Below are 144,179 nucleotides of genomic sequence, written 5' to 3' on the forward strand. Positions count from 1 at the left end.
CTCTAAATTGATATGAGATTCTTTTTGTGGTGTTTTTTCACTTTATTACAGTTTGAAGTGCTAAATACATACTTTACACATTCCCTCTAAGATAAGCCTGACTGTTCTGTGCCAAGACACCAGAGGGTGAGCACAGATTAATTTGGGGTTTGCTTATGATTTCACCCTAACAGAAAATTGTGATTGCTACTGTAGGTAGGGTTTCACACCCTCAACCAATAGCCCAATTCTTTATAGTGGTTGATTGCACAGTTTGTTGCAGCAGAGATACCTGATGTCCTAGAATGGGATTGGTTTAACAGATTGTTGTAGCAGAGGTACCTGGTATCCTAGAGTGGAGGTGGTTGCACTGATTGGTGGAGTAGAGGCAATTGATGTACATGATTTGTTTTTTTCATAGATTGCAAGGGAGGAGGTAACAGTTGATTGTCCACCACTTATTGAGACTAATGCTCTGTGTCTGCCAAACAAAAATACATATGGACAATGGCACTTGGTTCATTGTGCCAGTGTGTAGCAGCAGGCATTGGCAACCGCCACACGAACGTTACCAACAGCAGTCAGAAACAAAGCACTCACCTTGCATAAGAGCCACAATAGACATTTCTTTAAATGGAGGAATAATTAAATAGATGTTCTCTTTCTTTTCATCTCTTGGTAATAGTGCTCATAGCAGCAACATACTGCATAGTTCTTGCTGTCCTTGCAAGCGCTAGTGTTTCAAGCCACCAACTGGCCCTTTCTCAGCTACTCATGGATCACAGCAAATAAATGTATCACCAAAAGAGTGGAAATGTTTCTGTTCTCTTCAGAGTATCATTCACTGATCCATGCCTGCTATGTATTGCTTCTGCTGAAGTAGGATGACTTGTGTCATTTGCTGCTGATCTGGAGTGGGGTAACCTACATGGATTGTTGAATGTTATGTAGCAGGTAGTCTGGAATGTGCTGTCTAAATGGATGGCAGATGAGGTAGCTGGCAATCTCAAGCTGGGGAGGATGTATTGATTATTGAAGGAGAGGTACCTGGTGACTAAAAGTGGGGTGGTGCTGCATGAATTGCTGAAAGAAATATAGCTGGTGAGCGGCAGATGAGCCCTTTGCATGGGTCAATCAAACATTGAATCAATCCATATTTGTAAAGACCAAACTTATCACCCCCATATTACTAGAGTTGAAGGAGAGAAAAGATCTACAGCAGGTGTTTGGTATGTATATGATATTTATATATTGGCAACCTAGCTCAAACATCAGTGAAGCGCTGTGCAGGACCGAAGGCAAGCATACGGTCAGCCAATAAGAGGAGTGGTGGGTGGCTTCTGGGAGCAGAAGAATATCGTTACTGCATTTTGATGTAATGTTTTTTAAAGAGGTGAGTCGTCAACTTCTTTGTAAATTAGAGCAGCGTAGGGGAGGTCCTGGTGGATATGGGGATGTTGTTCTATATCTTCAATGCATAGATGGAGAATGCCTGCTGCCTTGTCTTCTCTTTTTACACTTCTCAGACTTTAGTCTGATGGGTCCTCTATTGAGAGCACCAGAGAGGCTGAGCTTGTTGCAAAATAAGCGTGGGGGCTGATAGTGATGGCTTTTTGAATGGTGCAGTTGGTTTTGAAGATGGTGCAGTCCGGCAAAGGGAGCCTATGGACCTCTATTAGGGTGGGGGGTGATGCGATCATATATCTTCAGTTCCTGGATGAGATGTGCAGCTGCATCTAAGATGCCCTTAAGAAGGGTGGGCCAATGTAGCGTCTGGGAGACTACTGAGGAGGGCATTACCGCCATACAGATGCAAGAGTACAAGAGCTTGACTAGTAGTTCTGAAGTTGTTTTCAGAAATAAATGGCGTCACTTCCTTTAGAAGTCAGAGTTGACATCGGGCCATCTTTGTTTTGTTTGACAGTCCACTCTTGAGGGTAAGAGGGTGGTGTTCAAAGTGAATCTAAGTGACTCAGCATTTAGTCAAAGTTTGGGATTGAAATAGTCAAGGTACATGTTGTTGAGTCGAGTTTGGAACTATTTTCTTCTGGTTGTTCTTGGCAAATAACAGAAATTCTGTCTTGGTTGGGTAAAGTTTCATGTAGACACTCGGTGCAAATATACCATTCTTTCCTGTAACGCAGCACACCTAGGCAACTTGCTGCGGAGCGTTGCTTGTAAGGGAGAGGTCAGAAATACTCTGGGCAGATTACAAGCCCCTTGTGACACATTTATGCCACAGTTGCGTCACTTCTGAGACGCAGCGGCGGCGTAAACCATGCGACATGTTGTGCCTTATTTACAACTTGACGCTTCTAGGGAGATGTGCCACGTTGTAAAGCCCTGCGCCACATTAAACCTGCGTCAGGTTTAATGTATGCAGGGTGGGCGTTCCGTCGGAAAAAGCCTCAGAAAAGGGACGCAGTGAAATCTACAAGATTTTACTGAGTCACTTTTCTGACGTCGCTGCGTCAAAACCCTGCACCTGCTTGAAGCAGGCGTAAGGCGTGACGCAGCATGTTGGTTATGGGCAGCCCCTGAGCATTGCTAAAGTTGCGTCGCGCTTGCGACACAACTCCAGCAATGCACCGCCCTTACGCCATCAGATGCGTCACGCATCTGTTTATCCTTGCGCCACAAAGCGCCGCATTGTAAATGTAAAGGCGACGCATCTGTGGTGGCGCTAGGGTAAACTTGTGTGACGCCTCTTACCTGCCGCATCCCTGCTGATATGCAGGGATGTGCCAGTCCTTGTAAATCTGCCCCCATATATTTACAAAGACGTGGAAGATTTCTCCTGTCTCCTTGCGTTGTCACACTGCGTGCTGCCTAGAGACAATCAGGCACCCTTGCACCATAGTAAAAGGGTGTCATCGGTACGGGCGTGATTGTTATTGCGCAGGGAAGGACACCTTTCTGCACAAAAACAATCCTGGAGGCATATTCTGGTTTCTATGTGCACTACAGAATGCAGCACATGTGGATAGAGGAACTAACAAAGAGAACTAAAGGCATTTCTCCTTATTACACCTGTGTTAGGTAGGTGCACCATTTTGGAGCAAACTGGGTTTACAATTCTTTGTAAATCTAGGTTTGTGTCAAAATACATGGGTGGATGCATGGGAACACCCATTCTCCACCCATGTAGCACCTACCTGGCACAAAGTAATGCAAGGTAATGCTATGCGCTGTGTGCGTTACTTTGTATTTTCGAAGCCACCAAAGCCTTGCAAAGTGGCTTTGCATGACTTAGTAAACTCCAGTTAAGGACTTGCGTTGCCTTGAGAGGACTTGTGTCATCTATAGGACAACGCCTGTCCTTAGTAAACCTGCTTAGAGTGTTGATGTGCAGAAGTGATATTGGTGAATATTGATGCTCTTATCTCTACGTGGAACCCTGAGGGGCTTTATATGTAGGCTGAAGATGACAGAGGAGGGTATGGAACTCTGAGGAACTCTGCGGGTCATGGGGATCTTTAGGGATTTGGATGTGCCAAGGTGATCAATGGATGGAGTTTTGTGGAGCCTGAAGAGAGGAAGAAGGTGATTTGGAATGCGGATGCTTGAATAGATTGCTGGAGGAGAGGCACCTAGTGATCTAACGTGGGGTGGCCTACCTAGATTGATGAAGTAGGTGTAGTTCGTGATCTGGACCATGCATAATTTGTTGATTGCTAGATTATTGATGATTACTGGATGAGAAATGCAGGAGAATGTGTGGTGGTCAATGTTGGAGAGTTAACTAGTAAAGTTCGTTAGAATAAATCTAGTTGTGTGATGCAGGGAGGGTGGTATAACTTATTGGAGGAGAGTTTAGATGATTACCTAGAGGTGGTTTGAGGTATAGTTGTAGGAGGAGAGGCAGATGGTGAAGTGGGCCTGAGTAGGATGGAGAGATAGTTCAAGAAGAATTCATTTTCATGGTTACAAAGGAACATGATGGTCTGCATACATTGATGGAAGAGGTGTAGATGATCCTTTGCCAAAGGCTGGTTTTGTTGGCCGTTGGGATCGAATGGGGTGTCTAACTAGATGTTGGGAGGAAAGAGAGTAGTTTGAAGTGAAGGGACTGCATAGATTGTTGAAGGAGAGGTGCAAAGATTCTTGCAGAAGCATGGTAAGAGTGATGGTTGTCTGTAGAGATTGTGGCAGATTATTTGGGGACAGTTTTAATGACCAGATGTGTCTGTTGTTAGCTTTTCAGTAGTACTGCTGAGACATTGTTTTTTTTCTGCTCATCTGCTGCATTTTAGGATTAAGGGTGGGTGAAATTTTAACGTGACCCACAAGGTTTTGTGAAATTTACAAACTATCAACTTCACAAAGGCAGTTTAGTTGTGTAAACGTTGCAACATTTAACTTATGTTGTGATATTTTGCAAAAAAGTTTGTGAAAGAATATTCTCTCACTAAAAGTGAATTTGTACTGACTTTTTTTCACTCAAAATTAAACTTTACAGCTTTGATGAAGGGTTCAAAGTTATCACACTTGAAAAATAATTCTTGCGGTAATTGAAAGAAAACCCTTCCAACATTGCGCACTCTTATTCAGGACAGATGCGGCACAACCACCCATTCCACCTCCATTCGCAACTCTCTGACCACTGCCTTCAAATCAGTCAGTAGTATTTCCACCCTGACGTCTCAGCTTCAAATGACTACTCAGTAAGGCTTCCCATCACCTGCTTTATTTGGATCACTCCATTTTTCTGTGCCTCACTTCCAGTTACACCCTCAAATTAGCCCCCCAAACCTACCCTTGGCCAACAAACACCATAATCAAGACCCTGACCCTTTGTAGGCAAGGTGTAGAACCAGAATATCATTGCCAGAATATTGTGAAATAAATGTCGTCTCCTAAACAAAAATATTTCCCCATAGGAGCTAATAGCGGAAACTCTCCACCCAATGGGAGGACTGGTACAGAATCTCATACTCTGTCATCATCTAACCCCTTCTCTCAAACCTCTCCATTGGCTCCTTCAGCAGGAAAGGGTGGGCGGTCTTGTCTACAAGGAAATGGGTAACTGCACCCCAACTATATCACCTGTCTTTTGGTTCCTCATCACAGAGTCTCAGGTTTGCCAACTAAAGACTCTTGACACTACGCCAGGCCAGGTATGAAATATTTTTCAGCTGGACCTTCGTTATCAAGGTGCCTCCCTCTGGAACGCCATATCAAACCACCTTCGATTGGAAAAGGATCACTTCAAATTAAGAAAATCCTTAGAGATTCACCATTTCACCATGGCATTTGGATAATACCATCTTTCCTGTGGCTATAGACAAGATCTGTATCCTAGTCCCCCAGTCAGGCAGACAAGACCGGTCCCCCTAACACGCGGGCTCTGAATACTTCATGCTCAAGGGTTTATCATGTTTTGATCCAGCGGTGGATCGATTATCGAGTTATATGGAAGGTCCCGCTGTCCAATTTGGGCACTGGCCACTTCAAACATGACACCACTTTATGCACACTCAGAGGCTTCCAATGGTGGGTAGTAGCACGAAACAAATACCCTAAATAAATAAAAAATAAAAAAATTGTAAACAATATTTAAGACAGAAAAATAGTATAATTAAAAATTTTCATTTTACCAAAATTCATTTTTAACATTAATGTATATTTATTTATATGCTTAACTATTTTAAGATAACTTGTATCAATATTTCCTATGGGGTATACTTTGTCTCCACCTCCATTATTTTCTATGGGCGGGTGTTGCAGCACCAACCATCGGCTGTGTGTAGTGCTGGACTTACTAAGCGTAAGTTACAACAAAAGTGCAGTTTGTGAATGCGGAAAAGTAGAAATTTTACTCAACAGTGTAAACTTGCTCAAAACTGGTAAACTTATTCAAAAAGTGTAAACTTATTCAAGTGAAGTCAATGTTTATTCAAATTTATAAACAAATTTACAAAAGTTCCATAATTTATAAAATATATCAAAACCGTTCCATAATTCATAAGCAGGCACATTACCTTACATTCCATGAAATAAATAGACCACTTGTAATTAGTAAAAGTAAGCATTACAATTCTGTAAATTAACTACAGTTACGGTAGATACTGTCTACTCTAAGAACTAAACTTACTCAAAAGTGCAGTTTGGGAATCAGGGCCTGAATTTTTATTGTGAAACTTATGCACAACTATTCCTTTTTTGTGAAGATTAATGCAGCCACCTCCCGGCTTGTATTCAATACACTTATTACAGGATTGAACAATAACTTCCTGTCTGCGGGGTTGGATTACCAGCTGAGCCAATCCGCAGTGTATTTGTAGCCCCAGTAGGGAGTCAACGCACAGGCGGTGCTTGTTCAAACCCATTGTTAGTGAAGGGAGCTCTGTAGAAAGCACTGACAAATACTTCCTCATGAACATCGACTCACCAAAGCGCCAGAGGCTGAGACAGTGACGTCACAAACATTTTGACACTCTACTGTATCTTGTGGGCTAAAAACACCAAACATTGGCCTTTAATAGCATCCTACTTGATGCTGAGGTCTTGGGGTTTGGACAGATCTCAGAGATCTCAATACTTTCTGTTCCAGCTGCTGCCTTCATGACCACTGAGACACGGGCAGTGCCCGGGTTGCCAATGGGCACACATTTGTGTACATAATGTAGAACCAAAGAGAGGCGGGGTATTCCCCCCATTGGTTCTCTTCATCTTCTAGTGACTCTCTGTGCTCACTGCTGCCCTCAAAAAAAGACATCTGGTTTCTATTTTATAAATTGTAGAATCCAGTGTCCTTCTTTACAAAAAACAACTTTTCTGACTTTTTATCCTTGTGGGAAGCGGATGCGGTTGACCATATTGGCCTGTGGCTTCCCATTCCATGGACACATGAAAGCAGAAGGTTTACAATCCATTTTCCAGAATGGCTCCCGCATGCGCCAAACATTTGTATTTTACATTTTCTATCCTAAAGTTCCTTGGGGATGTTTTTTTCAAAAACAGAATAATATCTAATCTGTAAAACATTTCTCAAAGGCAGCGGGTTTCGCCTGGGTGATGCATTGAGTGATTCAGAAAGGAAAATTGTACAGTGATTAAAAGAGGCATGTTGATAGATGATCCTTTTTAGGGCTCGGTTATACCCAGCTTTAACTCTCTTTTGGCCAGACCTATGGTTTGCATTGTACATAGATTGGCCTTTGATTCAGCCCCGGGTTCATGACTTGATGGCTTTCTTTCCTATTTCAATTGTCTCCTCTTGTTGCCCAGGAGGGAAGACTGGGGGAGGCGTGGCCCTGATTACTCGGGCGGACTTCCTTTTTCAAACCCTACCGTCTCCCGTGATCCCTGCTGTAGACTGCTTAGTAGTCCGCTCCACTTCCTTTGGGATCCCAATTACCTGTGTGCTTATATATCGCCCGCCCCAGTCTACACCCGGCTTTCTACCTGCTCTTGAAGACCTCCTGGCCACCCTTGTGGTAAAGAATTCCGCCATCCTTCTACTGGGAGATTTAAACTATTGGCCGAATGACCCGGCTGAAGATATGCGATCTAAGGAGTTTACGGCTCTGCTCACCAGCCTAAACTTCCTCCCCAGCTGAGTTCGGCCACCCACACCAAAGGTCATCAACTTGACCAAATTTGGTCCCTTAACATCCCTATGGATCTTCCAATCATTTCCCCTTGTTCTTGGTCAGACCATTTCTTCATTTCCTTCACAGCCAACCTTGGACGGCCACCTAAACCCCCCCTGCCCAAAAACATCTGGGCTAGAAAGTGGGATAAGGCGGTCCTCCCGGCGGTCTGCTCTTCTCTGGAGGCTACTAGCCCGGAGCTCAATGATCTACCCTCTTCCTCCCAACTTTCAGCCATTAACAACTGGCTGCTAAAGGCGTGCAATTCCATCGTTCCCCTTAAGAGAGTGACTATTAAACACGCCCACGCGGCCAACCGATGGTTTACTCCTGCCCTCAGGGAAAAAAAACTTGCGACCCGCAGAGCCGAACGCGCCTGGCGGCGTACCTACTGCCCTCTCCTCAAGGCTAGTTACTGCTTGTCACTAAAAGATTACAAACATGACATATTAAAAGCCAAAAAGGAGTATTTCTCTGGCAGAATCTTGGCAGCAGAAAACCAACCCAAGGAGATATTCAACACCATTCATGAGTTGGCTGCTTCTGACAGGGCGATCCCTAAAATCCCCCCGTCCCAAACACTTTGTAATTCCCTTAACTCTTTTTTCTTTGAGAAGATTGCCCTTATTAGGGCCAACATTCCCCCCCCTCCCACGGTACTCTCTGCTGTTCCCCCACCCCCCCCTGCCCCCTCCTTCACTCAGTTTCCCCTCCTCACTCGAGACTCTTTGCTTCCCCTTTTAGCCCGGACCAAATCAGGCTCCCCTTGGGATATTGGTCCTGCTTTTGTTCTAAAAGAGCTTTTTTCTAACTGCTATTCTCCACCACTAACCTTTATTAATCACTCTCTTAACTCTGGTATTGTCCCCCCTGCCCACAAGTCAGCAGTCATCATCCCTATCTTGAAAAAGCCTGGCACCGATCCTTCCGTGCCCGCCAATTACCGCCCTATCTCCCTCCTTCCTTACCTCGCAAAGGTCTCAGAGGCTCATATCACCAGGTCCCTGAGTTCCTTTGTGGAATCCACAGGCTGCCTTGCCGCCCGCCAGGCGGGCTTCCGCCCGCTGCACTCTACCGAGAAGGTAGTTGTGTCGGTGATGGATCAACTAAGAGAGGGTATTGATACTGGCCGGCCACAGGCTCTGGTCCTGTTAGATCTGTCCGCCGCGTTCGACACGGTGGACCATGACATCTTGTTGACCCGTGTCAAAGCGGCAGGCATTGGGGGCACGGCCTATGCTTGGCTCCGTTCATTTTTGACGGACAGAGAACAGGCTGTCCATCTTGCCAATTTCACTGCTCCCCTTAGGAGGGTGACTTGTGGAGTCCCCCAAGGCTCTTCCTTGTCCCCTTTGCTTTTCAATTTATACATCTCACCCCTTATTTTTACTTTACAGCAGATGGAGGTCTCGGTGTTTAATTACGCCGACGACCTCCAACTTGTTTTCAATCTTTCCTCCTCCCCTTCCTCAGCTTCTAACTTCCAGAAGGTTATGCTTTTTATCCAAGGGTGGATGAACTGCAACCACCTCAAATTGAACCCGGACAAGACCGAATTGGTCCTGACGGGGGGTGGTTGCAGTCCCTGGTCCCCTTCTTTCTGGCCCTCTGCCCTTGGCCCTTCCCCCCTTCCTGTTTCCAAGGTTAAAACCTTGGGTATTTTCATCAATCCCATGCTTACCCTTAATACGCAGACCAATGCAGTTGTGTCTGCTTGTTTCTTCTCCCTTCGGATTATCCGAAGGGTTGCCCGCTTTTTCTCAACTGCTGCACTCAAGCTCATTCTCATGGCCATGGTGCTTTCGCGCCTTGACTATGGGAACGTCATTTACAACGGTGCGCCGGCCTACTTGCTCCGTCGGCTCCAACAGATTCAAAATCAGGCGGCCCGCCTGATTTACGGACTCCCCAGGTTCAATCATACGACCCCCCTGCTGCAGTCTCTCCATTGGCTTCCAGTGAGGGAGAGGGCCCTTTTCAAGCTTGGATGTATCACCTACCAGGCCAGATCAGGATCCGCCCCCGTTTTCCTGTGTGAAACCATTTCCCCCTACCTACCTTCCCGAGAACTCCGTTCTACTCACTTGGCCCTTCTGTCAGTTCCTCGTTTTAGAAAACAGAAGTCCGGTGGGGCCAGATTTGCAGTGCTGGCTCCTTCCTTCTGGAACTCACTTCCATTTACCCTTAGGTCGTCATCTTCCTACTTGGAATTTCGCAAGCATCTTAAGACCTTCTTGTTCTCCAGATCTGTAGCTGTATAGCCCTGTTCCCCGCATCCACTGGTCTTCTGCTATCTAGCGCCATGAAACCGATTCTGGTATAAGAGCGCTCTATAAATATTTTAAAATTCAAATTCAAATTCCTCTTAATTCAATAGCTTTCTTCCCTGTTTGTCCGGCCCAGGAGCGTGTTGGTCTCACAGTGTTCTGATTGGTTGACTTGTATCCTTCCACAGCTAACAACAATTGCAACCACGGATGTACTTATCTTTTACTTTAAACAATCCACGAGAGTCCACGTGTTTTCTTGGCTTCTTCCCCATGTGCTGGTTTTTCCTTTGCTTTCACATGCAACACCTAGGCTCAATAGTTACCTTGCCAATGCCCATCCTACTCATTTCATTCGTAGGTCTCTTGTAGACAGCGCATGAGCTGTCTCTTCAAAATATTTTGTTTACTGTTAGTGGGCTTGGAGCCCTCCCGTTGCTTACCATTGGTGTGCTTCAAAGCCACTCTCAATTGCTTGCTTACTGCTGGTCACTTCTGCTGTCAAAAACTCCCCTTTCTTGTATTTGACCCTCCCCTAGAGCATGGCCCAAGTACTTTTGTCCTTACACTGCTCGCACTTTTAGGACCTATTTGTTTCTTTTTATTGAACCACTCTACATAGTGCATCTTTCCTGACTGGTTCTGTCCTTTGCTTGTTGGTGTAGGCCGTCCAGCTTGGCTTTGTCTCTCCTGTGAGTACTCATTATCTGTAAACAGGCCTTTAAATCTTGTCATTAGCTTGTCTCATTTGCTGTACATTCAGATGTCAAGTGGCAGTCTGTGGACAGAGGTCAAGTGTCAGGCTGCATCTTCCGAGGGAGCTTGGTGTTTACTTTTCTTTCGCTGATTTCAAAGTGAGAGAATTTATGTGGCAATCTATCCTGCTGGCTACACATGAGAGTGGGAAGGCTATAGGATATTATCTTTTCAAGCACCCAAAAAAAATGAACTGTGCTGATATTTCAGAATACAAAATAATGAGAACAGTAGAAATGAAGCACATTTTTTTTGTTATTGTGAAGTGTGGTGGGAACAAATATTTAAATAGGATCAAAACAAATCAATACACTTGGTGATTACATTCCAAACATTATCCTTTATGTGTAGTAAAACTGTATGTCTGTGCAAACTTAATGCCCATTTTCAATTGGAAATGTGCTGTCTGTAATGGCAGTGCACTATCACATCAGGCATACTCCACAGCGCACAAATCTACTTCACACACAACACTATACACCAGTTCACTCTACAACACTCTGCTCCACTCCTTGCCATTCCACTCCACACCATGCCTCTCCACACCACTCCACTATACGACACTCTGCAACACGGCTCACAACTCAAATCCGCACCCCCCCACTCTACGCCCCTCCACACTCTTCTACCCCACTCCACTACACTCCACTCCAATCTATCCCAACACAATCTACCCCAATCCACTCCAATATACCCCACTCCACTTCACTACAATCTACCTCACTCCAAACTACCATACTTTAATCCACCCAATCTACTCCACTCCAATGTACTCCACTCTACCCTACTTTAATCCACCCAATCGACTCCACTCCAATCTAGCCCACTCCACTCTATCCTATTCGAACATGCTCCACTCTACCCCAATCAACCCCACTCCACTCCACTCAAATCTATCCCACTTCAATCTACCCGACTCCACTCCAATATAACCCACTCCACCCAATCTACCCCCTCCAGTCTAGTCCAATTTACTCCACTACAATCTACTTCAATCTACTCCAGTCCACTCTACCTCATTCCACTCCAACCTACCCTACTCCTCTACACTACAATCTACCCCACTTCAATCTACCCTACTCAAATCTACTCCAGTCTACCTCACTCCACTCTACCCAACTCAATTCCAACCTATTCTACTCTAATCCACCTAATCTACCCCACTCCAATTACCCATCTTCACTCCCCCTACCCTACACGCACCCTACTATACTCCACTCCATTCCAATCTACCCTACTCTAATCCACCCAATCTACCCCACACCAGGTACCCCACTCCATGGAAATCTGCCCACCTACACCCCATCCACCCCACTCCAATCTACCACAATCCAATCTTCCCCAATCTACCCCATTCAAACCTACCCCAGTATACCTCACTCCACTCTATCCCAATCTACCCTTATATACCACACTCCTATAAACACAATCCACCCAAGGCTTATCTTCCTACACCAATCTTCCTAAATCTACCCCACTCCAATCCAATCTACCCGCCCCATTACACTCCAATCTACTCCACTACAATCAAACCAGTACACTATAAATTACCTCACCCCACTCTACCCTGCTCTTCTACACTCCACTCTACACCACCACAATGTACCCCAATCTACCTCACTCTACCCCAATATTCCCTACTCCAATCTACCCCACTCCACTCCAAGCCAATCTACCCCACTCCATGCTACCCCTATCTATCCCTCTCCTGTAAACCAATCTACCTCGCTCCATGCAACCCCAATCTACCCCGCTGCAAGCCACTTTAATCCAACCTACCCCAGTCTACCCTACTACACGCAACCTCAATCTACCCCTCTACTGTAAACCAATCTACCCCGCTCCATGCTACGCCAATCTACGCCTCTGCAAGCCACTTTAATCCAACCTAGCCCACTCACGCTACCCCAGTCTACCACACTCCATGTCACTCCAATCTACCCAATGCCACTCTACCCCAATCTACTCCACTCCAATCTATCTCATCCCACACCCTGCCACTAAGGTATATCCATGCTGAACAGCAGTCACACTGGTGTGCAACATGGCTTGACAGATTGCAAAAGCCAATACCTCTTGCATAGACAAAGCCTTTTGGCTTTCCCAGTGCTTATTTACATTTTTTATTTTAATATGGGGCCGAGTAACAAACATATTTATGAGTGCAGGAAATGATGCTACAGTAGTACTCGTACGTACTGTTACACACCTTTGTGAATCAGCTCAAAACGTTGAATTACTGATTAGTGAAAGGGGAAAGAGGGCACAGTCCTTTGTATTTTCTGAATTGCTTATGAAAACTCCCAACATTTTATTCCCATTTTACATGCTTTGGAACTAATTCAAAAAGGCATGAGTAAGTACGAAAGAGTACTTCAGGAATGCTACTTTACTTACTCCAAAATGCCTTTGTAAATAGACCCCTTTATTTTAGGAGAACCCCCGAAGGTTTAAAGTGCTGCAGAGCCGTCCACTTCCATTCATCCTGCTCCCCATGTTTGCCGCATTCTTTCTTTCTCTTCCACTCGCAGCCGGCGCTTGGCCAGCCCCTCCGCCCAGCTGCTCTCTCACTGTTCCATGTACCCAGTGGTTTTCTTTCTCTTCTTCCAGGCACTTGTGGTTGATAATACTGCAAGAGTTGTGTGGTCTCTGATGACTACACTTCCTAGAAATCCATGATCCAACTGTCCGCGATCCGCCCGCCAACCTAATCAACCCCTAAGTGATTTGCATCCAGAATCACAGGATGTTAAGTGTCGTCAAGACTCAAACCTGGCTCTCCAGCTATGAAGTTGGAAGTTTTCACCATTTTGCCACATCCTCTCCTCACTTCCATGGTCAATAGTTGGTTCTGTTTTAGGTGACGCTAACAGGAGAAATGGGCAAGCTGCCTCCTGACGAGAGCCCCCGCACTTATGTTTTTAACAAATGAACAACTGTTGTACCTCCAAACCACATGCCTACTCCAGTGCGAGTGTGATCAATCCACACGTGTCTAAATCACTCACAGTTACAGTGAAGGACCTTGACATGAGGATGCTTGACCTACTTGAACCTTTCCATTGGCGTTTCGGCCAAGTGGTCCCAAGTCATGGAAGACTTCCTCAGGCCGTCCTGTCCTTTGCGCCAACAGCAGCACTTAGCATTCTTGGAGCTGTAAGGCAATCCATTCCAAAACTTTCATGCATCTGATTAACATTTGCCTTTATGTATTCCATCATTAACATATTATAATTAGATAAAATAAACATTATGCATAAAAACATGAATAAAAAAGCATGCCTAAAAAGACAGAAAAGATAATCATGATTAATTACCGCTATGAAACCTCCCAATATTCCATCCCTTAGACTTGATCCATCCTTTTACACCTTCTGAGCTACGCTATGCCGGAATAAGTCTAGAATTGTAGAAGGTCCTTCCACATTCATCGCCCCTGTTGCATTTTCATGCATATCAAATGAGCATACTTCAATTGATATTTTTCTTAGCTCCTCCCGCGGCTCCTATCAGAAGAAAATAATCCCTATTACTATATTGATTATTGAGCGACAGCGGCACACGGCTCTAGCTGTCTGTGGGCAGACTGTTGAAGTCAGTGGCCTGGTCTTCATGCAAGAGTCTTGCGCCATTCAGAGCGGAGGTAAGTGTTTTTATTTCATGATAGGCCCTTGGGTGACAGCAACAGCAGGTATTGTATTGTATTGTAATTGCATTTATATAGCGCTTACTACCCCTGACGAGGCGTCGAAGCGCTTTTTCGGCGGGTAGCACGCTACTCCGGGACCCACACAGGATTAGTGTTGAATTAGTATAGTGAAACATGCAAGTACATTTTAAGTGGTGGATAGGTTAGTCAGTTATTTGGATTTGGAATGATAGCAGAAGGATAGAGGAGGACAAAGGTTTGTATTTATTTATCGCTCGCTTGTTGACGCATGCTATTCAGGGAGCCTATAGAGGATTAGTGGTGAATTAATATGGTGAAATATGAGGTAATTTCAGTGGTGGACATCAGTCTGTTACTTGGAGTGAGAAGGATAACGGATGGATAAAAGGGGAAGAAAGATTTGCATTCATATAGCACTTGTTACCCCTGATGGGCGTTGAAGCGCTTTTCTGGCGAGTAGCACGTCACTCCGGAACCCATAAAGGATTAGTGTTGCAAATTAGTATAGTATAAATATGAAGTAATTTGAGTAGTAGATATGTTATTCTGTTATTTGGGCAGTATATTACTATAGTTGAATATGGAATATGGAATTTGAGAAGTGAAACATGTTAGTCTGTTCATTTTTATTGAAAAAGGATAGTGAAGGGATAAAAGAGTGAAGGATTTTTTTTAAGTCTTAGCAGTAGGAAGAGGCTTTTGGATCAGTAAAAAGGAGTTTTGGAGGGAAGGAGTCAGAGGGGAGAGTTTAGAAATGTTTGTTTTAGGGGATCAGTGTAGTAAAAAGAGGTGTCAGATGATGCAAGGAGGGGTAGAGCAGGAGAGAGTCTAGAAAAGGTTATTTTGGCGATCATAGTAGTGGTATGGGGTTTGGGATCAATGAGAGAGTGGATGTAGAGGATATATTGATAGATCTATAGGATGAGAGATAGGGTAGTGCATTGGAAGGAGTAGTAGAAAGAAGTTTGAGAGGAGTCAGAATGTTGGGCTAGAAGATATATTGAGTGAAGTATAGGCTGAGAAATAGGCTAGTGCATTGGAAATGCTAAATTAGAAGAAAGAGATAAGTATATAGAGCCATAAGTACATTAAAAGTATACAGATACATAAAAAAGTAAGTATATTTAGAATAAATATATTGATAGAGGCACAGGATGAGAGATAGGTTAGTGCATTGGATATGCTAAATTAGAAGAAAGTGATAAATATATAGATCCATAAGTACATTGAAAGTATAAAGATACATAAAGGAGGTAAGTATATGTAGATTAAATATATTGATAGAGGCACAGGATGAGAAATAGGGTAGTGCATTGGATATGCTTTTTCAGGAGAAAAGTAACAGACACACAGATCCAAGTACATGGAAGGTACATAGATGTACAATGGAAGTATGTACATGTAGACCAAAAATGATTTATATTTATTGATGATTATTATTATTATTATTATTATTTTTTTTTCTTCTCTTAACAACATAATTGTTTTACATGTTTTATAAAGTAACTAGCAGCCCGTCCCGACGTTGTCCGGGTATGAATTGCTGCCGGCCAGTAGTATATTGTTTTGTAGGATTTCGTTTTGATAACATTTCATATCTGTGAAAGGCCTGTGATACGCTCCGATTCACAGTGCACTGCTGACGCACTTAAGAGTGCGCGTTCAGTAGTGTGTGAACTCGAGTTTCCCGAATTTATTTTTCCTTGCAATATTATATAGCGCGAACTCGACAACATGGCATGAGCGCAATTTACATTACAGAAGAAAACTTTCATTTGTGGTAGACATGGGGAGACAAAGCGATTTGCCTGGAATCAAAGGATGTTGATCTGATGCCGAGATTCGAACGTAGCTCCCCAGCTCTAAAGTTCGCAATTCTAGAACTTGTAGTGGGAGGTGTGTTTAAAAGTGTATGTCGGTGCTGGCAATCAATGAGAGAGACCTTTGCATTTTTCAAATAGGTAGTGAATAAAATATGAGTATGTTGCTGGAGATGTAGGCCGCTGTGCCACCAATGTACTTACCGGGGGAGGGTAAACACCCATTATTCCGCAACTTTCTTTCCGCATACCATCACTCCGCAATGCCATTATAATGCATGGCATTACATTTTATATGCTTTTACCACGCATACATTTACAACGAAATTCGTTGTAAATGCATGAATGGTAAAAACATGTTTTTTTTAATGTTTGGATAAGGTAAGTATGGGTATAGGGGTATATGTTTTGGGGTGCTGAGGTATATGTTTTGAGGTGTTTGGGTATTTTAAGGGTTTAGATATAGTTTTGGGTTATGGGTGTACAGGGGTAGTTTTAGGGTTTAGGGATAGGTATGGGTTTTGGGGTACAGGGTTATTTTTAGGGTTCAGGGGTAGGTTTGGGTTTTGGGGTACAGGGGTATTTTAAGGGTTCAGGGCTAGGTTTGGGTTTTGGGGTACAGGGGTATTTTAGGGTTCAGGAGTGGTTTTGGGGTACAGTGGTATTTTTAGGGTTCAGGGCTTGGTTTGGGTTTTGGGGTACAGGGGTATTTTTAGGGTTCAGGGGTAGGTTTGGGTTTTGAGGTATAGGGGTATTTATAGGGTTGAGGGCTAGGTTTGGGTTTTCGGGTACAGGGGTATTTTATAGGGTTTAGGGATAGGTTTGGGTTTTAGGGTACAGGGTATATTTATAGGGTTAGTGCTTAAGAGTGTTGGGGTATTTTAAGGAGTAAAGGTGGTTTAAGATTATGGGGTGCAGGGGTATTTAAAGGGAGCAGGGTGGGATTAGCACATGATATGAGACATGGAATGAAGGGCGGAACGTACCACACGCCCCCAGCGTTTGTCACGCCCCCAGCACACGCCCACAGCACAACGCAGATGCGGGAATGAGATTTTGATTGCTTATCTGATCTCCTTGATACCTATCTCATTGAGTCCCTTTTGGATCGGTTATTGACTGTCATTGAATAAAAGGCAAACCCACATAGGTTAAATCAACCCCATTTACTGACGCAACTTCTAAAAACCACTTACGACTGGAATGGTTTAAAAGGTTTATTATAAAACCAAAATCAGTTGCAAATACAAACCCCTCAATATAAGGTTCAACAGGTATACAGGTACAAGAAGGAACATGAACTCTCTAAGGAACCTCAATCGACAGAAGAAAACAATTAAAACTAATTCAAAAATCAATAAGTTGAATATCATTGACACAAGGTGAATCTGAAGCGTCATTTACAGAAAGAAAATGAAACAGGTTAAACTGTCCCTACACTATGCTAGATGACATCCCTACTTAGCAAATTCTTTACCTAAAAGGTGTCAGCAGTTTGACTTCCGAAGAAGCTCAAACTCTCTTAGTCTCAGATGGAAACCTATGTCGCGTAGCAGTACCCTTTCTGCCTACCCATCCGCTCTCTAAGGGTCCTCAGGCCATCTGCTCTGCCTTCTCCCCGGGGTGCTGTCCCTAATACAAAATCACAGTATGGGTGGAATGCCCCTTTGAGACGCCCACCACGTATACATTTCACGTGGTCTTGCTTCTGGTTTTTTCCATAGTTTCGTTTCTTTGTCTTCTGTTAAGTTGACCTTGCTTCCCAGGCGCCGTCTCCATCGTGCTGGTACCCCCATGACATTCCGGTCGACTCCTCCGGACCAGAGCCTATCTCCTCAAACAGAGCTCTATTCATCAAGCTTGTGATTGGTACCCCCCTCGCACCTGCAAACAGACACTTTGAAACAGGGCCCCAAATTCCAGGCTCCCCTTATCTTACTAGGCCGTAAAACTTCGACCAGCATTGGCAATTTATTTTAACGAGACTTTTGACTCTTGGCTCACACGTGCAGATCAAAGCTATCCCACTATCTCTCCAAGCCCACTAAATTATATGCAGTGGTCTGCACTCGGTGAACTCTTATTTCTTCAGTTTATAATATGTTAACACACTACACCAAAGTTATACAGTACACTTCTATAAAAATATTGCCTTAACACACATATATAAGTAAGCAAATCATTGAATAATATCGAATCCATGCTATATGAAAGATACAATGGTATATTTCGTTCTTACACAGTGCCATGTGATCTGCACGTTCCTTCGTTTTACATTGCACATCCTTCTTCACTTAGCAGCTACATAACATGGAATCTTATTTAACGCTTTTAATATTTCTAAGCATTTCCACACATTTCTACATTAGCCCACTCTCTATACGGCTTTTCTAATCCTAATAAACACTCTAGAGTAAATACAGATACATTTTTCTCACTCCTTAAGTTACATAAGCCAACTTTACGCTACAGGCTTGTAAATATGATGCAGACATATTTTCATTCAAATTGCGCTCTCTCAGTTCCCCCCTTTGATGGCCTCTAGGGGTCATCACTAACACCTCAATTTGAATGTGTCACACAGAACTGGTTGCAAGACTCCCCCTTTTTATCGTTTCTAGAGCTCTCAGACTTCTATATTGATGATCTTGCATAGCAGCTAACCTCCTTTCTTGCTCTCTCATGGACCTTTGCAACCGGCTTGATCTATACCATTTGTACAGTCTCACTAAACCCCACAATATGATTATGCAAATTAATATTATGAAGATAGGCTTCAGGATATACCAAACAAAGCTTTTCCCGATATTGGCAAACCAACCTCCAACTTTACCCATTCCATGACCTACTTTTTCCCACACATTTATCTTTGTCAAGTCTTCGATTTCTTGATGTATCTTAGTAATATTCTGTATAACCTTCTCAAGAGGTTTTGAATTGTCTGGAATGTAAGTACAGCATTCCTGGACCTTCAAAGCCTTACAGACTCCGCCCTCTTTTGCTAACAGAACGTCTAAAGCAAGACGGTTCTGAAGAACCATTGCCCTAATCGATTGCATCTCTCCTTCCACCAACATCAATGACCTTGCAGTACTGGCAGACAATCTATCTACAACGGTAGCTAATCTCCTGATCTTAACATCATTGAGTATCAAACCTAAAAGAGGAAACATGGCTCCAAATACGTCTCCAACTACTTCAGCATCTCCTACATCCCTTTTCCCTCTTGCCGAAGCCTTTCCCTCTATGACCTCTAAATCCTTTGCATGGTATATTTTGGGGAAGACAATTGCCAAATGACACGAACCATACCAATTGTCAGGCAATTTTACATAGGCATTTCTTCCACATACAAAATATACGTTAGGAATCACCTGCATCCCCTTCAAGAAATCTTTTGTGTAATATTCTAACCGAAAGGCATGTTCACAACTAACTTCACCTACAAATACACTCTCATAATATGTCTTGCTTCGAGTTAAACATAACTTTCCTTTCTGCGTTCTATCCAATGCTATTGGACCATTACTACCCTTCTTTTTGTGTGCCTTTTCTTCTTCGGTCCAATCTGTTTTCCATTGTCCTGACATTTTCAAAATCTTCTGCCTCCTGTAACGGTCATCAACTTGTCCAATGAACTTTTTCTCAATCTCTGACACTTTGCAAGTCAGATTATTTCGGCGTGCATATGAAGTATCTAATGTATCCCAAGGAAGAAAGAATTTTGCCAATCTATCTTCCTTCTTGTGATAGTCCCACTTGTTCATTTGCTTATAATTCGGGACTTCAGGCAGTACCGAATCATAATTTGAAAAGTAGTACTCAAACCCCTCTCGACCATAAAATATACTGAGCAATAAACTACATGTTATCCCATATGTCAATGGAAGATGATGATATCTGATGCCTTCATCAACGGAAGCCGGCAATTGCATGCAGACATAACAATCTTTGGCCTCCATGGCATCAATATACTCGTACAATAACTTGGCATATGCGTTTGTTCTGAAATTTCCCTGCGACTCATCTATGTGTAACCTACGGGCTTCAGCTGCCAGTAACGCCTTTTCACGTATCACATTGCTCTCCTCCTTCTTTCCAACAAGAGCAGGTTTCAAAGTCGTTACAGGCTTTACATCTGTTGTCTCAGTTACACTTGCATGTCCCACTATGTATGATACAGTAACTACTATGATTATGAGAGAAATCACTACTGCTATAAGTGTGCCTATTATGCATTTGGCTTTACGGTTTGGACTGCCGGTCTCCATGTTATCAGACAGCGTAGCTTTTTCCTTTAAAAACAAAGTCCTTTTGAGGTCTTCACTCGGTTTACATTGATTTCTCAGTCTGTGAAGTATTCTTAACCAACAAAGTCTCTTTTCAACAAAATCTTATTTTCAGCAACAGACAGCCCTAGCCCTTCTCCGTCCTCTAAATGAAATCCCTAATTTTTTCTTCTTTCCACCAGGCACTAGGTTATCTTCTTTCTCACTGGCTTAATTACAAAGTCTTTAGATATCTACAATAATTCTGGTGCCAGCAGCTCTAATGGCATATTCCAACAGTTCTAAACGAAGGATGGTTTCTTCATGTGCTGGTACTGGATGACCCAAGGTTGGAAATTCTAATCTGTTCAGCACCAGGTCCTTGATCCGACTTAGGTACAGGGGGACGGGGAGTGTAAATCTCAGTAACCCTTCAGTTTCGATTCCAGGTGTCAACAGCCGTACTTCCACCGTTACAATTGGATCGAGATTGGTCACCTGCACTTCCCTCACCCTCCCGGATCTCTGTCCCCAAGACATCTGCTGCTAGATAGATCCACTCAGGAGTGGCGTATCTTCTGCAGGGCACACGTACCCTCCTCGATCTTCTCGGACTCTCAGAGTCTGAGTCCGCTGCACCTTCGTCTAGATCTGAGTCTTCAGAAATCGGGACAAGGGTTCTTTCTGGATTGGCTCTCAGGCTTGACCTTCTCCTTCTTTCCGGCCAGCTAGCTTCTCCACTCCTTGTCCTTCTGCTCCTTGTCCTTGCACTTGATTCTTGACCACTTGCAGCCTGGTCAGTGTCTGACTTGAACTCCCAGCTGCTTTCTCCTTCTGTAGCAGCTTCAGTTTCACTGGTATACTGACCGTCCTCGGCCTGGTCCGACACGCTCCCGGTCTCTTCTGACACCTCTACAGCTTGACTGTCCCCCTCTGTGGCTTCTCCGCTTTCCGCTGGATTTTCATCCGAGAGAGGAGCTGTTTCTTCCGGAGGTGTTGGAACTCTTCGAGTGTGTGAGGCGTGGATCCAATTGGGCAAGCCTCCACACTTCACTGCAGTGTTCGTAACCAATATGACTTGGAAAGGTCCACGCCAGCGCACGTCTAGACAGTTCTTCCTGACGTGTTTCTTCACCAGGACCCAGTCCCCCGGACACAGGTCATGGCACAGGTCCTGAGCTGATGGAACTTCTGCAGCCTGCACCTGAAGAGACACAGAATGAATGGCGTCAGATAGTCCCTTGCAATAGTCCAGGATCAAATCATCTGTGATGTTCAACAGTGCTGCAGTTGGAACCGATGGCAGTCTCATAGCCCTCCCCATTAGCACCTCATGTGGGGAGAGACCTGTCCTTCTATCTGGTGTGCTACATATGCTCATAAGGACCAATGGAAGTGCATCGGGCCAGCTCAAGGATGTCGATGAACAAACTTTGGCAAGTCGGGATTTAATGGTGCTGTTGATCTGCTCCACGATCCCTGAAGCTTCTGGTCGATAGCTACAGTGCAGCTTCTGATCTATACTTAGGGCTGAACAAAGCATCTTCACAATTTCGCTGTTGAAATGTGTTCCTCTATCTGATTCCAAAGAGGCCGGCACCCCGAAGCGCGGTATCAGTTCTCTAAGCAATAACTTTGCTACTGTGAGTGTGTCACACCTGCGTGTGGGGTAAGCCTCAACCCATCTGGAAAAAATGCAGACAACCACCAGGACGTATCTAAGGCAGTTACACCTTGGCATTTCGATGAAGTCTAGTTGCATTCTATTGAATGGCCCCCCAGACCTCCCTATGTGACTCAAAGTGACTGGTGTTCTCTTTCCTACATTCAGTTGTTGGCAGATCACGCAGCGTTGACATACTGCTTCTGCCGCTACTCTAAACTTGGGGTTGTACCAGGTTTGTCTGAATACCCTTACCATGGCATCTCTACCTATGTGTGCTGGTCCATGCAATCTCCTTGCCATTGGACTGACGAGTTCGTTTGGTAACACTGCCCTCCCATCTGCAGAGATCCAAAAATCCATCTCACTCTTGGTACAACCAGCTGTCTCCCATGCCTTTTTCTCAAAATCAGGTGCATTCTCTTGGATACATTTCAGCTCATCCCAAGTGTCTACAGTTTCCAACAACATAGCTAATTCAGTCCTTTCCTGTATTCCCCCCACTTCTACCTCCGAGAAGGAATACCCTTGTTCCGCACAATAACGTGCGACCTCATCTGCGTACCTATTGCCTTGTGACACAAAATCAGTATTCTTGGTATGCGCGGTACATTTGACAACTGCAATAGCTGCTGGACCTTGTAGTGCTTCTAACAATAATCTCACAAACTCGCCATTCCTAATAGGAGAACCTGAGGAGGTCATGTAACCTCTTTGAGACCATAACTGCCCATAGTCATGAACTACCCCGAAACCATACTGGCTATCGGTGTAAATGGTGACTCGAATTTTATTCCCTGCCAAACAGGCACGGGTCAAAGCGATGATTTCAGCTACCTGAGCGGAATGTACTCCTTCCAGGCAGGTGGCTTCCACAACTCCGGTAATGGTACAAACGGCATATGCTGCTCTCAGCTGACCAATATCGTCTCTTACGCATGAGCCATCAACAAAGAATATCTCATCGGGGTCAGTCAATGGCTCATCTACGATATCTGGTCTCGGTTTGGTGCATAGTTCAGTCACATCAAGGCAGTCATGATCTGTACATACATCATCATCAATGTCATTTGGAAGTGGCATCAAAGTGGCAGGATTCAAAACAGAGCATCTCTTTAGGGTCACGTTCTCGGCAGCCAAAATGACTTGCTCGTAGCGCGTGAGCCTGCTATTCGTCAGATGCTGTGTCTTGGTCCTGGTCATTAACAATTCTACAGAATGAGGCACATACACCACTAACTGATGTCCCATAACTATATTTTCACAACGTTCAATGCTGACACCCGTTGCAGCAACGGATTTGAGACATCCGGGCAACGCTGCGGCTACTGGATCTAAGGTAGCCGAGAAATATGCAACTGGTCTACGGGCATTTCCATGTATCTGGGCCAAAACTGACAAAGCACAACCTTCCCTTTCACAACAGTAAAGTAAGAATGGTTTTTCGTAATCAGGCATTCCTAAAGCCGGGGCACGACACAAGTCCTCCCTCAGCTGCAGAAACGCCATCAAACAATCTTTGTCCCATGGTACCGGATCGCTCACCCCCTTGTGTGTCAGTTTTTGCAAAGGTTTTGCCTTCAATGAAAAGTTGGCTATCCACTGCCGGCAATAACCGACCATTCCTAGGAACATCCTGACTTCTCTTTGCGTCGTAGGCGTATTCATTTTCATGATCGCCTCTATTCTGTCTGGTGACACCTTCCGCTTTCCCTTTTCGATCCGGTGGCCCAAGTATTGCACTTCTGTCAAACAATACTGCAATTTGCTTGGAGACACCTTGTGTCCGTTCTCTGCCAAGTGATTTAATAAAGTGATGGTGTCAATTTTGCAAGCTTCCTCAGTTTCTGACGCCACAAGCAGGTCGTCTGTGTACTGAACCAGAACCGAGTTCATGGGCAGTGCTAGACTCTCAAGATTTTTCTTCAACAGCTGGTTAAAGATCGATGGGCTTTCTGTATACCCCTGGGGGATACGACACCATGTTAAAACGCGATTTTCCAGCTTAAAAGCGAAAAGATATTGGCTGTCCTCATCTAAGGGAATTGAAAAGAAGGCCTGGCACAGGTCTATCACCGTGAACCATTCAGCTTGGAATGGTATCTGAAACAGTATTACTGATGGATTCGGTACCACTGGACAACATGAAACAACTATATTATTAATCTTTCGAAGATCCTGCACTATCCTGTATTTCCCACTAGGCTTCTGCAAACCCATAATCGGGGAGTTACATGGGCTTCCCACGATTTCCTTCAGTATTCCCTGTCTAATCATGGATTCGATCACAGGCTTTATTCCTGCAATCGTCTCCGGTGTCAACTTGTATTGGGGTGTCCTTGGATATTCAGCATTTGGTTTTACCATGATTTTTACTGGCTCTACCCCTTTGATCAGTCCTATTTCTTCTCCAGAGAAATCCCACACCTCAGCTGACGCCGCACCTCTCAAGTCCCATGGAAGCTCCTCCACCGTCAAGGTAGGATATAGCTCCACGCATACCTGTGAGTTTGCAACCTTAAAATCGGCATCATCATCGTTAGTCTGCACTTCTACTCCATGAGGTGTGCAATATATCGTACAGTTTAGTTTGCATAACAGATCTCTTCCTAACAGACACAAAGGACTAGAATCACAAATCACAAACTGGTGCTCATCACTGTACTTCCCTATCTTTACCGACACTGGTTCTGTCAGAGGATTCGTCATTCTCCTATTCGCGACTCATACCACCTGGATCGTCTCCCCTGACATTGGCAGACCTGGGACACCGCTGATCTCAGAGTGGATCGAGTGGCCCCCCGTGTCCACCAAAAAGGTCGTAGGACACCCTGCCACTTCAGCCTCCACGTATGGTCCCCTCTGGTCTACCTCTAAGGCTGCCCCTAGGGTACAGTCTTCTTCTCTATTCACTCGCTGTCCCGAAAAGGGATCAACGTAGTAACATTCCTCTCCTCCTATGAACAGTGGCAGTTGTCTATAGGTTTTTCCCCCATTTGCGATACGAGGTGGTTGAGGGAACTGGGTTCGAGGAGTCTGAGTCCCCCCTTTGATAAACTTTCCCTTCGGTATCGTTGTCCCCTTCACCAGACTGCTCTGGACATCGTCTTCCTCCGGCTCTAATTCCCCCGTCTCGACATTATAGGGGCACTCGCGTTTCCAATGTCCCACCTCGTTACACTGGTGGCACCTAGTCGTCTTTTTCAGTGCCGCAATACCTATCCTAGGTCTCTGTTTTTCCTCATCATCTCTGCTTTGATTATTCTGTTTCTTTCCTAGGGTTCCGGTTCCCTGTTGCCGCTGTCCACCCTTTCCGGCTGACTGCATCTGTACCAACATCAGTTTTTCCTTAAGTTTCTTTGCTTTCAAATCTATCTCATCGCTGCAGTACCTTGCATATCTCAGAATTTCATCCAATGGTTTGTTTTGCCAACAAATTAAATGCTTCTGAATCATTAAGCTGATGTCAGGTCTCAAACCCAGGACGAATTTTTACACAAACTGACCTATGTCTCTAGGATCCATTACATCCAGCCCACTGTACTGTTTGAATGCTTTCAGCAATCTCTCGTAATACTCATGGACAGTCTCTTTAGGTTCCTGAGTGGTTCGATCTATCTTAACCCAGTCTATGTCCTGCAACGGCACCTTCTCTTTCAACCATGCCATTACCCTCTCATACTTTTCCATGACTTTCTCTGATGGCCCATTCGTCTGGGCATCTCTATCCGGTTCAGAGATGGGCCATTCAACACTAAGCTTACATGCCGTCCACAAATCCCCTGGTACTACAATGTCAAACACGGTGTTCAAATCGACCCACAGCACCTTGGAGATCTTTACGAACCTCTCTACCTGTTTATACCATTCCACGGGGTTCTCCCTCAGCTTAGGAAAAGAATTGGTAAATGCCGCTAAGTCCCCTCTACTCCAGGGTACATGCACGTAATTTCCATTCCCGATTTCTCGCAAAGGGAAAGCTTCCATTCGCGGTGGCCCTCCCTCTGGGGACATTCCAATTGTACTTCTTCTGACGGTCCCCCTCTTGGACCATCTTTCCTCCCATTTATCCAAATCCCTCCACGTTCTAATACCCAGGATCAGTTCCTTTATGTGTATTTTCAACCCAATCGTCCTCCGTTCATCTAGGTCCTGATCCGTGCAATTCAGCCTATGGTTACCCTGTAAGGCTTTTGTTCTTGATAAATCTATCATATACCTTGTTGCCAACTCGGATAATCTTTCATGTACTGACCTCGCCTTCCGAGTAACATCTTTTGCCATAAACAGTACCTCATCTTGTTCATACAGGTCGATCCTTTCCATTGGCAATGTGCTGTCTATTATTTCATCTAGATCTGATTTTAGACTGGTTACATCGAGTCTTTTTGCCTTTACCTCAGCTCTCAGTACCTCACTCCTAGACGGTCCATTTACATCCCTCTCGTCCCAACTCCGAGTTCTACGTCTAGGCACAGGTGAGCTATGAGGAGTCCTCCTTTGTTCCCTTTGTTCCCATCTTTCTAAATCCCATGCTCTTCCATCTTCCCTAGGTGTATGGTGGAACAATGTTCTATTTCCCACCACCCCATTCTGTCTCTTCTGCTCTGTCTCTCTAGATGCGAGATAGGATCCCCCGTTATGTTCTAAGTCACCGCAAGTCCCTTGCTGTCTGGTGTCACTCAGTAAACGATAAGGTCCCTCGCAGCTCTCCATGTTCCCGTGATCCCGTCCGTGTCACTGGACACATGGTGAGACCCTTCGCGACTCCCCATACTCCCGCGACTCCAATGTTGCACATTTTCACCCGGTGTATGGTGAGTGCACCTGTAACTATTTCTGTACTCCTGTGTCCTTCGTTCTCCCTCACTGAGGATGGGGCGAGGCACCCCCCCACATCCTGCATGCTTGTCTTCACACATTTGTCTTTTGCCACCGATGGTATGGCAAGTATCTCCTTTGCTTTCTTGACTCCCTCCATCCCACTCCGGACTGCTTTCGCCAGCTCCGCAGTGAGAGAGGATCCTGTTATCTTGGCCTCTCCATTCGGCTTCCGTTTCTATTCTTTTATTCTGAGTCTCTACGGCAGCGTCCCACTCTTTCAAGTACTCCCTTAACTCCTTAAAGGATTTCGGTCGCGGTCCCCTCAGATCCATCTGTCCTCTCTGACCCCCCTGCTCTATTAAGGGATCCGTTACTGAATCCAATGGGGTACTCCGACCCTTTGGTTCTAGCAACTGCCTTTGGGAATTAATCGTATTGTTCCTACTTTCCATCTCTGCTCTTTCCCTGTCCCAACGTGCCTGTTCCTCCTCCTGTGCTCTTTCTGGGTTGTAGATTGACACTACAGGACCTATGGTAACAGGTACTTGTAGAGCATCCGGCAGTTGATACGACCTTGCACACTCCGTTTCTGGCACTTTCTGTACCACAAACCTTCCAACTACTCTCTGCACTGGACTAGGTTGAGGTATTTCCTCGCCTTTCTTAGGTTCCCAATCCGACATGGGGAGCGGTCTATATTCCCCCTTTCCGGCTCCGTCCCCCTGCTGTAGTTCGGGACGTTCGGCCTCTCTATTATACGGAGGTGGTCTATCTAATAATAACCTGTCTATCAAGTTATCATCCGTCTCGCTCTCCTCATCCTCCTCCGGAGGCTTCTTTTCTCCTGTAACTTCTATCACTGGGTACAGTTTATCTGCTTCTATTCTCTGCACTCTCCACTTTTTGGATTCATCATCCCATTGGGCATCCTGCACCGCTCTTACTGATCGTTTCACTCTTTCTTGGCGTCTGTTCAGGCTTCGGTCGTACGCCGCCCTGAACCATGCATTGAGGGCTTCGAACTGTGTTGGCCTGGGTAGAGGTTTCGTTGCGAGCATTACTGCTCTCAGCTGATTTAATGCTTCTAACCTAAACGTCCCGTATCTCGGGAACGTCAGTTCCTCATTTCCCTCTGTTATCTTGCTCCACTCGGAGATCCACAGTGCGGTGTGTAACCCAACATTCACAGCCATATAATGAGCTGGTGTACCCTCTGGCGGGGCCTCTTCGCCAGCGTACGAATTTCCCCTGTCTCTCTTAAAGATCGCCCTTAGACATTTAAAGCACTTCATTTTCAAGCCTCTATGATTTCCTTAATTTCTCTTCCTTATTTACTTCCCGATGGCGAACCACCAATCTCTGCGCGGCTCTCGCTGACCAGCCTATCCCAGCGCGGTTCTTCGCTGACCAGCCTATCCCAGCGCGGCTCTACACCAACCAGCCTATCCCAGCGCGGCTCACTCTGACGTCACTCGTCCCCTTTGCAGCAGTTCCCCTCCTTTCTCAGCTCGTCTCCCGGTCTTACATGCGTCTCATTCATACACCGAAAAATGACTACTTCCGACCAAGCGATCACTTTTCTTGACTGTACGTCCACAGTCTAACTGTAATTGTCACCTCTACTGACGAAGTCTTTCACAGACGTTCAGACAATCGCCTTAACTGATAGGTTGCTTACACACAGTAAACGTCCGACCAGCGTCCGTTACTCATACACTCACTCTTACGTTCCCCCTATCACGGTCCTACGGGCGATCAATGGTACCTCATGACCCCCTTCACAATGGTAGACAATTACTCTGGATGTCCGATACACCCGAACCACTTAAGCCCTTCTCTGGACTTAAGATTTTCACCGGTTGCGCGCGCTCACAACCGTCTCACAATCACACTAAAGGCATTCAACTCCGTTTGACATTACAACACAGGTACAACACAAAACACCGCAATCTGGCAACGCATGACCCTTATACTCACTCTCGACCGAATCTGCTGCTATTTCTCTCTCGCATCGTCAGCACCTTCTTCGGCAGGTAGCTCTTCTTCTGGTCGTCGATGACTAGGGGCCTTGGGGTAATCTAGACCTAACCTAGGTTGCCTTCCTCAAGAAGCCAACCATCTTTCTCTGCTACCAACTGCGGGAATGAGATTTTGATCGCTTATCTGATCTCCTTGATACCTATCTCATTGAGTCCCTTTTGGATCGGTTATTGACTGTCATTGAGTAAAAGGCAAACCCACATAGGTTAAATCAACCCCATTTACTGACGCAACTTCTAAAAACCACTTACGACTGGAATGGTTTAAAAGGTTTATTATAAAACCAAAATCAGTTGCAAATACAAACCCCTCAATATAAGGTTCAACAGGTATACAGGTACAAGAAGGAACATGAACTCTCTAAGGAACCTCAATCGACAGAAGAAAACAATTAAAACTAATTCAAAAATCAATAAGTTGAATATCATTGACACAAGGTGAATCTGAAGCGTCATTTACAGAAAGAAAATGAAACAGGTTAAAGTTAAACTGTCCCTACACTATGCTAGATGACATCCCTACTTAGCAAATTCTTTACCTAAAAGGTGTCAGCAGTTTGACTTCCGAAGAAGCTCAAACTCTTAGTCTCAGATGGAAACCTATGTCGCGTAGCAGTACCCTTTCTGCCTACCCATCCGCTCTCTAAGGGTCCTCAGGCCATCTGCTCTGCCTTCTCCCCGGGGTGCTGTCCCTAATACAAAATCACAGTATGGGTGGAACGCCCCTTTGAGACGCCCACCACGTATACATTTCACGTGGTCTTGCTTCTGGTTTTTTCCATAGTTTCGTTTCTTTGTCTTCTGTTAAGTTGACCTTGCTTCCCAGGCGCCGTCTCCATCGTGCTGGTACCCCCATGACATTCCGGTCGACTCCTCCGGACCAGAGCCTATCTCCTCAAACAGAGCTCTATTCACCAAGCTTGTGATTGGTACCCCCCTCGCACCTGCAAACAGACACTTTGAAACAGGGCCCCAAATTCCAGGCTCCCCTTATCTTACTAGGCCGTAAAACTTCGACCAGCATTGGCAATTTATTTTAACGAGACTTTTGACTCTTGGCTCACACGTGCAGATCAAAGCTATCCCACTATCTCTCCAAGCCCACTAAATTATATGCAGTGGTCTGCACTCGGTGAACTCTTATTTCTTCAGTTTATAATATGTTAACACACTACACCAAAGTTATACAGTACACTTCTATAAAAATATTGCCTTAACACACATATATAAGTAAGCAAATCATTGAATAATATCGAATCCATGCTATATGAAAGATACAATGGTATATTTCGTTCTTACACAGTGCCATGTGATCTGCACGTTCCTTCGTTTTACATTGCACATCCTTCTTCACTTAGCAGCTACATAACATGGAATCTTATTTAACGCTTTTAATATTTCTAAGCATTTCCACACATTTCTACATTAGCCCACTCTCTATACGGCTTTTCTAATCCTAATAAACACTCTAGAGTAAATACAGATACATTTTTCTCACTCCTTAAGTTACATAAGCCAACTTTACGCTACAGGCTTGTAAATATGATGCAGACATATTTTCATTCAAATTGCGCTCTCTCACAGACACGCCCACAAGGGACTACTTTGCTGGCACCGTTATTTTACTTTTTAAATGTATATAGTGGGCGTCTGCATAGCCTATGTCCTTCTGCTGCAACTGCCCTTTCCAATGCTGTATTGGGTGTTGTGATTGGTGCTGTGGTTCCTGAGATTACCCGCCTCAAAGGTTTGGGCTCTCTCTTTATTATATTAGTATAGATAGATTGTAACACATCAGCATCTCACTAATATTACTGCAAACAATCTCTGTGACACCCTTCCATTTCTCATATGTGAGGTCAAGTTTTGATCTAAAGGAAACCTTTTTTATGGATGTTGAAACACAAATATTTCTCTGCGAAATACCTGTGATAGACTCCCATACATCACCGACATAAAAATAAATTAAAGGAAAACGATATTTAAAGCAATCTGTTCAAGAATTATTCAAGTCGTCAGGGCAAGAAACTCTGCAGAATAGGGGAGCCCCTTGAGGGACCCTAGGCTAGGGCCCACTTTTCCCATGTCTTAAAACGTCTCTGCGCTTCTGTGCTCTCCAGATGCGTGTGGTACCCTGGGTAGGACATTTCCAGTCTGCCCATGTGATGGGTAGTCAGTGCAAACACTGGTGCACTTCATGCTCTTCTGCAAATGTTATATTCCACCTTTTAAGTTATTTATCGAGTGGTTTTTAAAGCCCCAGAGTCTCAGGAAGCGTAGGGATGCACTGTTTTATCTTCAGCTCCTATACAGCACCGATGTTTGTTTTATTATTATTATTATTATTAAAAACATTTGTAACGCGCTCTATCACCATTGGTTTCTTGGCGCTGATAGACAAATGGGGTGGACCGAAAGCAGGAGGTTTAGTCAAATGCAGCTTGGAAGAGCAGAGTTTTTAAAAGTCTGCGAAAACAGTCAAGCTTTGGACAGAGATGAAGGGAAAGGGGAAGGGAGTTCCAAGTGGAGGGGGCCAGGACGGAGAAGCTCAGACCACCGTGCTTTTTCCTTTTAAATCTAGGCACCACAAGGAGGTTTGATGAGGCTGAGCGAAGGGCTCTCGTAGGGATGTGACGGGTCAGAGCCGAAGAAATGAAAACGGGCGCTGCATCAGATAGGGCTTTAAAGGTGGTACATGCCAGTTTAAAGGTGCAGCGTTTGGATACCGGGAGCCAGTGTAGGCTACGAAGGAGGGGAGTGACATGTTGGTGCTTAGGCTGGTGGAAGATCAGGCGGGCGGCCTGATTCTGCACCAGCTGCAGCCGTTGAAGGTGGCAAGCTGGAATCCCTGCATAGAGAATATTGGCGTAATCGAGCCTGGAGGTGATAAGCGCAATGACCACTTGGGTCAGGGCTTCTTTACTGAAATACCTGCTGATCTTGCGGATCCGCCTGAGATGGAAGAAACAGGCAGAAGTGACCGCGTTGATCTGGGGTCGCATTGACAGGTCCTCAGAAATAATCACCCCCAGGCTTTTAACAGAGCTCACGGGAGAGGGTGCTAGCCCCAAGGAAGTTGGCCAGAACATGGGGTTCCAGGGATGATTAGGCCTCCTACCAGGACGAGCTCAGTTTTTGTGGGGTTCAGCTTTAAGTGGCTGTGGTGCATCCACTCCGCGATGGTCATCATGGTGGTCTGAAAATTAGTGCGGGAAGAGGGGAGGGAGTCTATGGGGAAAATTAACTGAAGATCATCGGCGTAATTAAATATTTTGACCGCGGAGTTACGGAGGGAAGCTAATAAAGGTTGGAGGTACAAATTAAAAAGGAGAGGAGAAAGTGCTGAGCCCTGAGGGACTCCGCAAGGAAGGGAAGTGTAAGAAGCGGAGAAGGAGGATAAGTGGACAGACTGAGAGCGTTGATGGAGAAAAGATTTGAGCCAATCAAGGGCCACGCCCTGAATGCCAGCGTTGTGGACACGGTCGATCAAAAGAGTGTGATCGACCGTGTCGAAAGCTGCCGAGAGGTCTAATAGGACAAGGGCTTGAGGGGTGTTTTTATCCGCACCTTTCCTAAGGGTGTCCATAACAGCTACGATGAGCGCCTCGGTGGAGTGGAGGGGTCTGAATCCTGCTTGTTGGGGGTCTAAGAAGGAAGATTGCTCTATAAAAGAGCTCAAACAGCGAGTGACAAAGGTCTCCAGGATCTTTCCTAAATAAGGTAGGAGAGAGATGGGTCTATAATTGCTAAGTGTTGAAGGGTCTGCGGTAGATTTCTTTAGTATCGGTAAAACTGCAGCTTGCTTAAACGAAGATGGGACCTTCCCGATGGCAAGGGAGTTGTTAAGTAGTGCCAAAGGGGGACCTGGGCAAGCAAGGAAAGCTTCTTTTAAGACCTGCGGGGGGCAGCAGTCGTTGGGAGAGCCCGAGCTGACTTTATGAAGAAGATTAGTGAACTCTTCTAAGGATATAGGAGGGAACTCTGTAAGGATATTAGTATTTGTAGGGGGGAGAAGAGGAGAAGTGGGGAAGGCCGGAGATGGAATATTATTTTTTATTGTGATTATTTTATCTATAAAATAAGAATTAAGTGAGTCACAGAGGGTTTGAGTCGGCTGCGATTGGAGGGTGACTCTATCTGGCATGGAGAGCTCATTTACGATTGAAAAAATATCCTTGGTTTTATTGTTGGAGTTCAAAATTTTTTGAGAAAAGTATGCCGTCTTGGCCTCCAAGATTAATCGTTTGTAGGATTTCAGGGCCTCGATGTACGCTAGTTTAAGCAGAGGGTCGTAATGGCGACGCCAACGGCGTTCAGATTGTCGCAGTGCAAGTTTTTCTGCTTTAAGTTGGTCCGTGAACCAACGTTGAGCGTCGTGAGGACGCTTAGTTTTAATTTTCTTTAGAGGGGCAACTTCATCGCTAGCCTGTTGCAGCCATTCATCAAGATTATCTGCTTGATGCTCTAATGAGGTCGACGACAGGGGTGCGGTAGAGATCAGTGAGTCAAGAAAGTCAGGCAAGTTGGCCCTTTTCCAGTTACGAGCCATGATGTTGGAGGGACGGGGAGGGGGACAGAGGGTGTGCAAGTGTAGGTGGAAGGAAATGAAATAGTGATCAGACCAGGAGCAAGGGAAAACCGAAGGAGATGATATATCAAGGTTAGAGGTCCAAACTTGGTCAAGAGTATGACCTTTCAGATGGGTGGGGGTGTGAATGTGTTGGGTAAGATTCATGCCTGTGAGCAGGTCTGTGAATTCCACCGACGAATGATTTTCATGGGCATCGGCTGGCCAGTAATTAAAATCTCCAATTACCACAATATTAGCGTGGTTAATTGCTAAGTGAGCAATTGCGTCGCTGAAGAATTGGGGAAAGAGAGGCATAGAGTCCGGGGGTCGGTAGGCGAGGACACAAACGAAGGAAGATTTAGGGGAGGAGAATTTTAGTGCCAATAGTTCAGTTTTTGGGATGGGGTTTACCGAAATCTCAGAGAAAACATGTTCAGAGCGGATAATAGCCGCCACGCCGCCCCCAGTCCTCCCAGCAAGCCGGTTGCTGTGCATAATGTAGTATCCCGGAGGGATAGCAGCGAGAATATCAGGGGCGGAGTCTTCAGTGATCCAAGTCTCTGTCAGGAGGAGAATATCGATGGAACTATGGATCAATAGTTGAAACACCTCAAGCTGATGGCGAATAAGGGAACGGGTGTTAAGATAAAAGATTGACAAAGAGGTGGAAATTTGTGGAACAGAGGGGGACAAATCGTGAAATGGGGCCAGCGCCGAAAAGGCGGAAGGAATAAGAATGCCACATGTCTGGGCGGCCTTGACGGCGCGGGTAGGGATGGGTCCTGATGTATTAAGACTCGTGAGGTCAGAGAAGGAGTAGGAATAAAAATGGGCATTACGACTGGGGCCTGGGCCTAGTCGGCCGCGGACGGGCGCAGACGGGCTTGACTTATGCACGACTTCGGCGCGAAGTCGGCGCTCCCGCTGCGCTCGTCCGCTGCGCTGCCTCCATACTGTCATTTAAATAGAGGGGTGAGGGAGCACTAGAACGCTAACCTGCAGAGGTTCGTGCAGGGCGGAAGTGGTGCCACGAGGCAAGAAGTACCGCTCCTCGAGCTGACCCTCCGCACAAACGGCACAAAAGCCGGGGCGGAACGGGGTCACGAGGGCAAGAAGCGCAGGTAGGTGCAAGCAATGAAAAAATACAATTTTAAAAGGTTTCAGAACGTGCTCGTAAAATCAGCAATAACAATTTTTAAAATATTTAAATGCGTGCTCTTAAGATCAGCACTCACACACAATGTTTACATTAGGCCACAACAACACACCGCCGCAGCCTGGGTCGCCACGTATGTCTATGAGGCAGGGAGGTGAAAGCGCGGTCTAAATAGGCTGCCGGCTCGGCAGCACTAGAACGCTAACCTGCAAAGGTTCGTGCAGGGCGGAAGTGGTGCCACGAGGCAAGAAGTACCGCTCCTCGAGCTGACCCTCCGCACAAACGGCACAAAAGCCGGGGCGGACTTTGTTCCTTTCTCAAAGCAGCTGTGAGATGCAGAAAATCGATGGAGGGCAAGATGTCAGGGTGCACTGGATCCCAGACCCCCGAAAGTGGGCCAGTGTTGTACCTCGAACAGTGCTTGAGGCTGAGAGGGGTCTGTGATCATTTAGAGGTTCATGGTGTGGGTAGGGGTCGCGGTACATTGATCGGGTTATCCCATTTTTATGCCGCCACATGGTTTGCATCATATTGTTGTCGGCAGAGATTCGATTGCACAGTATCGCTCCCTGTGTTGTTTTGCAAGAAGTATTTATTAATTTTGCGATTCTCTTCCTCTGCATGTTTTTCTTATTTATGCATCTTTTATGGCTCTACTGATGCCGAATAAAGATGAAATGAAAGGAGTACTGTATCATTTTATACGTGAATAGCAGCCCGGCCCGACGTTGTCCGGGGCAGAAGGGGGCTGGGGGCAGCACCGCTGAAGGAGACGCGCAGCAGAGCGGCCAGCAGCGGGAGCAGCAGAGCGTACTCACTGGCATCACGTGCTCAGGGTGTTATTTCCTTGCTCCCTTTTCCTTGCTCCTGCCCGCTTCTGCCCACGCTCCTGTCCGCTCTTGGCATGTCGGACTCCGGTGGCTGTAGGTTCGGCGCTCCTGTCCTGCCCGCTTCTGGCCACGTGCGCCGAAGTCGCCGAAGTCGCCGAAGTCGCGCCTAAGTCCAGCCCGTCTGCGCCCGTCCGCGGCCCGACGGGTCCAGGGGCCAGGGATGCTGTCTCTGTTATCTCCTATACTCCCTCTGCTCTTAAGAGCCTACAGCCCTTCCCCTGTTCCCTTTCCCCTGCCACCAGGGCTCGCATCTCTGCACTTGGAATCATGGGGAATACCCCCCTCCATTCGGGGTCGGATGCGTCACATGCTCCACCAACTTCTACTGAGTCACACATCCGAATATTATACTTAAACACCCGCTCTCTTATTAGACATCAAACTGACATCTTTCTCTTACTCATGGCTGAGAGCCCTGACATTCTTTTGCTATCGGAAACATGGCTCACTGACGACTCCCTCCCTGATATCCTGGCGGCATTACACCCATACTACTATCTGTTGAATGCTAATCGCCCCGGGGGCCGTCCTGGTGGCAGCGGTAATACGCAAGGACTTAAAAATTATAGCTACCTCATCCATGACTCTTCCTGAAGTTGATAACTTGGTTCTCAGCCTGGGAACTGAGGTGGGTGCAGTCACTTTTATAATACTCTACCGCCCCCCCCACCCTATGCCTTTATTCCCCTCTTCCTTTACTGAGCAGCTTGCCAATCTTACTACATCCTCCTCTCGTGTCGCCATTTTCGGCGATTTTAACTATTGGTTCCAACACAAGGATGCCGGGCCTCACACCACTGAGCTATTTGAAGCCCTCTCCTGTTTAATTCTCATACAACTTGTCAAGTCCCCCACCCACATTGGAGGCCATATTCTCGACCACATTTGAACTCACGGGGTTAAGTCCTCCTGCCCGTTGATCACTCCCTGTGTGTGGTCTGACCATTCTCTGATCGAGACTGTAATCTCTGTCGATGGTCATATCAGGGCCCCGCCACTAGAGGGCGGTGCCGCCCGCAAGTGGAGGGCTGCTGACTCTCATAACTTGCTCTCCTTTCTGTCAGAGACCCGCCCCTCCCTCTCCAACGACATCTGCATCAACGAGCTAGACGGTAACATCTCTCACTGGCTTACGTCAGCTAGCAATATTTTTGCCCCTCTAACCAAGTTTCCCCGCTCTCGGCATAGCAACTTCCATAAGTGGTTTGACTCCCAATTAAAAACCCAACATCTGGAGCTACGCCAATCGGAGCGTAAGTGGAGGAGAGATTACTGCACCACAGGCAGAGACACTTACGTTGCCGCCCGTAATAAATATAAAAAAGCCATCATTGCGGCCAAAACAGCATATGTCTCCAAGAGAATTCTGTCAGCCCCTTGTAAGTCGAAGGAGATCTTTAAAGTCCTCGATGAATTTACCACTGACTCTAGGACGCTCCCGAACCAGGCTCCTGCTCAGGAATCATGCAATGCTCTCAGTACGTTCTTCCTAGAAAAAATTGTTATGATTAAGGATACTATTCCGGTCACCTTTCCTGGCACTGACACTGTCTGTCCCCCTCATAATGCACTCTCTTTCACACATTTCCCTCCTCTTGATCCAGAATCTTTGGCCAGACTGGCCGCCCGTGTCAAGTCTGACTCACCTGACGACTGTTGTCCACCATCTATACTACGGGACATCTGCCTTACCTTACCTGATTGCATTCTCCCTCTGTTGAATTCTTCTCTTTCTTCTGGCATGGTGCCGAGCTCCTTCAAGTGGGCCGTTTTGGTGCCTCTACTGAAGAAGCCAGGAGCTGATCCCGCAGTTCTGGCGAACTACCGGCCTATCTCTCTTCTGCCCTATTTCTCTAAAATTCTGGAAGCCCACGTCACCGCTTGCCTCTCACAGTTCATCGAGAGCTCCAACTTTCTTGAAGCCAACCAGGCTGGCTTCAGACCCGGCCACTCCACAGAGGCAGTGATCTTGGCCGTGTTGGATGCTCTGAGAGGCGGCGCTGACAGGGGTACCCCCCAGGCCCTGGTTCTCTTAGATCTGTCGGCCGCTATCGACATGGTGGACCATGAAAATCCTTCTCCATCGTGTCGAGCAGGCTGGCATCCAGGGCCTGGCGTTGGCATGGGTCGAATCCTTCCTGACCGGGAGGTCTCAGACAGTTAGTCTGGGCTCCTTCAGGGCACCTAAGGAACGATCACCTTGCGGGGTTCCCCAGGGCTCCTCTCTAGCTCCCCTTCTTTTTAATCTGTATCTTCGACCTCTTCTCTTTTCTCTGAGGCAGTGGGACGTCACCGTCTTTAACTACGCTGACGACCTGCAACTCATCTTTCCTCTCAATTCTTCCTCTGCTATCACTAATTTTCAGGCGGTTATGTCCCACACTCTCCAGTGGATGAGCCAGAATCAACTCAAACTGAATCCCGGGAAGACGGAGCTCCTTCTCCCTGGTAAGAGCTCTATCCACTGGGGCCCGCACTTCTGGCCGGTAGAGCTAGGCCCTCCTCCCACCCCGGTGGCCTCGGTGAAGAGTCTCGGGTCATTATTGACTCCGAGCTATCCCTTAAGCCCCAGATAGGGGCGGTGGTTTCCTCCTGCATGTACCAGCTGTGCAGGATCAGGAAGGTGGCCTATCTCCTGACTCCCGAAGTTCTGATTCAAGTCATCATGGCTCTTGTCCTCTCCCGCTTGGATTTCTCGAATTCCCTCTATCACGGTCTGCCCAAGGCCCTTCTTTCTAGGCTGCAGATCATCCAGAACCAAGCGGCGAGACTGGCCTTCGGGATCCCGAAATGGCAATCCGCTAAACCTCTTCTTACCAACTTGCATTGGCTTCCTGTCATTTCGAGGGTAGCCTTTAAGATCGGCTGCCTTGCCTTCAAATCTCTAACTGGTCCCTGCCCCGCATTCCTGAAATCCCTTATCAGTCCCTATTGTCCCTCACGCAACCTCAGATCCTCTCACCTCCGCCTCCTGGTTGTCCCCTCTTTCAAACTCTGCAGAATCGGAGGTCGGAGATTTGCACATTTGGCCCTAAATTCTGGAATTCTCTCCCACCCTCACTTAAATCCTCCAATTCGCTCCTCCAATTCCGTAGATCTCTGAAAACATGGCTTTTCCCACAATCTGGCTAACTCCCCCTGTCCACCCCCAGCACCAGATCAGCGCCAGGAAACCCACGGTGACAGAGCGCTCTATAAGCTCACCTTAACATAACATAACATAACGCTCCTGTCCGCTCTTGGCTCCTCGCCGACCACTTTACTACTTTACTAAAATGGCGGACCCGTGATTGTGATGTCAGCACGCATAAAATGCACACGCCCACCTCAGACATGGCGCTACTTCCAAGGGACTACTTTGTGAAAGAACGTACTTTGCCCTTTTAAGGTATATTTTTTCATGGTATATAGCCTATGTCCATCTGCTTACCCTGACGTTTCCAATGATGTATTGGGTGTGTTGATTGGCGCTGTGATTCCCGAGTTTACCCGCCTCAAAGGTTCCCAGTTCTATCTTTATAATAGTAGTATAGATACACAAAGATAGGTACATATCTATAGTGAAAACAAATGCTTATATACAGAGGTATATGCTGTAAATTTATATTTCCGTATGGTGCTTATGTGGGGAAGAGCCAGATCTTGAGTAGTTTTCTGAAGATAAGGTGGTTGTCGGTGGATCTTATGTTGGGGGGTAAAGAGTTCCATAGTTTGGCTGCTTGAACAGAGAAGGATGTGCCACCCATTGTTTTTTTCTTGTATGGTGGGATTTTGAGGCGAGATGCTCCTTTAGAGAGTAGGTTCCTTTGTTCAATGTGTTTGATTTTATTCCTGATGAAGAGTGGTCCTATTCCATGTATTGCTTTGTGGGTAATACAAAGCAGCTTGAACATGGATCTTCTGGCAACCGTTAACCAATGCAGGACTTTCAAGGCAGGGGAGATGTGGTCTCGTGGTTTGATATGCAAGAGTAGTCTGGCAGCCGAGTTCTGAATCCGTTGTAGTCTTTTCATGGTCGTTAAAGGTGATCCGTGGTAGAGGCTATTGACGTAATCGAGTTTGGATAGAACAAGGGAGATGGTAGCTTGGACCTTGTGTGGAAATCCCAAATGAGGGAAAATTCGTCGCAGTGTTTTTATAGTAGCAAAGCTTGATCTTGCTAGTTTATTTACTTGGACATTCATCGACAGCTTGGAGTCCATGGTCATTCCGAGGTTTCTTACTTCATTCGATACTTTAGGCAGTGATCCCAGTTCATCAGGCCATGCGGCAAGCGGGTTGTAATTTTTCCAATTGCCACACGTGAGTATTTCAGTTTTTGAAGCATTCAATTTGAGATGGCTCCAAGTCACCCACTGATCCACGGCTCTGAGACAGCTGAAAATTGGTGATTTTCCAATGTCTTTGGGGCATTCCAGTTGAAGGAGTATTTGCGTGTCATCTGCATAGTTGTATCACGTGAGGTGAAATTTATTGATCAGTACTGGCAAAGACTTCATGTAGATGTTGAAAAACATGGGCGAGATGATAGAACCTTGAGGGACCCCTGCTTTTGTGGAGTACGGTTTGGACGAGAAAGGTGGGGTGTGGATGACATTCGTTATGTTTCGAAGGTAGGACGCGATCCAGTCTAGAGCAGTTCCCTCTATGCCGGCTTCATAAAGTCTTTGTTTCAGAGTGCCATGGTCAACCGTGTCAAAGGCAGCTGAGAGGTCCAAGAGGAGTAGCGCAGCAACCCCGTTGCGGTCAACTGTATTCTTTAGGTCATCCCAGATGGCAAGGAGGGCAGATTCAGTGCCTATTCCCGGACGGAATCCTGTTTGGAAATCTGAAAGTATGTCTTCTCTTCAATGAATTGGGACATCTGGGCGAACGCTGCTCTTTCTATCAGTTTGCCCAGGAAAGGTCCATTTGTAATGGGTCTGTAGTTGTCGGGGTTCAGCGGGTCCAAGTTTGTTTTCTTCAGTAAAGGGCGTATGTATGACTTTTTGAGTTCTTCTGGAAATATTCCAGTAGTTAAGGAATCGTTGATGATTCTTCTTACTGGAATGGCAGCAGAGGTTGTTAAATGAATTGTCTTGAAAGTTTGTGGCGGACAGGGGTCAGAAGGGCTGCCGGCATGCCTGCTTAATTTGACCAGGTCCATAAGTTTATCGTGTGAGATGTGTTGGAAGGAACGGAGAGGCTTGATTAGAGCATTCTTGGATAGTTGTTTTGTACAAGGGTTAGTGCTGGTGCTTTGTTTCTGTTGTAAGTACGAGTCCAACGTGTCTGCTTTGTCCTTGTAATGATTTGTCAGTTTGTCTGTGAAATCTTAAGTAACAGGATGAGTTCCTTCTAGGCAATTTGGTTTTCGAAATTCATTGAGTATTTTATAGAATTCTTTATTTGCACATTTAGCGTTTTGATTTCTGTCTGAATAGTACCTTTTCTTAGCTTTTTTGATAGCCGACTTATATATTCTGTTCATTTTTTATAGGTGAAGTTTGTCTCACAGCACCATCTTCCCTCCAATGGTCCCTGTGTCCCAGCTATCCATGCCGACTACGCACCAACATTCTATTCCATCGTTCCCTCTCAGCATTCCAGACACCAGCTCAGACATACAGGGAACGGGGACACACAGGATACTCAGCAGACCCATTCTTTCCAATGCATAACACATCCTTCGAGAGGGTGGGGTCAGCCCCTGGCTCATGATTGGATGGCTTTATTGTCAATCTCAGTCGTATGCTCTTGATTTGATGACTGTGTTCCCTACTCAGATTTATTAACAAGCCATTTGCGCCGTCGGGACGTCACTTTTTCCAATATTAAAAGTGACGCACCGGCAGCGCAAGGGGCTTGTAAATAACCCCTCTGAATCCCTTGTTTTGTACTCCCTCAGTGCTTCCAACCTCCTCATCAGCCAATCACATCCCAGCCATGGCTTTGTCCCCCTCATCACTTCCTGCCTCTACGCTCTTCTCGCGAGTTCAGGGCGGATGTCATTTTCTTGCTGTGTAGCCCAAGTTTTCTCATCTCCACTTCGCTTCAATTTCACACACCGTCTCTTTAAAGCTTGGTTTGTTCCTTGTGGGAACAATAACAGACCCACTGCGCCTGCTGTGTCTGTAGGGAACTAGTTCCCTTTTAAGTGAAATGTTTGCGGTCGCAGCCCACCCAAGAACGAAACATTTTACTTTGGAAACTTGATTAAGGCCGCCATAGGGCATGAACAAAAATACTTTTTCTGATTCATTTTGTCTGATGCCCTGCCCACTGGAACCTTTTACCTCAATTGAAATCGCTTTAAACATCCGGTTTTATTTATATTGTTGACTTTATTTTCACCACTAACAGATGGAATCAGCCATATGGTGCTTTGTGAAGGCAAAAGGAAACTAAAAAATGAAATATGAAAGTGTCTTCAAGTGAAGAAAAGTGTTTAATGGATAGCAGGGAAAGAGACTTCATTGAAAGGCACTCTGGGGCATATTAGCAATGAATTACGCTATTTTTCGCAAAACGCGCTTAGCGCATTTTAATTTATCGCTGCCTATCGCTGGATATGTTAGCGGAGAAAACATGCTATTAGCAACGTTTTTCTCCATTGTGCTAAAATATCCAGCGATAGCAGCGAAATGCGTGAATATCGCTGGAAATCCAGAGATATTCATGCATTAACGACAATGGGGGCTTAACCTGACAATCAACCCCCCATTGAATATACAGGTAAGTCATCCTATTAGCAGGCATTAGATTCTAGCGATAATCGAGCTTAGCGAAACTTTTTTATCGCTAAGCCTGCTTTGCTAATAGGCGATAGCTGTGTTAGCGACTGCTTTCAGTTGCTAACAGTTTGGGTACGCCCACTTTGCATGTCATTAGCTATAAATATCGCTGACATGCAAAGCAGGCCCCAAAGCAGCCGCTATCACCTAAAAGCTGTCGCTAACTGCTGTAAGCGACAGCTTCCTGATAGGACGATAAAAATATTGCCGCTTTAGCGGCCAAAAGTGTCGATATTGCCCTTGCTAATATGCCCCTCTGTCCCTTGGGGGTGGTTACACCGCCAAGCTCTCAGCACACAAGATAATAACTGCTTGAGGTACAAAGACTGCTGGCTCGAGGGATAGCTTTTATGTTCTGACAAGCTGATGATACAGATACCGGCATCTAGGATACAAGCATTGGCAAAAACAAAAGGTTTCACTGCTGAAGCCTATTAAGTTGCAAATATACGGAGATAACGTGGCCAGGATGTGTTTTGTAAAGTCAAATCTCTGGGGCATAGAGGGTGTAGAGCATAAATACTCTCTGTGGTATGCCCGAGGGTCACAACGATGTCAGCAGTGCGAGGGCTGGGGTGATGGAAGGTGGGCAGAAGGGGACGTGAAGCAGATGCATGGTGCGGACAACGAACCAACCCTTTACGTGACGTCTGTCTGCCACCGATACTCCATTCTCAATCACCAAGAATTAACGTCTAAGGTTAAATGTAAGAGGGAAAGAGCCCCTCATCTGATAGCTGAATTGCAAAATGTGAAACCAGAAAACCTGGTATCAGTTCTGGCTTACCCATTTGACAAATTGTGTGATCCTAGGCAATTGTTTAATTTCCATTTGCCTCCGATTACTTCATTACCACATAGGAGAGCCCCTTAAAATATACAAATTCAAGATGTGTGCTGTACAAAACCTTCCCTTTTTTATATTCAATAAACTATAATGTTGTTCCAATTATATAGCAACCAAGGCTACACACATGGTGCACCTGACAAATGACTTGCTTCTTGGTTCACTAATGCCCTTGTTTTCAGAATGGGGTCCGCAAGAATGTTTTCTAAATCATGTTTGAAATAAATGCCTCTCAATGCAGTGATCTAATCTGATCTACTAAAAACACTCATGCATATTAATAAAATACAAACTTCTTAATCTTGCAGAGAGTTTATCATGTTTTTACATGTTTAGGGCAAGATGTATTTACAACTAAAGGTGTTCCTAAAGATAAGTTCTCTACGACACCTTCTTGCTTCTTTACAGTTACTTTAGTTAACGTGTAAATAAAGTATGTCTGTTTGTTCCCAGCTTTCTGCACGTTCCTGCTCTGTCAAGTAAACAGCAGCCCAGTGCGTCTGTTTACCGGGGGGGCTCCTGAGGCACAGCCGGGAGCAGCAGTGTAATTTGTGTTTTAACTGTGTGAAATCTGAAATTTTTTACTCTGTTTAGAAATCTTACCCCCTTATCTGTTGCACGATTGCTGTGCACAGGCACCCATTTGAGAGCAAAAACGAGCGCTGGGTAGGGCGAAATCGCCGGTCCCACCAGCCGGATCCCTCACGTTAGGACGGGGACACGCCCACTCAAGGCCACGCCCCCTTCTCGTCAATTTCATTCAAATAGCGCGCTGAACCACAAGCGCCCTGACAGCCAGTCAGCTCCTGAGGCACAGCCGGGAGCAGCAGTGTAATTTGTGTTTTAACTGTGTGAAATCTGAAATTTTTTACTCTTTTTAGAAATCTTACCCCCTTATCTGTTGCACGATTGCTGTGCACAGGCACCCATTTGAGAGCAAAAACGAGCGCTGGGTAGGGCGAAATCGCCGGTCCCACCAGCCGGATCCCTCACGTTAGGACGGGGACACGCCCACTCAAGGCCACGCCCCCTTCTCGTCAATTTCATTCAAATAGCGCGCTGAACCACAAGCGCCCTGACAGCCAGTCAGCTCCTGAGGCACAGCCGGGAGCAGCAGTGTAATTTGTGTTTTAACTGTGTGAAATCTGAAATTTTTTACTCTTTTTAGAAATCTTACCCCCTTATCTGTTGCACGATTGCTGTGCACAGGCACCCATTTGAGAGCAAAAACGAGCGCTGGGTAGGGCGAAATCGCCGGTCCCACCAGCCGGATCCCTCACGTTAGGACGGGGACACGCCCACTCGAGGCCACGCCCTCTTCACTGCCCCCTTGCCATAAACATGTGCATGTGCCGGAAGCGCAGCGGACGAGCGCAGCGGGCGTGACGAATGCGCGCCGAAGGCGCGCATAAGGCAAGCTCGTCTGCGCTCGTCCGCGCCGAGTCCGGGCCTAGGGCCACCCCCCTTACACCCCTGACTACGAAACCCAGGCAATACAGCCCCGAAAAACTCTTAGAGCTAAGACTCCTACAAAAGAACTGTAGCCAGCATCCTTACCACGTTGAATGTCTCCCGTACACATGCAACCTCTGCAAATCCACCCTCAAGCCCCTTCCACCCTCGGACCAGTACCACGAGCACCGCATGTTCTTGCTCAACTGTAGGTCTCTGTCCAAGCATAAGAACGAATTTGCACTCTTGATGGAGGAGCACAAGCCCGACATTGTTTTCCTAACGGAAACTTGGCTCACCTTAGACTCGGACCCAGCCTTGGTTACAGCCATTCCCCCTGGCTTTCAAATCTCCCGCCAAGACCGCCCTAAAGGCAGAGGAGGAGGATTAGCAATTGTTCACAAAGAGCAGTTCCTCTGCCGAATTATTTCAGAAAGCATCCCAGACTGCGAAAGTCTAGCATTTAGTCTGGAACTCTCGCCGAACAACTGCTTCTCAGGCACCCTCATATACAGACCCCCCGGCCCCCCAAAACAATTCCACATCCAACTAGCACGGATTGTGGCAGAACGTGTCAGCAGTACCGCCAATTTCACATTGTTGGGTGACCTGAACTTTCACTTCGATTCCAAACTAGATCACACAGCAGCTCTTCTTACCGACGACCTTGCCGCGTTACAATTACACCAACTGGTCAGCTCCCCTACCCACGATCAAGGACACCTGCTGGACCCAGTTTTCAGTAATTGTACTAATTTGACAACTAGTCCACCTCTCCCTCTCCCCTGGACTGACCATCTACTGGTCCCTTTTTTATGGCACACCCCCAGACCCCCAGCCACCAAACCCACTATAAGAATAGCCAGACCGTGGTCCCGCCTCCCTATCGAGACATGGACCAAAAAACTGTCCAGCAACACACCCCCGCTTAATGAGGATCCACGCGTCGCAAACCTTTCTTATGAGGAATGGATCACCAAGTCACTCGATCTTTTCCTACCTAAACGGAAAACCACCACAAAACGCTGTCACAAATCAGCTCCATGGTACTCTGAACCCCTCAGAACTACAAAACGTCAGTGTAGACAAGCGGAAAGGAAATGGCGCCTGGACTCTTTGCCAGAAAACAAAATCCAATACCAAAAACTACTCAAAAGATATAAAGAACAAATCAAGGCCAGCAAAACAGCCTATTTCGCCAACGAAATCATCCTAGCGAAATCTAAACCCAGGGAAATTTTCCGTATCGTGAAAAGCCTCACCAAATTACCACCCAGTCTAGATGAGACCAAGACCGCAGTACACTGCAACAACATGGCAGATTTTTTCCTGCAAAAAATTACCACCATTTATGAATCATTCCCTGCTCCTCCCAACACCCTCTCTACCGCGAGCAATTCTGACCTGAACTCCTCCCCCACTTTGGACCACTTTGCTCTTCTTAACCTCTCCACTCTCGAGTCCTTGGCAAAAAAAGTCAAATCCGGGTCTCCGGGGGACCCAGCCCCGCCAGACATCATTATGTCAGCCTCGGCTATCACCCTGCCCGTCATAATGGACCTCCTTAACTCCTCCATTACTACTGGCGTAGTCCCGCCACAATGGAAACAAGCCATGGTCCGAGCACTATTAAAGAAGCCCAATCTGGATCCCTCGAACCTCAGTAACTACCGGCCAATCTCTCTCCTTCCCTGGCTTAGTAAAATCCTAGAGAGACACATTAACAGCCAGCTGATCAAATATCTCGAAAACCACCAGCTTCTTGATCCTACCCAAACGGGCTTCAGACCAAGACATGGCACCGAAACCGCGCTCCTCATGGTCACCGAGGAATCCAGAAACATCCTGGATCAGGGAGGATCAGTGGCAGTGATCCTCCTTGACTTAAGCGCGGCTTTCGACACGGTCAGCCATGACATACTGCTGGACCGCATGGCAAACATCGGCATAAAGGACAAAGCTTTGTCTTGGTTTGAATCCTTTTTACAGGACAGATCCTTTCGGGTATTTGATGGAACATCTTCCTCTACCAGCAGGTCATCAAAATGTGGAGTCCCGCAGGGCTCCTCACTGAGCCCGGCGCTCTTCAACATATATATGAGGCCATTGGCTGAAATTGTTCGTCAGCATGGAATTAAGATCATTTCATATGCTGACGACACTCAGCTAGTGGTCTCACTGGGACAGGAAGCTAACCATACCTCGAAAGGAGGGCTGAGGAAATGCCTAGAGGAAGTTAAGGACTGGATGTCCTCCTCCTCATTAAAAATGAATGGAGACAAGACAGAGCTTATGCTCCTGGGCCCTGCCAACCCTAACTCCCTCAGCACTCTATGGCCACCCTGCCTGGGTACCCCTCCGGCCCCAAAGGACAGCATCAAGAGCCTTGGGGTGTGGCTAGACAGATCTCTGTCCTTCGGGACCCAATCCACCAAACTGGCAGCCACTTGCTTCGGCCTCCTCAGAGTGCTAAGGAAGGTACTCCATCTTCTACCGATGGAGGCAAAACAAGTAGCCATCCAGGGCCTTATCCAGTCACGACTGGATTATAACAACGCCCTTTACCTCGCCGCCCCAGAGTACACGATACGGAGACTACAGACGGTGCAGAACTGTGCCGCGCGCACTTTGCTTCAGATTCCTCGACGTCAATCAGTAAAAAATGGACTGAAAAAATTGCATTGGCTACCCATTCCCCAAAGAATACAATTCAAAGCCTTATGCATTGCGCACCAGGCGTTCTGGAAAACGGGCCCTCTCATCACTCGCTACCTAGTGTCACACTACCTCCCCACTAGGAATCTGCGATCCAACCAGACCTTCACGGCCACAATTCCCAAAATAAAAAAATCCAGAACCGGCGGTAGGACTTTCACCTACAATGCTTCCAAGCTATGGAACACCCTACCCCTCCACCTAAGGAAAAATCCTAATCTTACCTCATTCAGGAAACAGCTAAAGACATTCCTCTTCATTGCTGCCCAATAACGCCCTGGCTACTCCCTCTTGTTCTGTTGGTTTCTTAGCGCTTGGACGCCCCCGGGCAGCAATCGCGCTCTACAAATCGACATACAAATACAAATACAAATACAAATTAAAGATCAGGAGGACCGCATGCGACCCCCGGGCCGTACTTTGAGTATCCCTGGTGTAGAGGCTGCTAGTCAGTGTTTTTTAGTGGTACGGCCTGCTAACTCTGGACCCATGTACTACTGAGAGGTCACTGAACCCTTCCTAAGGAGGCCTTGCAGACAATCATGGTATTAATCCGCTGCTCCGAAGATTTATCACTGAGAGGAGCTCAGCAGGCCCCAAGCTAGGAAAATATATTTAGTTGGGCATGTCCCTCAGCTAGGGCCAAACATTAATGGTGCGTTTTTTCCAAATACCCATAGGGAAAAAGGTGCAGTACGCAAGGATTGAAAGCTCACAAGACTTTCTGGTGTTTTTATAATTATTGGTGTGATTGGTTGTACTACTAAATATCGACCCCAGAATATAGTGGTATAAGAATATCGGAAATAAGTTTATGTAGGGAAGTATAGATTTACTATTCCTGACTCCACTTCTAAGTACCGTGAAGTTATATACATCACATAGGTACATGCGGAGTTTGGTATTGAAAGTTATACTTAGTTACCTGTTGAGATGTTGGATTTGATATTCTGTCTTCAATATTCGGTTTTGTTAGACAGGGTGCGCACCATTGGATTCCATTTGAAGGAACTTTAAATCCGTTAGATATGATTTAAAGTACAGGGATGTAAAGTTGTAAAGTCAGCTGATGTGCAGCTTTGTGTATTTTCTAAACCAATCAAGCTTTGTGAAATGCAAAGCTTATGAAGGTTTTAAAAAAACAGGCTGGCCTCAACTCGGCGGATGTCCAGCCTTCAAACTCAACATTTGTTTGCTGGAGGGTGTACTACCTGGGACATTCTGCATCACTAAATAGTAACACCTGGAAGGCTCTAAGGGATAAACATTACCTCAGGTGAAGTTAGGAAAGTTATTTGTGTTGTGGAGGGCGGGATTTCACGATTCTGCCCAACTTCGTAAGTGAAGTTTTAATTTACCTTGCTGATGTGGAAACATACCCATCAAGGGCATTTTGGGAAATTAGGTTGTGTTTCAAACATTTTAGGGCTATAGAAATTGTGAAAACTACATGGAATTTAAATGTCATTCTACAGGGGAAGTTGGCAAGGTCCCATAATGAGTTTCAGTGTAAGGTTGTAGAAAAGATGGATAGTTTAATTACAATTGATCCAAAACACTAATAAAAACAGCCCGGACTTGAAGCCGGCTTCAACAGTGACATACACCCCTCACAGGTAGAGGCAGGTTGTGCAAAAGGTGCGATACAAAAGGAGAGCTTCGAAAGACCTCGATCAACAAGACAGGTAGGCATGGTAAAGTACAGGTGATTGTTGGAGTCTGAGATGGGTCCATATGAGCCTGGCCGAGGGCACTAGTTTCATCTCAAGTTAGAAGGTTCATGGAGGGCAGGCAGCGGCTCTGTGTCTAAGGCTCAGAATCGTGTTATCAACGTTTGCATATAGGATTATGCTCTGCGGTAACCTCTCTCCTTTTTTTTTTAACATACTTTATTGAGGACCTTGACAGCAAATCCAATGCAAATATTGATACATAAGGTCTTTTGTTTTTGTTGCATTCTCGATATTAACATTGTGCAGATCTTCCGTTGTTACAACTGAAAATGTACTGCAAGTGATTCATGATAAAATACAGAGTTTCAAATAATCGTACGAGAGTATTACATAGATATCAATAGTGTGGAGCATGTACATGGTTTCAGTTAACTAACAATCCAAACCGAATCCCCTCCTCCCATCCCCACCCTACCCGCCCTCCTGGTCTGTCGTTGCTGATTTACATAGTAGCCTAGGCAAACTATTAAGGTTTTGCTGAAGGTCCTACATTACCCATGGACTGCGGTATAGGACCTAGGGTTTGGAAGGGGCTGGTCAATTGGTCATAATTTACAATTGTGGATTATGAGGTTGGGGTGCCTGGTGTAGATATTTGGTCTATGAGTTTGAAGTCATTTAACATAATGTCCCGTAAGGGCTCTTACTGCCAGTATGAGGGCTAGGTCTAGGAATTATTGTTGCGCTTTCTGTGCGCTTGCGCATCTGCGAAGGCCAATAAGGCATTCCAGGGCACTACCTTTAACAGGTATGTGTGTGGCCTCAATCAAGAAATGATGGATTCCGTTCCAGTATTCCTGTATGCGGGGGCAGGCCCATAACATATGAATGAAGACCACCTCCTCCCCTTTACAACGGGGGCAACAATGTTGCGCCTCAGGGAACATACAGTGAATTCTCTGTGGAGTGAGGTACGATCTATAAAGGACCATCGTTTGAATGAATTTTAGTTTGGCGTTACGGGACACTCGTTTGGGATGTTCTAGCGTACTCTCCCAGGCTTTATCAGTGAGTTCCGTGCCTGCATCTTCAACCCATTTTGTTCTAAGTGATGTAAGTGTGACTGCGGCGAGTGCCCGAATACCGGTGTATATCCATTTAACTAGGTGTCCCTCATTTCCCATATAGTATAGTAGGTGGACCAGGTCATGCTGTGGGGGTTCTCTGCGCAGTGGTGCCCAAGTGCTCTTGATATAATGGGAGACCGCTGCGTGTAATAGGTATAGGTGTGCTGGGGCACCTGTAGACTGCACAAAAGATTCATGGTCGAGGAGATTACCATCGCCAAAGAAAGCCCCGATATCCTCTACTCCCGCCTCTGTCCAGGCGTGGATCCTAGCCCTCGTAATCCTGCCCACGGGCGTGGGAATACCCAATATGGGAATATTAGTCGAATATGTGGTGACTACGGAGGTATAGGATAACGCCTTCTTCCAGCACTGTAGTGCCGTCCTCGGCACGGGTGGACCTTCCGGGGGGATTTTGGTGTGAGGCAGAGTCAGGGAATGTAGTATGCCCCGGTCGAGGCTTCTGGGTGTTTATCCAATTTCTTGCATATTCTTCCCCGCCGTCCAAAAGGACAACCATTGAAGCTGACAAGCGCAGTAATATGCTAATATACGACGTTATCCCGCAAACAAACACTCCGCATACCGTCACCACTAATTTTTCTCAACGCAAATGCAATAACCCCGCAAGTTATTATAACGAAGCATATACAACGCATTTTCAATCTAAACAACTAAAAGTACATTTACCACGCGCATTTAAACAATGCATGCTAGCATTCCCAAAAATAAAGGTGCAAATATAAATTAGTCAGTTACTTACTGACACGGGATGCTAAATCAATACACTTTATTTTCTTTAATTTTCGCGTTATTGTTTTACTCTCTTACTATCAAAATGAATCTTTTCTTACCTTTGAGCAGATCTCTCTTGCACCCGTTCATGTTTGAGACGCTCTGCAATGAATGCGCCTGCCCGAGGCCACGCAGTGGCCATTAGGAGGGCGGGCTCTTAGTCATGGAGGGCTGTCCCGCCCCCACATGACATAGTACTTCCTCACCCAGGGCAGTCTCCCCTGGTTGGTGGAGACTGTGTAGGTGATGCACGTCCGGGGCGGCTGGGAGGAGCCGGCGGGAGTATTTCTGTCCACTTCCCCGCTGGGGAGGCCTCTTTGCCGCTCCGGACGTCGATGTAGTTCCATGTTGGGACACTCTTTTTGGTGTGCCTCTGGAAGTCGGCCGGAGGCCGGTCTAAACGAGGCTTGTCTAGCGTCGGGTACTTTGGCTTTTCGTCGGCGGCTTTCACTTGCGGTGAGTTGGGGGTTTCGGCGCTTTTCATGTATGGGGCAGCGGTGGTGTCGCTGCGCGGGCCTGGGGGCATGCCGCTGCCAAGTGCCCCAGGGGATTTCTCCGTGTTACAGCCCCTGTACCCATAGAGTGAGGGCTTATGGAAATGCGTGTGATGCCCGATTATCGTTCCTTGTCGTCTGTGTCAGCACTGGTTCCATGTCAGCCCGCGCAGCAAGGGGTCACAAGGAAGCGCGTTAGGCCAACGCCAAAATGGCAGAGGGCATCGCTCAGAGGAGCCTGCAGTTCAGCGGGCGCGAGAGTCACAAGGGCACGCTGGGCGACAGTATGGTAGCATCCGGCGCGGATGGGAGCGTGAGGTCTATCGCATCGGTCTTTGCATGCAATGGTCAATTCGGGTGCGAGTATACTACCGGGCTATTCCACTGACTTTTCTTTTCATAAAGGGTTTTGCTCAAACAGTAGGGCGCTCGCTTATCATGCAAGAGGTAGAGGGATCGATGCCTGTACCCTCCAGAATATCCGCTTTCTGCTGGGTGAGTCTATACCGCTGGCTGCAGAGGCGGTGTCTAACTATGAGTGCCGAACCGCGATTTACATCTGGTGTGAAATTACAAGGGTTTCAGTAGCGTATCATTGTGCTTGCCTTGTATGCTTCATTAGAACAGTTCCCGGACTGCTCGGTTGGAACTAGACGGGGCCAGTCGCTTTTGTGTCCCCTTTTTGAGAACCGGAAATAGGGTTCCAGTCCACATTCCAATTGTGTGATCCTGGACCATCATTAGCTTGATTGTATGCGCCGGGTATCCGAGCAGCGATAGTGTAGGGCAAGGGGCTTGCATCCGAATTTTCGCATCTTCTCACGAACTCAGCCGGCTAGTTACCCCCCCCTGGAGAGTAATGTTAGTGCTCTCGTGCAAAATGTATTCCTGTTGACTCTAAGATGGAGGGGTATCGCTAGGGCAGTGAACGAAGCCTGGAGCTCTGCGTGTTTATCGGAAATTTTGAGGGTGAGGCAGTGCAATTGGCTGCAGCTAAAATCGCGATAGGTCAGCTCTCGGCGGTCTATGCGCTTACGGCGCTTTTAGGCGCTAGTGGGAGTTTTTGCATCTTCGCGGGTACGGCTCATTTGATAAAAATCTAGGGAGGCGTAATTAATATGTGGTTTCTAGTTTAGCGTCTCGGACGCGTCGGAGTGTCCTCGCGGGGACAAACATTTTCGTTTGGCTCGGATGCCGTCGGATCGTCATTGTGACACTTCGTGCCGGTCTGGCGTCGGTTTTGTCCCGGTGAGTTTGGGCACTGTGGTCTAGCCGCGGGTCTTCCCCCCGCCCCCCCCTCCCTCTCCTGCCTGCGGCTCCGTGTGGGAGTCAGGTCGCATGTGTCTCGTGGGCAGGGTTTGGGGCCGGTGTTGTCTGCGTCCCCCCCCCCCCCTTGGCTGTGTCGGGGTGGTGCGGCATAGGAATAGGTGGCATCGAGCGCGGGGGACTGGGTCACGTTTGTCTAGCGTGTAGATTGCTGCGGTCGGGAGAAAATGTCAATGAGCGCCCCACTGTCCTTCACCCACCGTCCATGGGCGGGCGCGCGATGCCCGGGCTGCGACTATGTGTTCTCCAGCGAGGGTGGGGGTCTTCCATTTGCCTTGCTTCCGGGTCGTGCACCCCGAATGGGATGGTGGGGGTCGGGGCTACGGTGTCCCAGGCATGCCGGTGGCCGCTCGGTCGTTCAGACAGTCCAGAAGGGAATTGTTCGTACCTAAACTTTGTTGTTTAGCGGGTAGTGCGCTGCTTGATCCAGTCTGGCTGCCATGCCAGCTGTTTGACATGCCTCCGTAGGCATTTGTCGCGCGTGGGGCCCCGCAGTTGATCAATCCTATTCCGGCATGCTTTGAGCGTGACCAGTGCCCGGCATCGTTGGGGCGGCCGCCCCAATCGCATATGGAACTTTCAGCCGGTGAACCTTCCCCCAGCTAGTAGCACTTCCCGGGGGTTATTTAAGTACTTAAGTGTGCGCTGCGAGCGGTTTGGTTTCAAGTTCTGTGCGTGAATTGCGTGTCCAAGACGGGTGTACTAATAGATAGTTGAACAGACGGAAATATAATTAATTGGGCAGAGATTTTGCCGTGTCTGGCGCTGAGGGCGCTCTGCGTGACAAGATTGCAGGAGTGAGAAGAGGTTCATATTTCAAGGTGTTTTTCCGTTAAACATTCACTTTCCCTTCTTGCACATTCATATTGGAGCTTGGTAATGATCCTGGTTACAGAAATGCGTTTTGACAACACTTGAAATGCTTTATCATTTTGTAAGAAAGTAGTTTAAGGATACGAACCAACGGTGTATGCCGATCATTGTCTTCATGATTCAGAAATATACCTGCACATTGTGATGATTAATTAGAAACGTGCTAAAGTGCGAACTACCATGTTTTCTCAGTTGTGCCTTTGGCGCGGTAGAGAAACTGTGGCTGGAGCTAGAGGGGGGGTTGTGCTCCAGGTGTCCGAGGGTCAAGGGTTGTGTAAGCATGCAGGGAGTGATGCGCTATTTTCCTCGGCAGCCTTGTTCATTTCCGGTATGGTAGAGGTTGGCATTCTGAAATGCGATGATTTCGTGTGGTCCTTGCGCGGGTTCTAAACAGGTTGCAGGTGGATCTTGTCTACACTATTTTCCATGTATGCCTCAGTGAATTATCGATCAGAGGATAAAAGATATCTTTACAGTCTGCTGGAAACATAGACTCCATGCTCCTGGGCAGCCGGCCATTTCTTTGGGCGGTATCTCTTTCATTGTCCGGCGCACGTGGGTAATGGCGTCCACTTGCCACCATTGTCATGGGAAGTACTCTCACCATGTCCGCGGCACGCGGGTAATGGCGCCCATGTCCGGCCATTTTAAAAGGCAATTTTGTGCGAGATGTCCGCGCAATGATGCGCCATCAGGCTTCGGGGCAAATTTTTGTGGGGCACAGGCATGTTGGCTTTATTTATGTGTTTTGGCATGCACGTTTTCAAGTGGCAGACTGGTGGAGTGGCCTTCCACCCACCACCCCTAATCCCCCCCCTGGCGGGCAATGTACACATGGTTCCACACAGCCGCCCTCCAGGGCATGGTACACAGAACAAGGGTGCTTGTACATGCCTTTAGGCCGGGCAACGACGGGAGCGGAGAGACGTTTTCGCTGGATGTCCTGGCCACCCCTTTACCTGCTGGGGTGGTTCTCGTGCCGTTACAGCAACACCGCACTTTGGCAATTGCTGGGCATAATTTGGTCATGCATTTGTTAGCAATTGTTTCGCTCGGCCTTTTACTTGGGCAGTGGGGCGTGTTGGCCACCAGGGGGAACAGTCTCTCGGTTTCAGTTTCTCCGCACACGCTGGAATTTTGTATGTCCTTTCCACCTTTTCCCATAGAATTTCATTTCTCAGCACGGCAGGCTATCATTCGTCCTTGCCCTCGAGTGGTGTTTTGCAATCGGGCATGTTCAATTTCACGGACTGTCATAAACCTGATGATTCTTAAAATGTATTATGACTACACAGCAGGTACCTCTACTGTTTCTAATACGTGGTTCTCACCCCTGAATGTTTGCTTTAAGATGTTTAAATTACCTTTACATTTTTAGGGTATTTATCGGTTAATCTGTGGCTAGATTTCGGGACACTTCATGCAATGATTCCCCAAGTAAACTGCATTCAGTGGCAATTAAGTTAGCTGATTTACACAGGTGCCAATATTATAGATGCCACTGCTCCGGCATTATGCGTTATGATTTGGTCCCATTTTCCTCTAATGAGGCCTTCCTAGTACAAATAGGCACAACTACAGTTCGCCTTGCCCTCGAGTGGTGTTTTGCAAACGGGCATGTTCAATTTCACGGACTGTCGTACACCTGATGTTTCTTAAAATGTATTATGACTACTCAGCAGGTACCTCTACTGTTTCTAATACTTGGTTCCCATCCCTGAATGTTTGCTTTAAGATGTTTAAATTACCTTTAAATTTATTTTAGGGTATTTATCGGTAAATATGTGGCTAGATTTCGGGACACTTCATCCCCAAGTAAACGGCATTCAGTGGCAATTAAGTTAGATGATTAACACAGGTGCCAATATTATATATGCCACTGCTCTGGCATTATACGTTATGATTTGGTCCCATTTTCCCTAATGAGGCCTTCCTAGTACAAATAGGCACAACTACAGTTCGTTATTCAGTCCTTGGTTTTCTAGCATGCGGCGTACTGCCACACATAAGACTTTCATATGTCACACGTGGCCGACTGGATATATGGCTATGCCACTCATACATAGTCCCAAACTTGGTTAGCTTGGGTTGATCACGGCAATTACTCCAGTGGGTCAAACGAGAGGCATTCTATTATTTGGAATACCAGGGATTAACGTGTTTCTCTGTTAGCATAAATATTAGTTATGTGTGTGAATGAGGTGTGAGTTTGCAAGTCCACAAATAGGGTATACGCTAGGGCGCAAGTCATTATGATCAGATGATTAAGATTCCTTGCTGAGCAGCTGCTGTCTCCCTCAGCTTCACGAGGAAGTGTCACTGCTGGCTATTGAACTGTCAGTCAAAATTTCACTCAATTCATAAAACTTCACACATAGCAACTTCTCCTTCCAGGGTTTGTACCTGCTACCCAGACTGTACTCAGCATATTTTGGGTGGGTATGAATTTTCCTCCTCACACCTTTAGTATCCTCTTTTACAATTCCCAGGCTAGGTACGGTGTTACACCAGAGAATTTTGAATGGATCCACATTTGGACTCCACCCCCGATGTTATCGCATCCTAATTATACCTTTTCACAACAAATTCGTCCCTGTTAGACATGTTCTCTTATGCAAGAGGTTTTAGGGTATGGCTATTCCTAGGCTACCTCTGAGCAGGTCCTGTAAGCGAATTCCGGAGTGTGGAATTACTAACTAGGGTAATCAGAAATGCTTGGAACTCTGGGAGTTGATAGTTCCCCCCTAGTATTTTGGGTAGGCGAAAGGGGTGCAGCACATGGTTTGTGCCTTGTGTGGTCGGCAAACATGCCAACCTGTGTATGGTCCAATGGGTATTGCGCGCAATACGCACCAGGCACAGAACTAACGTTACGTAGGCTATGGTTGAGGAAGGAGTGGTCTCCTAGTTCATTGATCTTGATGCCCGAGGCCTCCTCCTAGATTGGCTGTCCTTCTAGCTCAGGTACCATTACACTCCATGTAGTGTGTGCGTGAGGCAAGTAGTGTGCTTCTTTTAAATTACACATACCCTTCTTGGGACAGGAACACACGGATGCATGGTTTCGCTAGAAGATGCTGCCCAGGGTATGCTTGGTGATGGGAGCGATCTGAACACCCTGTATTCTGCTCCCGGCATAAGTCTCCCTGGTTCACGAGTTCCTATGTTGCACCGGTGCAAGTGTAAGATAAACACGTGGGAAATAGCAAACTGTGCGTTAAAAGAAGTGGCGTGGTATGCAACATAAAGTACCAAACACAGGTACATAGGGAGCACTGCAATAATGGCAACAGCTTGAAACTGAGTAATTGTACCTGTGCACCCTCGATTACGGCTCATGTGTTGCTCTTCCTTGCTTGGGAGGGTCATACTTTATAGTCATCCCCTCCCCCTTCCTTTGGTCCTCCTGCCTTTTTTCACGAGCACGGACTGACAATAATGGTTTGGGGTGGGCCTGAGAAGTCTTTTAAGAAATAATGCATTTTCCAGGGGGGGCAAATGTTCCCGGCTGTCCCCGTGGTTTTCAGTTTGCCTCTTGTAGGACCACTTCACTAGTCGCTCCAATATATGCATTTGCGTACCGCAATAGACTTCTGTATCCTGTAGGGGATTAATTGCCCAAGCGTAATCTTGCAGTTGATTGGTTTTGTGACGGCACTTGTCTACCCGGGGGGGGGGTTCTCTGCTGGGGGGGCCCTTCCCATCACCTGGTCTCTTGCCTGGGATAGTCTTCCCTATTGGGGTAGAGGGATTGTTCCCGGGTGGTCATGCCTATTGGAGTCGGTGTGGCTGGCATTTACCCATGCATGCCCCTGCGCAGGTCAGCTTAGGGGGCTCTCTGTGGCGCTGCGGTCCCCGGGAGGTGGTCGTAGTTGGCCTTCAGTCTAGCTAACTTAACGGTATTACGTCTGAAGCCGCCTCCAGCCTAAAACACATGAGGGCAGGGGATGCCGGCTGCTTGGCCTGTGGTCCCGGTATATCGCTTAACTGGGACTCGTCCAAGTTCTATAGTATGTCTGGTGCCCTCCTATTCCCTCGTGTCAGTAAGCACACTTACTCTCCTTGCTGGATTATGAAGTTGGTGATTCAGCGGTATCAGTGACTCCTGGCGCAGTTTTCTGTCGCTCAGTGGGAAGGGATGTGTGGGTGCCCCAGCGGCATGTGCTGGACAGCTTATTTCATGTTACTTTGGGCCTCTGTAGTAGGGCCCCCTTCCTATCCCTTTAGTTTCCTGAGGGGTGGTAGGACAGGTTTATTGGTGCCTGATGGTAGCACCCCAAGCCTATGGGCGTTGCCCTGTTCCTCCTGTCTGGAGGTAGCAATTCTAGGTGTAGGTTGCAGGTAAAGAGCAGTAATAATGGTGGGGGGCCCGTGCGGCAGCGGGAACCACCTCACGGGCTGTGGCGGAGTTACTGGGCGATCCGGAAGAAGAGAGGTGCAAACGCTGGACGTCAGCGGGCACATAGGGGTGCCAGAGCATAACCTCAGAGCCTAACCTGGAACCTCATGGGAGGTGCAGGAATCCGTGTCGGCGCCCCAGTAGTCCTTCGGGCGGTTGTGGGCCTGTGCAACCGGGGGTTTGCCTAGTCACGCCCAGCAAATGGGCGTGTCATATAATTATGGTATTTGTACAACAGTTGGGTGGTTCGCCACTGTGTTGTTTGGCTCAACAGGCGGGCAGGTGGCGAGAATGCGGCCTGCCCTAGGATCGCCCGTAAGCTAACCCACCGTCATTACATATGTTGTATGTAATAAACCTGCAGCAATTTTTACCCAAACCTAACATTTGTGTCCTTGTGTTATTTGCGGGTTTGGGCATGTGGGGCGGGTGTTCATGTGGGCCCTGAGGTGACTATGCGCCTGCCCGAGGCCACGCAGTGGCCATTAGGAGGGCGGGCTCTTAGTCATGGAGGGCTGTCCCGCCCCCACATGACATAGTACTTCCTCACCCAGGGCAGTCTCCCCTGGTTGGTGGAGACTGTGTAGGTGATGCACGTCCGGGGCGGCTGGGAGGAGCCGGCGGGAGTATTTCTGTCCACTTCCCCGCTGGGGAGGCCTCTTTGCCGCTCCGGACGTCGATGTAGTTCCATGTTGGGACACTCTTTTCCCGCCCTTCCTCTAACCCAGAGTGTCTGCTTGAGGGGGCTCAGGGGGGAGCATTTAATGTGTTCCTTTTTCGTTGCAGGCGGAGTTACTGGGCGATCCGGAAGAAGAGAGGTGCAAACGCTGGACGTCAGCGGGCACATAGGGGTGCCAGAGCATAACCTCAGAGCCTGACCTGGAACCTCATGGGAGGTGCAGGAATCCGTGTCGGCGCCCCAGTAGTCCTTCGGGCGGTTGTGGGCCTGTGCAACCGGGGGTTTGCCTAGTCACGCCCAGCAAATGGGCGTGTCATATAATTATGGTATTTGTACAACAGTTGGGTGGTTCGCCACTGTGTTGTTTGGCTCAACAGGCGGGCAGGTGGCGAGAATGCGGCCTGCCCTAGGATCGCCCGTAAGCTAACCCACCGTCATTACATATGTTGTATGTAATAAACCTGCAGCAATTTTTACCCAAACCTAACATTTGTGTCCTTGTGTTATTTGCGGGTTTGGGCATGTGGGGCGGGTGTTCATGTGGGCCCTGAGGTGACTATGTATTTTACGTCTTAGCGCTTTAGTTGATTTCAGGCATAAACATAAAAAATGGACTTAGTTCCGCTCAGAACTGCCTCCGCATACCGGTACAGTGCATTTCCTACATGACATTATGCATGAGTGAGTGGGGGTGCAGAGCAGCATTGAAGAGTCCTCCATATGATCCTTCTTCCCGAGACATGCTGAAGAGGAGGAAACGGCGTCAGCATGGGGTCCTTTTCAAAGGTAAAATGAGGGAACATCCTCCACCAATCAGCACATGCCTCCGCACACTCGGTGCCACCCACCTCCATGTACTCAATGCCATCCTACACCATACACCCAACTCAAACCACCACTTCACCCTCAGTGTTTCCCTGCACTGCACACTCTACAACACCCAACCAAGGCATATACTTTTAAGAATGACATAGTGCCGGTGAACACTGGCTCTGCATACCGTTACTGCATCACAGTATTCATGAGTGAGTGGGGGTGCAGAGCCAGTTCCGGACTCTGCTGCGGGCATGATTTGGGGACACAGGGCTTGCAGTGAGCCTGCTCTACCTTATACATTACAACGAATATGCATTGTAAATTAAGCGTAGTAATAGTATATTCGTTGTAATGGTATGTGGGGTAAAAGACTGCGTTGTTAAAGACCATGGGGGTCATGATGACGGGCGGACTTAGTCCGCCCACCATCATACCGGGACCCGGGACCGCCCGCCATAAGGGCGGGGGGTTCCGATCAGGGCATTAGGATGCGCCTGCCACACAGGCGGGCGCATCCTTTATATGTACCATTGCGGCAGCCGGAGCAGAAATCTCCGCCCGCCGCAATGGTAAAAGTGTAAGTTGTGCTTTTCTAAGCGCGACATGACAGGCACCGCGCGGTGCCTGTCATGTTACACTTAGAAATGCGGGGGGGTACCATAGGTACCCCCCATGTGCACCCCCAAGCCACGGACTCCCAGGGGGCCCGCAAGAGGCCCCCGCAGGGAGTCTCCGGGTGCCTTTCTGTGGCGGCATTGCCGCCACGGAAAAGCATCAGCAAAAGCCCATTGTAATATCGCGGAATGTGTCTAACAGACACCGCCTCCATATTAATCATTTTCCGCCCCGGCCGCAAGGCGACCGGGGCGGAAAACAGGCGGGCGGTGTTGCACACCGCCACGGTCCCCTCCGCCATCCTTATATGACGGGGGGAATTGGGCAATAGATGTCGGGCAGATTTCCTCCGCCCGCCTGGCGGAGGAAATCCGCCCGACATCGTAATGGACCCCCATGCGTTTAAATGGTATGCGGGTAAAGGTATTCGTTATGAAAAATTTGTTATAAAGGATATTTACCTGCTCTGAAACCGGGGACTCCCGGGCCTCCTCTATGGGACTTTAATTGGAGTTCCTGTAGACTCACTCTCCTTTAGCCTGTCCCCCATATAAGCTCCACTAATATAGCATTCAGGGTATTAAAAGTAGACTGCGGGACTACAATGGGTAGGTTCACAAAATAATATAATAGGCGAGGGAGCACTACCATCTTCGAGATGGCAATGCGTCCCATCACCGACAGGGGCAAAGAGATCCAAAACACCACACTAGCGGGAAGGGCCGCAATAGCCTTCAATAAGTTGCCTTCGAGTTGATCTGCCTGTGTTCTATATACCTGGATACCTAAGTATTTGAATGTGGTGTGGGCTACTGGTAGGGAGTATATGCCAAACCGTAGTTCATCCGAGTGTGGTCCATCCTGGAAAAAGAAAGCCAGAGATTTCCTCGGGTTGATAGCAAGGGCCGAGATCTGTTCGAACGTGGAAAGAATAGCGGAAAGGGGCCTGATGTCGGCAGTCAGATCACAAAGGTATAATAGGATATCATCTGCGTAGATTGAAATGAGGTGAGGCGTGCCATCTATAGGTATTCCCAGGAGGTCTGGCGACTGTCTAAGTGCCACTGCTAAGGGTTCTAATGTGTGTACAAACAGTAGGGGAGACAGAGGGCATCCCTGCCGTGTACCTCTATGAACTGTGTACTGGCCTGAGATGTCACACAGTACGGGCGCTGGCAGTGGAGGAGGTGTAAAGTAGGCGTACCCATTTAAGGTATCTGTCTGGGAACCAAATGCGTTGAAGTGCAGCGAACATGTAATCTCAGGATATGGAGTCGAAGGCCTGCCGAAGGTCTAGTGCCAAGCATCCTGCGGCCTGGTGTACAGACAGGGTATCTTTCATTAAATAATGTAGCCCCTTTGTGTTAAGGGACGTGCTACGATTCGGCAGGAACCCACATTGGTCGCTATGTATTTGGGTAGGAAGGTAAGGTTGTATACGATTAGCAAGGGCTTTGCTCAAAATTTTATATTCTGCCGCTAACAAGGAGAGGGGCCTATAATTGGATATATCAGTGATATTGCGTCCCGGTTTAGGCAATGAGGTAACCAGCGCTTGCATAGTGGATTGTGGTAGTTGGCCGGCGCACATGGCAGTCCTATATACTTCTTCCGATATGGGGACCAGAGCATCTTAATAGGTTTGATAGAATTCAATGGGCAGCCCATCGAGACCAGGCAACTTTTTGCGGTTCAGGCCTTTAAATGCGACTCAAATTTTCTGTTGGGTTATGGGGCCAGCTATTTCCTCTTGTATATCTACTGGAAGTACAGGGATTGTGAGATTCTGTAAAAAGTATGCTATGGAAGGGTCCATGTTTTGTGTGGGTGCGGCGTAGAGGGTACTAAGATATGTGCAGAAGGCTTCCTTTATCTCTTGTTGTGTATGAGCCGTAATCCCCTTTGGTGTAGAGATTTGAGTTATAATTGATGGGTCTGGTCTATCCCTTACCAGTCGGGCTAGCAATGTCCCAGCCCTGTCAGCTTCCGAATGTTTGCGCAGTGTGAAGGCCCTATGATCTATCGTCTGTAATGTCTCTAGCATTTCTGCGTGGCTAATGCGGGCATTCTGTAGGGCGCCCCGTTTTCCTGGGTCTGTCACTGCTTCTTGTTCTAAGGTAGTCATTAGGTTTTTGACTCTGGTCAACCGTTGGTATGTCTCCTGTCTGGCCCCCACTATCTTCCCAATGGCCGCCCCTCTCACGACTACGTTTAGTGCGTCCCACTCTATTAAGTTGGAGGAGGCTGTGTTCCAATTTTCTGATAGATAATTAGTGATGGTGGCGGAAAGTGCAACATGAAATGGAGCGTCTTCTAATAGTTGTGGGTTTAGTTTCCAGGTAGGTACTGGGGTTGGTACCTTTCCCCAGGTAAGTGTGAGCTCCAGGGCATTGTGGTATGAGAGAGTTTTGGCTAAATAAGTAAAGTGGCAAACTTGTGTGATGATAGAATTAGAGTAGAGGAATCTATCTATCCTGGTATGGAGGCTATGGACTGGGGAGTAGAAGGAATATTCCTTATAAGTAAGATGCAGACTTACTCATAATATTCACTGCCCATTGCTAGTCTCGTCCTATAATGCTTTGCAGGGCATTTGGTTGGGATTGTATTCTTGCCCATAACTGTCCTTGGGGTGGTCCTTAGAGGATGGGACCACCACTGAATCATTCAGCATGATATGCTCTTTGTATTCAAGGCATCTGCTTGGTCCTCCCCCTAGGTTAGGGGGGACCCCAAAATCTTCACCTCTCTCATTGCCTGATAACTTTCATTTGGAAACTTCACTTTTGTGAATTGGTTATATACTTTTTAGCATGTAAAGTTGCTTTATCAAAGTATTTGTGGGTGTAGTTTAGTAGCTGACTCCACTGCTACGTTCCTGAATTTTGTGTTTTTAATGGAATGCGTAGTTTAACAAATCTCCGCTAGCGGAGTGGAGTTTATTGCCCAGGCCTACACTCTACCCATCACTGCCCCCCTCCAATCCATGTCACCCCTCTCCTTTCCTGTCACTCTCCCATCCCTGTCACCCCTCCCCATCCCTGATACGCTCCCATTCCTGTCACTCTCCCATTCCAGTCACCCTCCCATCCATGTCAGCCTCCCCATCCCTGTCACTCTCCCCATCACTGCCCCCTCCCATCCATGTCACCCTCCCACCCGTGCCACCCTTCCAATACCTGTCCCCTCCACATCCCTGCCACACTCCCCACCCTGTCACACTCCCCATCCCTGTCACACTTCCTATCCCTGTCACCCTCCCATCCCTATCACACTCCCCATCACCGTCAGTCTCCTATTCCCGTCCCCCACACATCCCTGTAACTCTCCTATCACTGTCACCCACCCATCCCTGTCACTCTTCCATTCCTGTCACACTCTCACATTTCTGTCACACTCCCCATCCCTGTCACTCACCCCCGCCCTGTGACCCTCCCCATGCCTGTCGCCCCCCTGATCCTGGTCACCCTCCTGTCCCTCTCCCATCATGTCACCCTCACCAATCCTGTCACCCTCACATCCCTATCACACTCACATCCCTATCACACTCCCCATCCCTGTCAAACTCCCCACCCCGTCACACTCCCCATCCCTGTCACCCTCCCATCCCCGTCAGACTCCTCATCCCTGTCACACTCCCCACCCCGTCACACTCCCCGTCCCTGCCACACTCCCCGTCCCTGTCACACTCCCCATCCCTGTCACACCGGCCATCCCTGTCACACTACCAATCCCTGTCACCCTCCCATCCCTATCACACTCCCCACCCCGTCACACTCCCCATCCCTGTCACACTCCCCATCCCTGTCACACTCCCCATCCCTCTGAGTCTCCCATCCCTGTCAACCTCCCATCCCTGTCACCCTCCCATCCCTGTCACACTCCCCACCCGTCACACTCCTCATCCCTGTCACACTCCCCACCCCGTCACACTCCCCATCCCTGTCACACTCCCCATCCCTGTCACACTACCAATCCCTGTCACCCTCCCATCCCTGTCACACTCCCCACCCCGTCACACTCCTCTTCCCTGTCACACTCCCCACCCCGTCACACTCCTCATCCCTGTCACACTCCCCATCCCTGTCACACTCCCCATCCCTCTAAGTCTCCCATTCCTGTCACCCTCCCATCCCTGTCACACTCCCCACCCCGTCACACTCCTCATCCCTGTCACACTCCCCACCCAGTCACACTCCCCATCCCCGTCACACTCCCCATCCCTGTCACCCTCCCATCCCTGTCACACTCCCCACCCCGTCACACTCCCCATCCCTGTCACACTCCCCATCCCTGTCACACTCCCCCTCCCTGTCACACTACCAATCCCTGTCACACTCCCCATCCCTCTAAGTCTCCCATCCCTCTAAGTCTCACCTTCCCTGTCACACTCCCCATCCCTGTCACACTCCCCATCCCTCTAAGTCACCCATCCCTGTCACCCTCCCATCCCTGTCACACTCCCCACCCCGTTACACTCCTCATCCCTGTCACACTCCCCACCCCGTCACACTCCCCATCCCTGTCACACTACCCCTCCCTGTCACACTACCAATCCCTGTCACCCTCCCATCCCTGTCACACTCCCCACCCCGTCACACTCCCCATCCCTGTCACACTACCCCTCCCTGTCACACTACCAATCCCTGTCACCCTCCCATCCCTGTCACACTCCCCACCCCGTCACACTCCCCATCCCTGTCACACTCCCCCTCCCTGTCACACTCCCCCTCCCTGTCACACTACCAATCCCTGTCACACTCCCCATCCCTCTAAGTCTCCCACCCTCCCATCCATGTCACACTCCCCGTCCCTCTAAGTCTCCCCCTCCCTGTCACACTCCCCCTCTCTGTCACACTACCAATCCCTGTCACACTCCCATCCCTCTAAGTCTCCCATCCCTGTCACACTCCCCATCCCTCTAAGTCTCCCATCCATGTCACACTCCCCATCCCTCTAAGTCTCCCATCCCTGTCACTCTCCTATGTCTGTCACCCTCCCACCCCTGTCACCCCCATCCCTCTCACACTGTGGTTCCCTCAGACATTCCAGTCCCTGCCACACCCCTGTTTCTTTGTGTGACCTTCAGCTAGACTTTGACAGTATTTTTGATGAAGGGCGCCCCTCACATACCAGTGTCCCTTCTTGGCACATTGTGGGTATTGTTATTGAAACTCTGCCGGAAGTGCAAGCCTGTTACGCAGTTTGTCAAAATTGTCTAAGCGAGGGTACCCCCCCAAACTCTCCTGTGAGGGCCAGGCTTGGTTGGCAGAAATGAAGCGAGTGGACAGTATCATGAGCGCGTGTTCAGAACCTACGTCCTCTAACCAGGTGTATAAGTGCAAGTTCATGGTTTACCTGATACCAGCAGAACTCATTTTCACCTTATTTGCTGTTAAAAAGAGCAGCATCCCCTTCCCTGCAGTTCACACTGGGTCACCTCACACCACTGTTGGACCATTCCAGGCCCCACTGTTCACTGACGCAATCTTTACCCATCAGTACTCGCACTTTATTCACTTTTATAATTTATATGTATTTGTGTATTATATTTTGTTTCACTTCCAGACAAAGTGAAATCCCTTAGACGAAGGGATACTTGTTGCCTGTAATTACAATGCCTGATATACAGCTCTCTTCTGCAGCTCAGCCAGAACTTTTCCGGTTCTCCATAATTCTTTGGTATTGGAGCTCCCCACTGAGGCGACTCATGGCAGCAATGAAATCCCTTTTAGATTGGGTTAATCGGATGCCTGCTGAGGCTGCAGCCGGCCCCTGGCTTGTATTTCTTCAGTGAGTCCTGCTTGTGAGAGGCCAGGGTGTGGGTCTGTGGGGAGCCGTGACCCATCAAGGGCTGTGGTACTCTGTGGACGCTGGAGTGAGTACAGATCCACCAGGTGTGATCTGTAGTTTTTTCGCTCCAAAATAGCCCTTGAGATGTGTTCCTGGAAGTGGTCTACCAACAAAGACCATTCCGGGCAAACGTAAGGGGATATTATGGTCCCCAACAGTTTTTTCGGGTTGAATTATTTTATTGTGTTATTCAGTTGTGTTTTGTTTTGGTACTGTTGTGTTAACTAGCTCCTTTACCCAAAGTTCAACACATGGTATTACATTTCCTGCAGCAATTAATTTTTTTTTTCAGAATTAAGGATTATTTTTGATAGTAATTTGCCAGTAGAAACGTAGTAAATATTTTAAAATAATATACCTAAAAATTAATGTAGATTAGATTAATATGATTTTATTGTTTTCTGCATTGTATACAAATTATATGAGATGTGATTGAACGAAATTCCCCTGATACCCCTGATACCCAAATTAATAAAGTCTCTTCTTACATTGGCTCCCTAATGAAGCAGGAATGATATACTGCTACAATAGTATTAAAACCCAACAACTGGGGGAGTCGCGCGCACCGCGACCCAAGATGGCCATCTGACAACGGAGCTCCGCATAGCGCCGGACTTCGTGTTTTCTTTTGGAGCAGTTCCAGCGCCCTTCCTCGCATCATGCTGCCATATTCCTGAATCGGAATGTTTGCTCTTCAGGTGGGTACTATCTTCATCTTAATATTTTCATGGAGAAAGGATAGAATTCTGCAGGTAACTCATTTTTGCTACTTAGCGGCGTCCATTTTTTTTCTCTCCCAGTCTTTTTTCCTTCTTGTTTTCTCACATGCCACCCTGCAACTCAATTTTTTCGACATTTCCTGCATGCGTCACGCATTTTCTTTGAATGTTTTTTATTCAACTTTGAGGTCTTCACTATTTGTCGAATTTGCTGTTTTTTTTAGGTAATTTTACCCATTCTCCCATATGATGCCAATACTTTCCTGTGCTTTTCATACCACACTACATAGGTGTGAGTAAACGCTTACTTCACCTCCCCAAAAGATTGAACTTGAACGCTCCTGCTACTTGTGGAACCAACGACACTACCCCTAACAAATTCTCATACCTATCTGAGATATCGTCACATGGGGACTGTCCTACTAATGCACAGAATCTCACAATCATGGTATCTAAAGCACAGTTACCTTCGACCTCCGGCAAGAGACTTAAACAAGATCCTCCCTCTCCTCCAAAATCTGCTTTGTTTTGGAGGAGATTCCTGCCCTCCAACCCTTTTTTGTGGAAACCAACTCTAGCCTACAAATCTTGGACAATAAATGGTCATCTATGGAGTCCCGCCTCACTCTGGTGGAACAACACCTTGACGAAGTACAGTATTCATCTTCTAGAATTTCTTCTTTGGAGAAGGAAGACTTGCAACTGAGAAGAGCGACTAGAAATCGTTGTAATAATTAACACATTTATGATCTTCCTGAGGGACTTGAAGGTGATGAACCTGTTGCGTACTTTACTTCTTTCTTGCAACAGTTTTTGGGTCTCCCTCCTGCAACCAAACTGAATCTACAACGAGCACATAGATTGGGTCCTCGTCTGTCTTCCTTAGCTGCTCCATCTAAACCTCTTGGCATAATTATTTTATTCCTACAATTCACTGACCTTCTACTGGTACTGAATGCCGCTAAATCCAAAAAGTAACTATCCTGGCATGGTACAAAAGTGTTTATCACCCAGGATGTTTCTTCGACGACTGCCAAATGACAAAAATAATTTCTGCATCTTCGTCCGACTCTTCGCTCCTTGTGTGCAAGATATGGTTTGTTCCATCCTTGCCTCTTCAAGTTCACCTTCCTCAACAAGACTTCTACCTTTGAGAATCCGGCTGACCTCAGAAGATGTATTCATTCTCACTCTACTGCTTCAATGGAGACGGCTCCTCCTTCTGGAGCTTAACTGTAGTGCTCCTTTTGTTATAACTACTGCATTGAATTTGATGTTATAGTTTATACTGTTTAGACTCCACTATTCTTCTTGTTTTATTTGCATAACTCTCTGTTTCCTTTTACAGGTTCATTGACAATTGACTGTGTTTCTCACCATGTTCCCACTCCTGCTCTTGGCTATTTGATGTCCTGGTGTGGTGTGCTGCCCTTTGTTGGGTATGCTGTTTCCGTTGTCCGTTGCCGCCACTCATTCTTTCCCTTTGTTCCCCGTAAGGTACGTATTCCAGTCATCACCTTGACATGTACTGTCTCCTCTTGTTCTTATTCTTTCTTACCTTCCTCTCTTTCCTCTCTTTCGTATCTCTCCCCTTTTGTCTCTTAACTGACTTACATTTTTCTTCCTGTATGTTTCTTTCCCCATGTGTTTTCTTACTATCTCTCCCTTTTCTCTTTCTTTATCTCTAACCTCATAATACTATTCTTGCATATATTGCTCTTTATGTATTTTTGATGGTTTTGCATTCAGGGTTATTTTGTGAAAGGTGTCATTATCCCAATTAAGAGACAGAGAATACTATTGCATCTTGCCTCTTATAATCCTGATTTGGTTTTCTTACACGCTCTCTTGTTGCTGTACTTTGTCAGAAGCGCTTTGAGACCTGTCGGTGAGTTGGCGCGATACAAAACTCAGTTACAAATTACAAATTACAAATTACAAGAAACCCACTTTACAGAACCCAAAGCATTAAAATTGAAAAAAGGTTGGGTGAGTTCAGTATTAGTTTCCCCTACTTCCAATAAGAAAAATTGTGTTTGTATTTTATGTCACAAGAAGAAGAATTGTAAAGTTATATCACAAGAGACTGATACAGAAGGTAGATGGTTGTTAGTGAAGTTGTTAATTAATAACATTTCTTTGACTTCTTTGTATTCAATGATTATGGCCCTACACATCCTGATTGTTCCTTTTGGCCTATGGTTACACAGAAATGTATTCAGTTTAGAGATGATTTCTTTATACTAGGAGGTGACTGCAATGAAGTTGTTGACCTCTTTTTTGACCACCAGTCTCAAGTACGCTTTGTTCCTCATAAAACGCATAAACACTTTCTCGACACTATTTCCCAAGCGAATCTTGTAGATGCTTGGAGAATCTTTCTCCCTGATGCTCTTGACTTTTCTTTCTTCTCTCCTCCTCATAACTCTCTCTCCCGTCTAGACTATATTTTTCTCTCTCAATCTTTATCTCAAAATCTATTATCCTCCTCTATTGAACCTATTGTTATTTCTGACCATGCCCTAATTGTAGCAGATCTTGATCTGCTCCCTCCACATCCCAGGTCCTCCCGTTGGTGTTTTAATAATTCTCTAGTCCTTGACCCGCTTCTTTCTTCCTCTTTCATAATGTTTTTACCTAAACAGTGACCCCAATTCCCCATCTAATATATACTATGGGATTCCTTTAAGGCTACAGTGAGGGGTTTTAATCTAGACTAAAAAAAACATTAAACGTTTTCTCCAACATCAAAAAGTTACACTAGCACACATTAAAACCCATGAACATAAATTCTATACCTCATTGGCGGACTCAGTCTTACCAGCTCCTATTCATACCAAATTAGCCTTTTACAAACCCATGACTGATAATGTGTCTTCCATACTTCTTCATAGCAGTGCTCGATACTACGGTGGACGTAATAAAGTGGGCAAACTTTCAGCACACTATCTCAAGTCCCGTATAGACCCTACCCTAATCAATACTATCTATTCCTCAGAGGGTACCCCCATTCACAAAGATCAGGACATACTTAATGAATGTATGCTATTTTACAAAGATCTCTATTCCCCTTGAAACTCCCCCTTCTACCTCCCTTATTCAATCTAATCTTATTAAACTTCCAACCCCGTCTAATGATCACCCTAATATTTCTGACCTTGTAACAGATTTCTCCCTTAATGAATTATCTAATGCTTTAAATGTTTTAAAGAAAGGGAAAACCCTCGGTTCAGTTGAATTTTATTCACATTTCTCTAACTTATTACTTCCTAAACCCTTAGATCTTTTTCATTCATTCTTTCTCTCCGGTAAGACAGAAGGCACTTTTAAGGAGGCCACAATTTGCCTCATACATAAAGAAGGATGAGATCCTATGTTATGTCAAAATGATTGCCCGATTTCCCTGGTCAATGTAGATTATAAACTGTTTGTCAAAATACTTGCTTAATGCCCAGACCCTCTTATGTCTCATCTGGTGGGTAAGGATCATTGTGGCTTTGTCAAAGGCAGATTGACTTCAGATAACTCTCGTCTCTTTCTGAATGTTTTGAACAAAATTCCTTCCCTCTCCATATCCTTGGCGGACATTTCTGTTGATGCTGAAAATGCGTGTGATAGGGTTGACCTGTCCTTTTTATTTGCATCTTTGAAGTGGCATGGTTTTGGTCGCAAGTTGATTTCACTTATTTCTTTATTATAATCTGCCCCCAGAGCCTCGGTACTAGTCAATGGTTGTACGTCTTATTTTCCCTTCAGCGTGGTGTTCACCAGGGCTGTCCTCTCTCCCCCTTCTTTTTATCTGAGCTCTTGAACCCTTCTTATCCTCAATTCGCAACAATGCTTCTATTTCCGGTTTCTTCTATGGTGAGCAATATTTAAAACTTTCCGCTTATGCAGATGATATCCTTATTTTCATTTCCAATCCCGAAACCTCTATTCCTCTTTTATTAATGATTTCACTTCATTTTCCCTAGTTTCCGGCTATAAAATCAATTCAGATAAAACAGAAATTCTCCCTCTTACAAAATGCTGTCTTTCACATACCTTCTCTTCTACCGGTTTTGCATGGAATAATTCCAAAATCAAATACTTAGGTATGTGGGTCTCCAACTCCATCACCTCTTCTGTTAAAAAAAATATGACTGAGGTTCTGTCTCGGATTGATAAACTACTATCCTCTTGGAATCCTCTCTTCCTTTTGTGGTGGGGCCGGGTAGACTCAATTAAGATGATGATTACTTCTATATTGATTTATGCTCTTCCATGCTTCCTGTCCATATTCCTGCCTGTTATTTTAAGAAGATTGATTAATGCCTTTCTAAATTTCTTGGAAAAACAAAAAGTCAGGATTTCCTTATCCTTTCTTCGCAAGACAAAATCTAACGGGGGTGTGAATTTCCCTGATGTTCGCATTTATCATAAATGCTTTTGCCTCCGTCAGGCCTCGAAGCGGCTCCTGTCGGAACATTCTTCTTTAACTCCCCTGTGGTTTTCCATTGAACGTGCTCTGCTACTACCCTTCTCTTTAAGGGAAGCTTTAGCCTTTTCTGTAAAAATCCCTCATACATTTCTCCCCTTGTTCAAGCAAACGTGTTCCCTGCTAAAGCCTTTGACTCAACCAAAACTTGTTTCTAGAGAATCCTGTTTAGATTTCCCAATTTGGCACAACTCCCTTATTACTAATAATGATAGACCTATCTTTTGGAAATCTTGGAGACTAAAGGGGATAATTTGGGTTAGAGACCTATTTGATGGCTTATCTCTGTGCTCATTCCCCCAATTTCAAACTACTTTTCATTCCCCCGCTCCTTCCTCCAGAAAATCTCTATTCTAATGGTGGTTATTCTTGATACTTTCTATTCTATTCCCTCTCTCCCTCCTCCCTCTGCTCAAACCCCTTTTCTCAAAGTTCTCCTCATTCTACCCAAAGCTTCTCTCATCTATAAACTCTTCTTAGCTCCTAACCCTGATCATACTAAAACTAAATTGGAACGTGCATGGGAATCTGACCTGGAATGTGAATGGACTATCAACTTTTAGGACAAACTCTGGTCCCGTTCTCTCAAACTCTATTTCTCTGCTTCTCTTACTCAATCTATGTTTTTTCTTTACCATAGACTTTATTTCACTCCTGTTTTTATAGTTAGGTTTACCCACTCTACTGATGCAAATTGCTGGACTTGTCACTCTCCTAACGCTGATTTCATGCACCTTCTCTTTCTTTGCCCTTCAGTTTCTCTCTTTTGCGGAAAGATATGGTCCTATATTTCTTGCTTGTTTATCATTCTCATTGCTTATTCTATTCCTCTTTTCCATATTCTATTCCTCGTTTGATTCCTTAGACCTTCCCATTCATAAACATTGTCTTTTTGACCTTATGATACCTTTAGCTTTTCAACACATAACTCTTAATTGGAAAACGCTTGCCAACCTTTCTTTTCAACATTGGGGGAATAGTCTATGCCATTTTCACCGACCTGATATTGCTTTGCCTCCTCTTTTGGCTCCCACTCACTACTTATTTAGACAAACTGGCATTAACAGATAGTTCTCGTTTAAATGCGGAACGTTTTAAGCCTCCTTAACATTTATCTTCTCTGTTCTTTTCTTCTAAACCTTGTTGGCTTAATGTTTTTTATTAATTATATTATAATCATTGTTCACATTCCTTTGTAGATATGCAACTTCGTATTTTACGAATATGTAAGAGTTGCCCCTTCCTCTCCTTCCCCCTTTTTTTCTTCCCTCCCCTCCCCCCCTTACCTCATATAAAACCTAAACAGCTTTCATTTTCTTCTCTCGCTAGCCATTTTATCGCTATCTATTTATTTCAATATGCTAATCTCTGTATTGCTTGCCTTTTGAACACAAAAAAACAACAAATGAGGGAATAATGTGGGGGCAAGCCAACTAATGATAGGAAAAAGAATTACATGACAAAAATGAGGCATTATATATAACTTTAACAAAAAAAATGCTACTTTTTTGAATCCCAAATATAGGAGGATAAAATTTGCATGGACTGTTTATCAAACAGAATACAATCTATTCCCAAAGAAAAAATGATGATTGGAATATGAAAAGGTGATTAATACATCAGAATGAAGTGTATATTTAATTTATTTTTTATTCCAGGATACTATGTGAAAATATTACGCTTTTACAGGTCTTAAATATTGAAAAGTTGGTATCAAATGAGAACGAAACTAGGAAAAGTATAAAAGGAGAAAGTCCTCTTCTTCATAGAATCCGAAGGTGGGTAAAAGTATGTGGGACGTTAAAGAACATAGTTCTACACAGAATCCTGTAAGAGATTTGTTGAAATCTGAAAATATAATTGATACCCGGACTCAACTTTGATTTTTGAAGATATTCGTATTAGGAGGGAAAGTTGCAACAAAAAAACTATAGCGCTCCAAAAACAGATTTTATTAATTTAACAGGAACAAGTATAGAAATGAGTATGTGCGATTGGAATACCACAGCTGGTTTTGTATTAAATGCAAAAAATATATATATTTTCTTTTTAAAACACTGAACCTGGTTACGTAAATTTGTCTTATTTAATAAACTAGATTGAATGTATGCAAACACTGTTTTTATTTCTTCACTTTTAATGTAAATCCTAATTTGTATTATAATTATTTGTACTGAAGAAGCTGGGAATAACAAATAAGACCACTGAAACACCATCTCAACAACTTGAGTTATATTTTGGATGAGTTTTGTTATTAAATATTTGTGTTTTTTCTATTGGTTTTAACTGATTATCCCCTGGAGTTATGGCTAGAAAAAGTGATTTTTACTGATATCTGGTGGTTGTATTTAGATATCCTGACATCCTCTAGGTTATTTTTTATATTTGGAAGAACTAATAGTTTTTCTTCTTTGTTCAATTCAATGGAATCTTGTACTATATATATGTTGCTAAAAACTGATAATATGGATAATAAATTTGACTTTTTTTCATAAAAAAGAGATCGGTGTTTTGTAAAAAGAAAAATCTATATATATAGGCCAATTGGAAGAAACAATTCATTTTAAGTAGTTTGAATGAATGGTAGAGTCAGTAAACGTGGTTTAAGTAAAATGAGTTTTGCTATTAGTGAGTGCATCCATTCAGTACCACAGTCAGTCAGCAACCATTCAGAATCACAGTAAGTCTACAGCCATTCTGAAACACAGCCAATCTACAACCATTCAGAATCACAGTCAGTCTGTAACCATTCAGAACCACAGCCTGTCTAAAACCATTCAGAACCACAGTCAGTCAACGACTGTTCAGAACCACAGCCAGTCTACAACCATTCAGAACCACAGCCAGTCTACAACCATTCAGAACCACAGTCAGTCTACAACCATTCAGAACCGCAGCCAGTCTTAAACTATTCAGAACCACAGCCAGTCCACAACCATTCAGAACCACAGCCAGTCTCCAACCATTCAGAAACAAAGTAAGTCTACAACCATTCAGAACCACAGTTAGTCACAGTCAGTCTGCAACCATTCAGGTACACAGCCAGTCTACAACCATTCCGAACCACAGCCAATCTAAACCATTCAGAACCACTGCCAGTCTACAACCATTCAGACCACAACCAGTCGCCAACGATTCAGAACCACAGTCAGTCTACAACCATTCAGAACCACAGCCAGTCTACAACCACTCAGAACCACAGCTAATATACAACCATACAGAACCACAGTCAGTCTACAACCATTCAGAGCCACAGCCAGTCTACAACCATTCAGAACCACAGTCAGTCTACAACCATTCAGAACCACAGTCAGTCTATAACCGTTCAGAACTACATCCAGTCAACAACCATTCAGAACCACAGTCAGTCTACAACCATTCAGAACCACAGTCAGTCTACAACTGTTCAGAACCACAGCCAGTCTACAACCATTCAGAGCCACAGCCAGTCTAACACCATTCAGAACCACAGTCAGTCTACAACCATACAGAACCACAGCCAGTCTGTGACCATTCAGAACCACAGCCAGTCTGCGACCATTCAGAACCACAGCCAGTCTCCAACCATTCAGAACCACAGCCACTCTACAACCATTCAGAACCACAGCCAGTCGGTGACCATTCAGAACCACAGCCAGTCTGCGACCATTCAGAACCACAGTCAGTCTGCGACCATTCAGAACCACAGTCAGTCTCCAACCATTCAGAACCACAGCCAGTCTACAACCATTCAGAACCACAGTCAGTCTACAACCATTCAGAACCACAGCCAGTCCACAACCATTCAAAACCACAGCCAGTCTACAACCATTCAGAACCACAGTCAGTCTACAACCATACAGAACCACAGTCGGTCTTAAACTATTCAGAACCACAGCCCGTCTACAACCATTCAGAACCACAGTCAGTCTACAACCGTTCAGAACCACAGCCAGTCTGCAACCATTCAAAACCACAGCTAGTCTACAACCATTCAGAACCACAGTCAGGCTACAACCGTTCAGAACCACAGTCAGTCTACAACCATTCCGAACCACAGTCAATCTTCAACCTTTCAGAACCACAGCCAGTCTACAACCATTCAGAACCACAGCCAGTCTACAACCATTCAGAACCACAGCCTGTCTACTACCATTCAGAACCACAGCCAGTTTATGACCATTCAGAGCCACAGTCAGTCTACAACCGTTCAGAACCACAGCCAGTCTACAACCATTCAGAACCACAGCCAGTCTACAGCCATTCAGAACCACAGTCAGTCTACAACCATTCAGAACCACAACCAGTCTTAAACTATTCAGAACCACAGCCAGTCCACAACCATTCAGAACCACAGCCAGTCTGCAACCATTCAGAACTACAGCCAGTCTACAACCATTCAGAACCACAGCCAGTCTACAACCATTCAGAACCACAGTCAGTCTACAACCATTCAGCACCACAGCCAGTTTACATCTGTTTAGAACCCCAGTCAGTCTATTACCATTCAGAACCACATCCAGTCTACAACCATTCAGAACCACAGCCAGTCTACAACCATTCAGAACCACAGCCAGTCTACAACCATACAGAACGACAGTCAGTCTACAACCGTTCAGAACCACAGCCAGTCTACAACCATTCAGAGCCACAGCCAGTCTAACACCATTCAGAACCAGGGACAGCCTACAACCATTCAGAACCACAATCAGTCTAGGACCATTCAGAACCACAGCCAGTCTACCACCATTCAGAACCACAGCCAGTCTACAACCATTCAGAACCACAGCCTGTCTGCAACATTCAGACCCAAAGCCAGACGACAACAGTTCAGAACCACAGTCAGTCTGTAACCAGTCAGTGCCACAGTCAGTCACATCCAGTCTACAACCATTCAGAACCACAGCCAGTCTACAACCATTCAGAGCCACAGCCAGTCTACAACCATTCAGAAGCACAGCCAGTCTTAAACTATTCAGAACCACAGCCAGTTCACAACCATTCAGAACCACAGCCAGTCTCCAACCATTCAGAGCCACAGCCAGTCTACAACCATTCAGAGCCACAGCCAGTCTACAACCATTCAGAGCCACAGCCAGTCTGCAACCATTCAGAACCACAGCCAGTCTCCAACCATTCAGAACCACAGCCAGTCTACAACCGTTCAGAACCAGTCAGTCTACAACCGTTCAGAACCACAGCCAGTCTACAACCATTCAAAACCACAGCCAGTCTACAACCATTCAGAACCACAGTCAGTCTACAACCATTCAGAGCCACAGCCAGTCTGCAACCATTCAGAACCACAGCCAGTCTCCAACCATTCAGAACCACAGCCAGTCTACAACCGTTCAGAACCACAGTCAGTCTACAACCGTTCAGAACCACAGCCAGTCTACAACCATTCAAAACCACAGCCAGTCTACAACCATTCAGAACCACAGTCAGGCTACAACCATTCAGAGCCACAGCCAGTCTACAACCATTCAGAGCCACAGCCAGCCTGCGACCATTCAGAACCACAGCCAGTCTACAACCATTCAGAACCATGGACAGCTTAGAACCATTCAGAACCACAATCAGTCTGTGACCATTCAGAACCACAGCCAGTCTACAAACGTTCAGAACCACAGCCAGTCAACAACCATTCAGAACCACAGTCAGTCTGGGACCATTCAAAACCACAGCCAGTCTACAACCTGCCACAGATCATCGCTTAAAAGAGCGCATCAAAGCCTACTTTATCCGGTCCCAAGCGGTAAACTCAGGAGTGTTGCTTGGAGTACCACCGCCTGGCCAGGTTGAGTGTGGGCACACTCACGCCTCATGATGCCAGCCAAAGTGCCGGTGTCAGTGACTGCCCTGAATGCCTCCTCCACTTGGGGCAGGTGGATCTTCTGCAGGTGAAGAGATGCCACCACAGATTGAGAATGTTCCTAAGTGACACATCTGTTTCCAAAGAGTGAGATGTTTACTATTTGCACTGCCACTCTTCCCTGGACTGGTCCTGCTGCTGAGAGTCATGTGTGCACCAACAGGGTTACCCTCTTCCTGTCTCGTTGACCTTAAGATTAAGAAAGTCTTCCTAATCTAACTTGCTGATGATTGCATCACTATGCTAGAGGATCATTCTCCCTGGGGAGGGTTCAATTTTCGCACAAACCATGGATGTCAATAATATGAAAGTAATTACTACAATTATGCCACAGTAATTAAAAGGCTGAGTTTTAGCACAGTTATGCCATTCATTTTCTAATATTCCAAGCATTACCACTATTATCTCATGACTGGCAAACATATCAGGACACTAACGTGTCATAGATGCCCCCCTCCTCCCCCCCCCAGTGTTCTTCAAAAAATTTCGGAGGTAGTGTCACCCGTTATACTTGATTGTATAAATACATGACTTAAAACTGGGATTGTGCCACTTCAATGGAAGCATGCTGGAGTCAAAGCACTTCTAAAAAAAACGAACCCTGATCCAGATAATTGGGGAAACTATCGCCCAATGTCCTTGCTGCCAGGGGTCAGCAAACTAGGGGAAAAACACATTAATTCGATCTTATCTGCTTTTTCGGAAAATAATAATCATCTACATCCTACGCAGACGGGCTTTAGACCCCAACAAGGCCCCAAAACAGCCATTTTGGCTGCGGTAGAAGAAATCAGGAAGACCCTTGACAACGGAGGCTGTGCTGCTCTCATCCTATTGAACCTCAGCGTGGCCTTCGACACGGTCAACTATCATCTTATGATACAAAGACTGAGGGATGCTGGAGTGACAGGGCTGGCACTTAAGTGGCTACAGTCTTTTCTCCAAAATAGGTTCTATACGGTTTTTGAAGGAGAGTGCTCATCAAAACCCATTTCATTGACTTGTGGGGCTCCTCAGGGATCCTCCCTGACCCCCAAGGTGTTCAACGTTTACATGAGTTCGCTGGCAGAAATAGTACTCCCATTTGGGGTACTGGTTGTTTCTTCTACCGACGATACTCAATTAATTGTCTCCCTGAAGCAAATCAACCAATTAGACCCTGATCTGGCCTCCTGCCTCCAGAAAGTTTTTAGTTGGATGAGCAGCTCCTTCCTGAAGCTTAACGGATCCAAGATGATCTCTTGCGGAAATCCGCCCCCCCCAAATAGTGATCACCTGTGGCCTAACTGCCTAGGTACCCCCGTACCCCCCACCCGGGTCCAAAAAGTGGAGTCAAGAGTCTAGGAGTCTGGATTGACTGCAACCTGGATTTTACAGAGCAAAGCCGTAAAGTGGCAGCAAACTGTTATGGATTGCTAAGAGGGTTTAGAAAGATACTACCCATGCTCCCGTTTGCAGCGAGACGACTACTGGTGCAGGCCCTCATACTTTCGCGGCTTGATTACGCCAATGCATTATACCTGGGAGCCCCCTTGGCTACCATCAAAAGATTACAAATCGTACAGAACTGTGCGGCACGCATGTTGGTGAACATTCCCAAGCGTTCTTCTGCTAAGCCGGCCCTGGCTCCCCATCCAGGAAAGAGTATAATGTAAAGCTCTTTGTATTACCCATAAATCACTGGCAGGAAAGGGCCCGCCTCTGATCCGCACCTGGAGTCAACCTTATGTACCCAACGGAGCCCTCAGGTCAGGGAAAAAAGGTTTAATCTGTTTTTCCAAGATCAAACATGCACTCAGTGGAGGCCGACTGTTTTCATATAATGCTGCCAGACTCTGGAACAGTATTTCCCTCCACATACGTTCTGAACCCGACTATCTTAAGGTCAGAAAATTAGTGAAAAACCTTCTTTTCCATTAATTTTCTCGTAGCTTACTTGGTGTCTTTGCGCTGGAATGCCGCTGGGTAACCACGTGATCTACAAATGTTCCTTCATTCATTCATTCATTCATAGATGTCCACAGTAGGCTAGGAGTCGCCATCATTACGCTAGTTCAAGAAATATTGTGGGGTGCGAGGAGCTATCATTAAATGGATCTCATAATTCTCCAAGAATGATCACCAATATTCCACGGCCAGCATTATACCAGCTGTAGAGACAAACATGCAATAGATCACCCCCCACCAAAATGCCAAGCATTTCTGACATTTTCCAGGGGCTGCATTTTGCCTGGAGTGGGCACCATCATGCTCAAAATGTCCAAAATACTTGGCACCACTAACACCATTAAATCATGTCTAGCATTAGGTAAGGGCTGGACACTAAAGTGCGATGGATCCACACAATTTGCCATATATTAGCATCATTAAATCAGGGCAGGATAACGGCAGCTGTATCCGTCATGATTAGGGTAGGCGGAATTGGCGGAATTTGGAGACACTGTGTTACTCTTGTAAAACGGAGTTCTGGCTGAATTCCACCAACCGCTGTGTGGCAGAATTATTTCCCCACAACACTCCAGGAATATGAGCACGAGAGAGATTTGGCGTCCCCTAGCACTATTGTCTAACGCGGGAGATCATGAGCAATCTCGGTCAGCCTGGTTCTCCTCGAGTAGATTTGCTGGCGCTCAAGAAGATTTTCTCCTCGAGCGGCAGCAAAATCAACTCGAATGGCCTTGCTGGCGCTCAAGAAGATTTTCTCCTCGAGCGGCAGCAAAATCAACTCGAATGGCCATGTGCTCTTGCGCACTGCATAGTGTGATGTGCACTGGTTGTGCTGCGGACATTAAATTGCAGCACAAACAGCGCAATGTGCCTATTTTCTGCCTGTTTGTGGAACTCCATGGAATATCGTGGAAGTTGTATGTAACTCTGAGGAATTCTGAGGAGTGAAACTCTCCAAGTTCCGACCGCCTCAGTCATGATACCCTTAAAATGTCAAAAATTGACACCATTATGTCAGTGGCTGTCCCAGTCTGACTGACTCCTGGATCGAGATGCTAGGGGTCACTTATTGAAGACGCTTCCTGTTGGAGGTGGACAGATATACATCTCTCCTTAAAAGACTGTGTTGAAAAGGTTGGGCAAAAAACATTATTTCCAATGTCACTTTCTACATTTACCGACTGACAGAAATGCAACAATAACAAAGAAACACAGGTCTCATTATTTCCTATTCAAATCAATGTGCATTCACAGAGGCCCTGTGTAAAACAGTGCTACATACACAACCATGCCCTCCTGTCATGATGGAAACTCTTAATCAGCTAACCTTCCATGTGGCCTCAGACTTAGTGCACCAAGCCACCTGAAACCTGGTGACCTTATTCTCTCTCGAACATAGGTGACGGCAGGCTTTAGGACTCTGAGAAATCATTGGCTTATCCAGCGATTGGAGCCTACAATAGCGGCTTTTGTCCGAACTGAGTGGAGGGGCAGGGGGAAAGGGGGAACGAACAATAACAATAAAAAAACAAAAATGCATATACAAAATAACTTAGCTGACGCATCGCTGCATCGCCGCTCTTCTGCTCCTCACCAGCACAGGCTCCTAGAACCCCCTGCGGCCAATCCTGACGCTGGTCTCCTGCTGCATGAGTGCAGCGTCAGGACTGGCCCGAGCGCCCTCATTTTCCACACCCAGAGAGAATGGGAGCCTGTGCCTGCTGTCTCCAACCTGGTAACGCAGCTCGGGTTGGATACAGCTTCAGTGTGTGTCAGTTTGGCCATCTTGAGACAGCAGGCCAAACCCACATGTGCACTGACAACAGTGCCCACCACTCCCCCTCTGTGACTGCCCCGGTGATGGCCCCGTCCCCAAGACTCACTAGAGAGAGAAAAAGACAATTATAATAACCTGGTTTAGTATAATTTTATTTTTCAATTTTTACAGCTGCTGGTGGGGAGACAACGCTCCTCCGCCATAGTGGAGGAGCCGCCGCTGGGAGCCTAGAAACCGCTTGATGGATTTCTATCAAACTCTACTGCGCAGATGCCAGAGAACAGTCTCCATCAATCTCTGCACTGCTCATCCGTGGAAGAGCCATGTTTCCCTGCCAAGCACAGCACATCTTGCCTTCATGATTTGTCAAGAGGATTATAGGGAGTTAAACCCCTACTGATCCCTTCACAACTGGCTTCCAGTGATACAAGCAGGAAGCTCACCCTTGATCTGCGGTGGTTATTCCTGACAGAGCCCCCCCTGCTCCAAAACCTTCTTGTCTCTTCTGCCTTGCCTCAGTCTCTTTCCTGGTTGCTAACTCCAGTTGCTTCAGTGACCTTCCCTTCCTTGCTTGGGCTGCAGTTCACCTCTTGTTTTGCTCGCTGTTCCCTGCTTCTCGGTTCAGTGACCTTCCATTCCTTGCTTGGGCTGCAGTTCACCTCTTGTTTTTCCTCGCTGTTCCCTGCTTCTCGATTCAGTGACCTTCCATTCCTTGCTTGGGCTGCAGTTCACCTCTTGTTTTGCTCGCTGTTCCCTGCTTCTCGATTCGGTGACCTTCCATTCCTTGCTTGGGCTGCAGTTCACCTCTTGTTTTGCTCGCTGTTCCCTGCTTCTCGATTCAGTAACCTTCCATTCCTTGCTTGGGCTGCAGTTCACCTCTTGTTTTGCTCGCTGTTCTCTGCTTCTCGGTTCAGTGACCTTCCATTCCTTGCTTGGGCTGCAGTTCACCTCTTGTTTTGCCTGCTGTTCCCTGCTTCTCGATTCAGTGACCTTCCATTCCTTGCTTGGGCTGCAGTTCACCTCTTGTTTTGCTCGCTGTTCCCTGCTTCTCGATTCAGTGACCTTCCATTCCTTGCTTGGGCTGCAGTTCACCTCTTGTTTTGCTTGCTGTTCCCTGCTTCTCGATTCAGTGACCTTCCATTCCTTGCTTGGGCTGCAGTTCACCTCTTGTTTTACTCGCTGCTCCCTGCTTCTAGATTCAATGACCTTCCATTCCCTGCTTGGGCTGCAGTTCACCTCTTGTTTTGCCTGCTGTTCCCTGCTTCTCGATTCAGTGACCTTCCATTGCTTGCTTGGGCTGCAGTTCACCTCTTGTTTTGCTTGCTGTTCCCTGCTTCTCGATTCAGTAACCTTCCATTCCTTGCTTGGGCTGCAGTTCACCTCTTGTTTTGCTTGCTGTTCCCTGCTTCTCGATTCAGTGACCTTCCATTCCTTGCTTGGGCTGCAGTTCACCTCTTGTTTTGCCTGCTGTTCCCTGCTTCTCGATTCAGTGACCTTCCATTCCTTGCTTGGGCTGCAGTTTGCCTCTTGTTTTGCTCGCTGTTTCCTGCTTCTCGATTCAGTGACCTTCCATTCCTTGCTTGGGCTGCAGTTCACCTCTTGTTTTGCTTGCTGTTCCCTGCTTCTCGATTCAGTGACCTTCCATTCCTTGCTTGGGCTGCAGTTCACCTCTTGTTTTACTCGCTGCTCCCTGCTTCTAGATTCAATGACCTTCCATTCCCTGCTTGGGCTGCAGTTCACCTCTTGTTTTTCCTCGCTTTTCCCTGCTTCTCGATTCAGTGACCTTCCATTCCTTGCTGGGCTGCAGTTCACCTCTTGTTTTGCCTGCTGTTCCCTGATTCTCGATTCAGTGACCTTCCATTCCCTGCTTGGGTTGCAGTTCACCTCTTGTTTTTCCTCGCTGTTCCCTGCTTCTCGATTCAGTGACCTTCCATTCCTTGCTTGGGCTGCAGTTCACCTCTTGTTTTGCTCGCTGTTCCCTGCTTCTCGATTCAGTGACCTTCCATTCCTTGCTTGGGCTGCAGTTCACCTCTTGTTTTGCTCGCTGTTCCCTGCTTCTCGATTCAGTAACCTTCCATTCCTTGCTTGGGCTGCAGTTCACCTCTTGTTTTGTTCGCTGTTCCCTGCTTCTCAATTCAGTGACCTTCCATTCCTTGCTTGGGCTGCAGTTCACCTCTTGTTTTGCTCACTGTTCCCTGCTTCTCGATTCAGTGACCTTCCATTCCTTGCTTGGGCTGCAGTTCACCTCTTGCTTTGCTTGCTGTTCCCTGCTTCTCGATTCAGTGACATTCCCTTCCTTGCTAGGGCTGTAGTTCACCTCTTGTTTTGCCCGCTGTTCCCTGCTTCTCGATTCAGTGACCTTCCATTCCGTGCTTGGGCTGCAATCACCTCTTGTTTTGCTCGCTGTTCCCTGCTTCTCGATTCAGTGACCTTCCATTCCTTGCTTGGGCTGCAGTTCACCTCTTGTTTTGCCTGCTGTTCCGTGCTTCTCGATTCAGTGACCTTCCCTTCCTTGCTTGGGCTGCAATTCACCTCTTGTTTTGCTCGCTGTTCCCTGCTTCTCGATGCAGTGACCTTCCCTTCCTTGCTTGGGCTGCAGTTCACCTCTTGTTTTGCTCGCCGTTCCCTGCTTCTCGATTCAGTGACCTTCCCTTCCTTGCTCGGGCTGCAATTCACCTCTTGTTTTGCTCGCTGTTCCCTGCTTCTCGATGCAGTGACCTTCCCTTCCTTGCTTGGGCTGCAGTTCACCTCTTGTTTTGCTCGCCGTTCCCTGCTTCTCGATTCAGTGACCTTCCCTTCCTTGCTCGGGCTGCAGTTCACTTCTTGTTTTGCTCGATGTTCCCTGCTTCTCGATTCAGTGAACTTCCATTCCTTGCTTGGGCTGCAGTTCACCTCTTGTTTTGCTCGCTGTTCCCAGCTTCTCGATCCAGTGACCTTCCCTTCCTTGCTTGGGCTGCAGTTCACCTCTTGTTTTGCCTGCTGTTCCCTGCTTCTCAATTCAGTGACTTTCCCTTCCTTGCTTGGGCTGTAGTTCACCTCTTGTTTTGCCCGCTGTTCCCTGCTTCTCGATTCAGTGACCTTCCATTCCGTGCTTGAGCTGCAATCACATCTTGTTTTGCTCGCTGTTCCCTGCTTCTCGATTCAGTGACCTTCCCTTCCTTGCTTGGGCTGCAGTTCACCTCTTGCTTTGCTTGCTGTTCCCTGCTTCTCGATTCAGTGACATTCCCTTCCTTGCTAGGGCTGTAGTTCACCTCTTGTTTTGCCCGCTGTTCCCTGCTTCTCGATTCAGTGACCTTCCATTCCGTGCTTGGGCTGCAGTTCGCCTCTTGTTTTGCTCGCTGTTCCATGCTTCTCGATTCAGTGACCTTCCATTCCTTGCTTGGGCTGCAGTTCACCTCTTGTTTTGCCTGCTGTTACCTGCTTCTCGATTAAGTGACCTTCCATTCCTTGCTTGGGCTGCAATTCACCTCTTGTTTTGCTCGCTGTTCCCTGCTTCTCGATTCAGTGACCTTCCCTTCCTTGCTTGGGCTGCAGTTCACCTCTTGTTTTGCTCGCTGTTCCCTGCTTCTCGATTCAGTGGCCTTCCCTTCCTTGCTTGGGCTGCAGTTTGCCTCTTGTTTTGCTCGCTGTTCCCTGCTTCTCGATTCAGTGACCTTCCATTCCTTGCTTGGGCTGCAGTTCACTTCTTGTTTTGCTCGATGTTCCCTGCTTCTCGATTCAGTGAACTTCCATTCCTTGCTTGGGCTGCAGTTCACCTCTTGTTTTGCTCGCTGTTCCCTGCTTCTCGATTCAGTGACCTTCCCTTCCTTGCTTGGGCTGCAGTTCCCGTCTTGTTTTGCTCGCTGTTCCCTGCTTTTCGATTCAGTGACCTGCCATTCCTTGCTTGGGCTGCAGTTCACCTCTTGTTTTGCTCGCTGTTCCCTGCTTCTCGATTCAGTGACGTCCATTCCTTGCTTGGGCTGCAGTTCGCCTCTTGTTTTGCTCGCTGTTCCCTGCTTCTCGATTCAGTGACCTTCCATTCCTTGCTTGGGCTGCAGTTCGCCTCTTGTTTTGCTCGCTGTTCCCTGCTTCTCGATTCAGTGACCTTCCATTCCTTGCTTGGGCTGCAGTTCACCTCTTGTTTTGCCTGCTGTTACCTGCTTCTCGATTAAGTGACCTTCCATTCCTTGCTTGGGCTGCAGTTCACCTCTTGTTTTGCTTCTAGTTCCCTGCTTCTCGATTCAGTGACCTTCCCTTCCTTGCTTGGGCTGCAGTTCACCTCTTGTTTTGCTTGCTGTTCCCTGCTTCTCGATTCAGTGACCTTCCCTTCCTTGCAAGAGCTGCAGTTCAACTCTTGTTTTGCCCGCTGTTCCCTGCTTCTCGATTCAGTGACCTTCCATTCCTTGCTTGGGCTGCAATCACCTCTTGTTTTGCTCGCTGTTCCCTGCTTCTCGATTCAGTGACCTTTCCTTTCCTTGCTTGGTGCTGCAGTTCACCTCTTGTTTTGCCTGCTGTTCCATGCTTCTCGATTCAGTGACCTTCCCTTCCTTGCTTGGGCTGCAGTTAACCTCTTGTTTTGCTCGCTGTTCCCTGCTTCTCGATTCAGTGACCTTCCCTTCCTTGCTTGGGCTGCAGTTCACCTCTTGTTTTGGCTGCTGTTTCCTGCTTCTCGATTCAGTGACCTTCCATTCCTTGCTTGGGCTGCAGTTCGCCTCTTGTTTTGCTCGCTGTTCCCTGCTTCTCGATTCAGTGACCTTCCATTCCTTGCTTGGGCTTTAGTTCGCCTCTTGTTTTGCTCGCTGTTCCCTGCTTCTCGATTCAGTGACCTTCCATTCCTTGCTTGGGCTGCAGTTCACCTCTTGTTTTGCCTGCTGTTCCCTGCTTCTCGATTCAGTGACCTTCCATTCCTTGCTTGGGCTGCAGTTCACCTCTTGTTTTGCTCGCTGTTCCCTGCTTCTCGATTCAGTGACCTTCCATTCCTTGCTTGGGCTGCAGTTCACCTCTTGTTTTGCTCGCTGTTCCCTGCTTCTCGATTCAGTGACCTTCCCTTCCTTGCTTGGGCTGCAGTTCACCTCTTGTTTTGCTCGCTGTTCCCTGCTTCTCGATTCAGTGGCCTTCCATTCCTTGCTTGGGCTGCAGTTCACCTCTTGTTTTGCTCGCTGCTCCCTGCTTCTCGATTTGGTGACCTTCCATTCCTTGCTTGGGCGGCAGTTCACCTCTTGTTTTGCTCGCTGCTCCCTGCTTCTCGATTTTGTCACCTTCCATTCCTTGCTTGGGCTGCAGTTCGCCTCTTGTTTTGCTCGCTGTTCCCTGCTTCTCGATTCAGTGACCTTCCATTCCTTGCTTGGGCTTTAGTTCGCCTCTTGTTTTGCTCGCTGTTCCCTGCTTCTCGATTCAGTGACCTTCCATTCCTTGCTTGGGCTGCAGTTCGCCTCTTGTTTTGCCTGCTGTTCCCTGCTTCTCGATTCAGTGACCTTCCATTCCTTGCTTGGGCTGCAGTTCACCTCTTGTTTTGCTCGCTGTTCCCTGCTTCTCGATTCAGTGACCTTCCATTCCTTGCTTGGGCTGCAGTTCACCTCTTGTTTTGCTCGCTGTTCCCTGCTTCTCGATTCAGTGACCTTCCCTTCCTTGCTTGGGCTGCAGTTCACCTCTTGTTTTGCTCGCTGTTCCCTGCTTCTCGATTCAGTGACCTTCCATTCCTTGCTTGGGCTGCAGTTCACCTCTTGTTTTGCTCGCTGTTCCCTGCTTCTCGATTCAGTGACCTTCCATTCCTTGCTTGGGCTGCAGTTCACCTCTTGTTTTGCTTGCTGTTCCCTGCTTCTCGATTTTGTGACCTTCCATTCCTTGCTTGGGCTGCAGTTCACCTCTTGTTTTGCTCGCTTTTCCCTGCTTCTCGATTCAGTGCCTTCTTCCCAGTTGCCACATCCACCAGTTTTGGTCTTGCCGTCCTCCTTCCTACCAGATCTTCTCACAAACTGAAGTGGGCCCTGTCAGGAGTGCACTCCTGCTTGCAGCGCCCATTGCCGCAGTCAGCTCTTTCAATTACAGGTGGAACAGAACTCCTAACCCCGACACTTCTACAAGTTTGACAATTCAGACTATTTCAGAACCCCAAAGCTATACGAATAGCTTTGGCAGCAGGTAACAGTCATTTTTCTATGTATATTGAATTAATAAACAACTATTGTTGTGTTTGACTCTAAACTAGACAAGCAGCGTCACCAGCTGGCAGACTGAGATAAGTGCCAGTGTTGACAATTAAGTGCGGGTGCCGAGCACCGGATACCACCTGCTCAAATTAAGCACTTCCTCCTTACTAACTGATCACACTCACCTCTTGGCTCTGATCTGTTTCCTGTGCCCCTCTGGAAGCGCTGATGGTCTTTCAGTGAAGGTTCTTCCTTCATCCTCCAGCCTGAGAGCTCTGGGCCGCTCAACATGGCTGCGGGGCGTGTGCCAGTCCACAGTCAGGCAGCATCCGATGCCACAGGGGTCAAGGGCACATTGCTAGAGCGAACCACAATGAGGACGCCCCTCGTCCTCAGCTGTTGTGGTTGATTGATCACTAGTGACCAGCGACAACACATGTTTTATCAGAAAAGTGACACCTGTCGGCCTGGGTGAGGGACTCAGACACGAGGGGAGCTATCACTGACTTTGGGGTGAAGGGTCAGTTGTTGCAGCTGCCAAGGTATGTTCCAGAAGATGAGATGGACTCCGAGGTGCAGCAGGACATGACCTCTTGCAAGGAGAGGATAACACTGTGCGTCATGGGTGAGCCATGCTTGGATTCAATCCCCTGGCACCAGGGGGGTGTTATTCTAACCTTGATGACACACAGCGGGTCCTAGGAGGTCACTTCTGTGAAGCCGGCGCTGACATGGGGGGCTGGGGGCACTAGCATCCTGCCTTCAGAGCCCCCGTGGACCTCTCAGTCCTCAAGGATTCGCTTGAGTGCCGGGGGGGGGGGGGGGGGGGGGGGGCGCAGCTCGGATGTCTCAGCCTTGTTTTGTTTCTAAAGTGTTTGCTGTCGCTTCTTGTCAAGTGACGGAGGCTGATGGCTGGGGACAGCTGGACTCGGGGCCTTTTGGGCACAGAATATCAATTTTAAGGGTAACTGCAGGGGCATTTTAGTAAGTGTTTCCAAGACACACCAGCGGGATACCGGCAGCAGTGGCATCAGAGACACGTTGTATTATTAACTATGGCAAATGGATAGACAACATTCACCCTCTTTCACTTTTAAAAAAAAGTTATTGTGGTGACTGTCTGTCGCACATGAGACTACAGTGGCAAGCGACTCTCTGGCCCATTATTGTAAGACTTAGGCGAACATTATTGCTTCAAAGAAGGGTGTTGGCAACTCGGGTGTAAACAGACCGGGGAGGTGGGTTCTAAGCAGGGGCTGCAGCGGGCGGATCTAATGCAAATGACTTCTCAGGCCCCGCCTCTGCGCACATTCACCCCACCCCCACTACACTCAGAATCATGGGGCCTCATTTATGAGGCTGTGCGTCACTTTTATGCCGTCGGTGCGTCACTTTTTGTGACGCACCAGTGGCGTAAAAAATGTGCCTTGTTGCGCCATATTTACAAAGTGAACCATCTAGGTAGATGAGTCACTTTGTAAACCCCTGCGCCACATTATACCTGCGCCAGGTATAATGTATGCAAGGGGGGGCGTATTGCCTCACCTCCGACTCATCTCTCCAACGCTTACGTCACAGGCATACGGTGTACAGTGGAAACAAAAGAGTCCCAGCGTTCTTTTATTTACAAGACACTAAAAACAACACAGCTGCTACTCCCAATAAGATCACATTCACTGCCCCACTGTTGTGAAGAATCACACTACAGCAGACGGGTACACAGGCTCAATATACCTTGGGAAAGTGTCAAAATGACTGCGGGATATAGAACAAGACAGCTCAAAAGAGCACCCTGAGTCAATCAACAGCTACGAATGGGACTATGACGATTTAAGTGTCCTCCTTTCGTGCCTCCAAACTGGTACCCTCCTTTGCTTGCAACATACACAGGCCCCACAATAGGTGGTGTTTAACCATTCATGTCCCCTGCTCCCCAAACGAGCTCCTAAATACAACCTGACAGTTCTCCAAAACACCCTTAAAAGTTCAGAGAAGATTTGCAAACTGATTGTTATAACCTCAGCTTGTCTTATATGAATGAACTGCTATGTATACCTATGCCAGGGAAGTTGGAAGATCAGCTGGTCAAAGCTAATTGGCTGCAGGAAGCACCAATAGATACTGATGCTCTCTTTGCTGCTAGAGATGCTTAGTGGAATGATACTGCTGAAGTATGTCCTGTGACATCTGATTGGAGGAAGATGAATAATTGCAAGAAACCACAGAAGAACTTCATTGTTGAGTATCTTGATTATTTGAAATGGTTTAATCATTCTTCTGGTATTGTTGCTGCTAGAGGTGGGAGACCCTACAAACTAACAGGGGGAGCCGAGCCAGAGCTGAACCAAGGGTCTGGCTGGGCTCTAGAGCCATGCACCAGCCGAGCCCTGAACATGTTTGGAAACTGTTCAACAAGAACCATATAAAAATATGATAGAAACTCTTCAAAATTCCCAAAAATTCTATTTCCAAAACATGCAGAAGCGATTCAACTTAGTACATCAAAGTATATCACTGCATTGAGACATTTATCAAAAGTGACAGTTTTTAAACATAAAGTTAAACATATTCATGCCCCCTACCATGAGAACAATGCCATTAGAGAATTAAAAAGCAAGTCGGTTATGTTTACCCTCTATATGGGCTAGAATCGTAAACCGAGCAACATTCTAGTCTAGTTAAATCCTACGCAAGAGACGTAGGTGCTTGTATAGTGCACACCCTGTACTCACGTATTTCAGAGTGCTCTCAAATGCAATAAGGAAAAAGAAAGCACTTTGAAATGAAATATTTGCATATTATCACACAAATTGATCAAGCAGGGAAGCCAGGAAAAATTCATCAGGCTCTTCTGATTTCATGCTGTTCCATTCAGTCACTAGATGGATATATCTTTCCCTGTTTCCCATTAAAGGTTGATGTTTTTTCTTTCATTCTTGGCACATGAGGTCAGAGCATGGGTTGGAGGCAGAAGCCACATTAAAGCTCGGCTCATTTTGGGCTCGAGGGTCCAGTATGGCCTCGAGCTGAGCCAGAGCCGAAGCCTGGCTTCTGCTTTCACTGACCGCTCACCTCTAGTTGATGCTACAGAAGCTGATCAGAAAGCTGTTGGAGGGCTTGTCACTGTTGCAGGATCAATTGAGAATGAAATGTATGGATTAGCAAACTAAGGGGCATATTATCAAGAAACAGCGTTAAAATGATTGCCGCTTTAGCAGCAGAAACCTGTAATCTCAGTGCAAACATAAAATTGGGAAAAAAAGTGTCTGAGCCGACGTTTCGGCCTCTAGGCTTGCATCGATGAGACCATCTTCAGGACTGAAATGTATTGAAAGCAGTCGACCCCTAGTGAAGTACGGAATAAAAATGAATTACCATACATTTTAATAAACAAGTACAATATAACACCCGTGTACATATGGCTAGATTATTTCCATCTAAGTGTCATTAAAAACTATTGTTTTATCTTGTAATGAACTTAGCGGTCATGAGAAAATGTCTATATCTTATCGACATTACTTGCTTCTTGCTGCCAACCCAAATATTTGGCATATCTTCATTTATTCCAGAGAATTTTTATTCATAATTTTGCATTAACAACATGCTGCATTAATTAAAATTTTACATTCAGCTTGAACCGGCCTTAAGCACCTTGAATCGATTCTTTCATATTGACAAATAATTACGTCTACTTCTTTGCTTCTAGTCAGACTGATAAAGATCTATATTCATAATCTCTATATTCATAGAAAACATGCTGCATGCATACCTAGCCTCTTTGTTGACAATATATGCAATGTGCAATGGATCGTTTGAGCTTGAGGTATTATAAATCTGCCCATCGATTACATTTGATAGCGATTGGATCACATAGGTTTGGTTACATTCTTTTAGAGAAATATGGTCTACCCCCCATGAGATCCAATAACTAGTGGATCGCATCCATTTAGGGGCTTTCTTTTTTAGTGTATATAAACACAGCCATCAATGATGTTCTTATATAACAGGGTGGGACATATTTAGTTGATTTTCATGAGAAAATACTGCTGCATTCTAGTTTAGCCGCTATCTTCCTTATTGCCACAATTTAGCATTCAAAACTGACAGATAGTTAGTTGTTTCCGTAAATAGATTCAAGTAGGCCTAAAATGAAAGTACCTACAATCAGCAGTGTATAAATATCTCTTATGTTACCAGTTACACCCAGAGAGGCCCTCTTGAGAAACAGGGAGGGTGAGGAATAACCCAGGGCCTCCCCGCCAGTGCCTTACACCCTGAGAGGCCCACTTGGGAAGCAGGCAGAATGGGGAATAACCAGTGCTTAATTTGTAAAAAATGAAGTGCAGGTGCTCAAACATTTCTAGGAGGCCACCCCCACTTCCCTTGGCTCCGCCCACTTCGACCAATAGTTCCACCGACTTACTCTAGTTGCTCCACTGCCAGTGCTTAATTTGTAGAAAAAATAAGTGCCCGGGCCCTTTCGGGAGATCACAACAGTTGCACCACACATTGCTCATGCTAGTGCTGCCAATGACAGTTCCAGCAAAACTACATACTATCTCACTCATAAAAGTTATACAATTCAGACTATTTTCATGTATTCTGCCGTATTAAACACAGTTGTGGTGCTCTTGTGGGCAATTTTTTATAGGCATGGTTGGGATTTTCATTTTGAGGTAAATAAAAATAGAAAGGAAATCATCCAAAACCGTTGTTTTCCCTTTTGTAACATAGACTTAAAAAGAAAAAATATATATAAATATATATATATATATATATATATATACACACACACAGGAATAATACAATTCAAATCTGTTTTAGACCTGTCTCATCTATCCATAAATGATTAGTAACACAATAAATACAAAACAGACTTGTTAAAAAGGTGAGACAGGGAGAGGACTGTAAACAAGTTCATATTTAACCTTCCAGAATTAGAAATTCAGATCAAGTAAAGGAATATTTATTTCACTGAGTAAGGGGCATTGCTGGCCTCGGAAATAGCAAGAGAGGGTCAGAATAGGGAGAAATAATGGGGGAGAGATGATTGGAAAAAGGACTATGAAGAATAGAGCACCTGCAAGAGCGAGAAATATGAACAGAAGTGGAGCGAGGTGCAGATAGAGGAGTAAGGGAAATTAAGCAACCTTGCCATTGGGCTGTGCCGACAGGTTCCAGAAATCCTTGAGACCCCTGTACTTAATAGTTTACAAGACAAGCATTGAGCACAATGCACTTCAATCGTGTCCAGCAGCAAAACATTGCACCGACACCCAGCTCCTCTGCTAATGCACCTCAACAGTAAACTTGCTTTACTCTGGTAACAAAAGCATAGAACCCCCATAGTTAATGCAGGGCAGAATAGAATGGTAAAGAAACACAACTACGACGTCAAAACCAGCACCAACATCACCCACCCAGTATGGCAGCATTACACTTTATTAATCTAATGAAAAACATCCTGTTCCATCCCAAATTCAGTCTGCACCCGTACATGCAATGGCATGGGGGGGGGGGAGCAGTTGAGATAAGGCAACTCTACGCAAGCCTCCCATGAAATCGAAGACCAATGTATATTTGTGAGATAGGAAGAGGAGTGTAGCCAGTGTGTTGTGGGCCCTAGTGCAAAGAAGGAAATGGGCCTCTGGCTGCTCTTCGAATTTTTAAATACATCAATTCATTAAAGTGAGGTGTCCCCTCGTGCCTCTGGGCCCGCTGCACCAACGGAAGCTACGCCCCTAATATGGGAGTCTCAGGGCCCCTTTGTCACATTCTGTGAGTGAGCCAGGCTACACAACCCATCGCAATTGGCTTGCCCCTCCAAAGGGGACTCTTTTTTTCATGCTGCCCTCCTAGGAGATGTTCATCAAGGTAACTATGCTTTAAACGTACTCCGCTGTGAAGCAACAGACAACAAGGTGACACCATATATGTGGGGTTCAGAACAATTTAAACCCAAGCAAATATTTATATATGTCAGCCAATCTGCTTTGAAGTGACTTCCCCTCTGTGAATAGATGTCACTTTGAATTCATGTCGCCTTTGGAATTCAAAGTCTCTCAAAGTCCCAGTTTTTCACACTCTCCTGCCTCACACACACAATAACCACGGAGAAGGACTGCCTAGAACTATTAACGCGTAAACAGATTGAATTCAATCACAAACTTACAGGCTCTCAGGGCCACATTTTCAATTACTGCTCCTGCACCTGTCTTCGAGAACATTCCCTATGCCCACGACTAGACCACATTCCCATACTGCACTTCAGAAACACAACAGGCCTCTAGTCCAAAAACACCACTCACGTTTTGTTGAAAGTGAAAGAAACCATGAAGGCCAGTCTCAAAGACAGACAGACCCCTGGAGCCAAAGAGAGACCGTGCTAGTTTCTCTGACTATACTAGGGTTTCCGAGTCCAAAAGCGTGTCTGCGTTTTAGAAATAAGTGGCAGAGAAGTTTCGGGAGGAACAGGTCGGGAACCACTGTATTATTAATTTCCAAATGGTATTACGGTATAAACTGCTCCAGACCATCTAGAAAAGAAAATATCCTTTTGCCACTATTAGAGTGATGTCAGGGGCAGGAAGAGGAGAGGCGGGTGGAAGTCAGAGGGCCTCTTCTCGATTTTTTAGTACAATAAATGATGGTCTAATGTCTGCACAAACTCCAGCCACTTCTTTTCCAGATAAACAAGTGACCTTTTCGACCCCTGGGCACGATAGAGGGCAGCACAGGTTAAATAAAGCACAGTCACTGTCAGCGCTTACAAACATTTTTTAAAGGAACATATGAGCTTTGGAAATGTGTGCACTGTCAAAGCTCTCAATTGCGTGGTCTGTCCTTTCAAATCAAATAAACTGTAGTGCAGATTGCAGTGATCTCTTCCTCATCCCTCCAGCTAAGCCCGTCAGGGCACAGACCCCAGCGCAGCCTCGCCTGAGCAGTCAGCAGAGTTGGAGCAGGCTCAGAGTCAGTCAGCGCTGCAGTGACATCATAATGCATTGAAATAATTAACTATTTCAGAATAAATGAAAATACCTGAAACTGAAGCAGAGAGCGATCCATGCTACGGGCCAGCCTCATGAGTCTCTGCAGGCACCAAGCTCTCGTCAGCAGCTGGGCCTGGTCCGGACTCGAGCGGCATTACTTTTGCACAACAGATAGAGGTGCGAGTAGCAGCGGCGGGCTCAATGAGCCACAGCACCGCACGGGGCCACGGGTGCACAGCTGTGCATCATTGCCTGCAGTCTCCCCGCAGCGCCCGATGCCTTGATGATGCTGCGTGCCGGTCATCGATGCTGTGCCATCCCCGCCGGTCCAATGCCGGTACGGTAGCATTAAGTAGGCAGCAGTGCACTCAGTCTCTCAGGCTATGCTGAGAAGGATGCCACGTGGATCCACGACAAATCCAGTCAAGTCCTCGGCACCGTGCTGCTTCTACCTCACTTCCTTCTTGTTCCACTGTCGACGTGAGGTCACATCCGATCGGATCTTCCCGCTCACGGCGCCACGGCCTGAACGCAACGACTGCAGGGCAGATTGTAACATTTGTAGCAGAAGCAGCACTGAGTCTGAAAGAAGATCTTTAACTGTTAACTAACTGTGCTGCTGCTGGGCACTGCTCTGTGTGTGCGGACTGCTCTCTCCAGAGATGCGGAGTGTGCTCATAAGTCATAAGGCATGCGGCATCCAATTTCAAATATTTTACGACATTCACCAGAAAGACCCATGTGGAGGGTAGACCCGGCCCTGAGAAATAAGTGCCGGTGCTAAGCACCAGAAAGCACCGGCACAAATTAAGCACTGGGAATAACCCAGGGCCTCCCCGCCAGAGCCTTACATCCAGAGAGGCCCTCTTGAGAAGCAAGGAGGATAGGGAATAACCCAGGGCCTCCCCGCCAGTGCCTTACACCCAGAGAGGCCCACTTGGGAAGCAGGCAAAATGGGGAATAACCCAGGGCCTCCCCGCCAGAGCCTTACACCCAGAGAGGCCCTCTTGGGAAGCAGGGAGGATGGGGAATAACACAGGGTCTCCACACCAGACTGCATGTGCCTCGCACCCAGAGAGGCCCTCTTGGGAAACAAGGAGGTTGTGGAATAACGCAGCGTCTCCACACCAGACCACTGGTGCCTTGCACCCAGAGAGGCCCTCTTAGGAAGCAGGGAGGGTGGGGAATAACCCAGGGATTCCACACCAGACCGTAGGTGCCTTGCACCCAGAGAGGCCCTCTTAGGTAGCAGGGAGGATGGGAAATAACGCAGGGTCCCCACACCAGACCGCAGGTGCCTTACACCCAGAGGCCCCAGGGCTGCTCTTTTAGGAGGCAGGGGATTGGGTAATGACGCCAGGGCCTCAGAGGGAATTCTCTGTCGGGTCCTGAAGTAACGTCGCGTGGGCGCCGCTGGAGCGCATCTGGATTTGTGGTTATCACAGTACTTTAATGAGGTGTGAAATGCCTCAGAGACAGACTGAGCGCTGAGGGGTCTTTGAGAGCAGCGGGTGGGGGGGGGGGGAGGGGGGGACAGAGAGGTGAGGGGTGAGGTGTCCGCTGTCAGGGAGAGGAGTCTGGGCTGTTCTTTCGATAACAGACCCGTGGTCGGAGCTGTACCAGGAGCTGTGTCTGGCAGGACAAGGAAGAGGGGTCTGAGCTGTTCGTATGCTTCATTCTCAGGCCTGTGCCAGGAGCTGTACCAGGAGCTGTGTCTGGCAGGACAAGGAAGTGGGGTCTGAGCTGTTCGTATGCTTCATTCTCAGGCCTGTACCAGGGGCTGTACCAGGAGCTGTGTCTGGCAGGACAAGGAAGAGGGGTCTGAGCTGTTCGTATGCTTCATTCTCAGGCCTGTACCAGGAGCTGTACCAGGAGCTGTGTCTGGCAGGACAAGGGAGAGGGTCTGAGCTGTTCGTATGCTTCATTCTCAGGCCTGTACCAGGAGCTGTACCAGGAGCTGTGTCTGGCAGGACAAGGAAGAGGAGTCTGAGCTGTTCGTATGCTTCATTCTCAGGCCTGTGCCAGGAGCTGTACCAGGAGCTGTGTCTGGCAGGACAAGGAAGTGGGGTCTGAGCTGTTCGTATGCTTCATTCTCAGGCCTGTACCAGGAGCTGTACCAGGAGCTGTGTCTGGCAGGACAAGGAAGAGGGGTCTGAGCTGTTCGTATGCTTCATTCTCAGGCCTGTACCAGGAGCTGTACCAGGAGCTGTGTCTGGCAGGGCAAGAGAAAGGAGTCTGAGCTGTTCGTATGCTTCATTCTCAGGCCTGTACCAGGAGCTGTACCAGGAGCTGTGTCTGTCAGGACAAGGAAGAGGGGTCTGAGCTGTTCGTATGCTTCATTCTCAGGCCTGTACCAGGAGCTGTACCAGGAGCTGTGTCTGGCAGGACAAGGGAGAGGGTCTGAGCTGTTCTTTCGATAACAGACCCGTGATCGGAGCTGTACCAGGAGCTGTGTCTGGCAGGACAAGAGAGAGGGGTCTGAGCTGTTCGTATGCTTCATTCTCAGGCCTGTACCAGGAGCTGTACCAGGAGCTGTGTCTGGCAGGACAAGGAAGAGGGGTCTGAGCTGTTCGTATGCTTCATTCTCAGGCCTGTACCAGGAGCTGTACCAGGAGCTGTGTCTGGCAGGGCAAGAGAAAGGAGTCTGAGCTGTTCGTATGCTTCATTCTCAGGCCTGTACCAGGAGCTGTACCAGGAGCTGTGTCTGGCAGGACAAGGAAGAGGGGTCTGAGCTGTTCGTATACTTCATTCTCAGGCCTGTACCAGGAGCTGTACCAGGAGCTGTGTCTGGCAGGACAAGGGAGAGGGTCTGAGCTGTTCTTTCGATAACAGACCCGTGATCGGAGCTGTACCAGGAGCTGTGTCTGGCAGGACAGGAGAGAGGGGTCTGAGCTGTTCGTATGCTTCATTCTCAGGCCTGTACCAGGAGCTGTACCAGGAGCTGTGTCTGGCAGGACAAGGAAGAGGGGTCTCAGCTGTTCGTATGCTTCATTCTCAGGCCTGTGCCAGGAGCTGTACCAGGAGCTGTGTCTGGCAGGACAAGGAAGAGGGGTCTGAGCTGTTCGTATGCTTCATTCTCAGGCCTGTACCAGGAGCTGTACCAGGAGCTGTGTCTGGCAGGACAAGGGAGAGGGTCTGAGCTGTTCTTTCGATAACAGACCCGTGATCGGAGCTGTACCAGGAGCTGTGTCTGGCAGGACAAGAGAGAGGGGTCTGAGCTGTTCGTATGCTTCATTCTCAGGCCTGTACCAGGAGCTGTGTCTGGCAGGACAAGGAAGAGGGGTCTGAGCTGTTCGTATGCTTCATTCTCAGGCCTGTACCAGGAGCTGTGTCTGGCAGGGCAAGAGAAAGGAGTCTGAGCTGTTCGTATGCTTCATTCTCAGGCCTGTACCAGGAGCTGTACCAGGAGCTGTGTCTGGCAGGACAAGGAAGAGGGGTCTGAGCTGTTCGTATGCTTGATTCTCAGGCCTGTACCAGGAGCTGTGTCTGGCAGGACAAGGAAGAGGGGTCTGAGCTGTTCGTATGCTTCATTCTCAGGCCTGTACCAGGAGCTGTACCAGGAGCTGTGTCTGGCAGGGCAAGAGAAAGGAGTCTGAGCTGTTCGTATGCTTCATTCTCAGGCCTGTACCAGGAGCTGTACCAGGAGCTGTGTCTGGCAGGACAAGGAAGAGGGGTCTGAGCTGTTCGTATGCTTCATTCTCAGGCCTGTACCAGGAGCTGTACCAGGAGCTGTGTCTGGCAGGGCAAGAGAAAGGAGTCTGAGCTGTTCGTATGCTTCATTCTCAGGCCTGTACCAGGAGCTGTACCAGGAGCTGTGTCTGGCAGGACAAGGAAGAGGGGTCTGAGCTGTTCGTATGCTTCATTCTCAGGCCTGTGCCAGGAGCTGTACCAGGAGCTGTGTCTGGCAGGGCAAGAGAAAGGAGTCTGAGCTGTTCGTATGCTTCATTCTCAGGCCTGTACCAGGAGCTGTACCAGGAGCTGTGTCTGGCAGGACAAGGGAGAGGAGTCTGGGCTGTTCTTTCGATAACAGACCCGTGGTCGGAGCTGTACCAGGAGGTGTGTTTCGCAGGACAAGGGAGAGGGGTGTGAGCTGTTCTTTCGATAACAGACCCGTGATAGGAGCTGTACCAGGAGCTGTGTCTGGCAGGGCAAGAGAAAGGAGTCTGAGCTGTTCGTATGCTTCATTCTCAGGCCTGTACCAGGAGCTGTACCAGGAGCTGTGTCTGGCAGGACAAGGAAGAGGGGTCTGAGCTGTTCGTATGCTTCATTCTCAGGCCTGTACCAGGAGCTGTACCAGGAGCTGTGTCTGGCAGGACAAGGGAGAGGGTCTGAGCTGTTCTTTCGATAACAGACCCGTGATCGGAGCTGTACCAGGAGCTGTGTCTGGCAGGACAAGAGAGAGGGGTCTGAGCTGTTCGTATGCTTCATTCTCAGGCCTGTACCAGGAGCTGTACCAGGAGCTGTGTCTGGCAGGGCAAGAGAAAGGAGTCTGAGCTGTTCGTATGCTTCATTCTCAGGCCTGTACCAGGAGCTGTACCAGGAGCTGTGTCTGGCAGGACAAGGAAGAGGGGTCTGAGCTGTTCGTATGCTTCATTCTCAGGCCTGTACCAGGAGCTGTACCAGGAGCTGTGTCTGGCAGGGCAAGAGAAAGGAGTCTGAGCTGTTCGTATGCTTCATTCTCAGGCCTGTACCAGGAGCTGTACCAGGAGCTGTGTTTGGCAGGACAAGGAAGAGGGGTCTGAGCTGTTCGTATGCTTCATTCTCAGGCCTGTACCAGGAGCAGTACCAGGAGCTGTGTCTGGCAGGACAAGGGAGAGGGTCTGAGCTGTTCTTTCGATAACAGACCCGTGATCGGAGCTGTACCAGGAGCTGTGTCTGGCAGGACAAGAGAGAGGGGTCTGAGCTGTTCGTATGCTTCATTCTCAGGCCTGTACCAGGAGCTGTACCAGGAGCTGTGTCTGGCAGGACAAGAAAGAGGGGTCTGAGCTGTTCGTATGCTTCATTCTCAGGCCTGTACCAGGAGCTGTACCAGGAGCTGTGTCTGGCAGGGCAAGAGAAAGGAGTCTGAGCTGTTCGTATGCTTCATTCTCAGGCCTGTACCAGGAGCTGTACCAGGAGCTGTGTCTGGCAGGACAAGGAAGAGGGGCCCGAGCTGTTCGTATGCTTCATTCTCAGGCCTGTACCAGGAGCTGTGTCTGGCAGGACAAGGGAGAGGGTCTGAGCTGTTCTTTCGATAACAGACCCGTGATCGGAGCTGTACCAGGAGCTGTGTCTGGCAGGACAAGAGAGAGGGGTCTGAGCTGTTCGTATGCTTCATTCTCAGGCCTGTACCAGGAGCTGTACCAGGAGCTGTGTCTGGCAGGACAAGGAAGAGTGGTCTGAGCTGTTCGTATGCTTCATTCTCAGGCCTGTGCCAGGAGCTGTACCAGGAGCTGTGTCTGGCAGGACAAGGAAGAGGGGTCTGAGCTGTTCGTATGCTTCATTCTCAGGCCTGTACCAGGAGCTGTACCAGGAGCTGTGTCTGGCAGGACAAGGGAGAGGGTCTGAGCTGTTCTTTCGATAACAGACCTGTGATCGGAGCTGTACCAGGAGCTGTGTCTGGCAGGACAAGAGAGAGGGGTCTGAGCTGTTCGTATGCTTCATTCTCAGGCCTGTACCAGGAGCTGTACCAGGAGCTGTGTCTGGCAGGACAAGGAAGAGGGGTCTGAGCTGTTTGTATGCTTCATTCTCAGGCCTGTACCAGGAGCTGTACCAGGAGCTGTGTCTGGCAGGGCAAGAGAAAGGAGTCTGAGCTGTTCGTATGCTTCGTTCTCAGGCCTGTACCAGGAGCTGTACCAGGAGCTGTGTCTGGCAGGACAAGGAAGAGGGGTCTGAGCTGTTCGTATGCTTCATTCTCAGGCCTGTACCAGGAGCTGTACCAGGAGCTGTGTCTGGCAGGACAAGGAAGAGGGGTCTGAGCTGTTCGTATGCTTCATTCTCAGGCCTGTACCAGGAGCTGTACCAGGAGCTGTGTCTGGCAGGGCAAGAGAAAGGAGTCTGAGCTGTTCGTATGCTTCATTCTCAGGCCTGTACCAGAGCTGTACCAGGAGCTGTGTCTGGCAGGACAAGGAAGAGGGGTCTGAGCTGTTCGTATGCTTCATTCTCAGGCCTGTACCAGGAGCTGTACCAGGAGCTGTCTCTGGCAGGGCAAGAGAAAGGAGTCTGAGCTGTTCGTATGCTTCATTCTCAGGCCTGTACCAGGAGCTGTACCAGGAGCTGTGTCTGGCAGGACAAGGAAGAGGGGTCTGAGCTGTTCGTATGCTTCATTCTCAGGCCTGTGCCAGGAGCTGTACCAGGAGCTGTGTCTGGCAGGGCAAGAGAAAGGAGTCTGAGCTGTTCGTATGCTTCATTCTCAGGCCTGTACCAGGAGCTGTGTCTGGCAGGACAAGGGAGAGGAGTCTGGGCTGTTCTTTTGATAACAGGCCCGTGATAGGAGCTGTACCAGGAGCTGTGTCTGGCAGGGCAAGAGAAAGGAGTCTGAGCTGTTCGTATGCTTCATTCTCAGGCCTGTATCAGGAGCTGTACCAGGAGCTGTGTCTGGCAGGACAAGGAAGAGGGGTCTGAGCTGTTCGTATGCTTCATTCTCAGGCCTGTACCAGGAGCTGTACCAGGAGCTGTGTCTGGCAGGACAAGGGAGAGGGTCTGAGCTGTTCTTTCGATAACAGACCCGTGATCGGAGCTGTACCAGGAGCTGTGTCTGGCAGGACAAGAGAGAGGGGTCTGAGCTGTTCGTATGCTTCATTCTCAGGCCTGTACCAGGAGCTGTACCAGGAGCTGTGTCTGGCAGGACAAGGAAGAGGGGTCTGAGCTGTTCGTATGCTTCATTCTCAGGCCTGTACCAGGAGCTGTACCAGGAGCTGTGTCTGGCAGGGCAAGAGAAAGGAGTCTGAGCTGTTCGTATGCTTCATTCTCAGGCCTGTACCAGGAGCTGTACCAGGAGCTGTGTCTGGCAGGACAAGGAAGAGGGGTCTGAGCTGTTCGTATGCTTCATTCTCAGGCCTGTACCAGGAGCTGTACCAGGAGCTGTGTCTGGCAGGACAAGGAAGAGGGGTCTGAGCTGTTCGTATGCTTCATTCTCAGGCCTGTACCAGGAGCTGTACCAGGAGCTGTGTCTGGCAGGGCAAGAGAAAGGAGTCTGAGCTGTTCGTATGCTTCATTCTCAGGCCTGTACCAGGAGCTGTACCAGGAGCTGTGTCTGGCAGGACAAGGAAGAGGGGTCTGAGCTGTTCGTATGCTTCATTCTCAGGCCTGTACCAGGAGCTGTACCAGGAGCTGTGTCTGGCAGGGCAAGAGAAAGGAGTCTGAGCTGTTCGTATGCTTCATTCTCAGGCCTGTACCAGGAGCTGTACCAGGAGCTGTGTCTGGCAGGACAAGGAAGAGGGGTCTGAGCTGTTCGTATGCTTCATTCTCAGGCCTGTGCCAGGAGCTGTACCAGGAGCTGTGTCTGGCAGGACAAGGGAGAGGGTCTGAGCTGTTCTTTCGATAACAGACCCGTGATCAGATCTGTACCAGGAGCTGTGTCTGGCAGGACAAGGGACAGGAGTCTGGGCTGTTCTTTCGATAACAGACCCGTGGTCGGAGCTGTACCAGGAGGTGTGTTTCGCAGGACAAGGGAGAGGGGTGTGAGCTGTTCTTTCGATAACAGACCTGTGATAGGAGCTGTACCAGGAGCTGTGTCTGGCAGGGCAAGAGAAAGGTGTCTGAGCTGTTCGTATGCTTCATTCTCAGGCCTGTACCAGGAGCTGTACCAGGAGCTGTGTCTGGCAGGACAAGGAAGAGGGGTCTGAGCTGTTCGTATGCTTCATTCTCAGGCCTGTACCAGGAGCTGTACCAGGAGCTGTGTCTGGCAGGACAAGGAAGAGGGGTCTGAGCTGTTCGTATGCTTCATTCTCAGGCCTGTACCAGGAGCTGTACCAGGAGCTGTGTCTGGCAGGGCAAGAGAAAGGAGTCTGAGCTGTTCGTATGCTTCATTCTCAGGCCTGTACCAGGAGCTGTGTCTGGCAGGACAAGGAAGAGGGGTCTGAGCTGTTCGTATGCTTCATTCTCAGGCCTGTGCCAGGAGCTGTACCAGGAGCTGTGTCTGGCAGGACAAGGAAGAGGGGTGTGAGCTGTTCTTTCGATAACAGACCCGTGATAGGAGCTGTACCAGGAGCTGTGTCTGGCAGGACAAGGAAGAGGGGTGTGAGCTGTTCTTTCGATAACAGACCCGTGATCGGAGCTGTACCAGGAGCTGTGTCTGGCAGGACAAGGAAGAGGGGTGTGAGCTGTTCTTTCGATAACAGACCCGTGATCGGAGCTGTACCAGGAGCTGTGTCTGGCAGGACAAGGAAGAGGGGTCTGAGCTGTTCGTATGCTTCATTCTCAGGCCTGTGCCAGGAGCTGTACCAGGAGCTGTGTCTGGCAGGACAAGGAAGAGGGGTCTGAGCTGTTCGTATGCTTCATTCTCAGGCCTGTGCCAGGAGCTGTACCAGGAGCTGTGTCTGGCAGGACAAGGGAGAGGGTCTGAGCTGTTCTTTCGATAACAGACCCGTGATCGGAGCTGTACCAGGAGCTGTGTCTGGCAGGACAAGAGAGAGGGGTCTGAGCTGTTCGTATGCTTCATTCTCAGGCCTGTACCAGGAGCTGTACCAGGAGCTGTGTCTGGCAGGACAAGGGAGAGGAGTCTGGGCTGTTCTTTCGATAACAGACCCGTGGTCGGAGCTGTACCAGGAGGTGTGTTTCGCAGGACAAGGGAGAGGGGTGTGAGCTATTCTTTCGATAACAGACCCGTGATAGGAGCTGTACCAGGAGCTGTGTCTGGCAGGGCAAGAGAAAGGAGTCTGAGCTGTTCTTATGCTTCATTCTCAGGCCTGTGCCAGGAGCGAGTTGTACCAGACAGGGCAGGGGAGAGGAGTCTGAGCTGTTTACATTACAACTATTGCCAAAGTCTGAATGCCCTACACATGAGCTGGGACATTTACTCGACCCCATCTTTGCCAATTGGGATGCTTTGGCCGTGGAGCCTCCGCTTCCGGTGCTGTGGTCGGTTCACCTTTTGATACCGTTCATGATACAGCGACCGGTTCCCAAAGCACAGGAGAAAGTTAGGACTGTTTTTGAAAGTAGGAAGTGGGTTGGATTCTCTCAGGGGGCTTTCGATCAGGCCCTTCTAAGAGGTGGACCACCCTCTGGTTTGGATGCTAATCTAGCTTGTGAAGCTTTAGGGAGGGTATTCCTGACGCCCTTGACTGTACTGCACCCTGGTCATTTAAGGTTTCTACAAAAAAACGCAAACCAGCTCCCTGGTTTGACGAAGAACTTAGGACGGCCAAATCAGGGTGTAAGCGCCTAGAGAGACGCTGGAGGAAAGATTCTCTCCAACTTGGAGAGGAATATAAAATCTGCATTAAGTCCTACCATTCGCTTATTGGAAAGGCGACGGCAGCCTATTTTCAGGAAAGAATTCCATCAGCTGAAAATTCTGCTTAAGAATTATTTAAGATTTTTAAAGAAATCTCCTTGACATCTTTGCAGCACCCGTTGTTGGATCTGAGGAATCATGCAATCGGGTTGCCGAGTATTTTGCGGCGAAGGTAGAAAAGATGTATTCCTGTGTCCCGGACTCTGCTCGTGGGAGCGGGGATTGGAGGAGGAACTTGGGGATGAACTAAGACTACAGTATCTTGATGAATTTGTTGTGCCCGTTTCGGACACTCCTAAACAGATAGCCACTAGCATTACACCAGGGTCACCTAGGGATCCAGCTCCCCCCAGAGTGCGTAGAGGGACTATGGACACACTAGAGCCTTTCATTAGATATCTCATTGAGATGTCTTTTAGCTCAGGAGTGGTACCAAACAGATGGAAGGAGGCAGTGGCGCTCCCTTTACAAAAAAAGCCCCATATCAGTGCCGAGCAACTTGACAACTTGCGACCCATTTCCCTGCTTCCCTATTTTGCTACGGTTGCAGAGAAGATTGTGAATATACAGCTCACAACACATATCTGTAAAAATAACCTTCTCCACCCCTCTCAGTCTGGTTTTGGGGCCCTTCACTCCACCGAATCGGCTTTGCTGTAGTCCACCGAGACCATTCGGAAGCTTGTGGACAGCGGACAAACAGCGGCCCTAATTATGTTAGATCTTAGTGCCGCTTTTGACACTGTTGCCCACCATACCCTGCTGCAGGATCTTCAGAGAGGCGGTGTCATCGGCGGGGCCTTGAAGTGGATGGAATCGTTTCTGTCCGAGCGCAGCTTTCAAGTTAAGCAAGGGGCTCACTACTCTAGGAACATCAAGCTGACGCAGGGGGTGCCCCAGGGCTCTACTTTGAGCCCGACTTTGTTCAATCTCTATGTCGCCCCCCTGGCACAAATCTCAGATAAATGTGAGATTAATGCCCTGTCTTATGCTGATGACACCCAGCATTTTTTTACTCAGGTTTGGCAACAAATAAATTATATTTTTCATAGACACGTCCCCCTTACTTGTACTAATATTTCCCCAGGCAGTATCTCCGAAGATTGGGACCTTCTGACCACTAATTTTTCGATAATAGACCTTCTCCTAGCAGTTGACTTTCAACAAATTACCCGGGGATGGAAAACCTCTGCTAACGTATCTTACCGAGCCTGGTGGTATGCAGTCTGTTACCACCATAGACTAGATAGGGCATATCTTTCTCCCATTTCACTTGCAATTGAACGTGACACCCTTTGGCAGCCTATAACTACGTTTCTAGATACCTCTGCCATGACTACTTCCTCTCACAATCCTCGTATTCAGGAAGTACCTAAATCTCCATGACTGTATTGTTTATTATATACCTATTTTTCCATATCAACTATTGTATTCTCTTTGTAAATTTATGCTCAACTTTGATGTTATTCTCGTTGAACTGTGATTATGAGGACTTTTTTGCACTATGACAATTGTCTTTTTTCTCCCCTCCTTCCCCCTCCCCTACATTCTTGATTCATTCACTTATATGTACGATTTTATCTTGTTTATATCCTATTGTAATTTGTGATTAACCAGTTGCAAATAAAATCCTTTAAACTAAAAAAAATATCTTTTTATGCACCAGAAGCGAGTGGTGTGTGTAATGTGATGTGTGTTATGTGATGTGAATGTGCACACATGTCTCATTTTCAGAAGGGGTTTGGAGGAGGAAAAATATTGTCATGAAAAATCATTTCCCTGCAATAGAACGAGGGAACAAAAATCTGTATTAACATATCTATTTTAATCTCCGCCTCTTTATTAAGTTTGGTCAATTAAAAACTAAAAAAATGTAATTTGTTACAATCTAATTAAAGTCTTTCATTCCAAATTTCCCCTTTAAAATCAGAAATATTTGATGAATTGTGTGATATTTGTTAAACTACGCAAAGCTTGGTCATTCAAGGGGCAGATCCAACGTGTAGGTAAGTGCATGAAAGTTCCAACAAGCCCCCACTATGCCACGACATGCATTTCTCATGAAAATACTATCACTGTGAATGAAAAAAAAAAAGATAGTTGTGTGTTTCATAAATACCCGATCTCTTCAAATGAAAATGCGAACAATCCATTGCCATGAGGCTAGTTGGCACAGCCTGGCACATTCATGGTTAACTGTCTATTTCTCTCTTTGGCATTTTGTAGGGACTGTGTAACATTCCATAGCCTCAATCAGAACTCAACCAGACCCCACCGCCTGTTTAGTTTCACCTGGCATTATGCTGGCACCTCTGCCCCTTTCTCCAGCTTCCCCAGGTAATTACACCAGGTGTGGGGTGCTGGCTAATGCACTGTTTAAAGTGCACCTCTTTTTGGTCGGCTGTCTCAAGACGGCTGGGTTGAGAGTAAATGCAGGCCTCCAGAGTGCTGTTGGACGCTGAGAGAGGCCACTCCCACCAATCATGGAACTGCTCACATGCTGCATGTGAGCAGCGCCAGGATTGGGCAAGGAAGTTCAGCATCCGGTTCCAGTAAAGAAGAGGTCTGGAGCGAGGACGCCGCGTCAGGTAGGTTTTATTTATTATTATTTTTTTAGGTCGAAGGCCTAAAAGGCTGCGCTTGTGCAGTCTTAGGCCGGAGATTTAATGACTCTTAGTAGCGCAGAAGGTCCCGCCTCCCTGCCCTGTCTCTCCACCATTGGCTGGCTTCCTAAATGGAGGCCAGCCATTGGAGGAGAGAGCCATCCCTCCAAAGAAGCCCCGTCTTTTTCGGATTTGGGGGCGTGAATTTTTGCATTCTTTAGCCCTGTGACGTCGTCCGTCACTCAGGACAGCAAACCACGCCCCCAAATTCCGAAAAATTTCAAAAGCTTGTGGCCGCCATTTTAAGTCTCCTTAAGATATGGTAGGCTGCTGTCCTCGTTTCCCGCTGTCTTTTTCCCGCCCCCCCTCCCGCTGTCCGTCTCTGTTTCCGCTCTCCTCCCGCTGATTAGGTAGGCCCGTTGTATTCTTCCCTGCCGTGTCTTTTTCCCGCCCCCCCTCCCGCTGTCCGTGTTTGTTCCCGCCCTCCTCTCGCGACTCAAGCTGCCCACGTCACCGCGGCGACGGCCTGCTGCTGAGCCGAGATTGCAACCCGGGCGTTTTGCTGAGGGGCCTTTCTTTGCAGCGAATGCAGTGAATGCCACTGAATTTGATTCCATCTGGTCAAAAACACAGTCACCTGTTCTCCTTTTGTAGCTGTGTGCTGGTGGGTTGACCTCTTTATACATACTTAACCCACTTAACCCGCGGCACTCGCCTCGTCCTGAAGCCTGCCAGCCCCTCGCTGCAGGGTTCGAGCCCTTCCTGAGCCCGCTGGTCTCCTCATCCTGCCACACTGTGTCTGGTAGATTGTGCTCTATAACCCTTATTCTGTGCCCGCTTTCACCATATATAGCCTGTTTTTAGTAGTATTTTTGTAGTTTTCTGTTTTGTAGTAGTCTGTGCCCGTTTTTCACTTTATTTAGCCTGCTTAGTAGTACTTTGTAGTTAAGGGCAGCCTTGCCCTCTGCTGTTGTCTGTTCTTTTCCGCCCCTGCTATCGCCGCCCGGTGACCCCACCCTGCTCCCAGCTGCTCGACCCTCCCCCTACAAGTGCCGGCCGCTGCAGGGAGCGCCAGTGAGTCCTCGGACCTCGGTCCCAGCATCTCAGTCCCCTAGGCTGGTCCGCGGCACTCGCCTTGTCCTGAAGCCTGCCAGCCCCTCGCTGCAGGGTTCCAGCCCCCCCTGAGCCCGCTGGTCTGTATTGCCCTGCCGCAGTGTGAGTGGTGCTTGTGCCTTGTCACCTGTCCGTGTCTCCTTTCCGGCCACCCCCCCCCCCGCTGTCCGTGTCTCCTTTCCCGCTCCCCCCCCGCTGTACTGTGTGCTGGTGGGTTGACCTCTTTATACTTAACCCACTTAACCCGCGGCACTCGCCTCGTCCTGAAGCCTGCCAGCCCCTCGCTGCAGGGTTCGAGCCCTTCCTGAGTCCGCTGGTCTCCTCATCCTGCCGCACTGTGTCTGGTAGATTGTGCTCTATAACCCTTATTCTGTGCCCGCTTTCACCATATATAGCCTGTTTTTAGTAGTATTTTTGTAGTTTTCTGTTTTGTAGTAGTCTGTGCCCGTTTTTCACTTTACTTAGCCGGCTTAGTAGTACTTTGTAGTTAAGGCAAGCTTTGCCCTCTGCTGTTGTTTGTTCTTTTCCGCCCCTGCTATCACCGCCCGGTGACCCCACCCCGCCCCCAGCTGCTCGTCCCTCCCCCTACAAGTGCCGGCCGCTGCAGGGAGCGCCAGTGAGTCCTCGGACCTCGGTCCCAGGATCTCAGTCCCCTAGGCTGGTCCGCGGCACCCGCCTTGTCCTGAAGCCTGCCAGCCCCTCGCTGCAGGGTTTCAGCCCCCCCCGAGCCTGCTGGTCTGTATTGCCCTGCCGCAGTGTGACTGGTGCTTGTGCCATGTCACCTGTCCGTGTCTCCTATCCGGCCACCCCCCCCCCCGCTGATCACCAAGCCTTTTCTCAGACACAATCCGTAGTTCCCCCATACAATTGGCCCCTAAGAGTCAGAGACGCCAAACATGCCTTCTCTAGAGAGCCCAGGGTTCCCTTATTGTTTCACATAAAAATGTGCTGCTACAAGATTTTTCCTTGATTCTGCAGAGGGTGGTAATGCCAAGGAGTGTGATATGCCTGTGATTCTCAGAAAAGGACAGGACTGGTTTTGCTGTGATGCATCAAAGGGAGTCGTCATTCTGATTCAAGGTGGGCGCTTTCTTTGCCACAGACCTTTTATTCAAAAGTAGAAAGCTGTACCTTTTTGAAAATTGAGAGGAGTTGTAAATTGTTGTGAGCATTCCTGTGATACAAATGATAGGTAAAGGCAGGGTATGTTGGACGATATTGCTGAAAAGTGAGCAGCACTGTGAGTGGCTCTGTCTGTGTGTGTGAGTGGCTCTGTCTGTGTGTGTGAGTGGCTCAGTCTGTGTGTGTGAGTGGCTCTGTCTGTGTGTGTGAGTGGCTCTGTCTGTGTGTGTGAGTGGCTCTATGTGTATGTGTGTGGCTCTGTGTGTGTGTGAGTGGCTCTGTGTGTGTGTGTGGCTCTGTGTGTGTGAGTGGCTCTGTGTGTGTGAGTGGCTCTGTGTGTGTGAGTGGCTCTGTGTGTGTGAGTGGCTCTGTGTGTGTGAGTGAGTGGCTCTGTCTGTGTGTGTGAGTGGCTCTGTCTCGCCTCACTGCTTTCTTGCAATGCGAGAAGCAGAAACATTAAATGTTTTTTTAAATACCATTTTATGTTGCTGCTTCTCGCACTGCAAGAAAGCAGAAAGCAGGGTTTGGTTGGGGGCAGGTGGGTGAGCGGTCCTGCTCCAGGCAGGGGAGGCGTGGCTAGCCCACTGTTGTGGGTGCAGACTGTGTGTTCATCCACAGGACCGCCCAAATCATTCATGCACACTCTGCATTTTCTCTATGTAGGCAGCCTACATAGAGAAAATGGCCTCCCCATAGATGCCTGTGTGGTCGGCGTCCTAGCCAATCACAATGCTTCCATTGCAGCATTGTGATTGGCTTTGGGGAGGGGAGGGAGGCTGCCTGCTTCCTGTGTGGAGAGGAGTGAGGAGACGCAATGCGACGCAGGACTGGAGGCGAAGGTAAGTGTAATTTTTTTTAAATTAAATTAACCCCCCCCGCGCGACACCTCCTGACCCTCACCCGCGAGTCATGCCGGCCGTGACTTGTCCTGTACTTACCAAATGAAATTATTTTAGTAGCAACGAGCAGTTTAAATATAGGAGCACTTCTAACCTTACATGTGGTTAGGAAGGTTGGAGATGCCACTTTAAAAACTTACTGTTTAAGGAGACTTTTGGTTACATGACATAAGAAGCGGCCACACATTTACATGTCTACATTAATACAAACAGCAACATTTAGCACCTCTTAGATCTGATTTTGTGAGGTGAGTGGAGGACATGGGAGTGAACCCAGGGTGGGCAAGTGCCTGGCTGGGGTTGCTTCTTCCAAGCACACCTTGTTGGACACTTGCCTACAGACTCATTCTCACAGAAGTCAACCCAGGTGAGAGAGCAGGCAGGTGAGGGTTGACTTGGTGAGGATTCTTCTGTGACAGACAATGGCCCGGCATATGTTTGGCCCACATTTGATGTATTATGGTTTATGCTATACACAAATAGCTCTGCTCTGGAAGCCCTGGTGTATCTCTCCAAAAAGGTGCAGCAGACCACAGCCTGAAGCCTTGCTCTGAGGGACTCTGGGTAATATCAAGGGCAGGTCTCAAGGTGACATTATATTAGCAAATCAAAACCAAAGGGGATGATGGACGGAGTGTTGAACATTGAAAGCATGCACCCAGTCAACTGATCTGAGTTTAATCCATCATCATTCTATAACTCACTCCGCCATCCGTGTTCTGACATGGCCATATGCAAATCAGTCTGACCCTGTGCCTCATGGGAACAGCTTAGCCTGAACTGCCAAGCCATGTCTTCCCTGGACCGGAAATAAGCATCCTGGGACCGGTTTCGGGCTCACAGCCCTCATCAGCCAGGCTATCTTGAATCTAGTGGCAAAGTGAGCAAGGGACCCACGTCTGGACATACCCTGCCAACTTAGGGTGAACAAAGCAAAACCAAAGGGGATGATGGATGGAGTGTTGAACATTGCAAGCACGCTCCCCAGTCAACTGGTCTGGGTTTAATCCATCATCATTCTTTAGCTCATTTAACAACGAGCATCTCCTGTGCACTCCAGGACGTGATAACTTTAAAATCTTAGGGGAGTCTGAATTATGAAAAGAAGGCTCTGGTAGAGACAGCTCCACCTAGAATTTATTTATTTATTTTATTTTCAAAGTTTTGTACAGCGCGAACACGATCCTTGCAGATATCAGAGCGCTTTACATACATATTAAAGGAGATTGCAGTAAAGAAAAAAAAATCAGGCAAATCGTGGATACATAGGGAAGGAGAACACAACAGAAGAAAAAGAAGGGAATAAGTAGGCGATTAGTTCAGGGAGCGCACAATCCCAGGTAGTAGGGTGTGATTGTGCGGTCGATTGAGGCACTGAAATACAAGGGGGAGGCAAAGGGAAAACAGAGAATGCATAGTTAACGTTCAGGTGAATTTAGCCATGAGGATAGCTTTGACTTCTTTTTTGAAGGAGGCAGTGGATGAGATGAGTCTCGTTTCTGGCGGGAGGGCATTCCAGATCCTGGGGGCCATCCCTGAGAATGAACGCTTGTAAGTTTTTTTCTTGTGGAATTTTTGTGGTTTCAAAAGGAGAGTGCCTGTGCTTCTTGTGGTTCTTGAGCCTCCTGAGAGTGTCAATTTTTGAGCAATGTAGCTGGGCGAGCTGTGATGTAAGGCTTTGTGAGTGATGCATGCAATTTTCAGGTGTATTCTGGCTTCTAGCGGTAGCCAATTCAGAGATTTTAAGTCTGGAGAGATATGGGAGCGTCTTTTTGATCCGGTTATGAGCCTAGCTGCAGCATTGGATGGAGGCTCTTAATGGTGCGGTTGTTGATAGTGGGAGGCCTCAGAGGGCGGTATTTCCATAGTCAATCCGAGGGATTACTAGTGCTTGAACAGCAGTTCTGAAGGCGTTGGCTGGGAGGAAGGGTTTCAGCTTTCTCAGAGTATTGATTTGGAAATTAGCTCCCTTGGTTGCATTGCTAATATGTCGTTGCATATTGAGATTGGAGTCGAGGGTGATGCCTAAGGATTTGGCTGAGTCCACAATGATAGGTTGGCGATTGAAGGCAGTGAGGTGTTTCAGCCAGTCCTGGGCGATGGGGATTTTGGCGGGGGTGCTATTAGGAGGAATTCAGTTTTTAGGGCATTGAGTTTGAGATGTTTCCCTGCCAGCCATGATTGTGTGTCTTTAAGTGTGGAGTTGAGAAGTTTGAGGTCTTCAGGGGATTGTAGTTTTAGGTAGAGTTGGGTATCATCCGCATACATGTGGAATTGCACATTAGAGGTATGAAGCAGTGCGGTGAGTGGGTCCATGACTAGGTTGAACAAAGTCGGTGATAGGGAGGAACCTTGCGGGACACCAAGTGTAACTGGAACAGGTCAAGTCAAGCCAAGTCATAACACTTATATAGCGCACTACATACCCAGAGGGTTTCAAGGCGCTTAGGAAGGGGAGGTGGATTATTTGTCAAATATCCACGTTTTAAGCTGCTTTCTGAACGCTAGGTGATTCTGGGTGAGGCGAAGGTAAGCGGGGAGTGAGTTCCATGTTTTGGCAGCCAGGTATGAGAAGGATCTGCCTCCCATGGTGGTCTTGTTGATGCGAGGTACAGTGGCGAAGGCTTGGCTGGAAGAGCGCAGTTGGCGGGAGGGGGTGTAGAAGGACAGTCGAGAGTTGAGGCAATCTGGTCCAATGTCGTAGAGTGATTTGTGTGCGTGGGTAAGCAGTCGGAAAGTAATCCTCTTATTGACGGGTAGCCAGTGGAGGTCTTTAAGGTGACCAGAGATGTGTTCGTTGCGTGGGATGTCTAATATGAGCCTGGCTGAGGCGTTTTGTATTCGTTGTAGTTTCTTCTGGAGTTTAGCGGTGGTACCTGCGTAGAGGGTGTTTCCGTAGTCCAGTCGGCTCGTGACTAGAGCGTGGGTGACTGTTTTCCTTGTTTCGGGGGGGATCCAGCGAAATGTTTTTCTGAGCATGCGAAGAATGTTAAAGCAGGAAGAGGATACGGCGCTGACTTGTCTGTTCATTGAGAGTGAAGAATCCAGGATGACGCCAAGGTTCCGTGCGTGGTCTGTCGGGATGGGTGCATTTCCGAGGGCTTCCGGCCACCAGGAGTCGTCCCATGCAGAGGGTGATTTACCTAAGATGAGGACTTCTGTTTTGTCTGAGTTCAGTTTCAGACGGCTTTGTTTCATCCATTCGGCGACTTCTTTCATTCCTTCGTGTAGGTTAGTTTTGGCGGTGCTGGGGTCCTTGGTGAGAGATAGGATCAGTTGAGTGTCATCCGCGTAAGAGATGATGTTGAGGTTGTGTTGGCGGGCGATGGCCGCGAGGGGGCTCATGTATACGTTGAAGAGGGTGGGACTGAGTGAGGATCCTTGTGGTACGCCGCAGATGATTTCAGAGGCCTCGGACTTGAATGGTGGGAGGCGGACTCTCTGGGTTCTTCCGGTGAGGAACGAGGTGATCCATTCCAGTGCCTTTCCTTGGATTCCGATGTTTCTGAGGCGTTGTAAAAGGGTGCTGTGGCAGACTGTGTCGAAGGCTGCAGAGAGGTCGAGGAGGATGAGGGCGACTGTGTCTCCATTGTCCAGTAGAGTTCGAATGTCGTCTGTTGCTGCGATGAGTGCGGTCTCAGTGCTGTGTTTGGCTCGGAAGCCAGATTGTGAGGGGTCGAGTGATTTGTTGGCTTCGAGGAAGGCGGAGAGCTGGTTGTTGACAGCTTTCTCGATGACTTTGGCCGGGAATGGAAGAAGTGAGATGGGGCGGTAGTTTTTGAGTTCGGTGGGGTCTGCTGTTGGTTTTTTCAGAAGGGCGGTGAGTTCAGCGTGTTTCCAGTCTTCTGGGAAGGTAGCGGAGTTGAGGGAGCAGTTGATGACGTCTCGGAGGTGCGGAGCTATGACGGAGTCTGCTTTGTTGAAGATGTGTTGGGGGCATGGGTCTGTGGGGGATCCAGAGTGGATGGAATTCATCAGGCGGATGGTGTCCTCAGTGGCGTTATTAATTTTGAATTTCTGGGTCCGATTATGAAGGAAGGAGGTGAACCATTTGAGTACTGTCCCAGAGATGCCCATTTTGGTATTCAAGAGATCAAGTAGGTTCTCGTGTTTGACGGTGTCAAATGCAGATGAGAGGTCAAGTAGGATGAGAAGGCAGGTGCCGTTTTGGTCTAGAATTTGGAGTGCGTCATCAATAATGTGAGTCATGGCTGATTCTGTGCTGTGTCCTGCACAGAAGCCGGATTGGTGTTGGTTGAGGAGGTCAAAATGATTGATGTGTTTAGTCAGTTGGAGGTGGACACATTTTTCTAACAGTTTGGCTAAGGTGGGGATATTAGTGATGGGGCGGTAGTTGTTGAGGTCAGTAGGGTCAGCTGTGGGTTTCTTAAGTATGGGTGATACTTGTCCCACTTTGAGGGAATCTGGGATAGATCCTTGTTGAAGAGAACTGTTAATGATTTTGTTCCAAAGCGGGAGAAGCCAAGGGCTGAGGTCCTTTACGGCGTTTGCAGGTAGAGGATCCGAGAGGTGGTTATTGGGCTTCAGGGTACTTAGGATCTTGCCTATAGAGACTTCCGTGTAAGTCTCAAAGGATTCCCAGGAAGCATTGTTTTTTAGTTTGGTGGGTGTTATGCTGCTGGGGTTAGAAAATAGGTTTAGATCCGTGAGATCTTTCTTGATGTTGATTGTTTTTGTGTTGAAGAAGGAAGAAAATTCTTCACAGGATGGGAGCGTGCTGGTTGTACTGTGTACTCGCTGTGGTTCATCTTTGGATTGAGTTTTGATTAGTTCAAATAGCTTTTTTGGTCGTGTTTTTGCTTGATCTAGTAGCTGGCTAAAGAAGTTTGCTTTTGTTCGTTTGATTTTTCTGAAGTAGGCATTTCTTTTTTTCTTCAGAGTGTTGAGGTGCATAGCAGAAGGGGTGGATCTCCAATTGTGTTCTGCTAGTCTCATGTCTCGTCTATCTTTGTTAAGCAGACCGTCATACCACAGCTTTGAGCTTTTGGAGGAGAATCTCTTTAGCTGAGGGGGAGCAACCTCGTTGATTATCGTAGTCATTGAGTTGAGGTAGTGCTAGGTAAGGGCCTGGACGTCGTCGTTGCCATGGGGGGTATGAGTAGTTTGTAGCTGGGGGAAGGTGAGGAGATGGGATTGAGCTTCCTCAAGTCTCTTTTCCATACCTTGGGTTTGGTGGATTGGGCTGGGTGAAGTTTCACTAGTTCATTGATGAAGAATGTGATAATGTGGTGGTCGGACCAGTCACAAGGTTGGATTGAGTCAAGTTGGGTGGTGTGATCTTTGGAGATAATGAGGTCAAGGATAGAGCCTTTGCCATGAGTAGGGCTGTTGCAGATTTGGGTTAGGTCTAACGTTTTGAGGAAGTTTTTGAGACTGTTAACCACTGAGTCATTCTGATCATTCCAATGAAGGTTGAAGTCACCAAGGAATATTTGTGTGTTTTGTCGACCCGAATTAGTTGTGATCGTGTCCATGAGGTGTTCAGTGAAGACGAGGTTGTCCCCTGGTGGGTGGTAGATAATATATAGAGAGCACACTGGATTGCCCTCGCTGTTGATATCGAGGCAGAACTGTTCACACGCGGAGAAGGTAGGGGAGATGGCTTTGGTTACTGAAAGGCTACTGCGAAAAAATACATGCTATCCCACCTCCTGTTTTGCCGGTCCTATCTAATCTGATGATGTGATAGTTAGGGGGAACTAGAATGTCGATGAGGGGGGATGAGGATTCAGTTAACCAGGTTTCGGTGAGTATGGTAAGGTCTAATTCATGTGCGATAATGATGTCAGCTATGTCATAGGCGTGTCTTGGGGCAGATCTGCAGTTAAGTAGTGTGCATTTGAGCCGTGGGCTAAGAAGGGAGGTGGCTGGGTCCAATGTGAGGGTGACTGTTTTCAGATTGTTGGAGATGGTACCTCTAATATTTTGAGTGGGGGGGGTCTGTGGGGGTTGGAGAGGATGGTAGGGATAGGAAGGTGAGTGGACAGAGGTGAGTTATTTTGGGGGGGTGCGTGTGAGGGTTGGACTGAATGGTGGGGATGGGTAGATGCGTAGAGGCTATGTGGGTGGTGGGAGCGGATTTGTAGGAATGTAGTAGGGTACGTATGTCATATCGTGTCAATGGATTGGTGCAACGGATAGGGCGGTTGGAAGAATTAGGGGCAGGGATAGAAGTCCAGTGAGGGGGGTTGCGTTTGTGAAAGAGTGTGGGATGGTTGGGGTGCTTGCCGGCCTGACGCCTGACGTGCTCAGAGACAGTCGCTCCCCAAGCTGCCTGCTGCTTTTGGTATCGTAACTGCTTCTCTGTGCCTCCCGCTAACAGCTGCCTGACATAACGCTAGAGCGTATTTAATAAATTAATTATCGCGCTTGTGTACTCCTCTAGCTGCCGCTTGACATAACGCTAGAGCGTGTTTAAGTAATTAATTATCGCGCTTGTGTACTCCTCTAGCTGCCGCTTGACATAATGCTAGAGCGTATTTAATTAATTAGTTATCGCGCTTGTGTATTCCTCTAGCTGCAGCTTGACATAACGCTAGAGCGTATTTAATTTAATTAATTACCGCACTTTGTACTCCTCTAGCTGCCGCTTGTCTGTACGCCTCACCACTCTTTTGCCTCATTGAGTGCTCTGAACTAATAGTGCCTGCCTGCCAGCTGCCGCGTGTAATAGCGCTTTACTATTTAGAAACTTTGCAGAGTGTTTGGAGCCGCTGCTGACGATTTCCCTACTCTCACTATTATTAGCAATCACTATTTACATTGTTGTGCGCAGGGCAAGTAGAATACGCGCTGTTGTGGCTTTGACCCCATTTGACTGAGTTGGAACATCGATTTTGGTGGCGCTCGCTTCTCAGGGTGTTTATTTCTATCACTTACTCACTGTACCCCTTCCTGTTGCCTGTTTAACTGCAGCCGCCATTTTGTTGTTGTTGTTGTGCCTCGGAGCCCGTCCCCTATGACCCGATCCCGCCTCCCAGCTGATCCTCCCTCGCCCCTCCCCTCCCACCATCCATATATGACAGAAACCTTTGCGCGCAGCGCTCACGGGCAGTGATCGCGCCCCATGCGCGCCGAAGGTGCGCCAAAGGTAAGCCCGTCTACGCCCGGACCGCGCCCAGTGCCAGACCCCCTGGTCCCCGCCATACCCAGCCCACTAGAATCTCATATGATGCTGCAACTCTCCTCGCCCTCAACCCCAGCCGTACTCCACAATGCTGCGAATCCACCCCAGGAAGTACCCACGGTCCCTTCGCCTGCCACTCCTGCAAGTTCACCTGCTCCAGGACCCTCACCAAATCCACTTCCTCCACACACAATTCCGACTCTAACCCCCTAAAGTGCATCCTGCTGAACACCCGATCGGTCCATAGACATGCAACTGAACTCTGGGACCTACTCAACACTGCATTATCGGACATCACCTTCCTTACAGAAACATGGATGAACACATCATTAGCACCCGACATCGCCATAGCCATACCGAATGCTTACAAGATTACCAGTAAAGTCCGCACCAATCAAACAGGAGGAGGCATCGCCATCATCCGTAAGAACACCATCAAAATCACGACCAGCTCCGACGATAATCTTGCAACAGCCGAACATCTCCACTTTCAGATCCACACCGACCCTAGGACCACACTTAGAGGCACCCTCATCTACAGGCCTCCAGGTACCCGCACTCAATTCAGCGATGACATCACGGACTTCGTCAGCCCACATGCCCTCGCCTCCGAGAACTACATCCTATTAGGAGACTTCAACTACCACCTTGAAAACAAACACGACAGCAACACCACCACCCTTCTGGACAACCTGGCCAATCTCGGACTCAAACAGCTTGTTGACACCCCCACCCACGCAGCCGGACACACGCTCGACCCCATCTTCACCTCCAGCAAGCACATCTCCTTCGATCGCACCACAGCTCTCCACTGGACGGACCACAGCTGTGTTCACTTCAGATACAAACCATCCTGCCCCACAACCTATCCCTCGAAGAAACTGGAACAAAATCACCTCCGAACAACTCCTCACATCACTCAACCATAACCCTCCCACCCTCTCATCAGACCCAAACCAAGCGGCCACCAATCTCAAACAATGGATCACCCACAGCGCTGACGAATTAGCACCCTTGAAAAAACACCAGATCAAATCAACCAGCAAAAAGGCTCCCTGGTTCAATGATGACCTTAAAAAATCCAAGAAGCTATGCCGCACCCTGGAGAAAACATGGAGAAAAAACCCAACTACCGACAACATGGCCACCCTCAAGGCAGCCACCCGCAAACACCACCAACTGATTCGATCCGCCAAGAAATCAGCATTCAAGGATCGTCTCGACAACAACACTCACAATAGCAAGGAACTTTTCAACATCGTCAAAGAATTCACCAACCCCACCGCAGCATCTAACGACATCACTCCCTCCCAAGACCTCTGCGATGCGTTATCCTCCTTCTTCTACAACAAAATTGCCGACATTCACAACAGCTTCGAGAATACTCCCAGCATCCAACCCTCCCCACCCCCCTCAGATTCTACTCCGCCAACCAACTACCTTAACGCCTGGAACCCAATCACCATTGAAGACACCATCCGCCTAATGAACTCAATTCACTCTGGATCGCCAAACGACCCTTGCCCCCACCACATCTTCAACAAAGCGGACTCCATCATCGCACCCCATCTCAGGGATGTCATCAACTGCTCGTTCAACTCTGCCACCTTTCCAGAAAGCTGGCAACACGCCGAACTCAGCGTACTCCTGAAGAAACCCACAGCAGACCCCTCTGAACTCAAAAACTACCGACCCATATCCCTCCTCCCATTCCCGGCCAAAGTCATCGAGAAAGCCGTCAACAGCCAGCTCGCCGCCTTCCTTGAATCCAACAACTCCCTCGATCCATCCCAATCCGGATTTCGAGCCAAACACAGCACCGAAACTGCCCTCATTGCAGCGACTGACGACATCCGAACACTACTGGACAACGGTGAAACAGTGGCCCTCATTCTACTCGACCTCTCCGCCGCCTTCGACACAGTCTGCCACAGCACCCTTATACAACGCCTCAGCAACCTCGGCATACAAGGAAAAGCCTTGGACTGGATCACCTCATTCCTCGCTGGGAGAACTCAAAGAGTCCGACTTCCCCCATTCAACTCTGAGGCCACTGAAGTCATCTGTGGCGTATCTCAAGTCCCACCCTCTTCAACGTTTACATGAGTCCACACGCCTCCATCGCGCGTCATCACACCCTTAACATCATCTCTTATGCCGACGACACCCAGCTAATCCTTTCCCTCACCAAAGACTCCAACACCGCCAAAAACAATCTCCACGAAGGTATGAAAGAAGTAGCCGAATGGATGAAACATAGCTGCCTAAAACTCAACTCAGACAAAACGGAGGTGCTCATATTAGGATCTTCCCCCTCTGCCTGGGACGACTCTTGGTGGCCTTCCGCTCTGGGCATAGCACCCACACCCACAGACCACGCACGTAACCTTGGTTTTATCCTAGACTCCTCTCTCTCGATGTCCAGACATGTCAACGCAGTCTCATCCTCCTGCTTCAACGTACTACGCATTCTCAAAAAGATCTTCCGTTGGATCCCCCTCGAGAGAAGAAAAACTGTCACCCACGCACTGGTCACGAGTTGACTGGATTATGGTAACACACTATACGCCGGATTCACAGCAAAATTACAGAAAAAACTACAACGCATCCAAAACGCATCAGCGAGACTCATATTAGACATCCCTCACCAAGATCACATCACCGGACACCTAAAAGACCTCCACTGGCTTCCCGTCAACAAAAGAATTACATTCTGCCTTCTCACCCACGCACACAAGGCCCTCTACAATCTAGGACCCGAATGCCTCAACACTCGTCTGTCCTTCTACAAACCCACCTGCCAACTAAGATCGTCTAATCAAGCCCTCGCCGCTGTCCCGCGCATCCGAAAATCCACCATGGGGGGCAGATCCTTCTCCTTCCTCGCTGCCAAGACCTGGAACTCACTCCCCACTCACCTCCGACTAACTCAAAACCACATCTACTTCAGAAAAGAACTTAAAACCTGGTTATTCGACAAATAACTAACCCCCTCCCCAAGCGCCTTGAGACCCTCTGGGTGAGCAGTGCGCTATACAAATGACCGAACTTGAACTTGAACTTGCCGGATAATACGGTACAAGGTGGAGAGGGGAGCCTAAGATGGCAGTAGAAGTGGGGGTAGTGGGAGAGCCAAGGGTAGGTAGATGAGAGTTGATTCGATTCAATGGGTTCATCTGAAAGGTATGGGTGGGGGAGGGTAGAAAGATGGGTGTGGGTTAGACGTAGGTGTGGGGCTTGCAGTGGGTGGCTCTGGGTTTTGTTAAGCCAAGAAATCTGGGAGTAGTTAATTAAAAGAAGGGGTGGGGTTATCTAGTGTAATTACAAGCAACTACTGCAAATTTACTTGTAACCATGCATAATTACAGGAGTAGCATGATCTACCATTTAGAGCTATTTTCTTAGTGCAAAATCCACCCTTGCATCCAAAACGGGACTGAGGATGCACTTTGTACTAAGTAAAAAGCCCTGAATACTAGAGGACACGAACATGAGCAGCCAGCAACTGTTAACTCTTAGGGGCAGATTTACAAGCCCCTTGCGCCTCTTCTATGCCGCCGTTGCGTCACTTTTGTGATGCAGCAGCGGCGCAAAAGCCAGCGCCATGCTGTGGGGTATTTACAACGTGACGCATCTGGAAGATGCGTCATGTTATAAAGCACTGCACCACATGTAGGTATTCCGGCGCAGGGTGGGGAGTGGGGGGGGGGGGCGTTCCTGCGCAGGAACGCCTCCAAAAAGTGGCTGAGTGAAATCTACAAGATTTCACTCAGCCACTTTTAAGGCCAATGCTGCGTCAAAACTCGGCGCCTGCTTGAAGTAGGCGTAAGGATTGACGCAACATTGTAAAGATAGGGCACCCCCGAGCTTTTTTGGAGCTGCGTCGCGCTTGCGATGCAACTTCAGCAATGTGCCACCTTTACGGCAGCAGATGCGTGACGCATCTGTCCATTTTTGCCCCATGGTGCGGCGCATTGTAAATGCGGCACATCCTTGGTGGCGGAGCCGTGACGCACAATAACTGACGCATCCCTGCTGATATGCAGAGATGCGCCAGTTATTGTAAATCTGCCCCTGAGTTCCTTGTTCTTGTGCTTCTGCAATAGAATGTTTGCCCCAATTTACTCTTAAGTACTCAAGCTGGCATAATTGCCTAATTTCACATCACAAGAGTCATGCGTAATTACGAAAATTACTCTGTTTATTCAGGCGTAATTCAAATTTCATCCAGGCCAAATTAAAAGCCATCACCTGCGGGAAATAAAGGCTGTCAATGGTCTATTCTGCAATTATGGACCAGGGCTACAGGTGCGGGTGCAACACAAGTGAACAGGTGATTTCCAAATGTTTTCGCCATGCAATGCCTTCTAGCACCCGCCTGGCCATGTGCGCCTCCTCTAGCCCACCATAAAAAAAGAAAAGGCTTTGCTCATTCGAACCATGTAGAACCAGCTGCCCACTGACCACCTCTTTCACCAGGCGTAATTTGTGCCAGAGAAAACGCATTCATAGCGCCGCATTTTAATCCACTTAGTGGGAAAATATCAGAAAGCCAGTGCTATCCAACAGGAGTGCCTCCCTGCCTCAATGCACACCTTCCTCCACAAACAGCAATGACACAGAGTGTGTCACAGAAAGAAAAGAAAGAGGCACACCAACTACAGAAGAGAAGAAGAAACAAAAGCCAGGAAGAGAGCAAGTGGCCTGCAGACTAGAGTATAAGCGTTTGCCCGAGGCCACGCAGTGGCCATAGAGAGGGCGGGCTCCTAGTCTCAGAGGGCTGTCCCGCCCCCAGTAGGATGTCCAGCTTTCTCCTCCTTCTGGTTGAAGGAGGCGGCTGGCGGTGTTTCACGTCCGGGGCGGCGGGGAGGGGCCTCCAGGGGTACTTAAGTTCCTGGACCCTGTTGGCCACTGCCGGCTGCAGTGTCAAGATCGGCAGTAGCACAAGGAACATGTACGGCACTAACCTTCTGTCTTTTCCCAGCAGAGACGATATCAGATGCTAGATCCTCTATTCCCCTCGATACACGCCCCCCAACAGGGAAACTATATACCTCTGTCTGGCTTCGTGCATAGAAGGGAAAAAAGGAGAGAAGAAGCCTTGGAGGAGAGCGGGAATGCGATCTTTCTATCTTCGTTTCTCCCTCTTTGGAATGGACTGGGTCTAGGGGACAGCTCCGTGACACTTTTCCAGTATCTAAAGGCGAAACAAACACACGATTACTTCTCACGTGTATATGATACTTCACTATGCCAATAAGGGGGATGATGACTCCACTCACCACACTTTCTGCATACAGGGCCTTAAGAAAAGGAAACACTGCCTCTCCCTTTCCCTTGCGCGTGTCCTTCACCAAAGAGGATGTATTCCCAATGTCATAGGAGAGTGACTCCTCCACAATTAAACTAAAGATAAACAAAACAAAAGGCTGAGCGCCAATACTGCTAAGGCTTCTCTCTTTTCGTTGTTAGTTGCACAACTAGGACTACACGTCCCACAAGGCAGTTCAAAATTGTCACAGATATCCGATCCGGCTTTATCGCTGCTCAATCAATACTCGGACTCTAATCAGGACTCTACATGCGCGGCCGCGCTAAATCCTTAGTCCTCCTCAAGTCTACCAGCCTGTACACTGCACGCGTTGATGGCTGCACGCGCGCAAGAATGCAAACTGTATTTCTCACGGTTTTCCCTAACGCTAGATGCGTTAAGCGAAACTCCGTGGCTACTCTGCTAGGCGCTGCGCCTACAGTAATCCAAGTATTTCAAATCTCCAACAAGGAAGGAGGCGAGCCCGCGCTCCTTCTTACTTGATACAAAGGTCCGTTTGGAGTTCTCCGTTTTCTCCCTCTGGCGCTGTACAACAGTACTCTCCTAGATGCTGCAATTCTTCTCGCTGGGATCCGGCGGGGAACACCTTCCGCCTATCCTCCGACTCGCACTGCACAAACAATTGACAAGCACCCTTCTCTGGGGAGGGAGGGGCTTAGTACAAACGAGTCTCCCCCAAGGCAGTCTGGGAGTTGTAGTTGTTTGTCGCCTCCCCGTTATCCTCGCATAACTGGAAGGCAGTCCTTTCTTCCTGGTAATCGCCACATGCAGAGAGACTTGTGCCCCGAGGTTTGCAGTCATGGGAGGGGGGGAAGGGTTCCCCTCGTACCAGCGAGCTGGATAAACTGAATGTGGTGACATTGATTTTGTCGTGTTCAATGTGTTGGTTACGCTATGTGCGCTTTGATGAATTTGTGGGGGCATAGACAGGCAGGTCCGCCTAAGGACCACGAATACGCATTGCTACATTCTATTGTTTCTTGCTGAATTGCTGAATTTCCTGTATTGCTCGATGCGAAATCCCGGGAGCGGCCTGCCGTGTTCTTATGCAAATGTCATGTTTAGAAGTGTATGTCTCGGCTCATGCTTCATACCCCCACGGCGTTAAAAAACGCTCGATTGTATGCAATGTTATTGTTTCACGATTGTGCGATCATTTTCAGTGTTTGGCCTTGCGCGGGCATTCTATGCTGACTAGCTTCTGTTGCGTGCAGGTTTTGTGTGAGAATATCAGCGTGGGGTCTGGTCCGTGTCACTTACACAAGCGACATCCGTGTGCCTTCTAAGATGCTGTTTGTTTTAATGCTTTCTTCCTTCCGCATGCTCCTGGCTATGGCCCTCATTGCCTGCCCCTTCCGTTGAGCGGCTCCTATATGTGGCAGGTAACGGGGGGTCGGCCGGGCTGGTCGGTAATTTCCGAGCTCCTGGGGCCAGCTGTCGCCACCCGGATTGTGCGGGGAAGGTTGCCTGGCAGGAGGCCTCAGGTCTCGCGGCTGCTCCCGCCATCTCCCCGGTCCACAGGCCTACCTGTAGCGGTGCTACCACGCGGTGAGGTGCGGAGCACGCTGCCCCGCCCAACAGGCCAGTGATGTTTGTTGCCGGATGTTGCCGCCATTTGCGTGGCTTTCGCGCGGCTATAGCTGCGGGGGTCTGCTGACCCGAGGTGGCAAGGCCTCGGTCTTTGCAGAACGGTTGTGCTGGGTCCGGCAATTAATTTAGCTCTCTCTTTCAGGCCGCATCTATCGCTCGCGCATTTGTGCACCCCGACGCCATCTTTGTCCAGGACCCCCTCCGGCCATTTCCTCATCAAGGTACGTAGGTGGGCAGTGAGTCGGATACGGTGCTGGGGGGGGGGGGGGGCCTTGCCGGGACTCCTAGGCTCGGGCCCGCGAGGAGGCTGGCGCTAACAAGGGATAAGTGCCCTCCACCCCCCCCCTGACCCTCCCCCCCCGTCGGCGGTTGTGTGCCGGTCACCCCGTGGTAGCCATTGCTTATAAGGCCCAATTTTTATTTTCACAGGAATACCCTCTCCCTCCTCTGCAGGCTCGGGGCTCCGCCATTCGCCCGCTGCCTCCACAGTCCCTCGCGAGTTGTGCACATCTATACTCGCGCGAGGTATGTATGATTGCGGCGAGTGGGGAAGGGGGGCGTTCAAGTACGCTGTTTGAGACATGTCTACCAGGTTTTGAGAACGTCGGCCGCGCGCCAGGGCTGGCTCGCCCGGCCTACTCGAGGTCCAGGCAGCAGGATCATGTTATTGTCCTGGCGTTCCCGGTGCCGGCCGGAACTTGTGCTTATCATCTGGGGCCTAATCTATCTCTTTCCTACACAGCTTCTCACCGGTGCGCACCAGCAGTCGTCAAAAGGGGGCTCGCTCTTTCTTCGGCGGCTACTAGACCAGCCGCCCCGCCCATTTCTCCCGTGTCTGCCAGCTCGCTGAGGTATGTATTTAGCTGGCTGTGTGGGGGGCCTGGGGTGGCAGGGCGCTGGAAGGCTGTCAGCCTCCCATCCCGAGATGTGATACCCTGTTTTAATCAGGTACAGGCACCAGGGGCCTAGTGGGTGATTCTGTGTTTTTTCCGTGCATACAGGCTCAGTCATCTCTTGTGCCGTTTAATTTGGTCCTTTCTGCACGGTCCTTTCTGCGGGTTGTGTTTTCTGGTGCCTGCGTGGCATTATCCAACGATCCTATCAGGGGAAGTGGCTAAGCGGTGTGCCTGTAGTAGTATAGTGTTGGCTCACGGTTTTTCTTTCTTTCAGACAAAGAACTAAGCTGTCATGGAGAGTCAGGGGTCCCCTTCGCTATTCACGCAGACGTCTCAGGTCGAGGTCTCAGGATCCCCAGATGAAAGCTTTATTGGAACTAATCAAGTCGAATGGGGTGGCGTGGGCCAGCGAAATCTTGACGGCCAACCCCCCCAAAGCCCCCGGGGCTGCCCCGCCCCCCTGGTAACTGAAATAGACATAGCGGAGGACCCGGCCACTGTGAGGCCTAAGCGCACTAGGAAACCGACAGTGAAGGACTTCCCAGCGGAACCCCCCCCTAAGACCAGGGCGGCTGACCCGGTCAGGAACGTCATCGTGCACGCCCCGGCGTCCCCACCGGCGGTGATTCGTGTTTGCCGCCCCTCACCCCCACGCCCGCCAGTGCCCAGTTCTGAATTTGCTACCTGGGAAGATCTGGGTAAGATTACGGACTCGCTGGCTTTATTTATGTCAGAGATCAGAGCTGGCTTGCGCGCTGCCCCGTTGCAGTCTCCTAGTTCAGTGCATTCCCAGTTAGTGGTGCCGGCAGCCGTGGCGCCACTTCCTGCCACCGGGGAGGTGGACGTGGCTCGAGTATGGGGCGGGCCTTCTGTTCTAGGGGGGGATATTGCCAGCCCCCTGGCGGGTGTGGTTGCCCTGCCTGTCAGCACGGCTCTAAGTGTTGTTTCTCCTCCGCTTCCTGCCCCAGTGTCGCCTATGGCTCCAAGTGTGCTCCAGGATGCCCCGACACCCGCAGCTGCCCTGGCTCAGCCCCTGGCTGTGGTCTCGGCGGCTCCTACTCCCTTGGCGCCCCTTGCCTCTGCGGGAGCGGCCCCCCGGCTTTAGGGGTGGCCACTGCTGCGCCCACAGTATTGATGACCATGGCGCCTCTCTTGTCAGGCAAATGCTCCCTAGCCTGGCAGGTTCCGCAGGCAGCGAAAGAGGGCATCTGGCATAGAGAATTTCTAGACATTTTCTCCCTCCTGATGTTGGGTGCGGATGGGGTGGATGTGAGAAAAATGGGTTCCAAGGATGAGGAGAAGAAAGCGCGTTTTCAGTCTTGGCCAGAAAAGACAATTAAAAACTGGCGTCAGGCATTTGCCATTCTGGCAGCTGTAATCACTGAGCGCTTCCCAGATCAGGCGCAAGGTTTATTCCAGTATAACAGTGCCATAATCAATGAAGCAGAAGCATCATCCGGGATGGGGTGGTACTTATATGATTGTGAGTTCCGCAAGAAAATGTCAGTCTGTCCAGAACTAGATTGGGACCAGGTGGAAGTTAGACTGTGGATGGTACATATGGGTAAAGGAAAGGCTGAGAGCGGTGCTAACATGAATGTTCAGGTTAAGAAGGCTGAAAATGACAAAGTGTTCACTCAGAAGAAAAGTAATTTCAGGCAGGCCTTTCGCGGGGGGCGCGGTGGGGGGAGTTTCAACAGACAGTACTCCAAGAAAAATGTCTCTGCCACTTGCAGGTTGTACAATGCAGGTAATTGTACCTGGGGGAAGGCGTGTAGATTCTCCCACGCTTGCAACAAATGTGGTGGTTCCCATCCAGAGTCATCCTGCGATAAACGGTCTTCCTCTGCCAGCGCAGCCAGTAAGGATAATAGTACCCCCTCCATCCCATCCCCGCCCTTTGCCCCCCCCGGCTGCGTCCCTCCCTTCCGCTTTGCTCGCTGCCTCTCCTGCCCTTGAGGAGGGTCCTTTCTCAGTGCTGCCCAGTAGGGACCTCCACCCCCTCAGTTCAAAAGGCCCGTCCCCAGTCATCATCCCCAGCCTGCTGGCCCTCCTGCGCACTTATCCCAATGAAAAGGATAGGGATGTCCTGACCTCAGGTTTCCTGGAAGGTTTCAAAATCCCATATCATGGTCCTAAAGTCAGCAGGGATGCAGAGAATCAAAAATCTGCTAGGGAACTCCCTGAGGTGGTGGACAAGAAGATTAGCAAGGAGGTGGCCTTAGGGAGGGTGGCAGGCCCCTTTCCGTCCCCCCCCCTCCCTGACTTTGTGGTGTCCCCTTTGGGTGTAGTCCCCAAGAAAGAACCCGGGGCTTTTAGGCTGATTCATAACCTTTCATTCCCGGAGGGGAACTCCGTCAACTCCTGGTTACCAGAAGCGGCCTGTTCTGTCTCTTACTGTTCCCTAGACATGGCCATCGACTTAGTGAGGAGAGCTGGGGAGGGGGCCTGGCTTGCTAAGGCGGACATTGAGGCAGCCTTCCGCTTGTTACCTGTACACCCGGACAGCCAGCACTTGCTGGGTTTCAAGTGGAAAGGGGGGTACTATTTTGATAAATGCATGCCAATGGGTTGCGCTGTCTCTTGTGCCTTCTTTGAGGCTTTCAGTACCTTCTTACAATGGGCCCTCACAGCTGAGTACAGAGTGTCTGCGGTGTCACACTACATGGACGACTTCCTCTTTATTGGGCGGGAGGGCACGCAGGAGTGTCAAGAGGGCCTGGACTGTTTCATTGACCTAGCTAGTCGCTTAGGTGTGCCGCTGGGGCCAGGTAAGACCGAGGGCCCTGCTCAAGTGCTGACCTTTCTGGGGATCGAGCTCGACACGCTTCAGGGAGTGTCTCGTCTCCCGGCAGAAAAGGTGGTTGGTTTGAAGAACGACATCCATGCTTTGCTAGGTAGGGATAAGGCACCTCTGGGGGTCATTCAGAGTCTTCTAGGCAAGCTGAACTTTGCTGCCAGGGTCATTCCGGTGGGGAGAGTTTTTGCGAGGCGTCTAGCCAGGGCTACTGCCAAGGTCCACAAGCATTATCACTTTGTTAGATTAACCTCTGGACTCAAGAAAGATTTGCAAATGTGGGATGATTTCCTATCTGATTTTAATGGTACAGTGATATGGAGGTCCCCGTGGGTGGAGAGCCCAGAGTTGAACATGTTCACGTACGCCTCAGGTCGGGAGGGCTTTGGGGCCATTCTGGGAGAGCTGTGGTGTGCGCAGGTATGGCCCAATGCTTGGCGCAGGCGTGGTATTACTGCCAACATAACCGTCCTGGAACTCTTTCCCATTGTGATTTCTCTACATCTTTGGCCTGATACACTGTCCAACAGGAAGGTTTTGTTTTGGTCTGACAATATGGCGGTCGTGCAGGCAATCAATGGTCTAACTGCCAGCTGCCCGCTAGTGCTGTCCCTACTCCGTGAATTGGCTAGCAGGTGCCTGCGTTGCAATGTGGAATTTAGAGCTAGGCACATTGATGGGGTCACTAATGTCGCAGCTGACGCTCTTTCTCGTTTGCAGTGGGACCGTTTCCGGGCGGCATGCCCACAGGCGAGAGAGGAGATGACCCCCTTTGCACCAAGGCTTTGGTGCATCTTGGAGTGGAGCAGCAATTGAGAGAATTAGGAGAGAAATCTTTAGCGCTGGGTACAAGGAAACGCTATGCGAGCCACCGTTCTACTTTCCTTAAAGCCATCACTGATTTAGGTTTACAAGCCTTGCCTCTGGAGAGTAGAGTTCAGGCATTTGTTGTGTGGGCTAAGAAACAGAAAAAGTCCCACTCCTGGGTTTGCGGCCACCTAGCGGCCATTAGCCATGAGGCTAGGTTGTGTGGGGGGAGTGACCCAGCCAAGTCCTTTGTGATTAAGGCCGCCTTGAAGGGTTGGGCTCGGGAGGAACCCAGGGTCCCGGATGACAGGTCCCCCATTGATTTTCCCTCGCTACAGGCTATGTTGCTAGTGGTGCGGGCGGTTGTGCATTCGCAGTATGAAGCGGCCCTATTTTCTGCAGCCTTTATTCTAGCATTCTTTGGGGCCTTCCGGAGTAGCGAACTGGTGGCCCGCTCTAAGACAGATGTCTCCGGGGATGCATTGGGAGTGAAGGATATCTCTTTTGTGGAGGGTTTGTCCATCACGCTTAGGCGGTCCAAGACTGATCAAGCTGGCAAAGGGTCTGTCCTCAGGCTCTCCCCCCTTGGGGATCCCCGCTTCTGCCCGGTGTCGGTCTTACGGGCCTTCCTAGCTATGCGGCCTGCTGGGCCGGGTTACCTTTTTGTCCATGCTGACCTCAGCCACTTGACTAAATACCAGATGGACAAAATCATGCTGGCCTGCCTGGACAGGGCTGGTCTGGTAACTCAGGGGAAGAAGTTTTCGAGTCATTCCTTCCGCATAGGGGCGGCCACATCGGCTTTCCGAGCTGGTATGCAGCCAGATCAGGTTCAGTCAGTAGGGCGCTGGGAATCGTCTTGCTATAAACGTTACATTAGGCCCTGATTCCTTCTCATTTTGTATTTTGTGTGCTTTGTTTGCTGTGTTTTGATGTGGCGATATTGTTTTTCTTGTGATTTACTCAATAAACACCCTTGAACATATTGCGTCTTTCTTTGACAGGTTCAAGAGTGTGGGTCGTGGGGCACTCCATGGTTGACAGATTGGCCCGGTGGGCAGCGATCAGGCAGTGGACTAGTGGCTTTACGAGTATAAACTGTGTGTGGTTGGGTTTCCTGGGCATGCGCTGGAATAGCTTACTTTACCGGCTTCGGGAAGCCTTTGCCTTGGATGGACCCCCTCCCCACCACTTTCACTTTCACATCAATTCACCTGGGTGGTAATGACATTACGAACTTGGGGAAATCCACCCTGCTGCTTAAAATGAAGACCGACTTGGGGATCATCAGTGGGCTTTTTCGGGAATGCGAGGTCTGGTGGTCCGAAATAGTGCCCAGGAGATCCTGGCGGGGTGCTAAGTCTAGTGAGGCGATTGAGAAGTCTAGGAGGCGGATCAATGCGGCCATGAAAAGGTTCACCCAGCGCAGAGGTCTAGGCTTTATCAAACATGACATGATTCAGGACAAAGTAAAGGGTTATTTTGAGGCGGATGGAGTTCACCTCACGCCTGTGGGCTTAGACCTCTTCCTGCTGGATTTGAAAGAAGCACTCATGAACAAGGGTTGCAGGTAGCGAAGGTAGCAATGGTGGGGGGGCCCGTGCGGCAGCGGGTACCACCGCACGGGCTGTGGCAGAGTTACTGGGTGATCCGGAAGAAGAGAGGTGCAAACGATGTACTTCAGCGGGCACATAGGGGTGCCAGAGCCTAACCTGTAACCTCATGGGAGGTGCAGGAATTCGTGTCGGCGCCCCAGTAGTCCTTCGGGCGGTCGTGGGCCAGTGCAACCGGGGGTTTGCCTAGTCACGCCCCGCAATGGGCGTGTCAGTATATATATTTTAATTGTGCAGCAGTTGGGTGGTTCGCCACTGTGCTGTTTGGCTCAACAGGCGGGCAGGTAGCGAGAATGCGGCCTGCCGAATTGTGGAGAAAATTTACTGGGTTTAGACTTGTTGAAGAGGTTGCATGCTACCATTTATTGTTCTCCGGACGGCGTGTATCTCACGCTGGGCCCTACTGTCGCTCGCCCACTGCAATGTTTCTCTAAAGATAACCCACTACCACCCGAATTCAGAGGAATACCCGACAGTTTATGGGCTACCAGTGATACAGATGTGGGTAAGATGGACATTGCCCCAGTGACGATAAAGGTTGAGGTGGGAGCGAAATTACCCAGGATACCACAGTATAGGATACCTAGGGAGGGAGAGAAAGCCTTGTTACAAATAATTCAGGATTTGATTCAGTCAGGAGTGGTGGAGGAGACGGACTCTAACATATGTAACAGCCCCATACTGCCGATCCTTAAAAGGCGGTCGCCTGATGCTGTTGATGATACTCCTGACGTCTATAGGTTCGTGATTGATTTGCGTCATGTAAATAAAGTAGTGGAGCCTCAATATCCGGTGATGTCTGACATCACTTCAATATTGACAATGATCCCCCCATCTGCCAAGTATTTTTCAGTTCTGGACTTGAAGAATGCTTTCTTCAGTATTCCAGTACATGAAGACAGCAGTTATCTCTTCGGATTCTCATTGGCTGGCCGAAGTTTTAGGTTTAAAAGAATTCCCCAAGGTTATACAGAGAGCCCGAGCATATATAGTCAAGCGCTGAAGGCACAATTGGATGAATTGGAACTTCCACCTGGCAATGTTATGTTGCAGTACGTGGATGATATCCTGATAGCATCGGACAATGAGGAAGGTTGTCGGGATGCTACGATCAAATTGTTGCATCATTTGGCCAAGAAGGGCCATAAGGTGTCCCTTCCCAAATTTCAATATTGTCGAACGGAGGTCACCTACTTAGGTCACCTCCTTTCGAAAGTGGGGAGGAGATTGACGCCAGAGCGCATAAAAGCGATAACTAATATGAATGTACCTAACACGCAGCGAGAGGTGCGCGCATTCTTGGGCATAACATCGTATTGTCGCCAGTGGATACCTAACTATGCATTACTAACAAAACCCCTATTGTATCTGACTACTAAAGAGGTGCGCGAACCCCTACCCTGGACCCCTGCATGTCAGGAAGCGTTCGAGTCACTAAACACTGCTTTATGTTCTGCACCCGTTCTGGGAACACCTGATTACCAGAAGCCTTTTGTGCTTTATGTACACGAGGCGGAAGGTTGCGCGTTGTCTGTCCTAACACAGTGTTTCGGAGGGAAGCAGAGACCCTGTGCCTACTTCTCTGCGATGCTCGACAATGTGGCAAGAGCGCTGCTGAGCTGTCTGAGGGCCACGGCGGCTGCTGTGGTCTCCATAAGACAATCGGCGGGGCTCGTATTGGGTTCAGATCTCACAGTGATGGTACCGCATGCTGTGGACATTTTGCTAAATAGAACACAGACGCAGCATTTAACAAGTGCTCGTCTCACTGGTTATGAGATGACCCTCTTCGCACCTCATGTCACGATAAAGAGGTGTGCCACTCTGAACCCTGCCACGTTGTTACCTATCCCAACAGACGCAAAAGACGATGACATACATGATTGTTTGTTTCGGACAGAGGAGGAGACGAAAGGGAGAATAGATCTGACGGACAAGCCCTTAGATGATCCGGATGGGGAGTTGTATGTAGATGGGTCTTGTTTTAAGCTTGCAGACGGTACATCGACGGCAGCATATGCAATTACATTACAGACAGTAGTGGAGACTTCTAGAATACCTTATCATTCGGCCCAGGCTGCAGAAATTGTAGCCTTACTGAGAGCATGTGAACTGAGTGAAGGACTGGACGTGAATATTTATACCGACAGTCAATACCCCTTTGGCGTGGCTCATAATTATGGGCGACTGTGGGCAGAACGGGGATTTTTGACTTCACATGGACAACGTATACAGCATGGTCCATTGATATTACGATTGCTGACAGCATTGACGTTACCCAGACGACTGGCTGTGATAAAGTGCAGTGCACATAAGACAATAGTGGACGATGTGGGACGGGGCAATGCCTTCGCAGACCAAACAGCAAAAGAGACTGCGCGGACAAAACTACCACGAATGTTTGTGGCAGGACCAGCTAGATGGGTACCAGACGTTAACATGTTTGCAGATACGGTACAGAGCGTAAAGAATATACAGGAGAAAACAACTGAGGAAGAATTGAGGGCTTGGAAAGATGGTGAGGGGAGGTTGGATTCTGATGAATGTTGGACAGATGTGACTGACAAGAGACGATGGTTACTTCCAAATGCGTACGTTCTCCCAGTAGTGACAATGGCACATGGTCCGGCACATATCAGTGCCAAGGGTATATACAAGCTCCTGGACCCGGTCTGGAGTAATAAGAATATCTCTAAGATGGCGACACATCTGGTCCAGTAGTGCATGGTTTGTTTGAGACACAATCCAGGGAAGGGAACACCTGTACCAGCAGGGAATTTTGCACCTCCTTCTTTTCCTTTTGAGGTGATACAGATGGATTATATAGAAATGGAACGAGTCAATAACCTGAAATATGTCCTAGTGGTTGTATGTTCTTTTAGTAGGTGGGTGGAAGCATATGCCACTAAGGACTGCACAGCCCTTTCTACAGCTAAGATGTTGATTAAGGAGTACTTTTCGCGCTTCGGATTGCCTAGGGTGATCTGGAGTGATAACGGTACATCCTTTAATGCTGAGCTCATCAAAAATATATGCAAGGGTCTGAAAATCACGCAAAAGTTCCACGCGGCCCTACATCCTCAGGCTGCGGGCTTAGTGGAACGATTCAATGACACGCTCAAATTGAAAATGGCCAAAATACAGGAGAGTACAGGACTCCGTTGGCCAGACGCCCTTCCCTTAGCTTTGCTTTCTACCAGAGTTACTGTTAATTCCAAAATGGGTGTCTCCCCTTATGAAGTTATTTTTGGCCGCCCGCCCAATGTGTGGGGGGTACCCAGGCCAAAGTGTTTTTCCAATATCGAGCATCCACTGTTGATAGACTACTTGTATGCTTTGACTAAAGATCTTCGTTCTATTCATCAACAGGTAGCAGATACCCTGAAGCCGTTGCTGGAGGGGCCTGGGCATTCCATCCAACCTGGCGACTACGTAGTAGTCAAAAAGTTTCAACGGAAATCCTGCCTGGAGCCCTGCTGGTCTGAACCTCGCCTAGTACTGCTGACGACACGTACCGCACTTCGAGTTGAGGGCAGGAAGGCGTGGACCCATGCGTCGCATGTCAAGAAGGTCCCCCTGCCGTTACCCTATGACCAATGGGTAAAAGAGGGTGTTGCTGACGAAGAACACGAGCAATTGCCCAGCTACATTCCTTTTTCTGATGCCTCACTGAGGGGAGGGGAGCCAAGTGAAAAGTCAAATGAAAAGTCACATGCAGAACAAAGTGCACCAAGACGAAGAAGAGAAAAAATTGCAAGCTCCGATATTCCCGTTGATACTAATGACCAGGCATTAACGGGTCCAGCTCTTGCTACAGATACACCCGTTTTGTTTACCGACCCTGAAGTGCGAGGGAGCACTAGCTATAATCTGCGGCCCCGAAAAGGGAAAGGTGTAAGGGACTGAACACTGGAAGAAGGGCTTAGTGGACATTCTGTTGAAAAAGAAGATTTAGTGATAGGGATGGACTTGTAAGAGCCCTGGTGTTTAGCCGAAGATTCTGTTCTATGAGACTATAGAGTGGTGTGGGGGCCCAGATTAAGTGCTCCTCTGTTACAACTGCTGTGTGTCAAGCGACGTGTACAAGCCTGCCTGTGAGGCTTTAACGGACACAGGGAGAAGATCCCTTTTTAGGGTTGAAGAACCCCTCTGGCCGGTTTTAGGACTGTCTGGGACTATTTTTCTAGTGTATCTTTCCTTTCCCCCTTTTTCCATTTTTTATATTTTTGCATTTTTTTGTACTATGCATCCTTTTGGTCGTCCCATTCCCGACGAGGAGCAGCCTTTTGCGGCTCCTCGTAGACCTGAGCCCGCTTCCCCCTGGTTGGCCCTCTCCCGAAATGGGAAAATAGTGTTTATCCTAATAGTGCTTATTGCCTTCCTTGTGACTCTGGGTATATTGTTTTTTCTGGATAAGGCTTATCCTGTACATGTGTTTGCACCTACACCTTGTGCTATTCCTGAACACAATATGATCACTGTGGATTACGGTGAACAAATTCTTAGAAGACCTTACAAAGAAAATGTTTTTATTAAGACTCTGCATCACGCTCATGCTACTTACAACGTCACTGATTGTTGGGTTTGTGGACTATTGCCTTCTGCTGCTTACAAGAAGGATAGATTTTTAGCACTTCCTTTGACACCAGTGAATAGTTGCGTGGGGTGGTATACTCTGATAGGTCTTGTCAAATATTTCCAACAGCCAGATTTCCTGACTCCCCGACTGCAAGACAGAGGATCAACCATGACAATGCGAGTTCGCCCTATGCCCCCCTCTTCTCTTGGACGGTTATATACTGACGGACGTTTTGATCAGACATTTATAGAGACATGTGAAAAAAAAGTGGGACGGTTTTTGACTCCAAATGATACTGACAAAGTTAGAGAAAGTTTTTTACAGCTGAATTCCTCCTTGCCCTACAGACACCCACCAAAAGGAAATGGTAGTGTTAAGTCTTTAATACCCTTGGCTGTAGTGGGTCCGTCACCATTTTTTTGTATAGAGGGTAGGGGCCCCATTAAGGTTGGCAATAGTTCTTGTAACGTAACAGCATCAATACGTTTACCCCTTAGTCCATCTTTGGTTACTCCCCCCAGCATTTATTTTGTGTGCGGGGATAATGGGTACTTATGGTTGTCTGAAGGTTCGGGTGGGATATGCTACCTAGCTTATATGATTCCACCTGTGTATGGGGCACCTTCTGACTATCACAAGACTCATCGTAGGTTTCCCAGTTCACCAGAACAGCGTAAAAGGAGGGAGCTCCAGGTCGATGACGTAGACCAGACAGACACTTCCCTACAACAATGGACTGATTTTTCTAAGGGTCTCTTGCCCTTTTGGGGTCCGATATTTAATAGCAGGGCCATTCGACGACTGTCCGGAGTGATGGAGAAGGTAGTAATTACTGAAGCAGACATTGCGACAAATATGTCTGTTGAGATTCAGGCTATGAGATTATTCACGATTCAGAACAGGATGGTGCTTGACGTCATCCTTGCAGATAGGGGTGGGGCCTGTCGCGTCATCGGGACGTCTTGCTGTGTATATATACCTGACTCCGCCTTGACAGTTAACTTGGCAGTGCAGAAACTCCATAGATTAGCGACTGAACTTCATCAGGATAATGGGACATGGTCACTACAGGGTGGCTATGGGGTGTTTTCTCCTCTTGGGGTTGGAAAATATTAATGGGTTTAGTTGGTGTGGTGAGTGTACTACTGACCTGTTGCCTATGTGTCTACTGCCTTCCCCCTTGTTGCTCAATGTGTGCTACGAACTTGCGACCTTCTAAAAAGGCGTCTGGTCAATATCCTGCCTCCACTGCTATTGAACTTATTAAAGACTTTAGACTACCATTTCCTTTTGGTGGGTGTCTGTAGGACAGGGAGGAATTCAGCTGTAAAAAACTTTCTCTAACTTTGTCAGTATCATTTGGAGTCAAAAACCGTCCCACTTTTTTTTCACATGTCTCTATAAATGTCTGATCAAAACGTCCGTCAGTATATAACCGTCTAAGGGAAGAGGGGGGCATAGGGCCAACTCGCATTGTCATAGTTGATCCTCTGTCTTGCAGTCGGGGAGTCAGGAAATCTGGCTGTTGGAAATATTTGACAAGACCTATCAGAGTATACCACCCCACGCAACTATTCACTGGTGTCAAAGGAAGTGCTAAAAATCTATCCTTCTTGTAAGCAGCAGAAGGCAATAGTCCACAAACCCAACAATCAGTGACGTTGTAAGTAGCATGAGCGTGATGCAGAGTCTTAATAAAAACATTTTCTTTGTAACCTCTTCTAAGAATTTGTTCACCGTAATCCACAGTGATCATATTGTGTTCAGGAATAGCAGAAGGTGTAGGTGCAAACACATGTACAGGATAAGCCTTATCCAGAAAAAACAATATACCCAGAGTCACAAGGAAGGCAATAAGCACTATTAGGATAAACACTATTTTCCCATTTCGGGAGAGGGCCAACCAGGGGGAAGCGGGCTCAGGTCTACGAGGAGCCACAAAAGGCAGCTCCTCGTCGGGAATGGGACGACCAAAAGGATGCATAGTACAAAAAAATGCAAAAATATAAAAAATGGAAAAAGGGGGAAAGGAAAGATACACTAGAAAAATAGTCCCAGACAGTCCTAAAACCGGCCAGAGGGGTTCTTCAACCCTAAAAAGGGATCTTCTCCCTGTGTCCGTTAAAGCCTCACAGGCAGGCTTGTACCGTCCATACCTTAATCCCACGTCGCTTGACACACAGCAGTTGTAACAGAGGAGCACTTAATCTGGGCCCCCACACCACTCTATAGTCTCATAGAACAGAATCTTCGGCTAAACACCAGGGCTCTTACAAGTCCATCCCTATCACTAAATCTTCTTTTTCAACAGAATGTCCACTAAGCCCTTCTTCCAGTGTTCAGTCCCTTACACCTTTCCCTTTTCGGGGCCGCAGATTATAGCGAGTGCTCCCTCGCACTTCAGGGTCGGTAAACAAAACGGGTGTATCTGTAGCAAGAGCTGGACCCGTTAATGCCTGGTCATTAGTATCAACGGGAGTATCGGAGCTTGCAAATTTTCTCTTCTTCGTCTTGGTGCACTTTGTTCTGCATGTGACTGTTCATTTGACTTTTCACTTGGCTCCCCTCCCCTCAGTAAGGCATCAGAAAAAGAAATGTAGCTGTGCAATTGCTCGTGTTCTTCGTCAGCAACACCCTCTTTTACCCATTGGTCATAGGGTAACGGCAGGGGGACCTTCTTGACATGCGACGCATGGGTCCACGCCTTCCTGCCCTCAACTCGAAGTGCGGTACGTGTCGTCAGCAGTACTAGGCGAGGTTCAGACCAGCGGGGCTCCAGGCAGGATTTCCGTTGAAACTTTTTGACTACTACGTAGTCGCCAGGTTGGATGGAATGCCCAGGCCCCTCCGGCAACGGCTTCAGGGTGTCTGCTACCTGTTGATGAATAGAACGAAGATCTTTAGTCAAAGCATACAAGTAGTCTATCAACAGTGGATGCTCGATATTGGAAAAACACTCCAGATCACCCTAGGCAATCGAAAGCGCGAAAAGTACTCCTTAATCAACATCTTAGCTGTAAAAATGGCTGTGCAGTCCTTAGTGGAATATGCTTCCACCCACCTACTAAAAGAACATACAACCACTAGGACATATTTCAGGTTATTGACTCGTTTCATTTCTATATAATCCATCTGTATCACCTCAAAAGGAAAAGAAGGAGGTGCAAAATTCCCTGCTGGTACAGGTGTTCCCTTCCCTGGATTGTGTCTCAAACAAACCATGCACTGCTGGACCAGATGTGTCGCCATCTTAGAGACATTCTTATTACTCCAGACCGGGTCCAGCAGCTTGCATATACCCTTGGCACTGATATGTGCCGGACCATGTGCCATTGTCACTACCGGGAGAACGTACGCATTTGGAAGTAACCATCGTCTTTTGTCAGTCACATCTGTCCAACATTCATCAGAATCCAACCTCCCCTCACCATCTTTCAAAGCCCTCAATTCTTCCTCAGTTGCCTTCTCCTGTATATTCTTTACGCTCTGTACCGTATCTGCAAACATGTTAACGTCTGATACCCATCTAGCTGGTCCTGCCACAAACATTCGTGGTAGTTTTGTCCGCGCAGTCTCTTTTGCTGTTTGGTCTGCGAAGGCATTGCCCCGTCCCACATCGTCCACTATTGTCTTATGTGCACTGCACTTTATCACAGCCAGTCGTCTGGGTAACGTCAATGCTGTCAGCAATCGTAATATCAATGGACCATGCTGTATACGTTGTCCATGTGAAGTCAAAAATCCCCGTTCTGCCCACAGTTGCCCATAATTATGAGCCACGCCAAAGGGGTATTGACTGTCGGTATAAATATTCACGTCCAGTCCTTCACTCAGTTCACATGCTCTCAGTAAAGCTACAATTTCTGCAGCCTGGGCCGAATGATAAGGTATTCTAGAAGTCTCCACTACTGTCTGTAATGTCGTAATTGCATATGCTGCCGTCGATGTACCGTCTGCAAGCTTAAAACAAGACCCATCTACATACAACTCCCCATCCGGATCATCTAAGGGCTTGTCCGTCAGATCTATTCTCCCTTTCGTCTCCTCCTCTGTCGGAAACAAACAATCATGTATGTCATCGTCTTTTGCGTCTGTTGGGATAGGTAACAACGTGGCAGGGTTCAGAGTGGCACACCTCTTTATCGTGACATGAGGTGCGAAGAGGGTAATCTCATAACCAGTGCGACGAGCACTTGTTAAATGCTGCGTCTGTGTTCTATTTAGCAAAATGTCCACAGCATGCGGTACCATCACTGTGAGATCTGAACCCAATACGAGCCCCGCCGATTGTCTTATGGAGACCGCAGCAGCCGCCGTGGCCCTCAGACAGCTCGGCAGCGCTCTTGCCACATTGTCGAGCATCGCAGAGAAGTAGGCACAGGGTCTCTGCTTCCCTCCGAAACACTGTGTTAGGACAGACAACGCGCAACCTTCCGCCTCGTGTACATAAAGCACAAAAGGCTTCTGGTAATCAGGTGTTCCCAGAACGGGTGCAGAACATAAAGCAGTTTTTAGTGACTCGAACGCTTCCTGACATGCAGGGGTCCAGGGTAGGGGTTCGCGCACCTCTTTAGTAGTCAGATACGATAGGGGTTTTGTTAGTAATGCATAGTTAGGTATCCACTGGCGACAATACGATGTTATGCCCAAGAATGCGCGCACCTCTCGCTGCGTGTTAGGTACATTCATATTAGTTATCGCTTTTATGCGCTCTGGCGTCAATCTCCTCCCCACTTTCGAAAGGAGGTGACCTAAGTAGGTGACCTCCGTTCGACAATATTGAAATTTGGGAAGGGACACCTTATGGCCCTTCTTGGCCAAATGATGCAACAATTTGATCGTAGCATCCCGACAACCTTCCTCATTGTCCGATGCTATCAGGATATCATCCACGTACTGCAACATAACATTGCCAGGTGGAAGTTCCAATTCATCCAATTGTGCCTTCAGCGCTTGACTATATATGCTCGGGCTCTCTGTATAACCTTGGGGAATTCTTTTAAACCTAAAACTTCGGCCAGCCAATGAGAATCCGAAGAGATAACTGCTGTCTTCATGTACTGGAATACTGAAGAAAGCATTCTTCAAGTCCAGAACTGAAAAATACTTGGCAGATGGGGGGATCATTGTCAATATTGAAGTGATGTCAGACATCACCGGATATTGAGGCTCCACTACTTTATTTACATGACGCAAATCAATCACGAACCTATAGACGTCAGGAGTATCATCTACAGCATCAGGCGACCGCCTTTTAAGGATTGGCAGTATGGGGCTGTTACATATGTTAGAGTCCGTCTCCTCCACGACTCCTGACTGAATCAAATCCTGAATTATTTGTAACAAGGCTTTCTCTCCCTCCCTAGGTATCCTATACTGTGGTATCCTGGGTAATTTCGCTCCCACCTTAACCTTTATCGTCACTGGGGCAATGTCCATCTTACCCACATCTGTATCACTGGTAGCCCATAAACTGTCGGGTATTCCTCTGAATTCGGGTGGTAGTGGGTCATCTTTAGAGAAACATTGCAGTGGGCGAGCGACAGTAGGGCCCAGCGTGAGATACACGCCGTCCGGAGAACAATAAATGGTAGCATGCAACCTCTTCAACAAGTCTAAACCCAGTAAATTTTCTCCACAATTCAAAGTCAGCAAAAAGGGTGAATCAACAGTGAAAGGGCCAATCGTAAGGGTAAGTGGTTTGGAAATGGGGCTAATCACCGGGGTACCTGAAAAACCCACAGAGATATTGTTCTTGCCAGACAGAGCCGCCCCTGGGACCCGAGAATGAGCCACTGAACTTTTCATTGCACCCGTATCTACTAGAAATTTCTGTTGAGACCCCAATAAGTCCGCCTTGACATAGGGTCCCCTTTGATCAACTTCCACAGACACTGGCCCCTCGCTCTGTCCTACGCTGTCCTAGTTATGGGAAAATCCTGTCAAATCATCCATAGAATAGTCATCGTTGTAATACTGACCACCGCCTCTTTTTGAGTGTTGTCTGTCTGCACTATTGTCAAAATAGTTTCCTCCTTGTCTCCCGCCCCCATCTGACCGTACAGTCTGTCTCCCGGAATCACCTCTTCCTCGTCCCCGGCCATGACCAGCGTTCGACTGAAACAGGGGACAATCTCTCCACCAATGCCCCTCTTGTGTACATTTCGCACACTGATTCGGTCCCAGTCTCTCTTTATTGTCACCTCTCCCATAGCCGCCGCCTCCTTGTCCTGCAGCCCCAGGCGAAGCACCTCTTCCTCGACCCCTAGATACTTGCTGCAACAAAACCCTCACCTTTAAATCCTTGGCCTTCTTTTCCTGCTTGTCCTTACTTTCATTTTCCCTGTGTTCGTAATACTGAGCCATGCTGAGAATGCCGGAGGGAGTGGATGTCGTCCACGTACTCTCCGACGCTTGCAACCTTGCTGAAATCTCTGGTAATAAGTTCATTACAAACCTATTAACAAAGAGTCGCAACCCTCCGTCTTGTAACACATCCTGTCCACTGAAATCCATAAACGTCTCCTCAAACCTCGTAAAGAAATCGGAGACTGCCTCATCCTTTTTCTGCTTACAGGCAGTCAACTTGTCCCAGTCCACCTTTTTCGGGGGAATAAGGGTGTGCATATACCTAATAATTCGCCCCGGTAACGCCAAAATCTCAGCTTTTGGCTTCTCCCCTGGCTTACGTTCTTTGTCCAAGTCCTGCAACTCCGACCACGTACCACCCAATTCCTCTGTATGATCTGTACCCTTCACCTGCCGCCACACATCGACTGGGACCAGAAGTCCGAAAAACAGTTCAATATCGGCCAAAGTCATTACTGTGGAAGACGCGGCTTCCGTCAGCTCTTTATAATATGCAGTCGGATTCTTTCTAGAGTCTGGCAACTGGGCCTTCAAGGCCAGTACCTCGCTTCTCTTCCATGGTGTATATACCCACTGCTCCTGAAAATGTGCGTCTACTCGGTCCTTGGTGACAGCATTCGTGACCGGATCTACCACCTCGGGAATCTCGGGGTGAAAGATAGGGTGCACTTCACGCATTGGATGTATACCTGGAAAATGGGGTGTACCTGCAGAGGGCAATTCATTTCTATACTGCAATATGGCTCGCAAACTACGCATCACTTCCTTTACCCCAGTGTTAGTTCTGTAGGCTCCACTTTGTATATCTCGTAAAGTCGCTGGAGCCACACCCCCATACCCCTGCTCCCATAACGTTATTAATACATTTGACATGTGCCACAAAGCGTGCTGCTGCATCAAAGGTTCAAAATCTTTCATTGTGGACCAAATGTCTTCAAATGAATAAATGTTATTCCTAGCCCACTGACAGGCCTGATTGGCCACCACTGTTTTCTCGTCCAAACCAACCGTAGAACGCGTAAGCAATTTTTGTACCTGTGAAAACAGTCCGCTGCCTGCGCCTCTACTCGGTGTTAACAACTCCTGACTAGGGGTAGTGCTAGCGGAGACAGTAGGGAGTGCTAAAGAAAATTGGGAGGGAGCGGGCGAACTGGTCGGGAGTAAAGAAACAAGGGGTGTCAATGATGATGGGGAGGCAGAAATCGCTGCGCCAGGCTGATGCGGGGCACTCGCTTGTGAACCCGAAACCCCACCAGTAGAGGCAGGAGCTGGTAGGGTAGGATACAGCGATTGCGGGGCATAAGGAGGAGGGGGTCGAGTATTCAAAATGTCTTCCATCTCATCCTGTTCATCCTCACGTACTACATAACTTTTATTTTCTTTCAACCTGCAAAGCCTATCTGCGCGCTCCAAACGTTGCTCATTCTCATTCTTTGCGTGTTCTCTCGCTTTCTGCGCCATTGTCTGTGCTGACTTTTTTAGAGCCTCCTTCTCTTCTCTCAACTTACGTTCCCTAACTTCCTTCTGCCACACTCTTAAAGAATCGAACATACTTTGACGACTACGCCTAGCAAATAATTTATCTTGCAAATAATCCAATTTAGCTACCTCGAAGTAACCGGTCAAGGGCCATTGCAAATCCACATTATCAGCGGTATATCGGTGCCATAAAGTACCAAACAGGATCGGGGGCAACCCGTGTTTGACATACATGTCAAAGTTTGGAGTGCCCTCTGGAGGTGCAGGTTGGCTCTCAGCCAATCTAGAGTCTGATACACGACAACAACACCCAAAGCATCGTAACTTACTGAAACACGGTATCTCTACTCCGGTGTAAAATAAAACACTTCCTCATAAAATTCATCAACTTTAATCCCTAGTCCGAGCTCGTTCACACACATACAATATGCTTTGGGGAACCATACACACACATACACATCCTACACATATAAATCCTTCCAAACACGTGTTACCAAATGGGACAAGGCCCGTCGACCAAGTCCTGGGGAACCTGGACCCTACCGCAGACCGAACAGTACACTAACTGTTCTGAGGATGGAGAACACATCCGCCACCCGAGCGGCACTATGGATCACTGCGCACTTTACCACAGGAGACCCAGGACTCACCTCCACTGAACCACCACTCTAGGAGTTCAGGGTAAGTTCCGGAGTCTACCCGTAATGAGCCACGCCTTCACCACAGTACCACCCGGTCGGATTACTACAAACAATATACACAAATATTCTCCCAACCCCCGTTAAGTCTGTCAGAGCGCCTACTCGCACTCTGAGTTCCCCGGAGCACACTAGCCCCAGGAGCGCACCGGTTCCTCAAACCATTGGAGACACCCTAGTCTCCCGGAGCACTCCAGCTCCTCAAACAACAACAGGTGGACCACTCACCTTCCGTACGCGGTACCGACCTCTACCGTTCTCTACCTCCGGCTGCCAGGACCAACACGATCAGCTCCAGGTTCCGCCTTCTGGACCCCGGCATAAGATCCGAACCGGGACCTCTCCCGATCAGCAGGGTGGGCAGCGCTGCGAGAACCAAGCTCGGCATTAGATGGGTACCCGGACCCACCGTGCCGACCAGCGGATCCCCGGTCTTCTGCTACCCCCCTACGGGTGAGAAAGATCTTTATCGCGGGGTCCCTATTCGGGCGCCATCTGATAAGCGTGGCTCAAATCCACCCGAGTGACTTACCACACTCACCTATAGTAACTCAGTAAAAAGTCAGCCGGACAGTGGAGAAGAATAAACAGAGTAATTTTATTAGGCCACAAACTCCCATATGAGAGGGCTCTGTCCGACCTCACCCCTAAGAGTGCGCCGAGAGGACTAACTCATATAATCTCAGCAATACATTATAATGTGGTACAGTACATCCTGCAGCAATTTTTTCCCAAACCTAAACTCTGTGTTTGTGTATTATTTGCGGGTTTGGGCATTGTGGGGCGGGGGACATCTGGTGGCCCTGATGTGACTATAAACCAGGCACATTCAGGAAGCCAGAGCTGGCAGCTACAGACTGATGCATGAATGGCCTATAGCAGGAGTTATTGCCCTCAAATGAAATGTTCTGATTGGCTGACCCGCTCCCAACAATCTATTGCATCAGCATTGACATTTCAAATTATAGTAACAGAACGGTCTGGGTATAAGCCCGAAGCAACTTAAGGTTTTATTACCATCAACAATTTGAGTGCTTATGAGGGACGAAAGCGTTTTTGCGGTCAGAAACAGCTGTATTCGCAGAATCGGGCCATTACCCACTGTAAAAATGCTTCTCCATATACAGATCACAAATTGCGATTCTGTAACGTGGTATTGAATCGCAATTTGCGTTAAGCGATTCGATATTTGGAAGGGGCGTGTTTAGGGCTTCCCTTCCAAATACCAGACCGCAGCGGTACGTCATCACCTCAAGGGTGGTGGTAACCAAGGGTGAATCCTCCATTTGAGCGGAGGAGCCTTGCCCCACAAGCTCCAGAGCTGAAAAATAAAATGGTAATAGCGTACATTTAATACCATTCTATTTTTCAGCAATCTGTCCCGAATTAAGTGTCAGGACGCGGGGAGTGGCAGCACGAAGATGCGTGCTGCAAAAATGTGCATTTCTCTTTAGCCGGCCGTCTTACGACAGCCAGCCAGATATGCTCTTTTTAAAGTTCTCTAACCTAGCTGTCTTAGACAGCTGGGCTAGAGAAAGTGCAGGTCTCCAGTGCTCAAATGAGCGCTGAGATGGCCTGTCTATCAAATCCTGGCACTGCCCTCATGCTGCGAGAGTAGTGCCCGGATTGGGAAGTGCAGTTTTCTGCATCAGGAGCTTCGAGAAGACACCCGAGGGAGGAGGACGTCGTGCTGCAAGTTAAGAAGCAAGGTCTTTTTTTTTGTGTCCCGCCTCACCGCTCTCAGTACAAACCAGCCGCCACTGGTGGTAACCATTCATAAAGGGGATGGGGTCCCATGGTTTGTGAATGTTGAAACACATACTTTTTAAGAGCAGGCAGTGGTCCAAGGGATTACTCCCTACTCCTAA

Source organism: Lissotriton vulgaris, unplaced genomic scaffold (assembly GCF_964263255.1).
Source record: "Lissotriton vulgaris unplaced genomic scaffold, aLisVul1.2 SCAFFOLD_1266, whole genome shotgun sequence".
NCBI classification, from domain to species: domain Eukaryota; kingdom Metazoa; phylum Chordata; class Amphibia; order Caudata; family Salamandridae; genus Lissotriton; species Lissotriton vulgaris.